Source organism: Ylistrum balloti, unplaced genomic scaffold, assembly GCF_031769215.1.
Source record: "Ylistrum balloti isolate Yb309-2 unplaced genomic scaffold, AGI_CSIRO_Ybal_v1 Utg369650, whole genome shotgun sequence".
Lineage (NCBI taxonomy): Eukaryota > Metazoa > Mollusca > Bivalvia > Pectinida > Pectinidae > Ylistrum > Ylistrum balloti.
Genome location: NW_026781906.1, coordinates 6073 through 150251, shown reverse-complemented (window position 1 = coordinate 150251; position 144179 = coordinate 6073). Strand labels below are relative to the sequence as shown.

Sequence of the window (144179 nt, the reverse complement as noted above, 5' to 3'; positions counted from 1 at the left end):
AACATGTGCTTAAAATGCTGGTCTTCGATTCTATATCGCTGAGCTGTATAGCGCAACTCTATGTATAACATGCTACATGTACCTTCTGTATCTATATCATTGGCGAACAGAGTGATAAACACGAGATTGTTACTGTCTACCAGATAATTATATATACAGAAATACCTTAAACCGGTTCTCAAAAGATTTGGATAGAAGTATCATCTACGACCATCAGATCTTCCAGGGTGACAGCATTGTCTGTGTAGACTGTTTTCCTCTATTGTTAAACCTGTGCTGATTAGCTTACGACTTAAGTAAACGCTGTGATGTTATGGTCTATTTGTAAAGGCGCTGATGTCATAATGAAACGTTCAAATGGAAAGAGGTTTTAACAGCATTCTATTTCACGTATTGTTGAAAAGACACACTTAAGTACAAACTAAAATAGGATGCAATAGAAACAAATAATGAATTAAATTTATCACAATCTGTTCCGTCATTCTAGGACTCGTCAGTGACTATTTTCACACAGTTGTGCGATCGCACAACGTTACACGATGTGCGGTGTGCGCACGATGTCTGCATGATGTGCAATTGCATCGTGCAGGCGAATGTGCGCACGATGGACGATCCAAACGATAGCTATCGTGGTTGATATAAAATTAGGAATTGGATAAGAATAAAGTTCAAATGTGCGGAACGATTGGGATATAAATATACTTCATGTGTTGTCGTGACCAAGGTAAACTGATCAGTCTTGAATTTTCTTTTAAGAATAAAAATTCAATTTGTCGCCAGTTGTTTGTTATGTTTTCAACAAGATCTCGCATTAAGGCAGTCGCTTGTAAACACACGACCGGGGCTCTTAGACGGACCGCTTCGAACTGTGACACTCACAACACGAAGCGTGAGACCTAATTAGGCCTAAGAAAGGTGTCACAATGAGAAGCCATGCTGCATATTGTTTACAGTATACGTTCCAAGCGCAATTATATGCTATCAGCGTCAGAACACACAAGAATATTAAACATGCCATGTTGTGTTTTTATAACAACGACATAACCAGTGGTACGACAGCAATCGGTCAAGGTCACAATTCATGACATATGAATGTACATACGTTTCACTCATATTACCCTCAACACATATATTTAAGACTTTACCTTATAGGTCAGGAGTGAAATTATTCAAACTTTAATTTGAAAAGAAAACGATAGAATTGAATATATATTGTGAGATTACTGATAACTTTGTTTCATTTAATGAATAGTTTTGAGGTAATTGTGAGTAAAATTGAACCTCTGATGGCTATAATAATATTCACCCATTTCATCTCTTCAACAAATCGAATAAGGATAAAAAAATTGATGCAAACACTATGATATTCTTACTTCATATAACACAAAAACATTGTTTCCGTTCGATCTCTGATTTCAGGTTCTTACCCATGTCAGACAGTGAATATAAAGAAAATAAAACGAAAAGGTTTATTCTTTAGGCACCTCTCAAGCAGATTAAGAACTATCGCTTTCTTTTATTTTCAACAATGTAATACAGTGTTTATATTCGAGGACAAGCTCTGAAAGCTCTGAGGTCTCTATGGTGAAGCTGGAGGATATAATCCAATGCATGTTACAATTGGAGTATGTATGTACCTGGGAATTTCGTTGTTTAAATAATTTTATTCTCATGACGTAGTTGTAAAAGCAAGAGATGATTGCACTTCCTAAACATTTTGTCAGCTGCTCATTGGTATGTTGAAAATGAAATTCCTTCCTTGTGACCATATTTTTATTTCTCGTTTTTTTTTTTTTTTTTTTTAGAATTATGATTGATTCAAATGTTGGCCAGCTTCTTCCTAGATTCATCGATACAGGTATGATATTTCATTCAGAGTTTCACATCAGCTATACCTAATGGTAAATCTATGGTGTCTATAGCTGATTTAGAAGGACCAACCTAACACCTACGATATATTGTTATAAGTTACATAATGCCGTGTAATATTGATAACAGAAGGAAATAGAATGATACCACGTGACTGCACTCCATTGCTAAGCAAACATCATTGAAAGTTATTCGACCTTTAAATATAAAATAGTTTGGAGTTTAAAGAAATCTGAGTTAATCTTCTCCCTCTTGCTACCTTAAATCAAGTAGAAACGATACTGTTTACTTACAATATAAATCCGATTCTATGGTCATGTCATGAATACGTTTCCTATTATTCTGTGTGAATATTTGATGACAGTGTTGAACCCGGCCACTGATGAATGTGGCAACAAACAAATAGTTACGAAAATACCTGTTAGTCTGAAATACGATCATCTCATTGTTTACTTTATTTCAGCGAAGTTGATTTCTTTTCAGTTGGGGGGTGACTTGGGTGTAAGAAATTAATTATTTGCCCTTTATGAACGTATATCGTTCCACCCATAGAGAGGCACAGTATACCAAGCGAGCCGAGTTCTTGGGCCCTACTAAAGTACTCAAAATTACACACTGTAAAGCAATCCTTCGCAATTACTTGTGCATAAATAACTCTGGATGGCATCCATGTTAATTTGATTATTGACATCGGAGTCTTAAAGAGTTCCAGTCACTGAAAACTCCTGATTCGTGAAGTTAAAGTCATTTCTAGGTGGTCAGCGAAATCATGTATTCGCAAATAGGTCTGAGGAGGTAAGTTCGCGAAATGAAGTATTCGCGATAATCAAATAATTTACAGTACTCGTGTCATTATTTCCGGGCTTCTCTAATGTTCAGAGTAGATAAAACATGTTTGCACATTGGCAGGAACAAATTAAGTTATGCAAAAACAATAAATGTATGTTGTTTAATAAATAATTTAGACCAATCCCTGTATAAATCCACCTTCATTATGTTGTTATGTTACATCCTGTTGTGGACTGTTGTAGCTACACATTGACAGCATTTCTAGGAAAAGCCGTGTGTGATATAGTATACATTACTCAACCTTATTGCGCTGAGGTGTAAACTGGGTTTACAAAATTGCTCATAATTTATAGGTTTTTTAATTGTTGGGGATTCTTCAAACACATTTGGCAAATATATCATTACAGATGTAACACAATTCCTGTGATAGCGTTTATGTACAAGGAAAAACAACCAAAACAAGGACGTGAAATGCTAAAATGCCTAGGTACTCTTTATAATTTACATCTAATAAAAAACATTCTCGTCTTGCAGAAAAGCGAGTGAGCTTCATCATTCAACAGACTTCAGTTTTTTCTATTAATTTATTTTCACATTAGGTTTTTACATAGCTTGTATCATTTTCTTAGTGTAACGCGAATCTGTCGATGAGAAACAGCTGAAGGAGATAAGATCATGACTGTTAGTAAACAAGAAAGTGTTGTTGTACATCAATACAACTAAAGGAACCAGGTTTGTAAACAAGAAAGTGTTGTTGTTGTACATCAATACTACAGGAACCAGGTTTGTAAACAAGGAAGTGTTGTTGTAAATCAATACAACTACAAGAACCAGGTTTTTAAACAAGGAAGTGTTGTTGTACATCAATACAACTAAAGGAACCAGGTTTGTAAACAAGGAAGTGTTGTTGTACATCAATACAACTAAAGGAACCAGGTTTGTAAACAAGGAAGTGTTGTTGTACATCAATACAACTAAAGGAACCAAGTTTGTAAACAAGGAAGTGTTGTTGTACGTCAATACAACTAAAGGAACCAAGTTTGTAAACAAGAAAGTGTTGTTGTACATCAATACAACTAAAGGAACCAGGTTTGTAAACAAGGAAGTGTTGTTGTACGTCAATACAACTAAAGGAACCAAGTTTGTAAACAAGGAAGTGTTGTTGTAAATCAATACAACTACAGGAACCAAGTTTGTAAACAAGGAAGTGTTGTTGTACATCAATACAACTAAAGGAACCAAGTTTGTAAACAAGGAAGTGTTGTACATCAATACAACTAAAGGAACCAAGTTTGTAAACAAGGAAGTGTTGTTGTACATCAATACAACTAAAGGAACCAAGTTTGTAAACAAGGAAGTGTTGTTGTACATCAACACAACTAAAGGAACCAGGTTTGTAAACAAGGAAGTGTTGTTGTACATCAACACAACTAAAGGTAAACCACAGGAACCAGGAAGTGTTGTAAACAAGAAAGTGTTGTTGTACATCAATACAACTAAAGGAACCAGGTTTGTAAACAAGAAAGTGTTGTTGTACATCAATACAACTAAAGGAACCAGGTTTGTAAACAAGAAAGTGTTGTTGTTGTACATCAATACAACTAAAGGAACCAGGTTTGTAAACAAGAAAGTGTTGTTGTACATCAATACAACTAAAGGAACCAGGTTTGTAAACAAGGAAGTGTTGTTGTACGTCAATACAACTAAAGGAACCAGGTTTGTAAACAAGGAAGTGTTGCTGTACATCAATACTACAGGAACCAAGTTTGTAAACAAGAAAGTGTTGTTGTACATCAATACAACTAAAGGAACCAGGTTTGTAAACAAGAAAGTGTTGTTGTTGTACATCAATACAACTAAAGGAACCAAGTTTGTAAACAAGAAAGTGTTGTTGTACATCAATACAACTAAAGGAACCAAGTTTGTAAACAAGGAAGTGTTGTTGTACATCAATACAACTAAAGGAACCAAGTTTGTAAACAAGGAAGTGTTGTTGTACATTAGTACAACTAAAGGAACCAGGTTTTTAAACATGGAAGTGTTGTTGTACATCAATACAACTAAAGGAACCAAGTTTGTAAACATGGAAGTGTTGTTGTACATCAATACAACTAAAGGAACCAAGTTTGTAAACAAGAAAGTGTTGTTGTATGTCAATACAACTCAAGGAACCAAGTTTGTAAACAAGGAAGTGTTGTTGTCTGTCAATACAACTAAAGGAACCAGGTTTGTAAACAAGGAAGTGTTGTTGTACATTAGTACAACTAAAGGACCCAGGTTTGTAAACAAGAAAGTGTTGTTGTACATCAATACAACTAAAGGAACCAAGTTTGTAAACAAGGAAGTGTTGTTGTACATTAGTACAACTAAAGGAACCAAGTTTGTAAACAAGAAAGTGTTGTTGTACATCAATACAACTAAAGGAACCAAGTTTGTAAACAAGAAAGTGTTGCTGTACATCAATACAACTAAAGGAACCAAGTTTGTAAACATGGAAGTGTTGTTGTACATCAATACAACTAAAGGAACCAAGTTTGTAAACAAGAAAGTGTTGCTGTACATCAGTACAACTACAGGAACCAAGTTTGTAAACAAGAAAGTGTTGCTGTACATCAATACAACTAAAGGAACCAAGTTTGTAAACAAGAAAGTGTTGTTGTACATCAATACAACTAAAGGAACCAGGTTTGTAAACAAGGAGTGTTGTTGTACATCAATACAACTAAAGGAACCAAGTTTGTAAACAAGAAAGTGTTGTTGTACATCAATACAACTACAACAAGAAAGGTTGTTTGTAACCAACTAAAGGAACCAAGTTTGTAAACAAGAAAGTGTTGTTGTACATCAATACAACTAAAGGAACCAAGTTTGCAAACAAGAAAGTGTTGTTGTACATCAATACAACTAAAGGAACCAAGTTTGTAAACAAGAAAGTGTTGTTGTACATCAATACAACTAAAGGAACCAAGTTTGTAAACAAGAAAGTGTTGTTGTACATCAATACAACTAAAGGAACCAGGTTTGTAAACAAGAAAGTGTTGTTGTACATCAATACTACAGGAACCAAGTTTGCAAACAAGAAAGTGTTGTTGTACATCAATACAACTAAAGGAACCAGGTTTGTAAACAAGAAAGTGTTGTTGTACATCAATACAACTAAAGGAACCAAGTTTGTAAACAAGGAAGTGTTGTTGTACATCAATACAACTAAAGGAACCAGGTTTGTAAACAAGAAAGTGTTGTTGTACGTCAATACAACTAAAGGAACCAAGTTTGTAAACAAGGAAGTGTTGTTGTACATCAATACAACTAAAGGAACCAGGTTTGTAAACAAGGAAGTGTTGTTGTACATCAATACAACTAAAGGAACCAGGTTTGTAAACAAGGAAGTGTTGTTGTACATCAATACAACTAAAGGAACCAAGTTTGTAAACAAGTGTTGTTTTACATCAATACAACTAAAGGAACCAGGTTTGTAAACAAGAAAGTGTTGTTGTACATCAATACAACTAAAGGAACCAGGTTTGTAACAAGAAAGTGTTGTTGTACGTCAATACAACTAAAGGAACCAGGTTTGTAAACAAGGAAGTGTTGTTGTACATTAGTACAACTAAAGGAACCAGGTTTGTAAACAAGAAAGTGTTGTTGTACATCAATACAACTAAAGGAACCAGGTTTGTAAACAAGAAAGTGTTGTTGTTGTACATCAATACAACTAAAGGAACCAAGTTTGTAAACAAGAAAGTGTTGTTGTACATCAATACAACTAAAGGAACCAAGTTTGTAAACAAGAAAGTGTTGTTGTACATCAATACTACTAAAGGAACCAAGTTTGTAAACAACTAAAGGAAGTTTGGTGTTGTTGTACATCAATACAACTAAAGGAACCAAGTTTGTAAACAAGAAAGTGTTGCTGTACATCAATACAACTAAAGGAACCAAGTTTGTAAACAAGGAAGTGTTGTTGTACATCAATACAACTACAGGAACCAAGTTTGTAAACAAGAAAGTGTTGTTGTACATCAATACAACTAAAGGAACCAAGTTTGTAAACAAGAAAGTGTTGTTGTTGTACATCAATACAACTGAAGGAACCAAGTTTGTAAACAAGAAATTGTTGCTGTACATCAATACAACTGAAGGAACCAAGTTTGTAAACAAGAAAGTGTTGCTGTACATCAATACAACTAAAGGAACCAAGTTTGTAAACATGGAAGTGTTGTTGTACATCAATACAACTAAAGGAACCAGGTTTGTAAACAAGAAAGTGTTGTTGTACATTAGTACAACTAAAGGAACCAAGTTTGTAAACATGGAAGTGTTGTTGTACATCAATACAACTGAAGGAACCAAGTTTGTAAACAAGAAAGTGTTGTTGTACATCAATACAACTACAGGAACCAAGTTTGTAAACAAGAAAGTGTTGTTGTACATCAATACAACTAAAGGAACCAAGTTTGTAAACAAGAAAGTGTTGTTGTACATCAATACAACTAAAGGAACCAGGTTTGTAAACAAGAAAGTGTTGTTGTACATCAATACAACTTTGTAAACAAGGAACCAAGTTTGTAAACAAGAAAGTGTTGTTGTACATCAATACAACTAAAGGAACCAGGTTTGTAAACAAGAAAGTGTTGCTGTACATCAATACAACTAAAGGAACCAAGTTTGTAAACAAGAAAGTGTTGTTGTACATCAATACAACTAAAGGAACCAAGTTTGTAAACAAGGAAGTGTTGTTGTACATCAATACAACTAAAGGAACCAAGTTTGTAAACAAGAAAGTGTTGTTGTACATCAATACAACTAAAGGAACCAAGTTTGTAAACAAGAAAGTGTTGTTGTACATCAATACAACTAAAGGAACCAGGTTTGTAAACAAGAAAGTGTTGTTGTACATCAATACAACTAAAGGAACCAAGTTTGTAAACAAGAAAGTGTTGTTGTAAATCAATACAACTACAGGAACCAAGTTTGTAAACAAGGAAGTGTTGTTGTACATCAATACAACTAAAGGAACCAAGTTTGTAAACAAGAAAGTGTTGTTGTATGTCAATACAACTCAAGGAACCAAGTTTGTAAACAAGGAAGTGTTGTTGTACATTAGTACAACTAAAGGAACCAAGTTTGTAAACAAGAAAGTGTTGTTGTACATCAATACAACTAAAGGAACCAAGTTTGTAAACAAGAAAGTGTTGTTGTACATCAATACAACTAAAGGAACCAAGTTTGTAAACAAGAAAGTGTTGTTGTACATCAATACAACTAAAGGAACCAAGTTTGTAAACAAGAAAGTGTTGTTGTACATCAATACAACTAATAAGGAACCAAGTTTGTAAACAAGAAAGTGTTGTTGTACATCAATACAACTAAAGGAACCAAGTTTGTAAACAAGAAAGTGTTGTTGTACATCAATACAACTAAAGGAACCAAGTTTGTAAACAAGGAAGTTTGTACATCAATACAACTAAAGGAACCAAGTTTGTAAACAAGAAAGTGTTGTACGTCAATACAACTAAAGGAACCAAGTTTGTAAACAAGAAAGTGTTGTTGTACATCAATACAACTAAAGGAACCAAGTTTGTAAACAAGAAAGTGTTGTTGTACATCAATACAACTAAAGGAACCAAGTTTGTAAACAAGAAAGTGTTGTTGTACATCAATACAACTGAAGGAACCAAGTTTGTAAACAAGAAAGTGTTGCTGTACATCAATACAACTAAAGGAACCAAGTTTGTAAACAAGAAAGTGTTGTTGTACATCAATACAACTAAAGGAACCAAGTTTGTAAACAAGAAAGTGTTGCTGTACATCAATACAACTAAAGTAACCAAGTTTGTAAACAAGAAAGTGTTGTTGTACATCAATACAACTAAAGGAACCAAGTTTGTAAACAAGAAAGTGTTGTTGTTGTACATCAATACAACTAAAGGAACCAAGTTTGTAAACATGGAAGTGTTGTTGTACATCAATACAACTAAAGGAACCAGGTTTGTAAACAAGAAAGTGTTGTTGTACATCAATACAACTAAAGGAACCAAGTTTGTAAACAAGAAAGTGTTGTTGTACATCAATACAACTAAAGGAACCAAGTTTGTAAACAAGAAAGTGTTGTTGTACATCAATACAACTACAGGAACCAAGTTTGTAAACAAGAAAGTGTTGCTGTACATCAATACAACTGAAGGAACCAAGTTTGTAAACAAGAAAGTGTTGTTGTACATCAATACAACTAAAGGAACCAAGTTTGTAAACAAGAAAGTGTTGTTGTACATCAATACAACTAAAGGAACCAAGTTTGTAAACAAGAAAGTGTTGTTGTACATCAATACAACTAAAGGAACCAAGTTTGTAAACAAGAAAGTGTTGTTGTACATCAATACAACTAAAGGAACCAAGTTTGTAAACATGGAAGTGTTGTTGTACATCAATACAACTAAAGGAACCAAGTTTGTAAACAAGAAAGTGTTGCTGTACATCAATACAACTAAAGGAACCAAGTTTGTAAACATGGAAGTGTTGTTGTACATTAGTACAACTAAAGGAACCAAGTTTGTAAACATGGAAGTGTTGTTGTACATCAATACAACTAAAGAAATCAGGTTTGTAAACAGGAAATTGTTGTAAGTAATACAATTTGAGCCATTTGACTATGTGTTGTTAATCGATAATCAAGGAAGTAATACAACTAGCCAGACTATGTGTTGTTTCGATAATCAAGGATATCTCGCGTATTACCATATTGAAATAATCCCTTATATTCCAGACAGCATTATTCGAACATTACTGCTGATGTCAGTGTACTTTAAGATCAATTCCAAGCACCTAAGATAGTAAAGTGTATGTTTTGGGTACAACCACAGGCAGATATTTTACCTGTCCATTCACTTGGTACAGGTACTCACAGTGACGCCTGTAATAATTGATACATTAGGGAACATATTCATATTGTCATCTATGACAAACCCAAACCATTCACAAGTGTGTGATACTGGAAAGATGTAATCTTATACCAGAACAGTCTCTTTAACTTAAATGTACTCTAGATACAAACACTGAGAGAAACTATCACGAAAGGCGACAATACACAAAAAAGGAATCCAGTCATTTAGCGATCAATATTTAATGTTCTATCAACCTAAAACAGAGCTTTGATTCATTGATTCTATATTAATATACTTTTATTTCCTTAAAGCTGTTTTTTTTTTATAAACTTGTCAGATGGGTTTGATACTTGCGTCTGTTGTCGTGACAGAGTTATCCTTGATAAAATTATTCTCGTCTACAACTTTTGACTGGTTTTTATATCTAAATGTATTTCAGCACGATCTCTCTGATAGGCGCTAGGAGCAAATGAAGATATCATTTAAGACTTAATACGATCTTTGTGTAAAGTGTAGACTGATATGACGAGTGAATTCTCATTTCTATACAATACGTTGACAACATCTTAAAGATCAAACACCATCGCAGGTTACTGAATGATTTAAAGGACTTCATGTATATATTTTGTATATCTTAATTCAGTCACTTTTGATTTTTACTCCGTCACCTCCTTGGCATGTACATTTAGGCTTTTATCGTCATTAAAATGGCAAAACAGCTGTAAGATGCAGTCTCATTTATCAATTGGCTCTATTGTACCTCATTATAACCTGTATTTGAATGTGTTACATTAATTATTAGCTTATTTGTCTACTCTACAATCTTCAACATGTCGATGAATACATTCAACTTTGTTATACATTTATTAATATACTCAATATTATAAAACAAATATTCATACAAAAGTATTGTTTATCCTCCGTACAGAATATTTTGAAAGTCACAGTTAACACGCAATACCTGTCATCATTAATACACAGACGTAAATCAATGTCAACAATTTATCACATACGATAACTTTTCTTCATAACAATCTCTGCAATATTTAGAAATGTATGCATTACACCTAACGCCCTGTATGGGACTGAAGCAGTGTTCTTTAGTGTAATGAACTTACCTAGAGTATATATGTTCTCTCGCCAGTCGGTCTCATACACACTGTGTCTTCTCTTTTTAAGTATACTCACCCTTTCAGGCTCAAATCTTATATATAAAATAAAAATCACGTGACAGGTGGGACGTATTAAGTACTGCTTTAATGTGTGGTCCATCATGCATGACGCTTATGACTTTCACCATTCAGAATTTTTATTTACATTTAGATACTGAGGTTTAACAAGTGGTCGTGATGCTTGTTTAAAACCTTGTCGAGCAAGTCAAACCAATGGCAATGATGTCCGTGTAGAGATCAACAACCTGTGAATTGATGTCCGTCACTTATTTAAGCCAAGAAGACGTCCAGTGTATTTCTGTCACAAATTTCAGTGCCTCGAGATTGCTCCAAAATTCAGATAACATTTAAGACGGATGACAGTGGATCGGTAATAATTAATTATTCACATATATGTGATGAAATATTGATATTATTTTTTATTTTTTTTTATCTAAATATAACATTTTATATATATATATAACTGTAAATAATCATCACACACACACACACACACAACACCACACACACACACACACACACACACACAAACCGCCAAACACAAATATAATCATCAGTTTGACGGAATTTCTGCTAACTTAAGTAGAAGAACTTCTTCAACAACTGAAATGAATCCAATATATATATCGAAGTATTTCAGAACGGACAAATAAATACAAAATCCAGAAACCCATATAAAAGAGAGTCTGACCTACAGATTTTGAAAGTATAATAACGACATATTGCCAAAATCATATTTATATCTCTACACTAGTCGTATAAAATACAAACATAATTACTTGAAATTACGCCATAATCCTGGACGTTACAAACTCAGGTTACATGACTGTTTCGGCTGAAGGTATCATTATAACATCAGACAAAATTCCATGACGTCATTATTAACACCTTCCCCCAGTTTGATTTTGGAAAAACAATTTGCGGGTGTGGTTGATATTTACTGATCGATTATTATACAATGTTACATTCAAAGTAAAATGTATTTTATCTATTGTATTTATATAACACAATAACTCACGAGACAAACACAAAACTAATTAATTAATAATGTATTTGTCATTTCACTTTGCTTACGCCTCGACCTTCAGACGTCATATCCGTGACTATTTTTAAGGCTAGGCTGTCACACGTCAAATCATCTGAACACAAACAATAGCAAATACCATGGAGTGTTCTTTGCTAAATCAACGATACCAACATCATGGATGTAAATATTTCAGTATTGAACTTCTATTTGTGGCATTTATGATCAGTATAAATGACAGAGCTTTGGAAACAAACAGAACGGCATTAGTTGCTGTTTAAAACTTTTCTGTATACATATAGACAATATGTTGACTAATGACTGTGTAATATTTTAAATGCTATAGCAATGTTGACAATTCAGTATATATTGTCGCTGTTTTACAGCCGAGATAATGACTCACAAGTTAGATGTTTTTACAATTTCAATCCAGTGACGTTATTGTATTGACGTACAAATGTAAATAGATACAGGAAAGTCTGTTTCTTCGTGGGTATGAAATATAAAACCATTCACCCCATTCGAAAAAAAAGTAACTGTTATCGATCAGAAAACAAGACAAGATATGTACTACTTATAACATTTTTCCATCTCTTCCTCATGCTAGTTTGAGTTTGATACTCCATCTATATAAGAACTGAAATTTTCACATCGAAGACTGTTTTATAAAAATGAATAAAAACATCGATACTTATCTTATCTTGTTATAGTTTCACGATTGTCGTCAAGGCATACACTCAATCAGTTTAATTGTGCTTTCCAAGTTACTCGTAATAGTATTATTTAATAGAAGTTTAATAGCCCTGTTTTTCATTTCAAATCCGAAATTTGAACATGTACACCTGTGTTGGCCAAGAGCAGGTGTAAATTTTATCCAAGATAAGTAATACTTACTTCACTGCTGATACGGTTAATTACGATGTTTCCAGAAATAAGAAAGAAATTAAAGTGATTTTCTTACAGCAGTATCCGATAGCTATACTTTGTTCAATCTAAACTGCAACGCCCACGTCATATCAAAGACTGGTTTCAGGAAATGGATACGAAGTTTCGTCGCAGAAGCAATAAATATTTACCTTTCATTCTTCGTATGCTTCAGTTTAAAACAATATAGAGACTTCTCCATCTCCACAGTGGCACAGATTACGTTTGTTTCCTGAAAACAAGCATGGCTTCCAATTCAATCAATAAAAAGACATGTATCGTGTTTATGGGTTCATAAAGCCAGGTGTCACATTGTGATAGTGCAGATAAGCCCAGGTTAAGCCAGGATTATATTCATCATTTTATCACTTACCGATACCTGTACAATAAGGTTTAAGGGGAACAAGACAGATTTATCAACATGGTCATTTCGGGTTCATTTCCTTCAACTTAATAAGTAAACTCATTTTGAAGACAACGTCACCCCTCCTATTCCATACCTGGTTAAATTCACCAGATCTTTGTATCACGCTCTCACAGAAGTCAACGTATAGCTGTACCACGTTCTCACATAATTCACCCGATATCAGTATCACACCTTCACATAATTCACCCGATATCAGTATCACACCTTCACATAATTCAACCGATATCGGTATCACACCCTCACAGAATTCAACCGATATCAGTACCACGCTCTCACAGAATCCAACCGATATCAGTATCATACACTCACATAATTCAACTGATATCAGTATCACACACTCACATAATTCAACTGATATCAGTATCACACCCTCACAGAATTCAATCGATATCAGTATCACACCCTCACAGAATTCAATCGATATCAGTACCACGCTCTCACAGAATCCAACCGATATCAGTACCACGCTCTCACATAATTCAACTGATATTAGTATCACACCCTCACAGAATTCAATCGATATCAGTACCACGCTCTCACAGAATCCAACCGATATCAGTACCACGCTCTCACATAATTCAACTGATATCAGTATCACACCCTCACAGTATTTCACACGCAAAGAATTCAACCGATATCAATTCAACCGATATCAGTATCACACCCTATTCAACAGATATCAGTATCACACCCTCACAGAATTCAATCGATATCAGTACCACGCTCTCACAGAATCCAACCGATATCAGTACCACGCTCTCACATAATTCAACCGATATCAGTATCACACCCTCACAGAATTCAATCGATATCAGTATTTCACACGCAAAGAATTCAACCGATATCAGTACGACGCTCTCACAGAATTCAACCGATATCAGTATCACACCCTCACAGAATTCAACAGATATCAGTATCACACCCTCACAGTATTCAACAGATATCAGTATCACACCCTCACAGAATTCAACCGATATCAGTATCACACCCTCACAGAATTCAACCGATATCAGTATCACACCCTCACAGAATTCAACAGATATCAGTATCACACACTCACAGAATTCAATCGATATCAGTATTTCACACGCAAAGAATTCAACCGATATCAGTACGACACTCTCACAGAATTCAACCGATATCAGTATCACACCCTCACAGAATTCAACCGATATCAGTACCACGCTCTCACAGAATTCAATCGATATCAGTATCACACCCTCACAGAATTCAACCGATATCAGTACCACGATCTCACAGAATTCAACCGATATCAGTACCACGCTCTCACAGAATTCAACCGATATCAGTACCACGCTCTCACAGAATTCAATTGATATCAGTACCACGCTCTCACTGAATTCAACCGATATAAGTACCACGCTCTCACATAATTCAACCGATATCAGTATCACACCCTCACAGAATTCAACCGATATCAGTACCACGATCTCACAGAATTCAACCGATATCAGTATCACACCCTCAAAGGATTCAGCCGATATCAGTACCACGCTCTCAAAGGATTCAACCGATATAAGTACCACGCTATCACATAATTCAACCGATATCAGTACCACGCTCTCACAGAATTTAATCGATATCAGTACCACGCTATCACATAATTCAACCGATATAAGTACCACGCTCTCACAGACTTTAATCGATATCAGTACCACGCCCTCACAGAATTTAACCGATATCCGTACCACGCTCTCACATAATTCAACCGATATCAGTACCACGCTCTCACATAATTCAACCGATATCAGTACCACGTTCTCACAGAATTCAACCGATATCAGTACCACGCTCTCACAAAATTCAACAGATATCAGTACCACGCTCTCACAGAATTCAATCGATATCAGTATCACACCCTCAAAGGATTCAACCGATATCAGTACCACGCTCTCAAAGAATTCAACCGATATCAGTACCACGCTCTCAAAGAATTCAACAGATATCAGTACCACGCTCTCACTGAATTCAATCGATATCAGTATCACACCCTCAAAGGATTCAATCGATATCAGTACCACGATTACATTGTTTGACCACAAGTCGAATGAAATACTTTCATTTCTCTATTTAACGTTTCCATTATGGATATACACACATAGAAGTTATTTTAATTTTGACAAGTTATTGTTTACATCATAATCTACACTCTCAGCTTAGCATAAGGATTCTATCGATAACGAACATCAACAAAAAATAAATCTGGTAAGCTTAGTTTTGAAACAAGTTTTTTCTTAGAACCCGTCAGTCACGATCTGTGAGGCAGAGATCTTTGTTAACCTTTCGAATTAGTTACATTAAGCATTTACAATTGACCTGAAACAAAATTTCCTCTCGATTACATTTTCTTCTACAACAAATAATAAAATAAACATTGTTCAAAGGATTTTCACTCGTATTAATTCATAACATTGGTGTTCATTTCCATGATAAGCTCTATCTGTTTGAGTAGTCCATCGTCCAATCACACTGAATCAATGTGTTTTGGGATGAAATTTTTTCTTGATTTTATGAATAAAAAAAGCATTCATGTAAAACACCATGTAAACAATATGTAACACGTAAAACAAGGTATGGTATCCCCCTACATTGCATAACACCAATAAACCAATTGAGGTTGGAAACTGAACTTTTTATGTTTAATTTACAACAATTATCAAACAACTTTTGTCACATTATCTATCTCTTAGCTAATGCATATATACTCAACAAAAAAAGAAAGGTTAACATGTTTCCTTGGCGAATACCTGTAAATGAGTGAAAACAAAATGAGGTTTGTGCACTATTAGAAAATGGTAATGTTTTAAATTACAAAATCCAAGGGGGTTACCAAAATCATTCAAGCGTGAAAGTCTGTATTAGCGAAAGAGCTGCACGAGGTTTTCTGCGACTAACTTGTATCATCGCTTGAATTTCATAAACATTCAAACTGACAACTGTTCCTTAGATCATTAGGACTTAGAAATCACCGAATCTTGCTATCTATCAACTTTATCATTATGCCCCGGCTGTCACAAGTACAGAGAGAAAGGGCTGTAGGCATGATCTAGGCTGGGGGGTCTCGCCGTCGAGTTGCACGGCATTTTGGTTGCAGTGTTAAGACAATTTGCCAGTTGGTAAGTCTTTTAAACCAAACTGGGTCAACATCCGATCGTCCCCGAAGCGGCCGACCCCGTAAAACGACCGCCAGTAATGACTGTCGTATACGATTGATACACTTGCGCAATCGATTCGTAACCGTAGTAGAGACTACAAGGACATTGTTTGGGCGTCGTGTGTCTCCCCAAACAGTCCTCAACAGGTTGAGGGCCTACCAATTGAAAGCGCGGCGTCCCTACACTGGACCCAATTTGTTGCGACGTCACCGCAATAATCGGCGTAACTGGACCCGTGTTTACCGTCGTTGCGCCTTACGACAATGGAACAATGTTCTGTTTTCAGATGAGTCCAGGTTTTGTCTGCAACACGGTGACGGAAGGCGCAGAGTGTGGAGGCGACGAGGGGAGCGTTTTGCGAACTGCTGCGTCGCAGAACGGGACCGCTTTGGCGGCGGAAGTGTAATGGTTTGGGGTGGTATTTGTGGGGGGACTCGTTCCAGGCTTGTGGTGTTAAATGGCAATTTAACCGGTATTCGATATCGGGACGAAATTTTAAGACCAGTGGTTCTGCCATTCTTAAGACGCCATGGCGTTGGCGCCATTTTTCAACAGGATAACGCACCAGCGCACACCAGTCGCGTCAGCAGAACTTTCTTGCAGCAGAATAACGTACAGGTGTTAGATTGGCCATCTAAATAACCTGACTTGTCACCGATTGAGCTTGTCTGGGACGTTCTTGGGCGACGCGTGAGAGAACGTCAAAATCAGCCGTCAAACTTGCAAGAGCTAGCCCAAGCCTTGATCGCTGAATGGAACATCTCTCCTCGAATTATCCATGCGACGACGCTGCAATGCTGTTTACTTCGGAAACCGTGGCCATACCCGTTACTGATAGTGTTACCTTTGAAATTGACCCCAGCGTCCTTTACAGTCGAATAAAATCAACTGAACGCAAAGTTTTATAATGAACCATGACTGCAGTTTTATCAGAATTGATCAATTACTTTATTCGTACATGATTGGTAAGGGTTTATGAAGGGGTTAATTAATTAATCACAGGATAAAGTAGTGTTACCTTTCTTTTTTGTTTAGTATATATATATATATAACTAATCTTATACATCCTTGAACGTTTTCCATTGGCTACGCCAGTCCGAAATCGATTAGGATGTCCTAATATGGACATTGACGTTACGTCATTAATAAAAAACGGCGCAAAGAAATGGTTGCGTACGTACAATTGGTTCAATATTTTAACTTTAGATCTGGTAAATTATAATTGGTCTGAGCTATGTGATGAAAAAGTATCTTAAATTTGTTTCATTTTATGAGACTTTATGAAACTCGTCTCTAAACTATGATTTTTGCTTGCCAAGGCTCGTTTCATGAAGTTAAAGTTCCTACATGTATCATTATCATTCGTTAATCTAATTTCTAAGATGGAAGCATGCGATGTTCTTGTTTGTATTGTTGGAAGGTAACCGCATGGTCGACAAGAAAACTACTTGAGGACATATCTTTTCATGTTCAATTGAGGAACCGAACCATAGTAACCTTGGTGAAAGGAGAGTGTGTATGTAGAGAATTGTACTGTACAAATTAATAAACAAAAAACCACCGTTTTCACAAGATTTAATTGTATTGTTTTACATATTATAAACATGTAGTTTCAAAAACGTTGTATTTGAGACAATACTTGATAGTGCACTAACACAGAACCACAAATACACGAAGTTGTCAATGCAAATTAGAAGAAAAATATTTTCTTAAGCACAAATAAATATATTGTACACATTCATTAAGCATAAAGTTACGGATAACACATAAAATGCAGGGTAGAACATATACCTGCGGTGAAGTTTATTATGTCACAATATTTACAACAAATGCCAGACAATAAATAAGCACCGCAGCAGAGCAGAATTTATGTATATACAATAACGATGACGTCATAGCACGATTACCAGTTAAGTCAACAATGTCAACATTAACGGCAAATTATTATGTGTTGTAAGCAGTAAGTAATATGTGCGTACATAAGCATACGGTAAAAAGACCCCCAAAAAGAGGTTTGACATTATCAATCCTTTTTATTATTTCTGTACATAATAAATATTCTTGTACGTCCGCGCCCATGCACGCTTATATCAATTTCAAAATATTAGCAAATTGTAAAGATCAATTGGTGACTATAAAAAATAAAAAATATAGATAAAAAGAACTGAACAAGTGTGTGTTGGGAAATCATAGGAGCACGTGAATCCATAATTGGCTTGGGGATTAGCTGTATGAAACTGTGACGGTTCTTTTAGATTAAGTTTGGCCATTTTGTGTTCATGTTATTTCCGTAGTAAATTCTTATCCACCATGCCAGTCTGTTTGGGAATCAAACTTAGTACGTGATTTACTGGAAACAGAATTAATCAACAATTCACAAAAAAAGTCATTGATGAAGACAACAGGAGCTCTTAGTGATCTGTATTATACAAATTTGCCGGTGGAGGAACAATCTATCTGTATTTACGTATAAAGTTAAACATGTACTACATATGTACTGGCGAAGGAATAATCAAACTCAAGGATATTCACCTTCGTCCTCCTTACGGACGCACGGACGTTAAAAAGAAATCGTCTATACTTCCCATTAATGCAGCGAAAGGAAAATTTGGTAATATGTATTAAGCTTTACTATTCTTCAGTGACTAGATACTTAACGACATGTTTGGGTTGCGCATGCAAAATCTTTAAAATATTTTTTGTGTTTCTGGAAAATAAAATACATATTCAAAAGGCACTTGATGTATCAAGGAATCAATATTAATGTTTTCAGTAAAATCATTTTGATACTTTTGAGTAATATAAAATTTTATTGTTTTACCAACGGAAAACGCTCCGGCCTCTCACTGGATATTTTAGCATTACTTTAGTACTGTACTCTCCCCGATGTAGACCATCTATGGAAAATTTGGATTACTGCAATGGTTACTTTTTTTCATTGGTTCAAATGTTCGTGATCTATCAACTTGAAAGCATGAAGAGGAATTAATAATTTTCACAGAAAAGTAATATCGGTTTTTTCTATTAATCATATTTTCACAGGAATTGTTAATCGTAATTTCATTCTATACTAGAAATAACGAAAAATACGAACTTCTAAAAAATAAAACCTTTATAGTGATTGAATGAACATACATGTATTACCAATTAATAGAATGACTCGTGTATTTGCCCTGAGATATGTCTGGACTTCAACTTTCAACAGCAGTAAAAGTTAAATATATACTGTAATACAATGCTCATTGATTTTCAGTTCTGTTCATTAAACAAATATCTCCTCGTGAAGGTATATATTAACAAAATCCATGGTCACATTTAAGCAGTGTTGTGTGTGACATTAAAAACCTGTAGATTTACTTCCTTCACTTGGTGATCATAAAATGAAAGATCAGAAAAAATATCATCAAAACATCATAAGCTACAATTTATAGCATGTATATATAATAATACACAAATTAATAACTTAAGATACTAAACTGATACTAAACTGATTAAGATGTCATCAAAAAACTCACAAAATTCACAAAAGATGAGATTGTAATCTTACATCTTCAAGAAACTATTTCATCGTTCTTGTCTGAAGGCATGAAACTCAACGCTGTAAAAACAAGCATGACATGGACTTCCTAGTGAAAGCAATGCTACCGACATTAGTATTTAGATTTCCCCAATGATCGAGATTATATCATCGAGTCTATTCTCTAACTTTACCTCTGTATGACACATTACCCATAATAACAGGAATTTCTTTATTTCAACCTATTTCCGATGTTAACATGGAAATGACACTGCCGAAATTGGTAGAAACGACAACAAAATACTTACATACTAAGAAAATATTTGTCGGCTCTGTGACATAAGACATTGATTATTTATCAGTGAAAACACTGTTCCTTCACCTATTTTCAGACAAACCATCTTCGACTGATCGCGCATGTCTTACCTACGACGAACATGCAACAACGTCTAAACTACATCAAATAGTAATCATGAATTTATACAATGTCGTGTGAATTTTGTATTGGTCCACGTATAAAAAGATCATGTATCACGGCAACACGTCACATATAATGTTTCGAGCATATAATATATATATATATATATATATATATATATAAAGACAGGGCTGACCTTTAATCCTACCTTCCTATTTTTGGCAATTCTATTCTAAGTCTCGAATAATTTACGTCACTAACGCTAAAATACTGATAATGCTAAGGTTTATGGTTAAGGATATATCCTTCCAGAAGTACAAATCAATAAACGGTATTTCATTGACGTTTTATACAGTTGTTAAACTGCTATTGATCCCAATTTTACAGTCACATTACCTTGTATATTCAAGAAGTTACATCTAACAGAGATACTTTGTCTATTTGGTCTATATAGTCTGACATTTATGCGAGATAAAGATCCAGACATCATTTAACGGTCTTCACATGTAGGTTATACTTATACATATGTTATAGCATATATATTGAGATAACGTACAGGCCTGTACAATACAGACACGAATACATCAATGGAATTGAACAGGTCTGAGGTGTGTACAATAGCTAGCTATGTATACATCAAATTATTATACAACACTCAATATTTAAAGTATGCACAGGCCTGTAAAATACAGACACATATACATCAATTGAATTGAACAGGTCTGAGGTGTGTACAATAGCTAACTATGTATACATCAAATTATTATACAACACTCAATATTTAAAGTGTGCACAGGCCTGTAAAATACAGACACGTATACATCAATTGAATTGAACAGGTCTGAGGTGTGTACAATAGCTAACTATGTATACATCAAATTATTATACAACACTCAATATTTAAAATGTGCACAGGCCTGTAAAATACAGACACGTATACATCAATTGAATTGAACAGGTATGAGGTGTGTACAATAGCTAACTATGTATACATCAAATTATTATACAACACTCAATATTTAAAGTGTGCACAGGCCTGTAAAATACAGACACGTATACATCAATTGAATTGAACAGGTCTGAGGTGTGTACAATAGCTAACTATGTATACATCAAATTATTATACAACACTCAATATTTAAAGTGTGCACAGGCCTGTAAAATACAGACACGTATACATCAATTGAATTGAATAGGTCTGAGGTGTGTACAATAGCTAGCTATGTATACATCAAATTATTATACAACACTCAATATTTAAAGTGTGCACAGGCCTGTAAAATACAGACACGTATACATCAATTGAATTGAATAGGTCTGAGGTGTGTACAATAGCTAGCTATGTATACATCAAATTATTATACAACACTCAATATTTAAAGTGTGCACAGGCCTGTAAAATACAGACACGTATACATCAATTGAATTGAATAGGTCTGAGGTGTGTACAATAGCTAGCTATGTATACATCAAATTATTATACAACACTCAATATTTAAAGTGTGCACAGGCCTGTAAAATACAGACACGTATACATCAATTGAATTGAACAGGTCTGAGGTGTGTACAATAGCTAGCTATGTATACATCAAATTATTATACAACACTCAATATTTAAAGTGTGCACAGGCCTGTAAAATACAGACACGTATACATCAATTGAATTGAATAGGTCTGAGGTGTGTACAATAGCTAGCTATGTATACATCAAATTATTATACAACACTCAATATTTAAAGTGTGCACAGGCCTGTAAAATACAGACACGTATACATCAATTGAATTGAACAGGTCTGAGGTGTGTACAATAGCTAACTATGTATACATCAAATTATTATACAACACTCAATATTTAAAGTGTGCACAGGCCTGTAAAATACAGACACGTATACATCAATTGAATTGAACAGGTCTGAGGTGTGTACAATAGAGAGACATGTATATATGTATACATATAAGTTATTATACAACACTCAATATTCACATTATGTACAAGTGTGTACGATTAAGAGCAAAGTTTACATCAAATGAGTTCCTGTCTGACACGGAGTAATGGTAATAAATTACAGACATTCATCTATAATACTATCAACTATGAAAGGTATCCGATATAACGTTTTGTGAGGTTGATATTTAATTACATTAACAATTTTATGACTACTTATAAACTGAAATATGCACAAAACGACTCGAAGGAAACCTTCAAACGATGCGACGAACCCAGCATGATTCGAGATTTCTCTCCGAATTCGGTAATTCGTTTCCTTGACGACTGCAGAGAAAGAGACACGAGCCTTACGCCACCGACATGTTCGGATGCACATACGAATAATATAACATTAACTTTAATGAATTAAGAAGAGACAGTTGTAGAACAAAATTTAGTGATCTTGGCAAGCTCACTTGCATGTCACGTTTGATTTCATTCGAAAAGTGGCATGGTTATTATTATACATGTAATTAACGTTATTCTAAAATTATCACATATAAGAATTTTACGAAATTTAATTCAATAATTGGACTGCTGCATTTTCCCATCCAGAGATTTATATTTCGTTGTGTAAATTTTGATTTCCAAATCGCTTAGGCTTAATTTCATCATTGACGAGCCCTTGAAAAACGAATTAACTGTAAGATGCAGTTGAATTCATTATTTGTTTCTATTGCATCTACTGCTAACTTGGTAATTAAAAAGTGACATTCCTTTGTGCAATCTTTGACACCATAGTAATTACATGAAGTACTTTAACTTACAATACATTCGTTTTAAGTGAATTTCTGTGGGGAGGGGGGTCTTTAGAAATTTCAGAGCGTTTTAAGGACTGATGCTTATTTTTGCTTTAGATGTTAACTGAAGTTCATGCATTTTTGAAAATTGAAAACTGTTTCCCTAAGTAACTTGTTTAGAATGTAATACGTAATTTTGTTCCTTAGTACCCCGTTAATATAATACTTCTCAGATACTGAAGTCAAACGTAAACAAACAACCAATACGTGTAGCAAGCTTAACTAGATCTAGATTAAAAACAACAAAACATAACAAAGATTCTGTGAATTTCTATGCGAACCAACGCAAAAGGATCACATCTACGTTTGTGTACTTTGTAAACACATCCGTTTGTACTTTACAATGGTATAAAGATGATGCCATCGGCTATGTGCAACGTGGTTCAAATTTTGAAGAAATAAAACTAAACGATCGATCACCTGGAATTTTGCCTTCCACAGTCAGCTCGCAAAGACCGCCGACTTTAACAATGCTCAACAAGTCCCTTTTACCTCGTTGCGTTCGTATGTAAAAATGAATACAAATTGACCACTTTCGTGTTCTTTTAAAGCGATCTGATATGTTACATTTTACTGTCGATCACAGTACGGGTTTTTGAAAAGATTTAATCAAATAACTATTGCAGCTTTATTTACTATTCCTTTTTATTATTTACCTATCGGTATCGATCAGCTGACTATTGATCACTAACCGGTCGTGCATTGGATATACTTACATGTACTTAAGCGATGCATTTGAACAGAACGGTAAGAAATATGAAAGTCACCATACAGAACAAAACTGAATTCAAACATGAACCCAGATTTAAAGGACACCGACTTTAATGGACGGGATTGTACATTATGATATGAATAGTCTTTTCATACCTAAAAATACATACACCATGTTAAAAAGTTTTCATACTGTAGCGAAACAAGCAATTGGGGTAGTCAAAGTCCTACTGCGTCAGGTAATGTAAGAATGTTCGATACCTAAACGAAATGCCTTGTGAATACTTCAGTGGAATGCTGAATGAAGGTAAGTCATGCTATAATGTTTTGTCAGGGATTTCATTTTCAAGTCAATAAAGCATTTAAAAATCTTCACCCGATCTGATTACAAGGTGAATATATGTAACCAAACATGGTTTCCATTCAAATATTAACAGCTCACTGTAAGAATGCGTTTTTTTGTATCCGATAAAATTTGGCATTCTCAACAATCGTTTATTCCAGGGACCAACATACATTCTGCACGATCCTTAAATCAAGTGTCAAGCAATCTTCAATAAAAAATAAATAAAAACAAAACATTCTGCACAGTTTGTTAGTCAAGTGAAAGACATGCTGCACAGAAGATAAGCGAAATGACAAAGAGACATTCTGCACAATCGTTAAGTCATGTAAAAACACAGCCTGCAAACACATTTAGCTAAGCGACAAACATTCTGTACAATCGTTGAATCAAATAACAGGCATTCTGCACAATCATTAAGTCACGTGAAAAGACATTCTGCACAATTGTTCAGTCACGTGAAAAGACATTCTACACAATTGTTAAGTCACGTGAAAAGACATTCTGCACAATTGTTTAGTCACGTGAAAAGACATTCTGCACAATCATTAAGTCACGTGAAAAGACGATCTGCACATGTTAAGCTAAGTGACACACATTCTGCACAATTTGTACGTCAAATGAAGAGCAGTCATTCTACAAGATGGTTCTTTTTTCACAATTACTTATTCAAAGAACGTAACAAGCGTTCTGAATAAGCATTAAGCCAAGTGACTCACAGACATCTTCACAATCGTTTAGTTAGGTGACCGAAAGACATCTTCAAAACTGTTCAGTTAGGCAACGCAAAGACATCTTCACAATCGTTAAGTTAGGTGACCGACAGACATCTTCAAAACTGTTCAGTTAGGCAACGCAAAGACATCTTCACAATCGTTTAGTTAGGTGACCGACAGACATCTTCACAATCATTTGACCGACAAATCACATTCTGCAGGACGGTTTAGTCAAAAGGAAACCAAGCATTCTGCACACTAAATTAGCGATGTGACAAAGAGGCATTGTGCACAATAGTTCATTCATGGGACTATCATTTTCCACCAATGTTTTTTTTAAAGTAAAACTCCGACATTCTGTACAATCATTTGGTCAGGTGGCAAAAAGGTAACTATTTAGCCATGTGATGACAACCATTGTACTTATACATCACAGTAACAGCAAGTGAAAAACCAGTAGTTGTTTAATAAATTAACCAAGAGACAGATATTTATTCTAATGACAACAGTATAGTTACGTTATCAACATACATTTTTACTAACACAAGAATAACTACCCACTACCTACTAATGTCACACTATCTACTGATGTCCATAAATGATGACCTAGGCTGTAGGAAGATTTCAAACTAATATATTTCTGGTTTTAGAATCTTATAACCAGGAAAAATATTTCATTTTCTTTTAAAGTGGAATCGGATACTTTATCTACACAAATATTAACCCTTAACACATCCTCTGCAAACAAAGGACCAACCAGAAAGATTCTCTGCCTTAGTATTATAACATTATTTCTGGAATACCTGGTAAGTCATTAGGAGAATGACCGACAATCTAGCTCCATAATACACTTTAAAATTATACATTATATAAATAGTTCCTGAAAGAAAATCCAGTGTTAGCTGTGGCAGAAATTTACTTTCTAAAGACACAAACAATGCCAAGTTACCAATTTATGGATTATTAAATACAAGATTTAGAAATTATCAAATCAGAACATATCAGCACAATGGTGAAGTAGTACACCCAGCCATGATAGAAGATGATACACAGTACCTGTATAAAGCATAACCATTATTTAGTATAACACTTCCATTGCCAAAAACACTCAAATATGGTCACTACTTTTTTGTTACAGTATGTGTAGTTTGAATGACAGATATCCATCTAAAACTATCTTACACATATCCGAAAATTTCATTCATTTTCACAAATGTAATTCAACAAAATTTCATTATTCTAAATCAACATTGAACCGTATACCATATGATAGGTCATGAATTTTTCTGTCTAAAATGTTTTGAATTCTTGAAAAGAAAAGCAAGGAAAATGAAATTCACAGTGAAAAAACAAGATGAATATAACACAGTAAAACTGACTTTTAGCAAAAATTGTTGCTGTTTTTGTAATCAAGTCAATCTCCGAAGCAAACATTTTATATATCATTTAATCTAAGATTTGATCCAAAAAGTAATGACTAATTCTTCTAATCAAAAATGGTACTCAGAAAATAGACTTCTTTACAAGGAAAAGCATAACACCAAATTTACAGATGGTGCAATGAAAACAGCCTCCTTCACCACATGGAATAGCATTCTTCTTATTTAAAATATAAACACTTAGGCTGTTAATTAGTAAACAACGAGATATCTTCTTGTAACTCTGAAACTTTTGAGACCAGATTTATAGCAGAGACATCATGCAAGAGCTATGAAATATGATAAGAGAAATGGAACTTAAATTGGATTATAACAAAGATTTTTAATGATAACAACTCTAAAACTGAGTTTTATGGCAACAGAGATAATAGAATTCCTACATATTAAGTATGAAATAAGCCCCTCCGCCCAGTAAACCACCCATAATACTCTCAGTACAAGTAGGTTTGTTACAACCAATCACCAATATATAAAATCTACTTCATCCATATAATTGTCTTGGTGTCTGTACATACACCTGTAGGTTTCATGCTTCTAAATCAGTTAATCAGCCAACATGACCATTAAACATTTTGTTTTTTACAGTTCTAAAAGATCACCAAATATATATCTTCAGCAAAGCTTTGCATCGTCAATTTTTGCCAAATACTGATCATAGTGTTCAGTCAGTCTATTTATCTACACTTAGATTGTGTAGGGTGTCTGTCAGTCTCTATACACTTGGAGAACTTGTCTATCGTTAGGTCTATAGGTCTACATTAATGTTAGGTAAAGATTCCCTCTGTCTGTCTCTAGTTGTAAGACATCTTGTCTATCTTTCAGGTCAACTCTTAAACACAGTAAGTGTCCAATGTCTGTTTATCTGTCTACACTTACTGTCTGTCTGAACTAGAGGTAATAATCTTCTTCAGAAGTATACCAGTGCATTTACGCTAGAGCTGATCTCAAAATCAAAAATCCATATATACACTCATATTCCTGGAGTTAAACAATTTCCGTAAGTCAAGGTCACTGTTCCTATTAATAGAACACATGACAAACAGTCCTGTATGAGAGACAGATATACCAGGTACACAGAAGGAGCCTTAATGATGTGTCTGAAGATGTAAACATAGACCTACATCTTACATTAATCGTTTTCTTAAGAAATAAATGATAATTTTTTTCTTTAGTTATAAACAGATAAAATCTTCATCATTTGATTACTTTAAACATCAGACAGCTTTATATCCTGCGTCTAACTAAAAAATAAAAAATTATCACTGAGAAAACTAAAACAAAAACAGCCATGTTTGCCAACTAAGTGGCCAGATCTTAAAAAAGTGGCCTGATATTAAAAGAGTAGAGTCATTTCACCACAGGAGTTACCAAGATTAGTCATCGGAATCTCCATGCCAACAAAGCATTCCGACTCTTCTCCTGCTGCCTCTGCTTCGTCCGAGTGCTGGAGGATTGGCGGTCGGTCCAATTGCCGGAGACTGGTAAGTATATGGATGAAGTAGATTTCAAGGTAGAGTCATAAGTCAGGAAAACGCTTGGGGTCCTCAATGTACTCAGGTGGTATGTAGAACAAACTATCGGGCAGCTCGTCCTTCCACTCAAAAGAGTTGAAAGTTACTCTGGCAGTCACTGTTGGGAACACTGGGATCTCTGTAAAAACAATAAAGACAATGCAGATTAAAGCATCATTCAAGATATATTCTGATATGATTACAGCAACCATTTTGATGTTTTCAAAATAGGAATTTGAAAATTATCTTCATTACTGGAAATGGTACATATGATATTTCAAATAAATTCAAACATGAATCAGGTGAAAAAAAATTGGAAGCCGAAATAAACTATAAAACATAGTTATCTTATCTGATAAGTGTTATATCTAGCTGGTGTGTTTTCCTTGTATTAAATAAAGGAGGTAGACTTCAACTTGACATACTTTGTATTAATATTGATCAATAGACATTTTGTAGTTGATCCTTCATTAGAGTTATTACACTATATTTGCATTTATCAAAGCTGACCTTTGTAACTTTGATGTTTGAACATCTTAACCAAACATTGAACACCAATATAACATCGATTCCATTACACAGTAATATCAATGTATCCACAACTAATTTCTGTTGGCACCTTAAATTTCTCTTCATACTAAATACTTTTAAATTTTAACAGCATTTGCGTAACCAGTAACATTTTCCATAATTTTCTCATCAGCAAATGACAGAATGAAAAAATTTACATTTAATTTAAATATGTAGTAGATCAGTTTTTTTTATATATATTTTCATATTTTGGTGGAAAACAACCAGTGCTTGAGTAAATGAAGGCTGGACCCCAATAATGAACGTATATTAATGGGGTTTTTTTATTGATGTTTTTATTAACTCTCTCAGGATATAACTTTCAGTTATTTGACAGAAAACTGGTTTTAAACAAAAATTAAACTTGAAATTACAAAAATTATAAAGAAACATCATAGGATTGAGTACAGCAGTTTATGTACCTATCTTTACAGGAAATCCATCAGGCAACTTTGTAGTCATAAAATCCCTGAGCTTCTGAAATTGCTTGAATGGTGCTATCACTTCAAGTACATCCAGCAAACTGCAAAACAGAATAAATCCATTGATTCATATAATTTTTCTTTGATATGGAATTATTTACACTCTTAGAAAATAAAAAAAAAACTGATGAAAGAAATTTAGATAAAATTTTTTTTTAAGTAATTACACTTTGTAAATTGTTTTTCATTTATTTCAAACTATTAATCACAGGTCATCATTTGAATAGAAGTATTATGAACTTTTCAAGATGTTCTATCTAATTCTAATTATACCTCGAACACCTCTGAGAATTTTATAAAAGAAAACATTTACATAATTGAATACTTACACACTAACATCCATAGGGAAAGATTTGCTCTGTAAAAAATAATAGCAACAAATTAATGCTCAGCTGGTAAATTAGACCTAATATGTGCTTATGTAAAAATTAAGAACTTATAATAAAACAAGAGTATCTGGAAACATTAATAATATATCATTTTACATAATTGACATGGATACTGTACATAATTATATAGCTGACACAATTTACAGGAACTCTGACGCTGCATTTGTAGATATGAAGAATTAAATAAAATCTAATACACAGCAAATAATTTACAATCAACAACAGAATTATGAAAGATGCATTTCGTGCATGGATACCGATATAGAAATATGTCGATAAAGGTGAAGTATCGTGATATCTAATACCTGTGAACTAACTCTGACAAGGACAATTGTATAATTTTAGGAAATAATACAGTTATACATTAAGACTGAAAGAAAACACAGATAGTTATTAAGATGTTTGATGATTTGTGTAATGGTTCATCATCAGAGTATTCTACCATTACATGCAATTTGGGTCCATCATCAGAGTATTCTACCATTACATACAATTTGGGTCCATCATCAGAGTATTCTACCATTACATACAATTTGGGTCCATCATCAGAGTATTCTACCATTACATACAATTTGGGTCCATCATCAGAGTATTCTACCATTACATACAATTTGGGTCCATCATCAGAGTATTCTACCATTACATACAATTTGGGTCCATCATCATACAATTTGAGTATATCTACCATTACATACAATTTGGGTCCATCATCAGAGTATTCTACCATTACATACAATTTGGGTCCATCATCAGAGTATTCTACCATTACATACAATTTGGGTCCATCATCAGAGTATTCTACCATTACATACAATTTGGGTCCATCATCAGAGTATCTAGAATTACATACAATTTGGGTCCATCATCAGAGTATCTAGAATTACATACAATTTGGGTCCATCATCAGAGTATCTAGAATTACATACAATTTGGGTCCATCATCAGAGTATCTAGAATTACATACAATTTTGGCTCATCATTAGAGTATCTAGAATTACATACAATTTGGGTCCATCATCAGAGTATCTAGAATTACACACAATTTGGGTCCATCATCAGAGTATCTAGAATTACACACAATTTGGGTCCATCATCAGAGTATCTAGAATTACATACAATTTTGGCTCATCATTAGTTTATCTAGAATTACATACAATTTTGGCTCATCATTAGAGTATCTAGAATTACATACAATTTGGGTCCATCATCAGAGTATCTAGAATTACATACAATTTGGGTCCATCATCAGAGTATCTAGAATTACATACAATTTTGGTCCATCATCAGAGTATCTAGAATTACATACAATTTGGGTCCATCATTAGAGTATCTAGAATTACATACAATTTGTGTCCATCATCAGAGTATCTAGAATTACATACAATTTGGGTCCATCATCAGAGTATCTAGAATTACATACAATTTGGGTCCATCATCAGAGTATCTAGAATTACATACAATTTGGGTCCATCATCAGAGTATCTAGAATTACATACAATTTGGGTCCATCATCAGAGTATCTAGAATTACATACAATTTTGGTCCATCATCAGAGTATCTAGAATTACATACAATTTTGGTCCATCATCAGAGTATCTAGAATTACACACAATTTGGGTCCATCATCAGAGTATCTAGAATTACACACAATTTGGGTCCATCATCAGAGTATCTAGAATTACACACAATTTGGGTCCATCATCAGAGTATCCAGAATTACACACAATTTGGGTCCATCATCAGAGTATCCAGAATTACACACAATTTGGGTCCATCATCAGAGTATTCTACCATTTTATAAATATGATAAAAACAATACATACCATTGCTACTGTTGCCTTGAAGGACTTGGAACTTCCCTTAGGGATCCACTGTCTGCCTAGACAAGGGGGTTTACCAGCAGGGGCGGACAGGTACTCTTCCCAGCTGATGTTTGGCCTTTCAGGTGGGTTTAATGATGGTCGTCTTTGAAACTAAAACATGATGAAATGTCCCTTTATAACTTATAACTTTACTCTCAATCAAAATCTTTCAAAATTATTGTGTTCAAACCTCCTCCATCACTTATATTGTATATTTAATAGACTAAATGCCTTCAGTGACCTATCAACTGCACCTGTTTTGGAATATTTAACACTACATGGTGTGTGACACTTACATCACAGTTGTCCCAGGTTCCCTTGGTTAGATTCTCCATTATAGCCTTGTTCTTCTGAACATCTTCTGGAGACAGGTGTTCCCTCCTAGAACAGGAAAATCAACCAGACTTCACACATCTTCAGTGCCAACCAACCTGGACACACCTTTATTTTACTGCAAGTAAGCCCCCTCCCCCAGTGAAAAAAAACTGACCAAAAGTAAGGAATGGGCTTATTTGTGAGCATCCCAAAGCACATAAGTGTCTGCTATCTTGCATACTTGTTGTACCCTATTATGATCACAAATACCTACACAATCAATGACAGAAATTAAACCTTGTTGGTTTTTCAGAAATATTTCATTTTAATAAGATAGTTTTTACTTTATTACTTATTTTACATTCAGTCTGGAATACAGTTTAATAGCACATCATTTGACCTTGAAAAAAGTAGACACATCTTACGTAATAAGCACTACTGTGTTCCATGGGTGTACCTATATGATCTGCTAGTGTTCCGGTGAACATGCTATTACCAATGATTTTTACAAGCAGTATATCACTATATGATGACTGAATGAAACAATAACCAGAAAATAGAAAAAAATATTCAACTTTACGGACCATAAGACTGCTATTTGTGGAAAATTATGACAAGATAAAGTTGGTCTCAACTTATGACACTGAAAAAAATTCCCAGACTTGCATATTTCAACTGGTTGCCAGTAAGTGAAAAAGTCTGCTTGTTTAAATATCTGTAGAATTTTCCCAATTGATTCTCATGATCAAGTCCTTGTATTCCATTTTCTCAGCATTTTGAATTACATCCACAACATGATAATGAGGAAAGATGAAAGAAAGTTTTTGGTGCGTTGTGTGTTACCACTACTACATGTACCAATTATGATGGTCACTTACAGCATTGGAAAACTTTGCCATTACCAACTTCTGAAATATACTAGGTGAATGTTTTATTTTTCAACATAAATAGACATCCCTCTATATAGATATATATATAAACAAGATGGGTATTCCTGGTTCCTTAACTGCATTGAATGATGGAATGTCAAGCTTGACAAGGTGGATACTTGCTTAAAGAGAGCGTAATACCAAGCTTCATTTAGAACAGTGAACGCACCTGCCCCAATTAAATGAAGAGTGTACAAAAATGTAGGACAGTAGTGGTGACATGGACTCTGATAAGTCTGATTTTATCATAAATATCTTTGTTAACAACCATGACAGCCAGTCTTTACTTTCTGTATTTGTTAGCATATCTAATTAATTTGATATATGTTCTAAATTTACCTTTTTCTAGAATCTAAAGTGAGTCCATTTATGAAGTAGTAATCAGCTTCATAATCACCAACCATTTCCTGCAAAAAAGGAGACATTTTCTCAGAATAGAAAAAAACATGAGATCACGGAAATTCATAATGCACAACTAGGGACCAAGGGGAACATCGATATGAAATTGGAGAACCGTACTTTTCAGGAAATGGCAATATAATAAACTTTCATAATCAATATCCAAGATGGCCACTTCACAGCAATTTTGACTTTTTAGGTCAATCCAAGCACAGCAATGGACCAAGGGGAACCTACAGATTTGTACAATCTGAGAAAGATTCATCCAGTATTTCCTAAAGGAACAGTAAAAATCAGACCTCAAGATAAATATATGACATTTGATAAAGATTTATCCATTCCTTCTCAAGAAATAGCGGTAACAACCTATCATTGTCAAAATCAAAGATGACAGCATGTTGGCAATTTTGTTTTTCTGCTTCGTCCCAAAAGCAAATGTGCACAACTAAGAACCAAGAGAAACCTACATAAGATATTTGAGAACAATCCATCCAGGACTTCTCAATAAGCAGTGATAAAGAGTATCGACCTTAAGCATAAACCACTTACACAGGGCAATTTGAAAAGTCTAACTATGCTGAAAATTTTGAAATAAAATTGAGTTTAGACCTACAGTTTGTCAGTTATTCATCCTTTGACCTTCTCAGTTGTAAGTTAACCTGAGAGTTTTACAAAACTAAATAAATAAATTCTATCATTCTCATTTGATCTAAGATTCCAAATGTTACAAAAATTGACTTACTGTCTTATCCTCTCTGAAAAGCCAGCCACTCTGTGCTCGTGTGAATGTAATGTTTTTAGTTGACATTTGTGCCGCCATAATGTCACTGCTCATCAAGATGTCAACCTCATCATCCATCTCTTGCTCGCTCTCCTGTTCCAAAATAATGGTATTTTGAGATAGGTCACTAGAAAATGGTTATCTCCCCTGACTTAAGATACCACCTTACAAACATTTTTACACATGGGTTACCACCCCTGTTTTCAGACATGCATATCTTCATATTGATTGTTATATGTAGGTTAACTCCTCTGTCTTAAGACATGGATATCCTGATATGTATTGTTTGAGGTAGGTTACCTCCCCTCTCTTTAGACAATGCTACCCTAATGTTATATATGAATTACTTCCTCCGTCTATGACAAGCATGTCCCTTTCAATCTATTGAAAGAAGTCCATCTTTGTTTTTCATAACAAGACAAATGTGGTAAAAATCAAAGAAAGTACTCTCCCTTAACAATTAAAGAAACGAAAACTAAACTGCTCTGTTTTCAATCAATTTTGTCTTTATTTCTCATTTTTTTCTGATACAAATGACCTATTAATATTATACTAATGTTATACATATTATAGCTTAAATATCAAATCTTATCCAGAATTGAAATATGTTCCTATCTGACATATATTCACACCTTATATTTCCCCTATAATAATTATTCAAAGTAAAACCACATTTATGATCCATTGGTGATGAATATTCCTACCTCGTATCTGATCCTCTGGAACACAAACAGCTTGTTATCTAACACAGTCAAACTCTGCTGGGGGTCTTCCTCTCCATTAAACACAAATGTTATGTCCCCCCTCTCCCAGTGCATGTCGTTAAAATCCACTAGAGTTGTATCAAGGCTGCAAAAACAGGGATTTATATTATCATGTGGTTACAAAAAGTACAGTCAAGGTTTACAGATCAGTTTAGGTAAAATTCTTCATAATCATAGGTAAGGGATCTGTTTAGGTAAAACCCTTCACAATCATAGGTAAGGGATCTGTTTAGGTAAAACCCTTCACAATCATAGGTAAGGGATCTGTTTAGGTAAAACCCTTCACAACATTATGGTTGAGGGATCTATTTAGGTAAAATTCTTCACAATCATAGGTAAGGGATCTGTTTAGGTAAAATTCTTCACAATCATAGGTAAGGGATCTGTTTAGGTAAAACCCTTCACAATCATAGGTAAGGGATCTGTTTAGGTAAAACCCTTCACAATCATAGGTAAGGGATCTGTTTAGGTAAAACCCTTCACAACATTATGGTTGAGGGATCTATTTAGGTAAAATTCTTCAACATTATGGTTGAGGGATCTGTTTAGGTAAAACCCTTTGCAGTAAAGGATGAGGGATTAGTTTAAGTTAAAATTCTTCAACATTATGGTTGAGGGATCTATTTAGGTAAAATTCTTCAACATTATGGTTGAGGGATCTATTTAGGTAAAATTCTTCAACATTATGGTTGAGGGATCTATTTAGGTAAAATTCTTCAACATTATGGTTGAGGGATCTATTTAGGTAAAATTCTTCAACATTATGGTTGAGGGATCTATTTAGGTAAAATTCTTCAACATTATGGTTGAGGGATCTATTTAGGTAAAATTCTTCACAATCATAGGTAAGGGATCTGTTTAGGTAAAATTCTTCACAATCATAGGTAAGGGATCTGTTTAGGTAAAACCCTTCACAATCATAGGTAAGGGATCTGTTTAGGTAAAATTCTTCACAATCATAGGTAAGGGATCTGTTTAGGTAAAACCCTTCACAATCATAGGTAAGGGATCTGTTTAGGTAAAATTCTTCACAATTATAGGTAAGGGATCTGTTTAGGTAAAACCCTTCACAATCATAGGTAAGGGATCTGTTTAGGTAAAACCCTTCACAATCATAGGTAAGGGATCTGTTTAGGTAAAATTCTTCACAATCATAGGTAAGGGATCTGTTTAGGTAAAACCCTTCACAATCATAGGTAAGGGATCTGTTTAGGTAAAACCCTTCACAATTATAGGTAAGGGATCTGTTTAGGTAAAACCCTTCACAATCATAGGTAAGGGATCTGTTTAGGTAAAATTCTTCACAATCATAGGTAAGGGATCTGTTTAGGTAAAACCCTTCACAATCATAGGTAAGGGATCAAAAATTCATAGGTTAAGGGATCTGTTTAGGTAAAACCCTTCACAATCATAGGTAAGGGATCTGTTTAGGTAAAACCCTTCACAATCATAGGTAAGGGATCTGTTTAGGTAAAATTCTTCACAATTATAGGTAAGGGATCTGTTTAGGTAAAATTCTTCACAATCATAGGTAAGGGATCTGTTTAGGTAAAACCCTTCACAATCATAGGTAAGGGATCTGTTTAGGTAAAATTCTTCACAATTATAGGTAAGGGATCTGTTTAGGTAAAATTCTCATAGGTAAGGGATCTGTTTACAATCATAGGTAAGGGATCTGTTTAGGTAAAACCCTTCACAATCATAGGTAAGGGATCTGTTTAGGTAAAATTCTTCACAATCATAGGTAAGGGATCTGTTTAGGTAAAACCCTTCACAATCATAGGTAAGGGATCTGTTTAGGTAAAATTCTTCACAATCATAGGTAAGGGATCTGTTTAGGTAAAACCCTTCACAATCATAGGTAAGGGATCTGTTTAGGTAAAATTCTTCACAATCATAGGTAAGGGATCTGTTTAGGTAAAACCCTTCACAATCATAGGTAAGGGATCTGTTTAGGTAAAATTCTTCACAATTCACAATCAGGTAAGGGATCTGTTTAGGTAAAACCCTTCACAATTATAGGTAAGGGATCTGTTTAGGTAAAACCCTTCACAATCATAGGTAAGGGATCTGTTTAGGTAAAACCCTTCACAATTATAGGTAAGGGATCTGTTTAGGTAAAACCCTTCACAATCATAGGTAAGGGATCTGTTTAGGTAAAATTCTTCACAATCATAGGTAAGGGATCTGTTTAGGTAAAACCCTTCACAATCATAGGTAAGGGATCTGTTTAGGTAAAATTCCTCACAATCATAGGTAAGGGATCTGTTTAGGTAAAACCCTTCACAATCATAGGTAAGGGATCTGTTTAGGTAAAATTCTTCACAATCATAGGTAAGGGATCTGTTTAGGTAAAACCCTTCACAATCATAGGTAAGGGATCTGTTTAGGTAAAATTCTTCACAATCATAGGTAAGGGATCTGTTTAGGTAAAACCCTTCACAATCATAGGTAAGGGATCTGTTTAGGTAAAACCCTTCACAATCATAGGTAAGGGATCTGTTTAGGTAAAACCCTTCACAATAATAGGTAAGGGATCTGTTTACCCTTCACAATCATAGGTAAGGGATCTGTTTAGGTAAAACCCTTCACAATCATAGGTAAGGGATCTGTTTAGGTAAAACCCTTCACAATTATAGGTAAGGGATCTGTTTAGGTAAAACCCTTCACAATCATAGGTAAGGGATCTGTTTACCCTTCACAATCATAGGTAAGGGATCTGTTTAGGTAAAATTCTTCACAATCATAGGTAAGGGATCTGTTTAGGTAAAACCCTTCACAATCATAGGTAAGGGATCTGTTTAGGTAAAATTCTTCACAATCATAGGTAAGGGATCTGTTTAGGTAAAACCCTTCACAATCATAGGTAAGGGATCTGTTTAGGTAAAATTCTTCACAATCATAGGTAAGGGATCTGTTTAGGTAAAACCCTTCACAATCATAGGTAAGGGATCTGTTTAGGTAAAACCCTTCACAATTATAGGTAAGGGATCTGTTTAGGTAAAACCCTTCACAATCATAGGTAAGGGATCTGTTTAGGTAAAACCCTTCACAATCATAGGTAAGGGATCTGTTTAGGTAAAATTCTTCACAATCATAGGTAAGGGATCTGTTTAGGTAAAACCCTTCACAATCATAGGTAAGGGATCTGTTTAGGTAAAATTCTTCACAATTATAGGTAAGGGATCTGTTTAGGTAAAACCCTTCACAATCATAGGTATGGGATCTGGGAAAATTACAATCATAGGTAAGGGATCTAAGGTTAAAAACCCTTCTTCAACATTATGGTTGAGGGATCTATTTAGGTAAAATTCTTCAACATTATGGTTGAGGGATCTATTTAGGTAAAATTCTTCAACATTATGGTTGAGGGATCTATTTAGGTAAAATTCTTCAACATTATGGTTGAGGGATCAGTTTAGGTAAAATTCCCCACAGTGAAGGGAGTGGGATCAGTTTAGGTAAAATTCCCCACATTGAAGGGTGAGGGATCAGTTTAGGTAATATTCCCCACATTGAAGGGTGAGGGATCAGTTTAGGTTAAAATGTAATTTAACTACATGTATGTTCATTTAAACCATTGCCAGAAATAGCTACATCTTTTATTATATATATAGTAAGAGTTAATTTAAACAATGTTTGATATATCAGTATGATCAATATGTTAATGAGAGAACAGCCAACAAGTTGTTTTATAACTTACAGAATAAAAACAACAGTCATTAAACCTTACCGTATACAGCATCCTTTTTTGTGTATTTTACAAACATCTGAAGGCAGAATCCTGGACACCAAAGGAACTGTAAATACATCAAGATATTACAGAAATATTTAATAACAAAATATATAGTTAGAATGGTAAAGCTTCACCAGAAAAGTCCAGTAAATTTTGTTCTGAGAAATAAGCTCCAAATTGAATGAGACCAAAAGATGAAGTCTGGAAAATCTCTTGACTTCAACCATAAAGCATCACTGAATTAATTCTTGAACTAGAAAAGTCGTCCAGGGCCAACTCCCAGTATGGAGGAAGTATGTGTATAACAATTTGTTGAGTTGTTCTGTTTATATTGATATAATTTAATATAATATGTGACAAGCATTTTCATTGGCCAATTTTTCTCTATGCTATCGTTAAATGACACTAAAAAATTTATGTCAATTTGCAACATCATGTTTGATTGGCCAATGCAACGATGTAAGAATTGTCAAAGAAAAGAGTCCATTGCAAACAGCCGTAACTTTGTGAAAGGGGAAACAACTAAACCTGTTATTGATTGCGCACATCTACAATATATAAGGATTATTGCCATCAAATTTTGTTGAAATCCATTTATAGTTTAGGAATAGCTTATACATCAATTTTCAAAGGGTCATGAATTTCCGAAAAGGTGAGATAACTCAACCTGATATGTTTTAAGCACATTTGATTGGGAGTGGAGTGGAGGGGTTATAGTACAGCACTGTTGCCCATATATCTTCAACTTCACTGTTTGGTCTGATCTGTTCAACCCTTGACCAGTATCTCTGATTCCATCCAGGCCAATAGATTGATTAATATAAGCTGACAGCTGGTTTTGCAATTGTTGTAAAATAAATAATGTTTATATATATTTTGCATATGCAAGGTATAGTGTACACAAAATTTGGCTCAGATAATGGTAAAAAGTGACATATGCAATCATATTTTAAACTATTATGTATTGGTATTGACTTACCCCAGCTTTGAAAATCCCACTTAAGTTCTAGGTAGAAATCTCCTATATCCCGTAGTGCCTGCACAAGAGAGGGCCTCCTATTCTCCAGGGACTCCCGAGACTGTTGTTTAAGTTTTCTTAGTAGACACAATACTGAAAGTTGATTTTAAAGGAGAGATCATTATTACTTCTGGAAATAGCTTAACACAAACAGTTCTGTAAAGAAACTCCTGGTTTTCTGTAATGATTTTCATTAAATTTAATAAAAAATTAATCAAATCTGCTATACATGTTATTCAAGCAATTAAAAATTTAAAACTTTCAAAAACTATTCAATTGGATAGAAACTAAATTACTGAAGACCACTTATAAACTGAGAAATATACAATATATGCAAATGTGTGATTGTTTACTTGTTTGTCGATCTCCAAAGCTGATCGACTCTGCCAACGGTGTCCAGCCTTGGGTGTTTTTTATACGGACAGGAGCTCCATGGGCCAGTAATAAGTGTATACATTCTAAAAACACAAAATGAAGGATCATGATCACGAGGAAGAAATGAGAGCATTTACAGTGAATACAATACACTTAGTCCATCAAATGGTAAATTAAATGATACAAACTTGGTTTTTTAGTAATTCATTACTTTATTCAATACAATGACAGGTACATAATATAGCTGTAGTATATACATGTGAGAAGCGCACCTCCACACTAACATACATTTTCACGTCCATGGATGGATGTATACATGACCGCACACATACAGATGTACATCAAGAGAATACTTGCATGTATACACTTTACATGTACAAGTAATACATACATGCAAACAGGCATACACCTAATAGAACAGTTACCCATGTAGACAAGGACATGTATATGCATCATGTACATACACCGTACTCACACCTACAAGTTTTCATACCTACAACCTGACCTATAAATCCGATATGTAAACTACAGGTGTATAAATATCAAAATTAGCAAACCACTTCTAAAGTAGTTAATTAGACATGTTCAAAGTTGTAATGTTGTTATGGAGAGCTGTTGTTGTGAGGAGGTATGGAAGTCTTACTGTATATTGTATTGTTTTTGTTTTGATTTTTTTATCAGAAGAAAGTGAAGGAAGAGATTAGAATAAGAGAGAAAATGATAGGGTATTATTCTATATTAATTTTAGCGAAGAGCTTCCACAACACAGTGAAATAATCAAATACATATACAGCAAAGCAACTGTATTGCAATGTATAGAAAAAGATGGAAGAAAAGTATGAATTAGAAGAGGCAGGTGTAAGACCAGAAGACAAGAAGAAGAGATTGAGAAGATAGACAAAGGAGAAATGAGAACAAGCATGATATGGAACGAACATGACAGGATTACTTTTCGGTAACACAAGTTGTTACCAAATGAGCTCAGTTTGGAGTATATATATATAAAAAAATGGAAAAGATAAAGAAATCATCAGCCTGAGAACTGCCAAATTTTAAGCAATATCTACTCGTTTCCATTTACTCCATTCATTTGAAAAGATTTGTAAGGAAGAATTACCTTTACCAGTTGAAATGAACTTTTAGACAATATAATTTTCTTGTATAACTTTAAACTAAAGCCATGACTGATAAAGTGCTATGTAGAGTTCTTGTTCTATAGATATAAGATTTAATAATCAGATGTACTTCATTATCTACTCAATTGTAGACACCAGTATTATTTACCAGACCGAATAAAATAGACTCTTTGTTTATAGAAAACCAAATTGTAAAAGGATCTAATAGTGATTCAAAACTGGCACAGAAATTTTGCATTTCACTACATTTCCATAACATAAGAATAATTGTCTCCCTTTCTCTATTACAAAAATTACAGTTAGGGTTGTTTGAAATACCAATTTTGTATGCATACAGGTTGGTTGTTAAAATAAAGTGATAAAGTCTAGTGTTTTGACTTAATCTAAAAGGAATACTGTGTATTTATGTAATTATCATATTTTTGATGAATATTCAAACTTATCACACAGTCATATCAGACTTACATTAAAAAAAGAAAACAAGACTTTCTGCGGTCCAAATTCTCCAGTCAAAAAAAGTAATTATTAAAACAACATACTGGTAATATAGATTTTTTTTTACTGTACTACTTTGGAGAAAATCTTGAACAAAAATCACCTTCAAAGCGAGACAAATATATTTCTGTCACATAATGAGTTTTTTTGCTTGTTTCAATATAAACTTATCATTTTTTTTTTCCATGTAGAAATTTTATGTACCATCCAACCAGTGTGAACACATATAAAAATTCAACCGCCTTTCAAACAATAACAGTATATCAAATTGAATGTTCTGACCAGTCCATATAACCCCTCCCCTCACCTTTCTGACCAGTCCATATACCCCCTCCCCTCACCTTTCTGACCAGTCCATATACCCCCTCCCGTCCCCTTTCTGACCAGTCCATATACCCCCTCCCCTCACGTTTCTGACCAGTCCGTATACCCCCTCCCCTCACCTTTCTGACCAGTCCATATACCCCCTCCCCTAACCTTTCTGACCAGTCCATAGACCCCTCCCCTCACCTTTCTGAAATCATGTAAATATGTACCTTGTGTGACAGTGTCATATCCAAAATTGAAACATCCACCACATTACCATCACATGGTAAGTCAAATACCTTTTATTATTCATGTGTGTTCTGATTTCCTCAAGAAACATTGGCTTCCGTTTGCCATGGGACCTATTCCTAAGTACCAGTAGTCCATGTAATCAATTTACAAATTACTTACAATTTTTATCAAGTTATGATCTTCCATCAAAAATGACTGATGCCTTGTTATAAGGAGTATATATATATATATAAAACAAAGGCCTGCTGTTGCATGAATAAATTCATTGTACACCTGTAGAAGCTTATTGCCTTATTTACTAGCCTTGGCTAATGTTAATCTTTCTTTACTTTAGCGGAAAGGTGTCTGTCTAGAGACCAAAGGATCACTTGTTTGAACACCAACAGGGGCAGGACGTTTTTCATTGCTATTTCCCAATACACACCTGACAATAGGGAATAGAAAATATATGCGTATATATATGATACCCATTTGCATGAAAATGTTCACATAATTCTCACCTTTGTGTCCCAGAATTACAGCAAGGTGCAAGGGTGTGTTACCTGAAACAAAAATATATCAGCTGATACAGTAGACCGTATTAATTTCATCAAAGCCTAATTTCCTTTCTGCATAGATGTAATGTTGACAGGTCAAATAGATGTATACATGTAACATATAAACTGACTATTTCTATATTCAGTGTGATTTCTATCTGAAATCTACAGTAGCCTGTGTCTACACCAATTGTGAAAACATTGCTAATTTTTAATTCTTAAAATTCAATTTAGAAGAAAATAATACTTTTTTAAGCTAGGAGAGAAGCCAACCTGTTTTCAACTGTAAAAGTTGAATGATCAAAAATATCGCTGCTTTTTCATTTTTTCATTTCTAATAACAAGAAAGAAAACATAAATTATGTGCAATTTTAAATGAGATATTCATTTTTGAAAAAAAAACCCAAAACATTCTGTTTGAAGTCCAAAAGTCTGACTAGCAATGACTATATATCTTCCTATTTGTTTCTTCATGTATTGCTCACTATGTAGATGCTTGGCTACTAGCTGCCTTTGCAGTTAAATAAAAAACTAAAGTTTTCTTAAGTATCAAAGCATTATTCTACTGTGAATTGATGCTGTACAAAATTTTAAAAAGTAAAAAAAAATGCTATTAAATATCAGTAGCAAGTTTCTTTTATTACACGGTCAAAAAAAATTTCTCTGATTTTTTGGTAGTGTTATAATGGGATGTTTAGTCTGTCAGCTCATAGGTTCATCACTTCAAGATTCAGTTATAAGAAACAATGACAGGAGGAGATATGACAGCCAAACCTGTGTTAAAGACTCCCTGTAAATGCAACAACTACCTGTCTACAAAGGTCATTGGTTTCAGGTTACAAAGTACAGTGATAATACATGTACATATTGTACTGGTCATGAAAAAGTGAACATTTCAATGAAAGCAACATTCATTTCAAATGTCAATAATCTCATTTCCAACGAGTGACCTTTATAGTTTATAGTAATCGACATTGTATCACATTGCTTCTGTTTGTTAAACGATTTTAATACGAAAAAACAGGTATGAATGTAATGTGCTGAAAAGAAATTCCCACAGACACTACATGTATGTGACATACGTATCTTAGTAAAAAAAATACAATGCAAAGTGACATGTATTTTCCACTTCCAAAATTAAAAACGAAAGCAAAACGGGTACAGTACTTTACGTACAGGAAGCGGTAATTACGGTCTTAAATGAAACAGTACATCATGAAAGGTTTGTGTAGGACTATCTTACTGCAATATTGATTTACATAATTTGCAATTGATTTTCAGTGTAGAAAAATATTCAGATACATATTCAGTACAGACAGATCAGACAAGCCACGTTAGACCAGACAGCATGACCTGACAGTCGGACTTTCGGCGGAGTGCCAAGATGAATAAATAATTAGTGATTTAGTAGAATTACCCATGTCCATGTACATAGGACAAACTGTTGACACAACTCTAAATTGCACGTGTTTTGCTATGATTTTTCTTCTAAACCGATCACGGTAACATCAAAACACCACGCTACGTATACATGATTCATTCAATGAATGACAAATGTCAAAACATTGACAACGATTCAAGTTCCTAGTTGTTAAAGAGTGAAAAGAGGAATGTCTTAGACTAAGTTTAAAGTTATAATAAACCCTACCATGTATATCCTTTTGTGCAACGTCGTGTACACGAATTAACTGAGACAAACGACATTTATCGTCATTAAATACACATTTGTGTAGCGGATAGCCTTCCCAGTCAGCCGCCATGTTGATTTATAAGCTTTAGGGAGCAGTCATTGCTCGGTCATTATAGATGGAAGGGAGAAATCATTAATACGACCAGAGGTGCTGCTTCCGCCGGTCGAACCAGCAGCAACAGCGAGAGAAATCAACTTCATTTCGACATGAAAATGGGTCGGTGCACGCACTTGTTTCCTGAACTATTTTGCCAATTAGTGTCAATAAAAAATAATTAGTTTATTTTGGTTTATTGTTTGTTATGAGCTCATCGTGCTATAATTCGAGACCGCATGAACCGTTTCAAGCGGGTTACATTTAAGCTTAAATTGTGTTTGTTCTCTGAGCCGTAAATTCATTGAATTCTCCCCTTTCATACCTTTGTTATTTACTTACTTAATATAAAGTCATGTTACGATTTAACATCAAACTAATATATTACAAAAAATGTCTTTTTTTCTCTCCGACTTCAAAACTTTGTGGAGGAAGTGTTCAACTTTTTTGTTTTTGGTCTTCTGCGTAAGGTATCAAGAATACGGTTTTAATCACCTTAATATTTCACTAGACCGTGAGATGTATATCTTGTAATGAAAAAAAGTGTCGAAGTGTCGAACTGTCAATTTGCCATAAAAATTATAACGACGAGATTGGTTTTTTGTTGTCTCACGGACGTAAATCTGGAGTTTAATTGTCTTCTCAAACGGTAAAAATTAAGCTTGATTAAAATCAGCATCGATAACAGTTTTTATCTAATATAATTCAAATAGTTCCAAATTATCGCTACTGTTCAAATAATGGTTCATGATGTTATTGAATTTGCAAGCAAAATATTAATTACATATTAACCCATATAAAATGCGTTCATTCTGAGCCCGGATTGATGTTTATATGGATCAAAAGTATTTATTTTATTGAAAAGGTCAATGTTTTTAATGCATCAGTTCCTATTTATTTTACAGCAAAAACTGTACAGTATTTTTGGTTGATTGTATCATCGTAATTTCCCATATCCAATGTCACAAAAGAGGTAGACATAACACTCTTAAAATGTCTTATCTGACCATGTTACTTTCCTTTAATAGAGTTTCGTTTGCAATGAACTTTTTCTGTTTTAATTCAGATTTCCGTCGTTTAAAAAAAAAAAAAAATTCTTTTGCAAATTAGTTCGAGATTTGGGCAAATTTTCCAGTACAGGAACTATAGTTAGTAACACTGACTAGCCTAACAAGAGACATTTTGTGGGAATGTCGACCAATGAGAAGCGCCTCGTTTTCGTAACAAAAGTCGTTAACAGACGGACACAATCATAATATGTGGTTTCAAAAGAAGTATAACGGTTGTCATGGTGATCTCGTTGAAAAATATTCTGCTTCTTTTATGCGACATGAAGCTGGAAATGTTTAATGCTCATAAGTTTGCCTATTGGTTCCGTGGTTGTATGCATTGTTCTCATTAAAGAACGTGACATTATTTTCTCAGATTGACCAAAACTTTCAAGGAGGGTATAGATGATGAAGAGGAAGACGCTTACTCCTTCTGGAACACTTGGCCTTTTTCTCCATGTACTTTTTTCAGGAGTCTATGTGTACATATTTCTTTTGCTAAATATTTTTTCCCAAGTTTTACTGAATTTGTGTTTGGGTTATGATTATGTTGACATATTGGTTTGTTTGGGGTTTTTAGTCACGTGACTAAGGACTTATTCGGCTATAGTGACATTAACTGCCCGTATGAACTGAATATACATATATGCATGTATGACATAGAGGCGTGGCTCTTGGGGTTCAGCTCGTGGCTCCAATCAAATGTGGCTCGTGGCCTGGCAATGTATGTTCCAGGGTTTTGTTTGATTTGAGTAACTTCAGTGAAAAAATCTGCACTTTGACCATTTTAGGTGAAAAGTTTAAAATAAAGCATTGAATCTCGTTTTTGTCGATTTCATGGGGGTTGATGATTTGAGTTGCTCTTGAGTCAAATCTAATACACTGCGAAGCAGTTCATGTTGAATATGTCTCACATAAAAATATCATAGCATGAAATGGTATATTGCGGCTTCAATCATCTCAGGATATATTTTGTGGCTGTAGACCTGTAAATGTATACTCCAAAGTTCTATTTGATTTGGACAAGTTTGTAGACAAATATGTAGACAAATATTGCATCTAAATCATGTAAGATGATACCACTTATTATACAACATAGACTGACTGTGACTTTTAGGGTTAATTTGGTGAGACTATCATTTGAGGGCATTTTAATGTGGCTCAAAGCCGTATGGTGTACATTTCAAAAATCAATTTCAGATAGAAAATTTTGTATAAAAATATTGCACCTTTATCATTCCAGGTGACCCAACATTTAGGTAAAAGATATGACCGAACTCGAACTTGTATATTGGATGTTTGATTGCTGTTTTTAGAAGTTTCAAGAATCTCAAATACAAATTAAAATCAGTACAAAAACATATACGTGGATAATATATAAAAATAAAAAAAAAGATAAAAAATTTAAAAAAAAACGAAATTGATTTAAAACCATTGTTACATGGATGAAATCATGTACATTTCCAAAAAAATGAGTTAGATGCGCATAATTATGTTCTGACTTAGGTAAGGCGTAGATGAATGAATATAATCATATTGATATTAAGTTGATTTAGCCTGTATCATGGAATTTAACACAGGAAGACAAAATTAGTATTTAAAAAGTTTCATTTCAATATGTACAATTATTTACGCATGACCTGTAAATTATTGGTATGTACAAAATGTACCAATAGGCACGAGACTATTATAACAAAATATGAACGGCACGAGGCAAGAGTGTGTTTTTTGAGATTACAAGAACTCACACAATAGCTTAAAATACGTACGTTATGTAGGTTAAGATACAAACTAACCCAAAAATGAAAAAAATAGAATTAATACTAATGTAATAATGCACATAAACATGGGAAATATTGACATGTAAGTGACAAATGTCAATAATCCCGAGACAGACATAAAAAAATAATAATTAATTGACGTAGAATCTGCCATTAAACGAAGAAAATATACATTATCCACGGTTTATACAGGACAAACCGCACTATGTAAATCAAGTAGACAAATTAATACATGCTAGAAAGTTTTTTAAAAATCTCTCTTTTTCAGTCACAAAACAGGAATACCTATGTCCAAAGCTTAAAACGCATAGATATCGTTAGGATAATGATACATGTAACTTTGTTAATTGTTTTTGAAAAGGAATAATGTATATTTATTCTTTATCTAAAAACATAAGTATAAATGGAGACGACATGAAGACATAACACTAATGCCATATTCATTTCAGCTCTGATATATATAAATATAGTATGACTTACTAGATTATATATATAATATGGTCCAATATTGGTACTGGATTCTAACAAACAAATGTTCGTTGGATGCGTATTACTGGAATAGATATATGATCAATGAAGTAATAACGACAGTACGGACAAGCGAATTGTCAATTTTTCGAGACAATCTGCCTCTTTATCATGACACAAATATTACATATATATATATGTGTGTGTAATTTAAAAAGATAAAAAAACTTTTTGTATCGAAGATATAGAAAATCAAACTCGTGACATGGCGTATAAATTCACTAACGTTTTCAGACCTCGCGGCCATCTTCAGGTGATTTTTAACGTTAAATGTATGTTACTCTGTAACAATACTGTTATAATGTTATGTCTATTACTAGGGTATTGAATGCAATACCTTTAATCTGTATAACTGACTGGGAGCAATACAATACATGTATCTACATCTATAACGTACAATAATATCCCTTTATAATTTTCCATTCAATTCGACATCATTCTCGATACTCCAGAGGTTACGATCACTTTCGCTCTCTGTATTCCTGGAGCATGTCATGGCAACATTGAATGTTCCATGTGCGACACGTTTTGGGCAACACGAAAAGGCAAGTGTGATCCTTTGATGTACATCAAACGAATCTCGAGGTCGTATAACGGTATATTGTAATGAAGGTGGGTGTTGCTCATTTGTTATCTTCAAAAGGAGTGTATCAGCCTGTGATTGGTCAGTTTTTTTTCTCCTGGAACCAATTAGATTACTTCGCTTGTGCCTTCAGTGTTGCCATGATATGTTCCAGGGTTGCAGAGAGCGAAAATGATTGTAACGCCTGGAGTAACGAGGATGTTTCGTCATACGAACTTGTTATAATTATTTCACTGAAACATGCGTTCTTATTGATTATCACAAAGATTCCTTAGAAAATATACATAACCTTATTTAATGCCTAAATGAAATTTAACGTAAATTCGTATTGCAAGCAAGCTACATAAAAATGTATACATATTATAAAATCTTACCCTAGTGAAGTAATCTAAATAAGTTGACGATAAGGAGGCAGTGTTAATGACGTAACGATAAGGAGGCAGTGTTAATGACGTAACGATAAGGAGGCAGTGTTAATGACGTAACGATAAGGAGGCAGTGTTAATGACGTAACGATAAGGAGGCAGTTTTAATGACTTTAAAGTTAACTAGGTAGTGTTAATGACGTAACGATAAGAAGGCAGTGTTAATGACGTAACGATAAGGAGGCAGTTTTAATTACTTTAAATTTAACTAGGTAGTGTTAATGACGTAACGATAAGAAGGCAGTGTTGATGACGTAACGATAAGGAGGCAGTGTTAATGGCGTGATGTTAAAGACGTAGTGTTAGTGACGTGATGATAAGGAGGTAGTGTTAATGACGAGATGTTAACGAGGAAGTGTGAATGACTTGACGTTCAGGAGGTAGTGTTAATGACGTTATGTTAAGGAGGTAGTGTTAATGACGAGATTTTAAGGAGGTAGTGTTAATGAGTTGACGTTCAGGAGGTAGTGTTAATGTCGAGATATTAAGGAGGTAGTGTTAACGACGAGATTTTAAGGAGGTAGTGTTAATGAGTTGACGTTCAGGAGGTAGTGTTAATGACGTGATGTTTTAGAAGTTGTGTTAATGACGAGATGTTAAGGAGGTAGTGTTAATGACGTGATGTTAAGGAGGTAGTGTTAATGACGAGATGATAATGAGGTAGTGTTAATGAGTTGAAGTTCAAGAGGTAGTGTTAATGTCGAGATATTAAGGAGGTTGTGTTAATGACGAGATGTTTAGGAGGTAGTGTTAATGACGAGATGTTAAGGAGGTAGTGTTAATGACGTGATTTTAAGGAGGTAGTGTTAATGACGTGATGTTTAAGAGGTAGTGTTAATGTCGAGATGTTAAGGAGGTATTATATTAGAGGAGATTAAATGAGGATTTGATATCAGAGGAGATTAAATGAGGATTTGATATGAGAGGAGATTAAATGAGGATTTGATATTAGAGGAGAAAAGACGAGGAATTGAGATCAGAGGAGATTAGATGAGGATTTGATATTAGCGGAGATTAGATGAGGATTTGATATTAGCGGAGATTAGATGAGGATTTGATATTAGCGGAGATTAGATGAGGATTTGATATTAGAGGAGATTAGATGAGGATTTGATATTAGCGGAGATTAGATGAGGATTTGATATTAGAGGAGATTAGATGAGGATTTGATATTAGAGGAGATTAGATGGAGATTTGATATTAGAGGAGATTAAATGAGGATTTGATATTAGCGGAGATTAGATGAGGATTTGATATTAGAGGAGATTAGATGAGGATTTGATATTAGAGGAGATTAGATGAGGATTTGATATTAGAGGAGATTAGATGAGGATTTGATATTAGCGGAGATTAGATGAGGATTTGATATTAGAGGAGATTAGATGAGGATTTGATATTAGCGGAGATTAGATGAGGATTTGATATTAGAGGAGATTAGATGAGGATTTGATATTAGCGGAGATTAGATGAGGATTTGATATTAGAGGAGATTAGTTGAGGATTTGATATTAGAGGAGATTAGATGAAGATTTGATATTAGAGGAGATTAGATGAGGATTTGATATTAGAGGAGATTAGTTGAGGATTTGATATTAGAGGAGATTAGATGAGGATTTGATATTAGAGGAGATTAGATGAGGATTTGATATTAGAGGAGATTAGATGAAGATTTGATATTAGAGGAGATTAGATGAGGATTTGATATTAGAGGAGATTAGATGAGGATTTGATATTAGAGGAGATTAGATGAGAATTTGATATTAGAAGAGAAAAGACGATGAATTGAGATCAGAGGAGATTAGATGAGGATTTGATATTAGACGAGATTAGATGAGGATTTGATATTAGAGGAGATTAGATGAGGATTTGATATTAGAGGAGATTAGATGAGGATTTGATATTAGAGGAGATTAGATGAGGATTTGATATTAGAGGAGATTAGATGAGGATTTGATATTAGATGAGATTAGATGAGGATTTGATATTAGACGAGATTAGAGGAGGATTTGATATTAGCGGAGATTAAATGAGGATTTGATATTAGAGGAGATTAGATGAGGATTTGATATTAGAGGAGATTAGATGAGGATTTGATATTTGAAGACAAAAGACGAGGATTTGATATTAGACGAGATTAGATAGATGCCAATGAAGAAACATATGCAACACAACCCTATTCAGACCCTAGGTTTTACACTGACAGATTTTGTCAGGAAACATTCTGGAATGTATAAGCATCGCTGTATGCAAATGGACGAGAGTATTGCGTACTATTTTTCAGTGACAAAGTGTTTAAAAATCAGTGATAACTATATGTCACACACCAAGCCGCCGTTTGTCCTCGGTTTGGAGAAATCAGTCGTCTAACTGGGATACGGAGAACAAAGTTTGTACCCCAGGTACCGTAATGAACTCCACTCTACGGTCTGGTGAACACAACGAATCCTATTTCTGTTCTGTAAAATAGGTCTCTCTCAATGTCTTAGGTGAAAGGAATTGTTCCAGCCTATTTTGTTATTGTAACGTCGATGTAAAATCTAGCGATCCTGAAACGAAACCAATAAAACGTCATAAGATTTATCTACTATAGGCAAACACTGATCACGAAAACTGACGACCACCAGCCACCGCCAGAGGGACTAGATTTACTGAAAAAGGTGGTCCGATTTTATAATAATCTGATGGTCTAACCTATCAGTTTCCATATTTCTGAGTTTCATTACAAATCAGTAGATATTTATAATGAGGGATTAAAAGAAATCTTTATTCTAATGAAGGTAAACATTTGCGATTCACTTGTCAATGATTGTAGTTGTTGTTTGTCTAACAATTCATACTACAATGTAAACAAGATGCCCAAAAGGCACGAATCGATCACCTGGCTAATTTAGTTTTTCAGTAATTTAACGAAGAATTTTTGATATGACAAATAATTTCCAAAATAATTTCCCTATCAAGTCCTGGCCTTGTGGTCAAACATAAGTCAGATTAACCATTCATAAAATGAACCTAGCTTTGACAATATCCTTGTAATGGCGAAGGATTTTAAAGTATGTTTATTTCCCCTATTGGACCCACATCTCTGATGTCAGACTCCTGGCTGATACAAAATTCGGTTCCTTTTACCTTGATATGTTTCAGACAAAATCAGGAATGAATTCAGGCATTCCCACAAAAGCAGGACTTCAGAGATTTTATTCTATTTCTTCAATTTCTACTATTTGGCCCAAGTATTCTTCAGATCAAATTGGAACAATACCTGCTTTTTCTACAGAATAAGAAGGATTGAAAAAAGAACTCTCTATTTCTCCTTCTGCGGCCTACCATTTCCGCCCAAGGGGGCTAGACCTGCTGCTTATACCAATTGATTCCCGTTCATCCAAGAACGCTTCAGATCAAATTAGAGCAAAATCCAATCATTCCTACAGGAGGAGTAGGATTTTTAGGCCCCACCCTCCAGACCTCAGGGGGCCGAGAACAAAAAAATATTTGACTTGGTTACTTTCCTCAAGGGAGCCTCCGACTATTTTTGCTTTCAAATTGTGACTAGAAGCGAGTTTTATTAAAAAGTCGACGGACGCCAGACGTCATAGCATAAGCTCACAAATAATAAAAAAAATAATATTATAAAATTTTTAATATGATGACATAGGTTGGTCCAAAAAGCCATAGATTCATCTCTGGTGTGAATGTGATAAATAGAATGCTATAAAGTATTGGTAAACTAGTGATACGTGATACGGGGCTACACATAATCTGAGAAAAACTTCTGTCCCATCAGATTAATGATATTCGTTTCTATTTAATGTAACAGGCCCTACCCAGCTGAAGAGAAAAAAACCATACCTCCCTGAAGATAAATAAGTCATAACTTCCTGAAACCGTATCTCCCCTGAAGTTAGATAAGCTCCTCTTGACAATCAATAATTCAGTTTCTCAAGGTAATAAACCATTTCCGTCGAATTAAGATAAATAAGTCGTCTCCTCCCCCTTTCGGAGATTCATCTCTACTAAAGATGGATAACCCATTTTTCCTGAGAATAAATGAGTGGTTTACCCCTGTATAAAATTACCTATCTCCCCTTGAATAAAGATAACTCATCTCTCCTCTGGATAAATATTCGATCTCCGCTGAACATAAATAATTGCCAATACCCACGAGACAAATAAGTCGTTTCTCTTGTACATGTGTATGTAAATAAACCATTTCTACTGAAGATAAAGTATACACACCACTGAAAATAAATATGCCATCTCCCCTTAAGATCACAAAGACAGAAGATACATATTTCTCCCCAGAGGATACATAAGCCATCTCCCCAGAAGATACAGAAGCCATCTCCCCAGAAGTTACATAAACCATCTCCCCAGAAGTTACATAAGCCATCTCACCAGAAGTTACATAAACCATCTCCCCAGAAGTTACATAAGCCATCTCCCCAGAAGTTATATAAACCATCTCACCAGAAGATACAGAAGCCATCTCACCAGAAGTTACATAAACCATCTCCCCAGAAGTTATATAAACCATCTCCCCAGAAGTTACATAAGCCATCTCCCCAGAAGTTACATAAGCCATCTCCCCAGAAGTTACATAAACCATCTCCCCAGAAGTTATATAAACCATCTCACCAGAAGTTACATAAACCATCTCCCCAGAAGTTACATAAGCCATCTCACCAGAAGATACATAATTCATCTCCCCAGAACCCAGAAGTTACATAACTCATCTCCCTAGAAGTTACATAAGTCATCTCCCTACAAGTTACACAAGCCATCTCCCACTGAAGAGAGTGGGAAGTGGTGCGCCACCAGATAACGCTGTGCTACCCCAGTGCTATAAATAATGTGATCTACTTACATTCATCAGTATTTCTGTTGCTCCCTAAAATAGATATATTCATATATGTATACACACATGTACATATAAGTCTACATGTAAGATTAATTAATTAAATACTAATTGTAACAGGGATTCTACCATAAGTCCCCCAAAAGCCCCGCGTAATCAATATATAAGACAATAAATTAGAATAAATATGAAATGTAAGTCTGCCATTTTATCCAGTAAACAAGAGTGCCGTGGACACAATATACGCCACCACAAAATATATAAATCTTACAAAAATCAATGAACCGTAAAATTGCCCCTTCATGCACATCTACCCATTGTAGTAGTGACATTGAGCAAGTTTCGTGAAAATCTGATGATTAGTTTCGGAGGAGTTGCGTTCACAAAGCTCACCTATGAGCAAGCTACAGATACAAATTTGAAAATGGCAGAAATCTTTTAAAAATCAAAGAACCAAAAAATCGCCCCTTCATCCACATCTACCCACTGTAGTAGTGACATTGAGCTAGTATCATGAAAATCTGATGATTAGTCTAGGAGGGGTTGCGTTCACCAGAAATGGACGTACGGACGGACGGACGTAGAAGATGACGCCAATATATGACCGCCTCCGGCGGCGTATAAAATGAACTTTGTGTTTGTCCTATCTATCAACATTTACGTAAATGTATGTACTGGCTTTTATCAAAAGCTGGCAGTTTGAATTTCAACCAATCTGAATCTCCTCTCGATGGCCACTTTGTTAAATCCGAACATGAAGTCTAATATTGTGTTTCTGGTGTCGGACACTACCTACAGAACAACTTTCTTAAGAACAGAAAACTGCTTCTTGATAATTCTGATCCAATTCGAAAACAGATGTCAAGTTTTTTGTGTTAAATATACCAAATTACATTTGTCGAGTTAGAAAACGGACACAACCATTACGTTTCGCTTTGTCAGGCAATACCTATTTAACAATATTTTCGAATATCCCACAATATCTTCATTTTGGCCAAACTTTGACCAATTCGTGGCCGCGGCTGAGAAGCCTGAAAAAGTTCTTGCACTGCCTCCCAGACATGTACACTAATGTAAAACTTCATTGCGTTCAATAGATTTTGAGAAACTCACCGATGGAGTAAAATGAGGGAAAATAATAATAGTTATAAGACAAACCGGAGCAAATATAATAAATTATGGCACGTGTTTCTTAGATCCTAAAATACCAAGAAACATATTTTAATTTGAAAGACATATACGCGAAATCACAACTTCCATATACTGCACAGTAAGACGAAAAACAGTTGTTGGTAGTTTTCATGCATTACGTATATGTACGATGGAATAAATGTGTTAGAATTGATGTTAAAATGCAGTCAAGATATTATCATATTATTATAGGTATATGTTATTATAGGTCACCAGAATAAATCAGATTAATGCACCAAAGCTACACAGCTGTTTATCGAGATAAAAGTGACGACTAACATTTTCAATAAGTTCGACTTATAACTATTAAGCGGAAGTAAATAAAACTAATGACATGTCCCCCCTCTCCTCCCTCCCACGACCACCACCACCACCACCACCAAAAATATAATGCAATAAGATAAAATAACATTTTTTATTGTGACAGACTTACTGTGAAGTTTGGTACAGTTATAGGTATCTGTTTTCTCCACCATCTGCAAAGTTTGCTTAAATAAAGACAATTCTAATAAAAATATGCTGTGGAATGAAAGAATATCGTGAATACAATGGCGATTGTTTTATTATCTATCAAGGCTTCAGTGTGTATATACACATTAACGGTCATGTAATCACTCTTCCTCCATGTACCTAAGAATTTCTTTAATATCGAATAGATCACCTCTGAAATCCTCATTTGGCCATATGGTCTATAATTTACAGTTTACTAATTATTTTCACATTCGAAAGTTTGTAACAAAGGATTGACACATTAATTCAATAATATTTACATACATCTGCTAATAACATAATGATTTTTTTTAAATCAATTATTTCCTACAGCTTACTGCCTAAATAATTTGACCATTTTTGCATCCACACGTGCATCACATATTACTGTCCAATTAATCATACGATTTTTCACATACATATTTATTGATGCGATGATACAATTCTCTACTACAAATGTACCTACCCACAACTCCAGACCAATAAAATGACGAAGAATACAGCTGCGATGGCACTCAGTATTGCAACAACAGTTAATGATGGGAACTCGGCACCTTCTGAAATGGATTAATATTAACATGAACGATCAGGGGATACGATATTGACCTTCATGAATACGTTTATGTTTAAATAAAACATGATTTTCACAGGATTAAGCTTTTACCGACTAAATAATGTTGGTACATGTACCAGGCACAAGAACAGCGCATTACTGTATTCTCTGTTTGTATGCCCTGATCTAATTCGACCATGAACAAGACAAAAATAAAACCCTGATCTAATTCAACAAAACATGTTCACTACAAATCTCACACACGCACAAGTAAAATATTGTCATCATGATTCATATATTAAGCGTGATGCTTCACTAGTATATTAGAGAGATATGCTTTCGTTTATTCTGTTTCTCTAAAAGATCCACCATTTTGCAGCTTCTACAGGCGGTTTTCATTTTTTTTATTGAGGACATATTTCCTTATATTACACGGATTTTACTTCAATAGCATTTTTGTTTTCGACAGAGTGCCTTGTATAAAAAGCCGATATTCGTTTGTGTTTCTGAACAAACTTCGATGTAGACAAGAGTAAGCCGCTGTACGAATTTCTATGTAAGTCAACACGGTACATCAAATCTGAAATCAATACATTTGAGAAATTTCAATTACTTAAATGACAGAATTAATCACTATTCTTCTTCCGTTATATTTTTTTTTCTTTTTATTTAATTTTATACACAAATATAGATATAATTTTTTTGAGATGGTAGATTATCATTGTCATCATCGTGACCTCGCTGACATCCGTTCTGAGTTTGAGTTTCCAACAATGAGCTATTTTCTTGTCTTTGTATAAATTGCATCCAAGAAAATTAAGAGCGCAACTTGATAGTTAGTAAAATTCTAAATTAAAACAGTGTACATCAGCAGACACTAAGCAAAGTCACCCCCTTCCATTATATAATAGCTTAATGATTCAGTGAAGACCGGATGTATAGCTATGGACCGAGACGAAATATAAAATAGTCTTTAGTATAAACAGGTACATCTGCATAGGTTGATACTAAGGTTTATTTATGATAATTTTTTATTTAATATGTTCTATTTAGAAAAAAATATTAAATACCCATCGCAAAAGAAATCGGTATATCAATTTCTCGTGAGAGTAAGGGGCAATGTGATGGTTGTAAGAAATATATTCCTTAGATCTGCGTTAATTTTTGTCGAAGTTTACTTCATATTAGCTTAATAACAAAAACGAAACAAAGTATCAAAGCCACGGTCGTGATAGTAGAATAAACTCTGTGCATAGAATGATCAAAAACACCATTTACACGGAGACTCAATGGAAAGAACAAAACCATATGTTCCGGGAGAGTAGGCGTCTTCTGTTACGTCTACGACACCGCCATTTAATCTTGATCAATTCAAGTAAGTATTGACACGTTTCGATATGAGAACAAGATACATATTTAATCTGGATAATGTGTTAGATAGATAAAAGCGATGTCAGAGTTGAAAGTGGTAACTCCAAGTCAACATTTTTATAGCGGTTGCTATTATATTATTAACTAAGTAAAAAAGAAAACATTGCTAATAACCGTAACAACCTATATGAGACATTGTGTCAAAGGAAATTAATACTGGTTAATTATCAACACTTGTTAGGTCCTATTTCAGCACCTTACCTTGGCGATCCTGTGTATAACATTTAATTGGACTGGCGTGTTCTGACGATGAATGGTTTAGTCTGATTACAACCGAAACACACACCTCTTCACCGGCCGCAATGTTCGGGAGATGGATTGAGGTGACATTCCCATTCACGATCCCTGTTTAAAGCGACTTAAATGTTAAAAAAACACTACGATAAAAAGATATAAAACGTTCTATTTTCCAATAGTATGTTACAAAACTAAGACGTTCTGTTAATTACTAAAATTAAAAGTCTCTGCAACCATTTTTATTTATATCTAAAATTAAAGAATGTTAACATTGCGGTCCTGATCTAATTCATACATTACCGCTCGTAACCCTGATGCTGCGCATGCGTAGAAGCCTAATTTCAACTTTTGTAAGAATATGTATGTGAACAGAATTCTGGTATAAAGGAGGCAGAAATTAAGACAAATATAATTAAATCTGAACAAGGACGTAACGTTAATCCTATGAGGCTTACGGAGGTGGTGTTGGGATGATGTGGTTATCTTGATTTTGTATTCTGTACTGTTCTGTTGTCGCTTTATTCTCAAGCTATTGCAGAAAGAATAGGCCCAGGAAACTAATACCATTCGTTTCTTCGTTAAACTGCGAAAGGTTATTCTTGGTGACCTGAAGCCGCCTGCAACATAACATGGAATCTAAATCACATAATATTTGATCGCGGGAAATAAAAGGGTAATGATGAAATATTCAGAAAAAGAAAAGTGATTTTTCATTTGGTTTTTGACAGAAATTTATAATAAACCGGCATATTAATGAAGATGCACATAGAGACTGAAGAAAATGATAGCTTTGTACAAACGCGAAGATATTGTTGAACAATCCGTCCATTGGAATCCGCTACTAATGGTCTGTCCATTTCTTATAGACTCGGCGGACACTCCAAATACGTATGCAAGGGCGGGAAATCCTTTCAGGTTCACAAACGTGCTGCTATACCTGCCGCTAACCGTTTTGTTGTAAAATCCATTCTACAAATTGAAAATGAAACAGACAATTCAAGCGGATTTCATTCTAGAGGAAATTTAATATAGTTGGAGATATATTTTATTTCAGAATATAGAGACTGACAGAACATATTTATTCACTGTAAAGTAATCTCCGAGAACAAAGGATTACTACTAGTAGACAATTGTATTCATTTGATAACAAAAAGGAAACAAAGAATCAACACCACGGCCAATGATAGTAGAATATATTCTGAGCATAGAACACTTGGATAACTTTTTCTGAACTTAGTCTGAACTACTGAGTCAGGATTGAGTCAATGGTAAGTTTGTCGGCGTAGTATTACTCAAACATTTGTATCTTGGTAACTGAAGACGGCATGGTGGAAATAGTGTTATTTCATCGTTAATCATCACCGATGAACTAAACCGGCGGCACTGATGCCCACAGAGAAGAACATGAACGAGCAATACCATTTCTGTAGTATTGTTTGTTTTACCCACAATATATGTACAATACGTACACTGCACGTCCTCCCTGGATCAGACTGGCACCAGAAAACTGTGAAAAAGGTCGCATGAGGTTGATGTTTCCAGGATATTTCAACCTTCTTAGATTGGTGAGTTGTGTTCAAGAAAACGTCCATAGGAGGATTTAGTCCTTCAAATAAACAATGTATTCAACTGAATACAATTTATTAAAAGATCCTCAAGTGTATTTACTAAACAATTTATCCTCATTATCTAAAACTCTAATAACTCGAAGACATGGTATGATTCGAAGAATGTCATTTTCTCACGTTCCCGCCGACTTTGAGATAACGAAGTTCGTCATTACACTACTTGCATTGTACGATTTATATCTCAGAAAGGAAACTTGGTATTAATTTACCACTTTCCGCATTACTCTCACTATCTATTGTAGATCACCCTTGCTATTAGCATAACTACTATTTTAAGTTTAGATATATAAAATGAATATGCTTTTTGTTTTCCTACAAACACACATTCACAATCTGCCTTTGCAACTTTTTTCACATATCTATAACTTACTAGAATAATGAAAAGATTGAAAGTATTTCAAAAGACAGTATAAAAAATCTAAATCTGTAAGATTTTAATAAAAAGACACGCATGTGAATAGCATCGCTGAATACAAATTAAAATGTAGGTAAAGTAGGGCAAATCAATGATTTATACTGCAACATACAGCCCTTTCGTCCATCTCAGACTCGTCAGTTATGTTAAGGGCCTAATTTTTGTCTACGTTGGCGACGAAGGAAAATACTAAGTAATCGAAAAAGAAGTCAAAACTTAGGTGAAGAGGTGCACTAGCCTATAATTCAATAAATCTCGAAAGTTTATATATATGATCATCGTGAAACAAAGTCAAATACAAATGTATATTCTGAACTGAGTCAGTTTTCGAATAAAAATGAAACGTGGCATGCAGATTACGACAAACTTCGAGGTCTCAGAATCTACTAGCAGTGTTAGCTACCTGCAATTTTGCAAGATTGTACGAAAGACAATGAAGGACTTCTTAAATCTTTTACTGATAACAAGTTTTTTCTCGACAATGGAGGTGGATCACCACATGTGGGCAAAAGAATCTATGTCAACATTCAACGCGATTTTTACTGACTTTGTAATCAAATTATCAGAATACGAGCTACTATTAATCTGCCGAATCTCTTGATCACAGCCCTACCTAAATATCTAGGGTTCAGCCCAATAAAATCTGTAGCGTAAACACCATATTTTTGTACTTAATTGTTTACCAACCTTCATTAGTAATAAACATCCTGCTTGGTATATCACTTTGCCCGATCTCATTTTTTGCCCACACTAGTATGTCATAGGAGCAACTGGGCAGGATTTCAAATTTTGAGGAAGACTCGCTGTATAGTTTAGGATTCAGTGTTTGTTGTTTACAAGGTTTCGCAGATGTCGCTTGAATAATATAGGTAAGGTTTTCACCATTCCAAGAGTATCGAGGAAGTGCCTGTAACACAATATAAAAAACATTTTAGAATTTAAAATGTTGGGATAAGGTTAGGTTTTCTTCGAAAAATATTTTTGCAAATTCCAAATATATTCACATGTATTAATGAAGGTAATCAATATATCACCAGGTTGATGGAAATGACGTGGCGCTCATGTGTGTTCAATTAATACAAAGTCATGTATATGTTGTGTTTGATCATTTTAATATATGGTCGCTCATTTTGAGATTCTGTATACATGCCACAATATTACAAAAATATACTAATGAAAGCATCAGCAAAATAAATAACGTTTTGTTTATTCTTAAAGCGACATAATTTTTTTACGATTTTTTTATCAATGCATACATATATCAAGTGTATCAACTTATGAACAATGACAGTTGGTTGTCGCTGAAATAAGCACATAAAGAGGTCAATTGACAATTGAAAATATGTTGATCAACAGTTTTGATATGTATATTTTTGCGTCTTGTGTGATAATGCATGCGCACAAACGCCGTCCCCTGTAAACAAAAATGGCTACCTGCCTGAATCGGTCTAGACAATGTTGGCAATTATTCTCACTTAATTGGTAATTCAAAATTCATCATTTCACTGTCTTAAAGTTACACTTACCGGCCAGTATATAGTAACTGTTCTGCTTCCTTTGAAACTGATGGCAGCTAAAGTAAATGCACCTGGTGAGATGGGCGGCGATCTGGATGGAACTGAAACGTAGGAAATAAGAAATAAATCTCACATTATGCATAACACAAAAACGCTTTTCTGATTTTTATCGTCGTCAAAAGAAAAAAAATATAAGATTATCTTACTTTTTTCACAAAAAACAAAACATCTCTTATTGAGTAATAGATCAAAAGTGTTTTCAGAAATAAATTCGCCGTCAAATATGGAGGGAATACTTCACCAGATTTAGGAGTAACTTTGGTGGTCGTTCTAGGGTCACTCCAGTATCCGGTTGGAAAACCATCATAGTCAATAGGTCTGGTCCTCACTGATATTGTATAGTTAGTGTAATAAGATAAATCACATATATGGTAATATTCTGCATGATGATAAAAACCAGAGGACGGATTTTCAGTGGATTCAACATTCTGCAAAAGATATAATGATGTTAGTGCACTAACACAAACAGTCCTATGTTTTTTTAGTATAGATTTCAAACCATTTTTTTTTTATTTTCTATTCATATTACCTATATCACATAAGTTTATTACTGATGTGGACGTATTCCTGTCTGCATCTACTTCTGATTGGTGATTCATAAAAACATACACAATAGAAAAAACATACACAATAGAAATGAAATTGATGACATTGAAAAGTTTTGTAAATTCATAAAAAAATTGCTTTTTTATATATATGAATGAATGGAAATGGTAATTTTGTTATATTTCAAACATCCATCAGTCTACTGTAACAGTCCATGATAATACCGAACTTTACAGGCATGACGCAAGTAATAAACATTATAAACACCGGTCATGTGCTTCTTAAAACGGGAAAACTGAACAAAATTTTATATGTTATCAAATATAACGAACTTTCTTATTTATTTGTTTATTTGATACATTGATACTATTATGTTTTCAGGTAGAGACATGCATTTAAGGATATCATCAACATATATATATATGTATATCTTAGCTTTCACAGTATTGCAAAACATCACAAATATATCGACACATCAACGTGAATTTAGTCAAAACTCAAATCAGATGATGCGAAAGATGTACACGGAGACACTAGAAAAGGAAATGGAGATATACTATGTATTGCTAAATGAAGAGCGTCCTCTGCTTTACCGATAACACCCTCCAAGTAAACTTATATGTCAATTTTACTTTTCATTCAAACGCTTGAAAGAGGTAAGTTCGGTACACCCGGACTAGAAAAGGTCAGAAACGTGACATAACAATACAGGTACCTGACTAGCGGCTTTTGCTACAGATATTATTACACAAGCCTTAGTGAATAATTTTGATGTCTGATTCTGTTATTTATCACTTGCCATTTATACAAATATATATATATCAAACTATTTAAAACACAGATAAACCACATACCTTGGCGATGTTTTCCCTCTCCGACAACAGTTCTAGTTTATATATCTTTGCATCTACTATCTTGTCATGACCCCAGGATATATTTAGACATAGTGGTGACGTCGATATGGCGTCGATGTAACTCACTGTATCTGGCTTTACTATTAGTCAAAGAATATAATATAATGATATGTCATGTCATTGTATATATGTTTATCTTTTGCAATTGAATATAATGCATGTATATAATTTATGTCACAATATCTAAGTTTATTATAGACGAAATATTATGATATAATGATGTACATGTCACTACATATACGTCTATCTTTTGAGATTAGATATAATATACATACATATATATATATATATATATATATATATATATATATATATATATGATATTTTATTATGTCACAATATCTAGATTTATTATAGAAGAAATAATATACAACAATGTTCATGTCACTTTATCTATTATGTTTATTAATTCTGATTGGATATGAGGTATTGGAATGTAAACATATTTTAAAGATGGACATGTTACCATTTTTAAAAACAATTTTCGCCTTTGTTGGAGATGCAAAGAGGCGTGTCATCAGTTTTACTTATATTCCTATATATCGCTGTATCTAATTATGATAAAAAATGATCAGTTTAAATATTAATACGACCATGATATACATACTGTATGTGAAATAGACAGAATAGTTGTATACTAACCAAACGCCAATATTGTTGTAATGTCAATCTGATTATTACATACCAATATTATCAATGGTAATATCACTGCATTGCTGATCCTTAACATCGTCATTTGTTCTCAGTTGCAGGCACACTGAGATCTGCCTATCTGGATCGACATCATACCTCTCACCATCTCCACCCAAACCCCACTGGCATGAAGTCTGGTAACGAATAGGGCATTTCGCGTATGGTAACAATGGATGGCCTGCAATTTTCCTGTGTAATATAAAATAAAAGTTTTATTATCTTTAATGGTCTTCCTTACTACAAGTGTAAGTTACAACTGTATCAGATCATTTTATAATTGGTCGTCAAAACTACAGCCAGTATTTTTACTGTGAGAATGCCCAATGCTATGTCATGACGCTTTCAGATATCACACTTAACCTACCAGACGACTTCTGTTCGGTTGCGGTATCCCGGCAGTTCATCCCAACTACATATCAAGTCAATATTCCAGTTAAAGGTAATGCAGGAAAAGTTATGGAAGAATCCTGCATAAACAAAGACAAAAACAACAAAGAAATAATACCATGTGGACATAGATATAATTCAAGCTGAAATTCAATCAAACACGGACAAAATTTCAGCACAAGGAAGATTCACACACAAACTCCTAAAACGGGAATCAGATTAGGGTGTTAAAATATTAAAACGTGATATACATACTGTATGTGAAAATGAAGTCGTAAAACTATAACCAATCGTTAGTATTCTTGTAATTTCCATCTAATTATAACATCCCTATATCATCAATTGTAATGTTACTGCATTTGTGATCCTCAAAATCGTTTATTGATCTCAGTTGAAGGTGCATACAAATAGGTTATGTTCAAGAAAAAAGAAAATCCACTGTTATTCTCAGTGTACAAATATAGATTACAATCCCACGTATTAAGTATAGAATCAGGTAGGTATAATGTCACTGTAAGGGCTCAACGGAAGTGTCCCATGTGCAATAGTAAGTACATCGATTTTATTTGTTGTGCCCAATCTACTCAGAGCTCAGAACAAAATATACTAAACCTTATTATTTCCGTCGTCCATCTGTATTTAAATTAACTAATATCATGCAAAAAAGTAAAGATATTTGAGAAACGCTACTAATAAAAAAAAATTTAAATGTCTGATATGTTGTATAAGTTAATAATAATCATATTTTTCTTTAGCACTTTGATACTATAGTTAGTTACTTACTTGCAACCATATTGTATTCTATAAGTTATATGGAAATAAAGAAATTGAATTGTAACGTTGGACAATGATTACGTCATTGGGTATACAGAGTGAAAAATTGTGAAATTTCTTCATTCAGTTTTAACACATAGAAACGTTGGATTACTATCACTGACGATTCTCAAAAGGATGTGATACTTTTAATGCCATATGTCTTATCTAATTCAAAATATGTATTCTAAGGTGTTTTTGTGAAATTCCTTTGAAACACTACATTAAAATTTTGATGGTGCTAAACAGGTGTTTTTCTCCAGTTTTGATATTGACGTATGTATATCAGGACTTTTAAAGGAAGTTGATCTCGGGCAGAATATCGACATATTAATCTATCGAATGTTTTCTTTTCTCGTGTAAAAACGATTTCTGTTTAAATGAAGAACTAGATAAGTATTATTTTTTTCTTACCTTGCATACATGATAAAACTAGTATTAATAATGCGTAATGGATCAGCTTACCAGCACAGGAAGCATTCCAGGCAGTTATCAGTGTCAGGAACGAAACTCTCCAGAACATCTTATTATCAAGTCCAGCGACACATCAAGGTAGAAAATAACACGTCAATAGAAGATGCAGCACCCTTAGTTACATAGGAGGAAATGAACACGTCAATAGAAGATGCAGCACCCTTAGTTACATAGGGAGGAAATGAACACGTCAATAGAAGATAGAACACCCTTAGTTAGATAGGTAGAAAATGACAACAACAATAGACGATACATCACCCTTAGTTAGATTGGTAGAAAATGTGTTCATTTCCTCCCTATGTAACTAAGGGTGTTGTATGTTTTACTGACGTGATTATTTTCTCCCGATATCACAGCGGGTGTTGTGTAGAAGATACTGAACTGATGATACAACAACAGTAAAACCAATTATTTACCAAAATAAAATGCCATATTGAGATTGATTACACCACAGCAGTAGATAGATAATAAATCAAAATATAGACATGCGATATCGTAACAGTAGCACCAAGTGGTTAACAAAACAACAAAACAATACGAACAGCAACATTTACACAGTATATACTGACTGAAAGAGATATTGAACCATACGGTAGGATAATAACTGGAATACTTAAAGAGACATTGCCTTACAACAAACTAAGTATGTCATAGCATAACTTAGGCAAAACAAAACCCAATTTGTCCTCAGAGGTATGGGACAGCGAAGGACCTTACAACTTAGTTCTACAACGATCATTTCCAATATTCTTTCTCTATTTTTTTCCTTTAGAAATATAATCTGATTCTTTTCTATGCGCTTTTTGTCACAAAAATGTCTTTCGTGATTGTGTTTTATCAAATTGGAAAAAAATCCCAACTAAATAAATAAATAAAAAAGACAAAATAAAAATAGCTAAATAAGGAATCAGCAAAAACCTTACTAACCAAATGTTAGACAATGTTATAACCCGAATTTATATCATTGTCCTACTGTATATTTTTTTCCTACTGTATCTTACTTTCCTACTGTATCTTACTTTCCTTCTGTATCTTACTTTCCTACTGTATCTTACTTTCCTTCTGTATCTTACTTTCCAATTGTATCTTACTTTCCTTCTGTATCTTACTTTCCAATTGTATCTTACTTTCCTACTGTATCTTACTTTCCTACTGTATCTTACTTTCCTTCTGTATCTTACTTTCCTACTGTATCTTACTTTCCTTCTGTATCTTACTTTCCTACTGTATCTTACTTTCCTTCTGTATCTTACTTTCCAATTGTATCTTACTTTCCTACTGTATCTTACTTTCCTTCTGTATCTTGCTTTCCTACTGTATATGACTTTCCTACTGTATCTTACTTTCCTACTGTATATTACTATCCTATCGTATCTTACTTTCCTACTGTATATTACTTTCCTACTGTATCTTGCTTTCCTACTGTATCTCACTTTCCTTCTGTATATTATTTTCCTACTGTATATTACTATCCTACTGTATCTTACTTTCCTACTGTATCTTGCTTTCCTTCTGTATCTTACTTTCCTACTGTATCTTACTTTCCTTCTGTATCTTACTTTCCTACTGTATCTTACTTTCCTACTGTATCTTACTTTCCAATTGTATCTTACTTTCCTTCTGTATCTTTCTTTCCTTCTTACTTTCCTACTGTATCTTGCTTTCCTTCTGTATCTTACTTTCCTACTGTATCTTACTTTTCTACTGTATCTTACTTTCCTACTGTATCTTACTTTCCTTCTGTATCTCCTACTACTTTCCAATTGTATCTTACTTTCCTACTGTATCTTGCTTTCCTTCTGTATCATGCTTTCCTACTGTATCTCTCTTTCCTTTTGTATCTTACTTTCCTTCTGTATATTACTTTCCTACTGTATCTTACTTTCCTACTATATCTTACTTTCCTACTGTATCTTACTTTCCTTCTGTATCTTACTTTCCTACTGTATATTACTTTCCTACTGTATCTTACTTTCCTACTGTATCTTACTTTCCTACTGTATCTTACTTTCCTACTGTATCTTACTTTCCTACTGTATCTTACTTTCCTACTGTATCTTACTTTCCTACTGTATCTTACTTTCCTACTGTATCTTACTTTCCTACTGTATCTTACTTTCCTACTGTATCTTACTTTCCTACTGTATCTTACTTTCCTACTGTATCTTACTTTCCTACTGTATCTTACTTTCCTTCTGTATCTTACTTTCCTACTGTATCTTACTTATCCTTTCCTACTTTCCTACCTGTATCTTACTTTCCTACTGTATATTACTATCCTATCGTATCTTACTTTCCTACTGTATATTACTTTCCTACTGTATCTTACTTTCCTACTGTATCTTACTTTCCTACTGTATCTTGCTTTCCTACTGTATCTTGCTTTCCTACTGTATCTTACTTTCCTACTGTATCTTACTTTCCTACTGTATATTACTTTCCTACTGTATCTTACTTTCCTACTGTATCTTACTTTCCTACTGTATCTTACTTTCCTACGGTATCTATTACGGTTTTTCTACTGTATCTTACTTTCCTACTGTATCTTACTTTCCTACTGTATCTTACTTTCCTACTGTATATTATTTTCCTACTGTATCTTACTTTCCTACTGTATCTTACTTTCCTACTGTATCTTGCTTTCCTTCTGTATCTTACTTTCCTACTGTATCTTACTTTCCTACTGTATCTTACTTTCCTACTGTATCTTACTTTCCTACTGTATCTTACTTTCCTACTGTATCTTGCTTTCCTTCTGTATCTTACTTTCCTACTGTATATGACTTTCCTACTGTATCTTACTTTCCTACTGTATCTTACTTTCCTACTGTATATTACTATCCTACTGTATCTTACTTTCCTACTGTATCTTACTTTCCTACTGTATCTTACTTTCCTACTGTATATTATTTTCCTACTGTATCTTACTTTCCTACTGTATCTTACTTTCCTACTGTATCTTACTTTCCTACTGTATTATTTTCCTACTGTATATTACTTTCCTACTGTATCTTCATTTCCTACTGTATATTATCTTACTTTCCTACTGTATCTTACTTTCCTACTGTATCTTGCTTTCCTACTGTATCTTACTTTCCTACTGTATCTTACTTTCCTACTGTATCTTACTTTCCTACTGTATCTTACTTTCCTTCTGTATCTTACTTTCCTTCTGTATCTTACTTTCCTACTGTATCTTACTTTCCTACTGTATCTTACTTTCCTACTGTATCTTACTTTCCTACTGTATCTTACTTTCCTACTGTATCTTACTTTCCTACTGTATCTTACTTTCCTACTGTATATTATTTTCCTATTGCATACAGATAAACTTTCTCTTAAATTTTTTACTCCCTTCTCATAAAGCGTTTCTATTTCCACTTGGCGTTAAAATTTCCCTCGTTAGATGAGATTAGTTTCAGCTTTAAATTAAAAAAGTTGCCTTCCTTTTTTCGCTCTATTGTCTATAGTGCGAAACGAGCAAAGGTTTAACTTTGCCAACATATTTCCCGTATTTAGTTTTTGCAAGTTGATATGTGTGTAGGGGTTAGTCTAAATATCGACCTTATAGCAAATAACAGTTCTTGGTACATGTTATCTATTTAAACAAAGATTTATTTTTTTCAGAATGACTGATTAAGTGAAAAACTTTATTGACAGAATAATTAATTTTACATAAACTGTTTTGATAATAATAATATTTCGTGTATCATAGATGATTATTAATGATTTACAATATATCAACAATGTCATTATATAAGTGTATATTACTATTAGCGATATTGCACAAATAAACACACGCGTAAGTGATTTAATAATCATGATTACTGACTCCATCATATAAGTATTTTTCTATTCAGGAAGGAAGATTCTGTGATGGGTAATCAGTGATTGAGTTCCACGTGATATTTAGTTCATTTAAACTTATCATTCAATTCAACAGACCAGAGGGTCCAATTACAGAATTGATAATAATGGAAACGCAGGTATATTAAAATATCACAGATACATACATATACATAGTTTATAAGATGGGTTTAGCATTAGTAAGATAAATAGAAAGACATGTAACGTAATTATCATCTAAAACATATTGCCTTAAAGCGAGATTTAAAAGAAGGCAAAGTACAATTAGATATACCACCTAGTTGACAGGCGTTTCTGTTAAAAGAATTCACTGCACGGTAAATAGTATTAAACTTACTAAGACTGATCCTTCTAGGCGAACAAACAAATTGTGAAGCTCTAGAGGAACGTAAATATCTTCTAAGGACTAAAATTCCTATCTTTTCTCGTAAAAAACAAACAACCAAAAAGTCCATGAATGCATTTCAAAAGGAAACAATTATATACCTTGCCGTCTGCTTTCTAAAGTAGGCAGGTTAACATGTAAACATAAATAGCGTAAGAATAATCAAAGTTAGCTTTAAAACACACATCTTTTTTAGAAATTCTTTGGACTTATAAGTAATTTATCAACTTAAGTGGGAGTTATTAGCAATGGACTGAAATGACGCAAAAAGTAGGACTATTTATACAGCTGCAAAGGCATATTTCTAACAAATGTAAAACATCGAAAATATCATATTACTGTTTCTTAGTATGCAGGTATGTTAAAAATTGCAATCTGCAATATAAATAGATATTATATCTCTCATTTTCTCAACTCCTTACATCATTGACGAGGAATTTTAATACTTTCCTGACACGTTGTTGTCACGTTATTTCACTGTTAACGCATACCTGTCGCGATTCATAAATGTATATTGATATCTTGTGTACATAATTATCATCACTTATTTCTGAACTATGTTTTCAACTGTGGCTTTTAAATTTACCTTCTCAAATATTTTTCCTTAATTTGGACACGAGTTTAATTTGTTGTTGAAAAACTGCACCTATTACTTTTGTTATCAATTTTCAAGGTCTTCTTAAAGACAGTAAATTACATTTTGTAATTAAAACGATTTCCAAATTTCCGAACGAAACACGTTCACTACGTCAGACCGTACGCGTGGTATTTCAAATCAATAGGGGAAGTTGTATTCGGATATTAAATTAAACAAAATGGTTTTTCAATATTTCCACATAATTATTGATAACGCTGGACAGTTAAGGCCGATTAGTTGATCAACAGACTTTTCTATAGAAAATCTAAATGATTTTAACGGTGGCGCGACAATTGTTGAGCCGATAATTGATCTTGGAGCATTTCCTTTGAAGCAGAAGTCTCTTTTTTCTATTTGTATACATATATATTTCTTTTGTGTTATGGCAATGGACATGTCGTGTTAAACGAACATTCATTGTAACCTTCGAATACATATTGAATTGAACTCAATATTATGTTATTATTTCAAACCACACAGGGAAGTTGTTGGTAGGTTAACATTTTATAGAGAAGATTATTGGTGTAAACATTTGCAAAGTGTGTACAGGCACTTCAAATATCTTGAATTTTTATTGGAAATCTGAACATATAATGATGAAATGTTATGAATTGCTATGCCATATTTTCATATCACAAATGTAATTTATTCTTGTCTATTATTATTCTTTTTCTTCTTCCTCTCTTTCTACTTCTTCTTCTTCTTCTCCTTCTTCTTCTTCTTCCTCTTCTTCTTCTTCTTCTTCTTCTTCTTCTTCTTCTTCTTCTTCTTCTTCTTCTTCTTCTTCTTCTTCTTCTTCTTCTTCTTCTCCTTCTTCTTCTTCGTCTTCTTCTTCGTCTTCTTCTTCTTCTTCTTCTTCTTCTTCTTCTTCTTCTTCTTCCTTCCTCTTCTTCTTCTTCTTCTTCTTCTTCTTCTTCTTCTTCTTCTTCTTCTTCTTCTTCTTCTTCTTCTTCTTCTTCTTCTTCTTCTTCTTCTTCTTCTTCTTCTTCTTCTTCTTCTTCTTCTTCTTCTTCTTCTCCTTCTTCTTCTTCCTCTTCTTCTTCTTCTTCTTCTTCTTCTTCTTCTTCTTCTTCTTCTTCTTCTTCTTCTTCTTCTTCTTCTTCTTCTTCTTCTTCTTCTTCTTCTTCTTCTTCTTCTTCTTCTTCTTCTCCTTCTTCTTCTTCTTCTCTTCTTCTTCTTCTTCTCTTCTTCTTCTTCTTCTTCTTCTTCTTCTTCTTCTTCTTCTTCTTCTTCTTCTTCTTCTTCTTCTTCTTCTTCTTCTTCTTCTTCTTCTTCTTCTTCTTCTTCTTCTTCTTCTTCTTCTTCTCCTTCTTCTTCTTCTTCTTCTCCTCCTCCTCCTTCTTCTTCTTCCTCTTCTTCTTCTTCTTCTTCTTCTTCTTCTTCTTCTTCTTCTTCTTCTCCTTCTTCTTCTTCTTCTTCTCCTTCTTCTTCTTCTTCTTCTTCTTCTTCTTCTTCTTCTTCTTCTTCTTCTTCTTCTTCTTCTTCTTCTTCTTCTTCTTCTTCTTCTTCTTCTTCTAGTTCCTCTTCTCCTTCTCCTTCTCCTTCTCCTTCTTCTTCTTCTCCTTCTTCGGCTTCTGCTTCTTCTTCTCCTTCTCTTCTTCCTTCTTCTTCTTCCTTCTTCTTCCTTCTTCTTCTTCTTCTTCTTCTCTTTTTCTCTCCTTCTTCTTCTTCTTCTTCTTCTTCTTCTTCTTCTTCTCTTCTTCTCCTTCTTCTCCTTCTTCTTCCTTCTTCTTCTTCTCCTTCTTCTTCTTCCTTCTTCTTCTTCTTCTTCTTCTTCTTCTTCTTCTTCTTCTCCTTCTTCTTCTTCCTCTTCTTCTTTTCCTTCTTCCTCTTCTATCCCCTTTTCCTCATTCTCTTTTTTTCTGTTTTCTTCCTCTTTTTTTTTCCTCCTTCTTCTTTTTCTTTGTTGTTGTTCTTCTTCTCCTTCTTCTTTCTTCTACTTTTCTTTTTCTCCTCCTCCTTCTTTCTTTGTCTTTCTAATCCTCCTTTTTTTCTTCTTCTTTTCCTAGTCCTTTCTTTACCTTCTTCTCCTTGTATCATCTTCTCCTGATACTGTCATATTCCAACACAGCGTTTACCATATTTACAAACCGAACAAAATTCATGATAATATTACTCATATGTCATTCATACGCAGTTGAAATTACCTTCGTTACATGTCATTCATATGCAGTCAAAATTACCTTCGTCACATGTCATTCATATGCAGTCAAAATTACCTTCGTCACATGTCATTCATATGCAGTCAAAATTACCTTCGTCACATGTCATTCATATGCAGTCAAAATTACCTTCGTCACATGTCATTCATGTTATCAAAATCAAAATTACCTATATCAAATATTATACATATGTTATCAAAATTATTTACGTCAAGTGACATTCATAGGTTATCAAAAGTATCTACTACAAAAGTGGTTAACAGGTAATAGCTTCTTAAGCAGTGAATGGCTGTTTACAGAGAGAGAACCACCGTTATTAGTAGTCTACAGTTATAAAAAGCTCCTGACACAAATACACAAACATTTGCCCTTACCGACTGTGGCCTGGTCAGATAACTGCTATACTGAAAGTACTGAAAGCGTATGTTTGTCTGCTCCTGCTATCCATGTGTCACCTCAAGTCTTACGTTGTAATGTGAAAGCGTATGTCTAAAATTTAGCAGCAAGAATGAAAACTACCTTTCAATGGCTTTTAGCCTATTGAAAAATGCGAGTTCATTCATGGTCACAACACCGTCAATACTAACGGGTTTAGTTTGTCGTAAGGTCACTCAGGCGTGAACGTATACACAAAAGACACTTACACAGAAAACTTTAAACTTAATATTCCCAAATAACACGATCTCTAAGTACATGCTGTGATGGATTATCTTAAACGTTTTAATTTAATTTAACAATAACGGAATTAAATTGTTATAGTTCCTGGCTGACAATAGCAAAATCATTTTAAATAAAAAACCGATTTTTTTTTCGTGTCTGTTATCTAAACTTCTCTAACTTCTAGAATCTATTTTCTCTTCGTTGCCCTGCTTTTTATAGTAAAGAAAGGTGTCCTACTGTCTATGACATTGCATGAGGAAATAAAGCATTATGGCGGTTCTCTTGCCTCTTAGAGTAATACTAACTCTTGTCGCCAAAACTTAAAGCCTGTTATACATTGTTTCTAATTAAGGACGTTGGTGGACAGTGTATTTGCTATATAGATATGATCTTACATTTTACTGCTGTAGGTTTAGATCTAGCTACACCTCCTTTACAATTTGTAATATCGAATTTGTTTTAAAGATTGTACCGTGGAAACAGCTGCACCATAGCCGAATTATTCCCAAATGTTGTTTTATGCCAATTTGTGGTAGCTTGGTTGGATTGCTCTTATTAGAGGTGCAGCTGTGGTTTATTGCATTTGACTGTCAATCATTATGACACAGGAGAAGTATTTTTAAAATGACATTGTCAACTGTCCGTTTAAACGGATTATATTTGTAAAAATCCTTTTGATAGATTTGTGTCAGAATATATCTTCTGAAAAGTTTTCAATGAAGTTTGCATGTACAACTGAAACTCATTTTAAAGGGGCCGTAGAGTCATTTTAATGAGATAACATTTTCACAACCGAAAAACTTTTCAATTATTTTTTTCACAACCAGAAATTGTTTAAATGAGACTGTGTTTCTTATACCGGAAACCATTAATATGAGAATGTGTTTCTACAATCTGAAGTCATTAAATGATGTTGTGTATCCAAATCCGGAAGCCATCTTATCAAGATGGTGTTTCCACAATCGGAAACCATTCAAGTGATGTCGTGTTGTCTCCCTTCAATAAACGTTAAGTAAAAAAATGACCAGGCTAAAACTGATAAGATACCTATTTGTTTTAGGAACTAATAACTTGCTTCATTCCATGTTCAAAAGCATTTGTGTGGCAAATCCAGGGAAAAAACTGCACTTATTTACTATACAGTTAATCCATCTGTCTATAAAATGAAAGGATTACTATCAATATATAATATCAAGATAATATAAAAACTTTGTTTATCCGCATGTCAGAAAAATGTGAAAATGACAAAAAAAAAACCAACTGAAATACGCCTGTGGAACTGGAGATTTTAACACATATTTATCAAAACTTGCTATGTTAAAGTATAATCAAAGTACTGAAAGTACTGAAAGGCTAAACGTATTGAAAAATGTTCACAAATAACCGCAAAGCTATATTACTTTCCCCATACTCCTACACTTTGGAATGCAAAAATTACTAACATAAGAGCACCAGAGGCTATTTTTTTTTAATTTTAGGCGATTTTATATCTTCTTTAATTCTTATTTCAAATTTGACGACAATAATGTGAACAAATCAAAATAGGTAAAAAAATAACAAAATACACACAACCATATATTTATCGCCAACAAGCCAAATGATTAATAGCTCTATGATGAAGTTGACTAAATAAAACCTTTGAAATACCCAAGAAGTTGCAATTACTATCCTATCAATATGAGGATTTAGACAAATCGAAAGGACTTCATACCTACTTCTTTATTTTGAATGTATTGCAAAGTAATAGTCCTTACTTATTGTAATTATATTTGTAGTTGAGGAAAGTAGATAAGGTGTACACAGCATTACAGATAGATTAAAGTGTCTATCTTCCTAGAAGTATCATGGTTAGAGTTTTCTTCCAGCAATTATGTCTATAAACACCTAGTTCTTTGAGATTAAACCAGACTTCCATATATATACAAAATTTACAATATTTTCACTATAGCTACTACTATTTCTGATCTCCAATGCATTAGATAATGTCACCATGACACGCTAAATGAATAAATATGTTATGGAAATATTTCGTTCTAGTTAATTGATAATTATAAACATGAATATTTTGGGTTTTTTTATACGCGCTTTATTTGAAGAAATATTTTCAATTCAAGGAACTTTGATACAAATTAACAAACCTTGAGAAATCAGCACAATCAATCTTCATCAAATAAAACTAAAAGACAAAAAATATAAGTTATGACAGAGTCAACATCATGATCAGTACAGTATTAAAATATATATTATTCATAAATCATGAGCACCAAATGTACCTTGCTTACGAAGCGCAAACATTTTATCTTCAAAAACTTGAAAAAGTGTCATGGCGGTGGGTGTGAAAAACCTGAAAAAAGTGTCATATCGGCGGGTGTGCGCGTGGGACGAACAGTCCAATTCGGTGACGTCTACTGAGGTAAAGTGATGTTATATATTAAGACGATCTTGCCACAACGACCAGGATTAAAACAAAACTGATGTTCTGTTTGTAAGTTTTGTTTGTTTATAAGTGTTGTTAGTTGATAATTCAAACCAAGTCCCCAGACTAGCTTCTTATCAACTCGCACGTACAGTGTTCTGTACGCTTACGTCATGTCGAGAATTCCGTAAAATATATTGTTCAAAATTTATCAATAGTTCAACCACACTGTGCTTCTTTTTTGAAATATATAGTAATCGTATTGTTATTAAAAAATAAACTAATTTTGGATGCTTTTAAAATAGCGATTTGAAAGATCGCGGCATTATTTACGCAGAAAATTGCCGCTAGATGGCTCTAACTCTTTTCGATATTTCAGCCAATGAGAAGGCCAGGATCGGTAAATTTTGTCTGAAAGGCCATAGCAATAGGCTATGCGTACTGAGTACGTTTAGCCTAAAAATCGATTTTTTACATAATGCTATATTGTAGTAAAAGTTTATTACACCCAATTGTGATTGTACCGTCACTAATTAATGTAGTATATGTGTAATACTATATATATCATGACAATATAACGTTGTATTGGTTGTACTGTAGAATGAGTGTATTGTATTTTAATCTTAGTGTTGTTTCAGCCTGTTACATAAAGTCTGGCTGCATACCCGTTGTTCAAGTCCTTGTTGTAGTGGTTGCATGTATAAAAACTATATAGAATATGCTGTAACAATGTGAGACTTCTTCACGGGGTTCGGTAAGCCGTAGTCGGACGTCTTTTGACAGTTGGATGTTGGGTCGGTTGGATTTAACGTTGCCATCAATTGCATAACGTCTTTTGGATACACTCCAACCGTCGTGTAATCTTGTGTTCCGCCGTCTTGTAGCATGCTAATAGTCCTTTTCCTTAAAGTTAACAATATATATATCACCAGTTTTATTCAAGAAGAGGAAATTCAGGGGCTGTAAGTCGTGTCTATTTCAGAGGCTGTAAGTCGTGTCTATTTCAGTGACTGTAAGTCGTGTCTATTTCAGTGACTGTAAGTCGTGTCTATTTCAGTGACTGTAAGTCGTGTCTATTTCAGAGGATGTAAGTCGTGTCTATTTCAGAGGCTGTAAGTCGTGTCTATTTCAGTGACTGTAAGTCGTGTCTATTTCAGTGACTGTAAGTCGGGTCTTATCAGTGACTGTAAGTCGCGTCTATTTCAGTGACTGTAAGTCGTGTCTATTTCAGTGACTGTAAGTCGTGTCTTTTTCAGTGACTGTAAGTCGTGTCTATTTCAGAGGCTGTAAGTCGTGTCTATTTCAGTGACTGTAAGTCGCGTCTATTTCAGTGGCTGTAAGTCGGGTCTATTTCAGTGACTGTAAGTCGTGTCTATTTCAGTGACTGTAAGTCGTGTCTATTTCAGAGGCTGTAAGTCGTGTCTATTTCAGAGGATGTAAGTCGTGTCTATTTCAGTGACTGCAAGTCGTGTCTATTTCAGAGGCTGTAAGTCGTGTCTATTTCAGTGACTGTAAGTCGTGTCTATATCAGTGACTGTAAGTCGTGTCTATTTCAGTGACTGTAAGTCGCGTCTATTTCAGTGACTGTAAGTCGTGTCTATTTCAGTGACTGTAAGTCGTGTCTATTTCAAGATGTTGTACCTCGTGTCTATTTCAGTGACTGTAAGTCGTGTCTATTTCACTGACTGTAAGTCGGGTCTATTTCAGAGGATGTAAGTCGGGTCTATTTCAGTGACTGTAAGTCGGGTCTATTTCACTGACTGTAAGTCGTGTCTATTTCAAGATGTTGTACCTCGTGTCTATTTCAGTGACTGTAAGTCGGGTCTATTTCAGTGACTGTAAGTCGTGTCTATTTCAAGATGTTGTACCTCGTGTCTATTTCAGTGACTGTAAGTCGGGTCTATTTCAGTGACTGTAAGTCGTGTCTATTTCAGTGACTGTTAGTCGTGTCTATTTCAGTGACTGTAAGTCGGGTCTATTTCAGTGACTGTAAGTCGGGTCTATTTCAGTGACTGTAAGTCGTGTCTATTTCAGTGACTGTAAGTCGTGTCTATTTCAGAGGATGTAAGTCGGGTCTATTTCAGAGGCTGTAAGTCGTGTCTATTTCAGAGGCTGTAAGTCGTGTCTATTTCAGTGACTGTAAGTCGTGTCTATTTCACTGACTGTAAGTCGGGTCTATTTCAGTGACTGTAAGTCGCGTCTATTTCAGTGACTGTAAGTCGTGTCTATTTCAGTGACTGTTAGTCGTGTCTATTTCAGTGACTGTTAGTCGTGTCTATTTCAGTGACTGTAAGTCGTGTCTATTTCAGTGACTGTAAGTCGGGTCTATTTCAGAGGCTGTAAGTCGTGTCTATTTCAGTGACTGTAAGTCGTGTCTATTTCAGTGACTGTAAGTCGTGTCTATTTCAGTGACTGTAAGTCGTGTCTATTTCAGTGACTGTAAGTCGTGTCTATATCAGTGACTGTAAGTCGTGTCTACTTCAGTGACTGTAAGTCGCGTCTATTTCAGTGACTGTAAGTCGTGTCTATTTCAGTGACTGTAAGTCGTGTCTATTTCAGTGACTGTAAGTCGTGTCTATTTCAGTGACTGTAAGTCGGGTCTATTTCAGTGACTGTAAGTCGTGTCTATTTCAGTGACTGTAAGTCGTGTCTATTTCAGTGACTGTAAGTCGGGTCTATTTCAGTGACTGTAAGTCGGGTCTATTTCAGTGACTGTAAGTCGCGTCTATTTCAGTGACTGTAAGTCGTGTCTATTTCAGTGACTGTAAGTCGTGTCTATTTCACTGACTGTAAGTCGGGTCTATTTCAGAGGATGTAAGTCGCGTCTATTTCAGTGACTGTAAGTCGGGTCTATTTCACTGACCGTTAAGTCGTGTCTATTTCAAGATTTTGTACCTCGTGTCTATTTCAGTGACTGTAAGTCGGGTCTATTTCAGTGACTGTAAGTCGCGTCTATTTCACTGACTGTAAGTCGAGTCTATTTCAGAGGATGTAAGTCGCGTCTATTTCAGTGACTGTAAGTCGGGTCTATTTCACTGACCGTTAAGTCGTGTCTATTTCAAGATTTTGTACCTCGTGTCTATTTCAGTGACTGTAAGTCGGGTCTATTTCAGTGACTGTAAGTCGCGTCTATTTCAGTGACTGTAAGTCGCGTCTATTTCAGTGACTGTAAGTCGTGTCTATCTCAGAGACTGTAAGCTATTGCTATTTCAAGAGGCTGTAAGTCATTTCTGAAATCGGCATGTCTTTTGCGGTGGCTGTATACTACTTGTATTCCACAGACTGTCATTTGTGTCTATTATACAGGCTGTAACTTGAAGTGTCTATTTCAGCGTCCAAAACATGCTGTACCTCGTGTCAGTTTCAGAGTGGTCGATATATCTAATAACTGTGGAAAAGTTAATTTGTTATCAAAATGACATATCTAATGTATTCATCTGTATATTTACTGTCTGATAACATATTTTCGTGGGGATCAAATTTCGTGATTTGCCATGTATCATTTTTTTCTTTTATCACTTCGTTGATATAAAAATTCGTGGGTTAAGATACCCACGGACTCAATAAAAGTAGTCCAGTATATATATATATATATATATATATATATATATATATATATATATAAAAGGTCTGTAGCTTTGTGACCATTACAGAGAAATGTCACAGTGTTTGTCATTCAGTTTTTCTCAGTTGGTGTTTTATAATGATAATCTTTCTACAAACAGCTAGAACAGCTCCTACCATATCAAAAGTGCTTTCTGAAACACAAAAGACTAACGAACGAATAATTTTTTTTTAAATAAATAAAAAAACAAAACCAACGAAGATCAACAATACCTCAAGCCTACAAAACTGATAAAGGCGAAATATTACCGTTGTTGTTGTCTCAATCGATACTCAAGGCGAAAAAAAACAGTTAATGTATGTACTGATAAATAAACTTACTTTTTTGTCGTAGGCGTTGTATATTGGTGCTTACTCAACAACTGGTTGGGATTCTCTTTGTAACCGGAAGTACATTCTGACGGACGGAACTGTCTACTTCCGGACTCTGTATGTATCAGACTAGACAATCACTTTATCGATATTCTGTCTGAAACAGTACGATCTTTCTCGGAGGAAAATGAATTCGCTATTTACCCTCTTCATTGTTACTGCTTGCTGGACTTCCGGTACTGCTCAAAACGGTGAGAACATTTGCCTTTGACCTTGCATTTCATGTGTACATATCATATTTTGATCACTAACGTCGTCATAGCCGTCCATGCCACAGTGATGTGACATATTCTCTAACTGTATATTGTTAGTAAACAGTACTAATGACTTGTTCGGAGATTCTAGACATTAACGAAATCCTAACGTTGTTACTTTGCCTGATTGTGTATATTCTCAGAGTTCCTCAAGGTTGTTGCTGTCAGGTTGGGAGCATTTTTCTCACAGGAATAAAGATTTCGGTCGATCTGATTCTCTATATGTTTCATCCATTATTACAAGTCATATTTATAATTTGTTCATCATCAACTTTATAATCAGTAAAGATATAGTTAATGATGATCTTTTCTGGACTATTAGGTCACAGTGACCTAATTTGTTATCCCGTATCTTTCAGAGCAATTGATTTGTCATGGTGATCTATTCTGTGACAACAGCAGGCCTGATAGACTTTTAGGTCACAGTGACCTAATTTGTGATCCCGTATCTTTCAGAGCAATTTATTTGTGATGGTGATCTATTCTGGGGCAACAGAAGGACTGGTAGAGTATTAGGTCACAGTGACCTAATTTGTGATCCCGTATCATTCTGAGCAATTGATTTGTCATGGTGATCTATTCTGGGGCAATAGAAGGACTGGTAGAGTATTAGGTCACAGTTACCTAATTTGTGATCCCGTATCTTTCAGAGCAATTGATTTGTCATGGTGATCTATTCTTGGGCAACAGAAGGACTGGTAGAGAATTAGGTCACCGTGACCTAATTTGTTATCCCGTATTTTTCAGAGCAATTGATTTGTCATAGTGATCTATTCTGGGGCAACAGAAGGACTGGTAGATAATTAGGTCACTGTGACACATTTACTTCTGAAATTATTAGATGTGTAAATTTATTGAGTTTTGGGGAGGCCGGCCAACATAAATCATATCTAGATTTTGACATTTATTGCAACCAATGTGACGTTTCCTCAGTCTCCTCCTAGCTTTTAAAGCTTGAGTCATTAGCATCACTAAAAGGACCAAACAGCTGTAGGATGTAGTTTAATTCATTGATTGGCTCTACTCTATCTAACTCTAAATTTGTATTACATGTGTTGTTGAATTCTGATGTTTTATTGCGTCATCAACATATCTGGGTTGACACTGTATTACACATTAACCCAGACAACGAAACATAAGGAAACATAGTTTGTATTAAAGTCAGTCCCTTTTTGGCTGATGTGTCCACGCTAGCCAGTCTTTATGTAACAAAGTGGGTTTTTTTTTCGCAAATATCTATCAATATTGCATTTTTCATTTTATAACTATATCTTTTAGAAAATGACTTTATACTCCGTGTTCTAAAGTCAGACTCCAAGCTTAAACTTTGTACTTATTAACATCACGTGATTTGCCAAGATCGTGGAAGTTTTCGAGAATGAAGTGTGTGACGCTCATCCTTCAGAAACACCAATTACAAATGATGTAAACCTTTGTTTCGTTCATAATTTGCTTCGTTCCATCAACTTCGATTTCAGATAGTGTTAACGTGACAGTATTGATAAGCTATCAGTTTCATTTTCTTGAAGACTGATGCTTGTGTTGGAACAAATCCGAATGGTTGTGTATGCAATAAAAAAATCTTAATGACGATGTAAAGTTTCGTATCTACAGACTGTGCTGACCCCGTTTCGTCTGACCCCCATCTGATGATAGATACCAGAACCTACCACAATATCGTGGTATTCACATGTGACACCGGTTACAGGTTATCGTCCACGTACTACTTCGCCCAGTGTAGAGATGGTGTGTGGGATAAAACCACCCCAAGTTGTGATGGTAAGACTTAAATCACCCTTTGTAAATAAATATTCAATATTTACGTTTTTGAAAGTAAAAACTTCATTGTGAATGAAAAAGATCTGAAAGGGTAAGCGTTTTTTGTTTTTTTTTTATTATTATTATTATTATTATTTATGACACTCGTATTGTAAATCTAGGTTATGCCAAGTAAGTGATGTACTTTCCCTAATGAAACTCCGGTACAAATTATTCGTCACTAGATACAAAGTGCGCGGTGTTTAGTGCAATCCTATAACTAAATGTTACGCGAGGACATATCAAATAGTTTTGAGCTGCACAAGATCTTTTTAACCTTGGTATTCCAACTCATATGGAGTTTTGTTATTCTCTTCCGTTTAGCCGTGGAATGTAAAGTATATCAGGAGCAACTGGTGTACCCTGATAGGAAATTCTACTATGGAGACACCGTGTCGTTTTCTTGTCCCATGGAGTACGACATGAAGGGTCCGTCCATTCTTACTTGTGGCCCAGGCTCATCGTGGGACCAGGATTTACCAGAATGTATTGGTAAGATTCCAATCTTCTACAATTATTTGGAACTCCTTCTACCTCTTTCACAACATACGTTGTACCTGTTGGTACTTGTTGTTGTGTATATGAAATTTATTTTTTCTCCTTTGAGTCCTCTTTTCAGTCACGTTATAGTGTGTTTTTTAAGTGCGTGCGTGCGTGCGTGTCTCTCCTTAGACAAAATACGTTTATTGTTGTCTGTCTCGACTTAGACAAAACATGTTTATTACACCGTGCTGTTTGTTGCCTGTCTCGCCTTAGACAAAACATATTTATTACACCGTGCTGTTTGTTGCCTGTCTCGCCTTAGACAAAACATATTTATTACACCGTGCTGTTTGTTGCCTGTCTCGCCTTAGACAAAACATATTTATTACACCGTGCTGTTTGTTGCCTGTCTCGACTTAGACAAAACATATTTATTACACCGTGCTGTTTGTTGCCTGTCTCGACTTAGACAAAACATGTTTATTACACCTTGCTGTTTGTTGTCTGTCTCGACTTAGACAAAACATATTTATTACACCGTGCTGTTTGTTGCCTGTCTCGACTTAGACAAAACTTGTTTATTACACCTTGCTGTTTGTTGCCTGTCTCGCCTTAGACAAAACATGTTTATTACACCTTGCTGTTTGTTGCCTGTCTCGACTTAGACAAAACATGTTTATTACACCTTGCCGTTTGGCCACTGATATTGAATACAATACTTTCAGCCAAAGAATGCAAGTTAAAACAAAATGGAAGAGACTATAAAGGTCTGATGAACGTAACAACCTCGGGACGTGTTTGTCAGAAGTGGGCGTCACAGATACCTCATTCACACGGATACTTCACGTTAGCAGACCAAGCAAACTACTGCAGGAACCCGAACCGAAACAGTGGCGGTCCCTGGTGTTACACCACGGACCCCGGACTGCAGTGGGAGCTGTGCGACCTACCACGATGCGGTCAGTTTTTTCCTGTTTAAGGGGTATCTTCAGTAACACTTAAAAGTTATGGCAATCCTAAACTTGCTTTGTATATTCTACAAGCAACTATGGCCAATATTTTTTTCAAAATATGAAATATATTTGCTGTGTGTTTAGAATCTGTAAGAGCAATCTGTGATGAGGAATGATAGATTTGTGTTTACTGGTGTGCAATCTGCATTTTGTTTACAAAAATAAAATGCAGTTTTCACACCAGTAATAACAAAAAAGGAAAATTAATTCTGATATTTACATTTTGAAGCATTTGTTTCCTTTATTTACGACCCTGAAAAAAAACAGTCATCGTCATTCATTGGATGTAACACGCATTGACTAAACCATCCAACAACTTGTGGATCAGCAAAACAGCTGATTCCAATTTCGCGGGCAATTTTATTTTTATGAATTTTTGTGAGAGATTTTAACTATATGCATTTCCATTCACATATTGCTTTGAGCTTTCTAGCTTATTAAAAAATTAATTCATAAGATTAAAAAAATGGAACAAAAAAACGCAAAAGCAGATTCACACTGATTTTTACTGCAAGCGTATAGCGGTTAGTTTTCCTTCACACCAAACCAAACATACACACCGGAAAATAAACATACATCAATATATCAATATCATCATTATATGTATATACACACATATCAGTATGTCTGTTTTAGTCTGTGACCTTGAGCCTCGCTTTAATAGTCATTTGATAGTGGACGCAAAGGATTACTATTACGATGACCACGCCTACTTTTCGTGTGCCATGGGATACGAACTGTTGGGTACGAGAAGTCTACGGTGTCAGGCGGATGGTTCCTGGTCCGGCACATTCCCTACATGTTTAGGTCTGTAAAAATTGAACACAAAATCAATATGTCTGACAGATTATACATTGAAAACACTAAAGAGACATCAGGAGCCTTATTACATTGTAACCGTGTCATCAAATCCCCACCCTTAACAGTACGGATTAAAAACAAAGCAAGGTTGACATGTAAATAATAAACCACATCATAGCGTAATATTGGAAATAGAAATGAACCAGACGTATGAAATACATTGTAAACAACAAATTCACAAATTTCAGTCACTGATTTAGATGAAATCATTAATATGAAATATAGTTTGTGTTAGTTTTTTTTTCATCCTAAAAATGTGAATACTTCTGTCTGATTGACTGGTGCTGGTTACTCGTTAAACACGTGAATCTTTACACGTCATGTTTTAATCCATACTTCACCTGATGTAATTGTGTAATTGTTCAAAATACATTTTGAAATTATCAAATATTTACCTTTTTTTAAATTGTTTTTAATTTTTTTTTATTTATAAAACTCAAGCAATTACGATTTTCCATGGTCGTGTTTTAAGTTTTTCAACAATTAGGCCCTCATCATCACCGACGAGTCTTAGGTCCTATTAATACTAAACAGCTGTAGCATTTAGTTTCTAGTTTCGCTATATTGTATCTACAAAGTGTATTTCTAGATAAGTGTTGATAGTATCGTTTACTCCTGTGTCTTCTATACATATCTTTTATTTTGCATTATTCCAGCTATTGTTTGTCCGATCCAGTCCAATATTGACAAGAACCTGTTGTACCAGACCCGTACATATCATTTCAACGACACTTTGGAATTAACATGTGTAAATGGATTCACTCTGATCGGAAGTTCAACTTTAACTTGTCGTAGCGACAAAAGCTGGAGTTCCAGTTTCCCGATGTGTACAGGTAGCAGAGCCAGCTGTCTTGTAGAGTTGTGTGCCAACGTCTTGGTGAAACACTCCAATTCACAACGACACTCAATTCAGATTACGCTAATGACCTTTTATCATTTAAACTTGCCAAAGTATTGATTTTGATGAAATTTATTTTAAGATATTTGTATATATGCATTATGCTACGAAATGGGAATACAATTTTAGATGTAACTATCATTTTTTTACAAGAATTAAATTCACTTTGGCTAATCTTTGCTTGTTTCGTCCACTTTTGAGTTTGATCCCTCTTACCTCAGTCATCAGCTCTCGAGTGACCAAAATCGGTTTCCTTTCGAGTCATCTATAGTGTATCATGTATACGATATATGTACATCTCTCATCACCCCACTCAACTAAATGTATTATCAGTTATCTGGGACTGGACCGTGATATGAAACAGTGATTGTGAATCAGTTAAAATATGTCTCCCTTGTAGAGATACAGTGCGGAATCACAGGTCAACACCCACAACTGAGATATGAATACAAGACTTATCATTTCTCTGACAAAGTCCACTTCTCCTGTCCAGTGGGCTTCCATATGGTTGGTCAGGGAATCCTTGTCTGTACAGCTGACGGCTCCTGGAGTATGCCTTTCCCAAGTTGTAACGGTAAGTACTGAACGAATTGATATATATTTCTAACATACGGAATTGGTATTCCAGTGTAAAATATGAAATTTAATATTGATTATGGGATCGAGTTCTTCAAACACAACCAGTAGAAAAATTAGAGTGTAACGTTTCGATGACAACACGGTCACTTTCATCAGAAAAATGACCAGTATGGAGCGTACTAGCACTGACGCACGTAGTGTGCGAGATGTACGGAATCATTATAATCCCATGTACACTAAGGTCGAAAATAATGTGACGAGATGGTAACCAGATTGTAGACAAAAATACACCAGCTTGAAGAAAATTTCCAAAATCTTAATATCGACAAGTCACTGGGTTTATCAATAGGTTGTCTGTAGTTACCACAGAAGTAAGTTATTTTATTGACTAACCGTCACAGTAAATATTAATATATTCATGACGCAATTGATCACAAATTATGTTTTCTCATCGAATGCAGTCATTAGATAATTCCGTATGATACAGTCAGGCCCGGTTGCTCAAATGTTTGTTAGAGTTAACAGTGGTTAAGCGAAATTGATAACACCGAACAAACATCAGTGTTAGATTCAAATCAACACTCAAAATATATCTTCTGTTTTTAATCAAGAAATTTACATCATAACTAGCGGTCAGTGAAAATTTTCAAAAATAAACAAAATTGAGAACATTCTTGATCACTTCAAAGCTGAAGATTTGTTGAGACAGGTCAAATTCATATACCGGGTATTTGGAGCATTCATTTTGCCTTGAAGCACTTGTATTTTCTGTTGCACAACGCATTTCACTGGTCGCTGGTTAACCGTTGACTCTAACTAACCTTAAAGTAAGTAGTAGATCCTTAATGGTCAATCAGCACGTTCAGTGGTCAATTAGCACGTTTAGTGGTCAATCGGCACGTTTTAGTGGTCAATCGGCACGTTTTAGTGGCAAATCAGTACGTTTAGTGGTCCATCAGCACGTTTAGTGGTCAATCAGCAAGTTTAGTGGTCATTCAGCACGTTTTACTGGTCAATCAGCACGTTTTACTGGTCAATCAGCACGGTTTAGTGGCCAATCAGCACGTTTTACTGGTCAATCGGCACGTTTAGTAGTCAATCGGCACGTTTTACTGGTCAATCAGCACGTTTTAGTGGTCAATCAGCACGTTTAGTGGTCAATCAGCACGTTTTACTGGTCATTCAGAACGTTTTAGTGGTCAATCAGCACGTTTAGTGGTCAATCAGCACGTTTTACTGGTCAATCAGCACGTTTTAGTGGTCAATCAGCACGTTTTAGTGGTCAATCAGCACGTTTAGTGGTCAATCAGCACGTTTTAGTGGTCAATCAGCACGTTTTACTGGTCAATCAGCACGTTTTTGTGGTCAATCAGCACGTTTTAGTGGTCAATCAGCACGTTTTAGTGGTCAATCAGCACGTTTTAGTGGTCAATCAGCACGTTTTAGTGGTCATTCAGCACGTTTTACTGGTCAATCAGCACGTTTTAGTGGTCAATCAGCATGTTTTACTGGTCAATCAGCACGTTTAGTAGTCAATCAGCACGTTTTAGTGGTCAATCAGCACGTTTTACTGGTCAATCAGCCCGTTTAGTGGTCAATCAGCAAGTTTAGTGGTCATTCAGCACGTTTTACTGGTCAATCAGCACGTTTTACTGGTCAATCAGCACGGTTTAGTGGCCAATCAGCACGTTTTACTGGTCAATCGGCACGTTTAGTAGTCAATCGGCACGTTTTACTGGTCAATCAGCACGTTTTAGTGGTCAATCAGCACGTTTAGTGGTCAATCAGCACGTTTTACTGGTCATTCAGAACGTTTTAGTGGTCAATCAGCACGTTTAGTGGTCAATCAGCACGTTTTAGTGGTCAATCAGCACGTTTTAGTGGTCAATCAGCACGTTTTAGTGGTCAATCAGTACGTTTAGTGGTCAATCAGCACGTTTTAGTGGTCAATCAGCACGTTTTGCTGGTCAATCAGCACGTTTTAGTGGTCAATCAGCACGTTTTACTTGTCAATCAGCACGTTTTACTGGTCATTCAGCACGTTTTACTGGTCAATCAGCACGTTTTACTGGTCAATCAGCACGTTTTAGTGGTCAATCAGCACGTTTAGTGGTCAATCAGCACGTTTTAGTGGTCAATCAGCACGTTTTACTGGTCAATCAGCACGTTTTTTTGGTCAATCAGCACGTTTTAGTGGTCAATCAGCACGTTTTACTGGTCAATCAGCACGTTTTAGTGGTCAATCAGCACGTTTAGTGGTCAATCAGCACGTTTTAGTGGTCATTCAGCACGTTTTACTGGTCAATCAGCACGTTTTAGTGGTCAATCAGCATGTTTTACTGGTCAATCAGCACGTTTAGTAGTCAATCAGCACGTTTTAGTGGTCAATCAGCACGTTTTACTGGTCAATCAGCCCGTTTAGTGGTCAATCAGCACGTTTTACTGGTCAATCAGCACGTTTTAGTGGTCAATCAGCACGTTTTAGTGGTCAATCAGCACGTTTAGTGGTCAATCAGCACGTTTTACTGGTCAATCAGCACGTTTTAGTAGTCAATCAGCACGTTTTACTGGTCAATCAGCACGTTTTACTGGTCAATCAGCACGTTTTACTGGTCAATCAGCACATTTAGTGGTCAATCAGCACGTTTTACTGGTCAATCAGCACGTTTAGTGGTCAATCAGCACGTTTTACTGGTCAATCAGCACGTTTTAGTGGTCAATCAGCACGTTTAGTGGTCAATCAGCACGATTAGTGGTCAATCAGCACGTTTTACTAGTCAATCAGCACGTTTTAGTGGTCAGTCAGCCCGTTTAGTGGTCAATCAGCACGTTTTAGTGGTCAATCAGCACGTTTTAGTGGTCAATCAGCACGTTTTAGTGGTCAATCAGTTGAAATCAAGTATTGATACATTCACTTTTGTGGTGCCAAGAAGAAAAAATCACATTTATCCATAATCTTGAAGCACATTCGATACTCACCAGTACAGAACTTCCTCAGTAGCAAAAAAACTGAAGGAAATGAAAATTTTCCTTTATCTGTGTAGTACATAAGCATATGTTTATGAAAATAGGTGAAAATAAAGAATTTTGTTTACATCTGCCTGTAAAAATCCCACTTGCCTATATCAATTTATTTTAATCGATGTCTCATTGAATTGATGGCAGTTCGATAACGGAATCAAACTCTCGTGACTTACTTCATATTATTTTGTTGGTTCACTTAGCTAATTGCTCATTGAAATGCACGTGTATTTTTAATGGTGTTGACGTCCTATCGCTCCCAATCAAACAACCATACCGTCCCACCCTGTTTTCAGTAATAACATTATCACACCTTTTTATCCCTAGCTGTTATATGCCCCTCTCCTGGTGAGGAACAACACTTTTTGTTTGCTGAAAAGTCGTACGGGTATGGTGACTCTATCACACTTACCTGTCAATCTGGTTATATTATGGAAGGATCTTCGACCCTGAGGTGTCGGACAGACGGACGTTGGGACTCGGATTTGCCTATATGTCGGGGTACGTATTGTGTTGTATGTTAAAAGTTACAAGAACTTGTTAATAATTCTACACTCTCTCGTGCTTCCTAAACAAGGGCAGTCTGTATTAATCGTGCTTTCCTTCTACCAATCCAGTTATCGTAAACAAATTAATTTAGCAACGATACGACGAAGGGAAATGCGGAAAAAATAGTGAAAAAAGGAGAGCGTTCACTGTAATGCCATTTCATTTTTCTCCGGCTCCCAACAACAAGCAAAGCAAATGAGTACATAATATCCGGATTTCGGTCATTGTAACTTAATAAATTGACAAATATATATATCCGAAATTATACCATTATCTTCAAAAAAGTTATTTGAAATATTAGAATGAAATTTATCATGACAATTTTAGTTTTTAAGCATTTTCCATGTCTTAAAAAGGAATGCAACCCTAATTTTTTAAATTAAAATAGTTGTAACAAAAATGGAGAATATTTTCTTAATGAACTACACTGTATATGATTCATGTATGTAACTTTCTGCGGTTTAAGTTTATTTTCTACAAATCTGAAACCATTCATTACTTCAGCTAAAATCTTGAAATCTCGTATCGACTTCGTATTGTGTAAATCTGATGCTATATGTACAAGAAATCCGTATCGTATCTCACTCTCCGCAGCGATATCTTGTCCCACCCCAGTAACTACGGACGAACACTTATTACTGACAGACATGGAATACCGATATACGGACGAGCTGCATCTCTCCTGCGATCAGGGGTACCGTGTAGACGGACGAACCTCACTATTGTGTCAGGCTAACGGGACCTGGGATGGACAGCTTCCTGTCTGTCACCGTGAGTATTATTAACATCCTAGACTCCTAATGTCCATCCTATTCCGAATTGCTTTTTGCTTTATGATCATTCTGGTTCTGTGGTAAGAATGCAATTATAAACGATTAGATTAGTTTCGTTTGAAGATGATTTATTTTTTATTTTACTAATTTGCCTTTAGTTGGTCGGTTACTGGTTTTCCGTCTCCTTGACGCGTTCTATTTATAAGCTGTCAATTTGACTTTAATATACCATTGGCAAATATCAACTACAGCAATACTGCTGAAAGTAGTTACAGTTTAATGTGTTCATGAATAAACGGGGAAATCAGACTACCATGGACTGAGAAAATTCACTTTTTCTTCAGATATCCATATTTTTAAAACGACAGGAGAAAACAGATGTTAATCTGTCGTGTGTAAAGTTCCAATGGCATTTATCAAAAACTGTTTTTGCCTTGTACAGAACTAGCGGCATGCCCCGTATTTACATTGTACGACACAGTGACAGTATCAAACGCATCCGGCGAGAAGACTCACTATTTCGGGACAAACGTGGGGTTCAGCTGCTCTTCTGGATACATCATAGCAGGTCCAACATCTATCACTTGTCAGGAAGACGGAACATGGAATTCGTTACCACCTCGCTGTATCACTGCAGGTAAATATTGTATAGTGTAAAAACCATCTAAAGGGGATTCTGTCCTAAAGTCTCTGGTAAGACGTGATAATTCTGGTGTTCATCATCATTGACGGGTCTGTTGCTAGCTGTGATAATTCTGGAATCCTTCATCATCATTTCTAGATCTTTTTGTGACCAATACACTTTCAAACATTAAAGAAAGACATTAAAACATGCCGAGTGCTTCCAGAAAATCACATTTTCGTTTTATGTTTTGTTTGCTGTTGATTTAAGACAGTTGGACTGTTTTCTATATAAATTCTGAAATGTTTTATTGTAGAATCTCAGCAAGCAGATATGATGTCATCTGGTCTAGGAGCTGGTCTCATTTCAACCTTTGTAGTACTCATCGTGTGTTTCGTTGTCGCCCTGCTGATAATAAACAAAAGGTTCTGTACGATGTCACTGTCAAAGATAGTTTTAACTTTTTGGAACAGTATTCCAGAGGATACTGTATCTCTCGGGCAAATATATGTTAAATCCTAAATGAAACACGACATACAGAAAGTATTCTATACTAAAAGGATAAAGAAACGCAGGGTGAACTTTAAACCAGAAATTAAGTGTGATATCGGACTCCAGTTAAAACGAAATTTTGTATACTTACAGATAAATTAAAGCTTAAAAAATTCCAAAGAAACGCAGGGTGAACTTTAAACCAGAAATTAAGTATGATATCGGGCTTCATTTAAAACGAAATTTTGTATACTTACAGATAAATTAAAGCTTAAAAAATTCCAAAGTCTGTATTTTGCATCTGACAATTGGTTTAGAAGTACTAACGATTAAATTGAATGGACCCATAGGATTTTGAAATTGAAATTGAACTGAGTCATCAATATCTTGTGTGTCCGCCGTTTGCTGTGGTCACGGCCCTTATTCTTCTAGTCATAGAGTTCATGAGAGCGTTAATCCGTCTTATGGGGAAGTTGTCCCACTTTTCAATCAAAGCTCTGGTCAACTGCTCTCGAGTAGCAGTGGGTGGCTGGCGCTTTCGAACCTGTCTATCCAACTGGTCCCAAAGATGCTCGATCGGGGACAAATCAGAGCTATATGGCGGCCAATCTAGTGGTTGAATGCTGTTGTTGACCAGAAAGACTTGGCAAATCCTTGCTATGTGGGGCCTAGCATTATCCTGCTGGAGAGTTAGATTATGCTGCTGTAAGAAAGGGATAAAATTGGGGTCGGAGGATCTCATCTCTATACTTAGCTGCTGTTAAATTGCCATCAATAACAACCAATTGTGATTTTAACCCGTGTGAGATTCCTCCCCACACCATTACTGAACCGCCCCCATACCTATCCCTCTCTACAACGCAAGCGTCCGTAAAACGTTCGCCACGGCGTCGGTACACACGTTGACGGCCGTCAGATCGATAAAGACAGAGTCGAGACTCGTCCGTCAAGAAAACTTGTCTCCACTGCCTCAGTGGAAACCGTCGTGGAGCATGTGCAGCGACCCAGGCCATACGACGCTGACGTCGATCAGGGGTAAGGTGTGGACCTACGTAGGGGCGACGTGCTCTTACACCAACTTCTCGTAATCGATTCCTTACAGTTATAGGACGCCCATGATTTTCACGAACATTAAGTGCACTCTCAACGGCAGTAAGGCGCCGATTACGCACCTGAGAGACGACGATATAGCGATCCTGACGTCGTGACGTTACGCGCGGTCGTCCTGACCTAGGTCGATCGGCCAATCGCCCAGTTTCCCGAAGACGTCTTACAAGACGTTCTATGGTGGAAACATTAACACCAAAGTGCCTAGCAACCTGATTTTGCAGCTGTCCTTGCATCAGCATCTGAATGGCCTGACCCCTATGAACTTCTGTGAGTCGTGCATTTCTTAAAACGAATCAAATTCTCAATCAATTTTAGGGAAGCAGTTGGCCTGTATAAAGACTAACGAAGAGTGACTAGACCAACGCTGCATGAGACCAGAACAACACGGTGCACGAGATTCTTGTTTTTTCCTTCCTCCATTTACCAGAGCTGCGCACTGTACCGTGACTAAATTTTCGATACATGACAAGGTGTAATATGACCTAATTACTCAATCCACAAAGTTTCACTTTATTTGGAGAACGCGTTTTCAAAATATCGGAATAAATATTACCCTGCGTTTCTTTATCCTTTCAGTATATATACATTAGTAAGAATTCAAATAACCTACAATGTATTTTTACTATAAAGTCAGGTGTAGATAAAGCAAGTACAGCCGAACCTCATTATCTCGAAGTCGATGTAACCGTGAAAAAACTTTATCGAGAATTCGATTTAAGGAAAATTTGAATGCACAGTGTGTTTACCCGGGACTGACGAATTACTTCGAGTTATACCGGGTCTTCGAGTTATACCGGGTCTTCGAGTTATAAAAGTTCGGGATAATGAGGTTCAACTGCACATGAATACATATATCATGATTCCCTGTGAAGGATTTCATTACGTTTGGGTAGTGGTTTTGTAGTATGAGTCTAGTTTATTGATGATATCTGTATAATAGGGTTTGTTCGGCTTAATGTAAAAAAATATATCGATGAAAATATATTTGTATGTGTATAACCACAACGTTTCAGGAGGAAGATGAAGAGACAAAATGAGGTCCAATACCCAGTACGAAGAAAGTCTTCATTCAAAAGAAATTATGCAGAAATGGATTCCGATATTTCTGGTAATGTATAATGGCATTACTTAAACTAGTTTTCGTTTCCATTTTAAAGATAACATATGCATTTTAATATCAATAATGTTTTCAGAGATTAAAAGATTGTTGTGAACAACTCCACCATCGACATGTTCATGTTTAATATCGTTTAAACTAGTTATGGTTTGTTTATTTCATCATCGACATGTTTAATAATGATATCATTATAAATAACATATTTGACAGTATTTTGACTAAATATGTTTTGATCCATTTCATAATATATTTTTAATGATATATTTGACAGTATTTTGACTAAATATGTTCTGATCAATTTCATAATATATTTTTAATGACATATTTGACAGTATTTTGACTAAATATGTTTTGATCAATTTCATAATATATTTCTAAATAACATATTTGACAGTATTTTGACTAAATATGTTTTGATCAATTTCATAATATATTTTTAATGACATATTTGACAGTATTTTGACTAAATATGTTCTGATCAATTTCATAATATATTTCTAAATAACATATTTGACAGTATTTTGACTAAATATGTTTTGATCAATTTCATAATATATTTTTAATGACATATTTGACAGTATTTTAACTAAATATGTTTTGATCAATTTCATAATATATTTCTAAATGACATATTTGACAGTATTTTGACTAAATATGTTTTGATCAATTTCATAATATATTTTTAATGACATATTTGACAGTACTTTGACTAAATATGTTGTGATCAATTTCATAATGTATTTCTAAATGATATGTTTGACAGTATTTTGATTTCTTTCAGATGACTACGATTCATTCAGTGATAGTTTCGATAATATAGATGACAGGGTGATGCAGGCGAAAGAGGTTTCTAACACTTACTATGAATTTAACCCTCTCTCCAAGGTGCCCGAGGGAATGATAGCTGTAGACACACTAGGAGTATTCGTGAAGAGGGATCTGAGAGTTGAGGGTTACGTTACCTCAACATTCGCAGTAAATATTTCGGTTTAATTTTCAGATAAGAAACATGTATTAGAATACGATTTCAGAATAAACCAGGTTGTGTATGTCAACTAAACGTCTGAAATGTACTATCGCTTTCTGTATACTCATAGAGGCTTGGCCTTATCAGAAGTTGTAAACCTGATCTACCTGCCTACAGAAAAGTAATATTTGTTGTTTTTTCTCAGTATCTTTTCATCGATATATCAATAGTTCAATTTATCCAAAAAAACTTCATTAGATATATAAATTTATAATAAATGTGATAAATGCTTTGTTTACTTCTAAGTACAGTATTTATCATTCAATTACCGTTGTTTAGATGTTGTGACAAATGTTGAACAAAATATATTTTCCTTGTTAACGATGATAAGTGTTGGTTTTGGTATATATACGTTTGATGGGCATTACGATGTAAATTAATTTGTCATCAACAGAAATTTAAAGAAGGTTTACAAGAACAAGCAAACGTTGCCAACCTGCCAGAGAACAAGTCTAAAAATAGATACAAACAAGTGTTTCCGTGTAAGTACACAATTATTTAATCTACAAATAAACTGGAGGAAAACATCAACATCGACCGATTAAAGCAGCTTAAATCATGTACATGTACAACCCATAATATCAAATATTAACCTAGCCTAGAATATCAACTCATTGTCAAAAACTTTCGTATTTTGACAGTACTTACCATACATTTAAAACCATCAAGCCGAGCTGCTGTAGAGTCCGCTTGTTTCCTTCTGACGTCAGATTCCTATCGATGTCACACCTGGTCTTATTCTCCTTTTACTTTCCCAGCAGTCTCCGTTTATATCTTACATTTGTTCATATGGTGATCTTCGAATCTATGTTTGAGACATGATTCCGTCAACATGTCGGTATGATCATCGTTGTTATTTGTCAATGTTGAATATCATGTTAACTTGTGGATTGTCATTGTTGTTTGTTTGTTTTACAAACTTTGTTCCCCCGAGTTCAGTAACACATCTCCATGATATATCTCTGTGTATAATGTATGTACAATGTGGGTTTTCTTGTGTCGCACTGGTCCAGGTTTGTTTTCTCCTTAACACTGCAGTTTCGATGTATATTTTCCAATAATTGAAATGTTTTCTGCGATAAAGAATCCTCCTGGAATTTAACCGCTTTGTTGCGTATAATCTTTCCGTTACGATGTTGCGTTTAGGGCTCCAATTTGCGTTGAGATGAAATTGTACTTTACTATCTCCTTCCATTTAGACGATTCCACCCGTGTTTGTCTGGAGAAAGAAAATGGCGATACCTCCGATTATATTAATGCGAGCTACATAAATGTAAGTACCACAGTCACAGCAACAACTTTCCTGTCGGGAACAGTGTAATATTTATCATAGGAATCAGGAATAATTGAGATGATATAGAATACTTCATTTAAGATACTTATACTTTAAAAGGTGGGAATACTGTAGAATAGATTTACAACGATGGTGGTTTTTTTTCCATTTTTTGTTTTTGTTTTTGTTTTTGTTTTTTTTTATTATTATTTTATTATTGTTTATTTCTGTTTATTTGTTTGTTGTTGTTGTTTTAAAGATATCTCGAGATTACAATGCATGGCGAATGTTCTGGTAAAAGCAAATGCAGTACATATGGCTTTTTGAGAAATGATATATAATCTGAGGACCAGACAGGAAGAAGTCGTGATTTTTACGTTGTATTGCAAGTGTTATAAGCATGCATCCTCGATATTCCAGAGGTTACGATCACTATCGCTCTCTGCACTCCTGGAACATGTGGCAAAATCTAAGGTCCCACGTGCGGACAAGACGAAAAGACTAGTTTGATCCTTTTTTGTACATCAAACGAATCTGAAGGTCTCACAATGGTACATTGCAATGGTTTTGAAATTGCGTGTCGCTCCTTTGAATCTTCAAAAGAAGCATATCAGCTTGTGATTGGTCAGTGGTGTTTTTCCTGGAACCAATCTAGTTACTTCGCTTGTGCCCTCCATTTTTCAGTGACAGTGATCGTAACTCCTGGAGTATCGAGGATGAGAAGCGTGGTAACAAAGTTTTATAATACTATTTATATATTTTTTTTTATTTCTGAAGGGATACGAGAAAACCCATCAATACGTGGCTGCCCAAGGTATCTATACTTTAATCACTTCGTATAACATCTTCTATTTTACAGGATTACATACTGCGTGTGTGGTAACACACTAGGAACGTCGTGTGCACACGTCGTGTAACACTGCGTGATCCCACCACTGTAACATATATAAATTATACCCTAAATGTTTATCAACAGATCTAATTTAAAAATCAATCTTGATGCCATCTAAAAGCTTATACACATATTTAATCTTAAAAAAAAAACAAAAACAAAAAAAACTTTGATGCCGTCTATTCATATTTCATTTTCCGGGGAATTCAGGGCCAATGGACAGTACAGTAAATGATTTTTGGAGAATGGTGTGGCAGCTTGGCAGTACCAAAATTGTGATGCTGACAAATCTGACTGAAAACGGGAAGGTAGGATTCCATGATCATAACAAGCATAAGAGGCAGGAACGTGTTGGAAAGTAATTTATTTAACGTCACACAAAACAAGAGTGTAACTATAATTAGGTGACAGTGAGATTATGGTTTATTTCTAGTTAATTTGATCACGATAGTAAGCTACTCACAAGAATCGAATTGTGATGTTTTTAATGGATAGGAACACAATTTGGTAAGAGAGGTATAATGGATATGAACACAATTTGGTAAGAGAGGTATAATGGATATGAACACAATTTGGTAAGAGAGGTATAATGGATATGAACACAATTTGGTAAGAGAGGTATAATGGATATGAACACAATTTGGTAAGAGAGGTATAATGGATATGAACGCAATTTGATAAGAGAGGTATAATGGATATGAACACAATTTGATAAGAGAGGTGGTAAGAGAGGTATAATGGATATGAACGCAATTTGATAAGAGAGGTATAATGGATATGAACACAATTTGGTAAGAGAGGTATAATGGATATGAACACAATTTGGTAAGAGAGATATAATGGATATGAACACAATTTGGTAAGAGAGGTATAATGGATATGAACGCAATTTGATAAGAGAGATATAATGGATATGAACACAATTTGGTAAGAGAGATATAATGGATATGAACGCAATTTGATAAGAGAGGTATAATGGATATGAACACAATTTGATAAGAGAGGTATAATGGATATGAACACAATTTGGTAAGAGAGGTATAATGGATATGAACACAATTTGGTAAGAGAGATATAATGGATATGAACACAATTTGGTAAGAGAGGTATAATGGATATGAACACAATTTGATAAGAGAGATATAATGGATATGAACACAATTTGGTAAGAGAGGTATAATGGATATGAACACAATTTGATAAGAGAGGTATAATGGATATGAACACAATTTGGTAAGAGAGGTATAATGGAAAACACGAGTGATTTCAATGGTTCATTTCCAGTCAAAATGCAAACAGTACTGGCCTAACAGAGGGAGTGAACAGTTCAGTTCTATAACAGTCAGTTTGGAAAAAGAAGAGAGTCTTGCAACGTTTATGATCAGACACTTAAAAGTGCAAAAAGTAAGTATATTGTGTATATTCACCAAACTTCACACTGTCTCCACAGTTAGGAAACGTTATGCCCCACCATTGTTTCGTGATTTTCTTGTGTAGTGTACCTTTATAGGTAAAACTGTAAAAAAAAACATATTTGATGAAAAAAAAAACAGAAAATACCAATATGTCAACATAATGATATTCCAAACTCAAATTCAATAAAACCATTGCAAACAAATGAAAAAAAGAAAAATTTACACGAAGACTCCTGAATATATACAAGAAGAATAAAACCAGGTGTTCCGAAAGAGTAAACGTCTTCTGCTTCCTCACGACACTCGCGATGTAAATCCTGTTGTATTCAATAGTTAATGTCACGTTCTCAAAGACAAAAAAGGTAAAAAAAAAAAAAAAAACCAATAGACAAACCAAAAGATCTTGAAAAACTAGAATTTAGTGCCTCAAAAACATAACAATAAATTTTCTTGATGTCTTTTCACTAATTCATTTCTCACGGATATATTGCCTTTTATAAACACAGGGTAATATGACAAGAGCAGTAACTATGTTCCACTACACAGCCTGGCCGGATCAGAAAGCCCCACCTAGTGCTTCATCCCTTGTCCAGTTCTACCGGAAAGTAGAGACGCAGGTATTGGAGGTGCCTATAGTCGTGCATTGCAGGTAAATGTAGTTGTACATTAGCTGGTTACTAATGACGAAGGTCAATATCTATTTCTAAAAGTCGCGTTTCCGTACATTTGCATTCACACCAGAAATTCATTGTCAGTTAAATCTCAATAAAGTTACCAGTTTTTAGAATATAGTCTTATTTTAGTAAAAGGGCTCATATCAGTAAAGCGAGCTGTGTTCTATGCTATTCAAATCCTGTTTGGATGTAGCAAAGAGCAAATTGATACATCGGTAAATGATCAGTATTAATAAAAAGGACTATAATTCTTACTTTTTTCAGAAAAGTTTATGCATTTTCTTTTACCCAAAATCCTGCACGGGCACTATTTCCAAACATACCTCGCATTCATTGGCAATCAATTATAAATTGAAAACGGTTACGCTTATGAGATATAGCAATGTCATCAAATAGTGGTACTGCTGTTGTATACTAAAGTGTGTATAACTGACTAAACCTTTAGCCTCAAACAGGTATCAAAACATAAATAAGTACCTATATAATTTCTTGTGGCAGTGAAAAAGATGTTTCGGTATCAAAATAGATTTAAAGCAGCTGTTGAAAAGAGTTGAAAAACAACATTTTTAAACATAACGATCATGATATCGCTTACATGAACTTCAATAACACTGATTGTGTGACGCCGTAGTGCTGGGATAGGGCGGACGGGCACGTACATCGCCTTGGCATGCTTGGTTCAGGAAGCAGCTGCCACTGGTTACGTCAGCGTCACGCGCTGCGTGGAAACGCTGCGTAGACAGAGACTCAACATGGTTCAGACTGCGGTATGTATTCTGCTTTATGTATCCAAACTGACATGAATAGGTCATATTATCAGTACTCTATAACCTTTCCGATATAAACGACTGTTACATACCAGCAGGTGATATCTAATCGCGGTATTTAAAAGGTCAACTTCATATAATGTAAACGACATGATTATGTGAAAATGTCATTGTCCCATTGAAGAATCACCTCTCTATGTTATAAACGTAATCGTTCTATGTTATAAACGTCACCTCTCTATGCCATAAACGTAATCATTCTATGTTATAAACATTATCAATCTATGTTATAAACGTCATCACTCTTTTTTATAAGCGTCATCACTCTATGTTATAAACGTCAGTATTATGCCATGGACATACTTTTTAATGTCAACGATTCTTGATATAAACCACATGGAATTGTCTTATAAACTTATTTGTAGCGTGTAACAATCATCGTTGTACGAATACTTCTACCCTTTATGTATAAACACTTATATTAAGACAAATACGATATTGCACATTCCAATCAAAGTTATTCCACTTTCTAAACGTCGGTAAACTTTGACAGCTTTAAACATATACAGATATAAAAGTCCTTTCACAGCAGATTTCAAATTAACATATAGACTACAAATTACTATAAAATGTGTTAACCAATGATTGATTGATATTTGCCGTCCATTTTTTTCCATTTCATGTGGAATGAATGTAAAACATCGGATTTTTGTCGTCTCATCGTGCAAAGTGCAAATGTTCTTTTAGACTTATAACGGTATATATATGTATCTCGGTTTTATACCCGGTATGCGATATGTTATATTTGTATAAAAAAAAGAGAGAGATAATGTACATTAAATCTGCGTCACAGAATTTCGATGAAAATTTGAATCGATTCCCTCGAAGATGACGGAAACGTCATCATATAGTATCATGAATGCCACTTAGTTGAGATTAAACTAAGAAATGAGGTAAGTAAAGCCATTATAGTTAAGCTTGACATGACTTTTAAGTAAGTGTTACTAAAATGAGTCAGAATTCTTATCTTGTATAACAACTTAGAATTGCCACATAGTTTTAGACACATGTAATGAACTGAACAGCTTGTAGGTATGATTTGTGGTAAAATTCTCAAATGAATTACACTTACCTCCCTTTATACACTCTCTAGAAACAATTCGAGTTTATTCACGAGGCCCTGCTTGAACATCTACACGGTTATACAGCAATACCAGTCGGCGTGTTTAGGGAAACCTTCCGACAATTACAGGTGGAATATGAGGTGAGTTCCTTTCAATAAAGGCTGTGTAACTGTACATATATCTGTGTAAATTGAAACACTTAACTTTTACAATGTCATAAAGTTTCTGTGGTACACACCAGAGTTTATCACATAGTTATGTGTTCTGTTGAGTATATGAAACAGGGTTTTGTACTTCTTTCGAGTTTCTATGGTAGATGTAAGAAATTATCACACAGAGTTTTTGTATTCTGTCGTTTTTTTTTTTTTTTTGTTTTTTTTTGTTTTTCGGTAGATGTAAGAGTTTATCACAAAGAGTTTTTGTATTCTGTCGTGTTTCTGTGGTAGATGTAAGAGTTTATCACAAAGAGGTAGATGTAAGAGTTTATCACAAAGAGTTTTTGTATTCTGTCGTGTTTCTGTGGTAGATGTAAGAAATTATCACACAGAGTTTTTGTATTCTGTCGTTTTTTTTTTTTTTTTTTTGTTTTGTTTTGTTTTGTGGTAGATGTAAGAGTTTATCACAAAGAGTTTTTGTATTCTGTCGTGTTTCTGTGGTAGATGTAAGAAATTATCACAAAGAGTTTTTGTATTCTGTCGTTTTTTTTTTTTTTTTTTTTTTTTTTTTTTTTTGGTAGATGTAAGAGTTTATCACAAAGAGTTTTTGTATTCTGTCGTGTTTCTGTGGTAGATGTAAGAGTTTATCACAAAGAGTTTTTGTATTCTGTCGTGTTTCTGTGGTAGATGTAAGAGTTTATCACAAAGAGTTTTTGTATTCTGTCGTGTTTCTGTGGTAGAAGTTTATCAAAAAAGAGTTTTGTGTTCTGTTGAGTTTCTATCGTAGATATAAGATGTTTATCACATTGAATTTTATAATTCTATTGATTTCCTCTGTGGTAAATATCAGGGTTATTTTTTTTTACTCAAATAAGTACGTCTATTGAACCACTGTAGTTGGTGTCATAGGGGATCCGGAGAAGGGAGGTGCGCAGATATCTGTATTCGTAAAATATTTCGGAGCTACGCCCCTTAGCAGACGTTGAAAAGTTCATTGCAATTGGCGTTATCCCTTGGTAATCACATCGTCGAAACAGTAACTTTTACTATCAAAAATATTTCTCGTTTCACCATCGATGTTCTTTGGTTTTCATTCTATTGTAAAATTTCATAACTGCTGTCAAGTACGTGAGAACTGGTTCAGAAGATAGGTGCAGGCAGCCTAGTCCTTTTATTTTATAACATTCATTACACCTTCTCACCCAAAATCTTGGATCTTCCTTTTGGCATTAGACTCAATTACACACAGTCTTGTAGCTGTAGATATAACACTTCATTATACACAGTTTTGGGACACCGTAATTTATATGCAACACAGCCCTTTAATTATATCTTAATTCATCGATAAATTGACATCATAATGTGTAACACAGTGCTCCAGATAGCCTGCGTGAATGCGTTTTCACGCACAATATTTCTAATTTCACGCTAGGAAAAAAATAAGAATTGCGTCATTAACCCGTGCGAAATCCGGACTCTGCGTCAATGTCCGGCTCCAATATTACGTAGTTAGAAAACTCAATAATCTAAGTCAAACAGACACTTATCAAGTAAACGAAACTCGTAACAAGCGCTTTCTTGATCGTGATTATAAACCAGTCGCATAGCAAATATGGCGCTGTCAAAAATGTTTACAAATTCAGTGTTACCCTAATATGGAAAAACCCATACACTTGATGAAGGCAGGGGTGAAAAAACCCCTCAATTTATAAAGGTAGGAGTGAAAACCCCACATGTCAAAAAGTTATCTGGAGCACTGTAACATTAACGTTTAAGTATTTGTCCACTGCCGTGTCTGATAATGAACCCCCCGTAATTATTTGTCTACCTCGAAGTATGAGGATAATATGAACATTCAAAATATATATATAAATGGATCCTCGTCTTCATATAAGACTTAATCATACACGATGTTGTACAGTTATTGATTTCCGTGGTAGATAAAGGACTTTATTATACACAATGTTGTACATTATTGATTTCCGTGGTAGATAAAGGATTTTATTATACACAATGTTGTACAGTTATTGATTTCCGTGGTAGATAAAGGTCTGTATTATACACAATGTTGTACAGTTATTGATTTCCGTGGTAGATAAAGGTCTGTATTATACACAATGTTGTACAGTTATTGATTTCCGTGGTAGATAAAGGACTTTATTATACACAATGTTGTACAGTTATTGATTTCCGTGGTAGATAAAGGACTTTATTATACACAATGTTGTACTTTATTATACACAATGTTGTACAGTTATTGATTTCCGTGGTAGATAAAGGACTTTATTATACACAATGTTGTACAGTTATTGATTTCCGTGGTAGATAAAGGACTTTATTATACACAATGTTGTACAGTTATTGATTTCCGTGGTAGATAAAGGACTTTATTATACACAATGTTGTACAGTTATTGATTTCCGTGGTAGATAAAGGTTGATTATACACAATGTTGTACAGTTATTGATTTCCGTGGTAGATAAAGGACTTTATTATACACAATGTTGTACAGTTATTGATTTCCGTGGTAGATAAAGGTCTTTATTATACACAATGTTGTACAGTTATTGATTTCCGTGGTAGATATACCACTTTATTATACACAATGTTGTACAGTTATTGATTTCCGTGGTAGATAAAGGTCTGTATTATACACAATGTTGTACAGTTATTGATTTCCGTGGTAGATAAAGGACTGTATTATACACAATGTTGTACATTATTGATTTCCGTGGTAGATAAAGGATTTTATTATACACAATGTTGTACAGTTATTGATTTCCGTGGTAGATAAAGGACTTTATTATACACAATGTTGTACAGTTATTGATTTCCGTGGTAGATAAAGGACTTTATTATACACAATGTTGTACAGTTATTGATTTCCGTGGTAGATAAAGGACTTTATTATACACAATGTTGTACAGTTATTGATTTCCGTGGTAGATAAAGGACTTTATTATACACAATGTTGTACAGTTATTGATTTCCGTGGTAGATAAAGGACTTTATTATACACAATGTTGTACAGTTATTGATTTCCGTGGTAGATAAAGGACTTTATTATACACAATGTTGTACAGTTATTGATTTCCGTGGTAGATAAAGGACTGTATTATACACAATGTTGTACAGTTATTGATTTCCGTGGTAGATATAAGACTTTATTATACACAATGTTGTACAGTTATTGATTTCCGTGGTAGATAAAGGACTTTATTATACACAATGTTGTACAGTTATTGATTTCCGTGGTAGATAAAGGACTTTATTATACACAATGTTGTACAGTTATTGATTTCCGTGGTAGATAAAGGACTTTATTATACACAATGTTGTACAGTTATTGATTTCCGTGGTAGATAAAGGACTTTATTATACACAATGTTGTACAGTTATTGATTTCCTGGGTAGATAAAGGACTTTATTATACACAATGTTGTACAGTTATTGATTTCCGTGGTAGATAAAGGACTTTATTATACACAATGTTGTACAGTTATTGATTTCCGTGGTAGATAAAGGACTTTATTATACACAATGTTGTACAGTTATTGATTTCCGTGGTAGATAAAGGACTTTATTATACACAATGTTGTACAGTTATTGATTTCCGTGGTAGATAAAGGACTTTATTATACACAATGTTGTACAGTTATTGATTTCCGTGGTAGATAAAGGACTTTATTATACACAATGTTGTACAGTTATTGATTTCCGTGGTAGATAAAGGACTTTATTATACACAATGTTGTACAGTTATTGATTTCCGTGGTAGATAAAGGACTTTATTATACACAATGTTGTACAGTTATTGATTTCCGTGGTAGATAAAGGACTTTATTATACACAATGTTGTACAGTTATTGATTTCCGTGGTAGATAAAGGACTTTATTATACACAATGTTGTACAGTTATTGATTTCCGTGGTAGATAAAGGACTTTATTATACACAATGTTGTACAGTTATTGATTTCCGTGGTAGATAAAGGACTTTATTATACACAATGTTGTACAGTTATTGATTTCCGTGGTAGATAAAGGACTTTATTATACACAATGTTGTACAGTTATTGATTTCCGTGGTAGATAAAGGACTTTATTATACACAATGTTGTACAGTTATTGATTTCCGTGGTAGATAAAGGACTTTATTATACACAATGTTGTACAGTTATTGATTTCCGTGGTAGATAAAGGACTTTATTATACACAATGTTGTACAGTTATTGATTTCCGTGGTAGATAAAGGACTTTATTATACACAATGTTGTACAGTTATTGATTTCCGTGGTAGATATAAGACTTTATTATACACAATGTTGTACAGTTATTGATTTCCGTGGTAGATAAAGGACTTTATTATACACAATGTTGTACAGTTATTGATTTCCGTGGTAGATAAAGGACTTTATTATACACAATGTTGTACAGTTATTGATTTCCGTGGTAGATAAAGGACTTTATTATACACAATGTTGTACAGTTATTGATTTCCGTGGTAGATAAAGGACTTTATTATACACAATGTTGTACAGTTATTGATTTCCGTGGTAGATAAAGGACTTTATTATACACAATGTTGTACAGTTATTGATTTCCGTGGTAGATAAAGGTCTGTATTATACACAATGTTGTACAGTTATTGATTTCCGTGGTAGATAAAGGACTTTATTATACACAATGTTGTACAGTTATTGATTTCCGTGGTAGATAAAGGTCTTTATTATACACAATGTTGTACAGTTATTGATTTCCGTGGTAGATAAAGGACTTTATTATACACAATGTTGTACAGTTATTGATTTCCGTGGTAGATAAAGGACTTTATTATACACAATGTTGTACAGTTATTGATTTCCGTGGTAGTTGTACAGTTATTGATTTCCGTGGTAGATAAAGGACTTTATTATACACAATGTTGTACAGCTATTGATTTCCGTGGTAGATAAAGGACTTTATTATACACAATGTTGTACCGTTATTGATTATTGATTTCCGTGGTAGATAAAGGACTTTATTATACACAATGTTGTACAGTTATTGATTTCCGTGGTAGATAAAGGACTTTATTATACACAATGTTGTACAGTTATTGATTTCCGTGGTAGATAAAGGACTTTATTATACACAATGTTGTACAGTTATTGATTTCCGTGGTAGATAAAGGACTTTATTATACACAATGTTGTACAGTTATTGATTTCCGTGGTAGATAAAGGACTTTATTATACACAATGTTGTACATTTATTATTTTTCCGTGGTAGAAATAAGAATAACTTGCACGCGGATGATGTAAGAGCTTATTCTATAATCAATGAAAACAGACAAACGTGATTTGCGTGCTGACCAAAACGATATATAATATGCGAAGCATGGTCATCTCAGTTGATATTTTTCATCATCAGATAATTGGGTAACAAGGCAATGAATGTATTCAAGATTAGAAGCCACTATTCTGTACTGATAGATATGAGCTGTCAATAGCGATTTCGTGTAACACTTTTTTTATTTTTTCCTTTTACATATGATGTAATTGATCAGCAGACTTTATCCTGACGCTCAGTAGACTCATTGTGAGTTTAGCTCTACAGTATCTGATTCTAGTTTTGTATAAAAGATGCTTTCCACATGTTTGTCTTCTACAATCTTCAAGATTACAGCTTGTAGACATTACTGATGGTTATTTAGTCCTCGCGGTAACCTTCATGTCACCTTTAAATTCATCCTAATGCTGGCATGGATCAGAATACACATTTCTACTCAATGTTGTTTTAAAATTATTATTATTTATGTGAGAATAACGAAATTTATTCAGTTATCGGGCTTGTGCACCACTCCATCTAGACTCTAGATTCTGACATTTCATTTGATCACGTTTGATTTTTCTCAGTCACCTTTTAGGTTACAGAATTAGTTCCTTAACGTTACTGACGAGTCCTAGAAGGACAAACAGCTGATTTTTCTCAGTCACCTTTTAGGTTACAGAATTAGTTCCTTAGCGTTACTGACGAGTCCTAGAAGGACGAAACAGCTGTATGATGTAGCTTCACTAACAAGTCCTAGAAGGACGAAGCAGCTGTATGATGTAGCATCACTGACGAGTCCTAGAAGGACGAAACAGCTGTATGATGTAACATCACTGACGAGTCCTAGAAGGACGAAGCAGCTGTATGATGTAACATCACTGACGAAGTCCTAGAAGGACGAAACAGCTGTATGATGTAGCTTCACTGACGGGTCCTAGAAGGACGAAGCAGCTGTATGATGTAGCATCACTGACGAGTCCTAGAAGGACGAAACAGCTGTATGATGTAACATCACTGACGAGTCCTAGAAGGACGAAGCAGCTGTATGATGTAGCATCACTGACGAGTCCTAGAAGGACAAACAGCTGTATGATGTAGCATCACTGACGAGTCCTAGAAGGACGAAGCAGCTGTATGATGAAACATCACTGACAAGTCCTAGAAGGACAAAACAGCTGTATGATGTAGCATCACTGACGAGTCCTAAAAGGACGAAACAGCTGTATGATGCAGTTTAATTCATTATTTGGCTCTACTGTATCTAACTCTAAATTTGTATTAAAAGATGTTTCTTTTGCACAATCTTCTAGGTTTTACAGAGTGTATCTCCTAAACTGCCTGAAAGTGCTTTCCTCGATGGAAAAAAAGAGGAAAATAAACACAAGAACCGATACAGCAACCTCCTTCCAGGTACAATTATCAGAGAAAATTCAATAAAAGAGCAGTACTATCTCTTTTAATTATCTAGAAAAATGGACCCCAATGCTTTAGCTACGGGTACTTGGGATTTCGTTAATGCCATATAACCTTTTTTATCAACTGATATGCTCTCCTCTTTATCGTAATGTTTTTATCTGTAAACATTTCATTGTAAACCAAACATTAATGTTCTAAGCATAAATACTATGATAAAACTTTACTCACAACTAGATAAATGTGCATCTGTAATAATGCTCTATCATTGCAGCGCTATGTCTGTTATTTTAGTTGACAGATATCGTCCGATCCTATCAACTCCTGTAGAGGGAACTAACGACTACATCAACGCGGCGTTCCTGTCAGTAAGTCTATTGGCGTGACATTTAGAAATTCTTTTCAATTTTGATAAATATCTTACGTGTTTTATGAGAGTTTTGCACATGATATCAAAGAATTAGCGTCCAGGATTGTCCTTTTACTCAAAATGTTATGATCTCAATGTTTGGCGTGGGTAGGCGTCTGACCGCCTTTATCACCAGCCCTCCGCCTCTGTGTCGCGAGTGCGAGACCAACGTATATTAGTCGCCAGGTTACTGGTCACAGTTCCGTGGTTTTTCTCTAAGATCTCCAACTTTTATCCACCATCCATTAGTCGGTTGGTTGACAGGTTTTTCGTCTCCGTGACTCCTCCCGTGTCTGGGTATCGTCTCACCGACGAACGTCAGTGTTCTGGCGACGTGAGGGGGCGACCTGCACCTCTTCAATGGGATGGAACCGTCTGTAGAGGTGATAGTTTGATTATACTAGTTTTAGAAGACGGCTCCATAAGCCAATAATGCATTATATTAACTCTACCAGTTGAAACTTGTCCAGAAACTGAAAAGAAGACTTGGTTTGTGTTAGGGTAATTTTTTGATTCCGTCTAATGACTCAAAAATAATTGTGCAGTCTGACACTACCCCTAGACCTCTTAACCGGCGTTATTATACCTACTGGTTTTACGAAAAGTCACAAGGAGATCTTTAGCGTGCGAGAGTTAACAATCCTCATACGGGCCACCGTTTAAAGTCCCATCCGCCAGGCTATACCTTCACCATCTAAACCAGGCACGTCCTTAAATGACCCTGCCATTAATAAATATAAACCTAATTACGCAAAAGTGATTATATTGAGTAAATCCAAGCATTCCTGTTGTACTTAAAACCTCGTATCAATGTCACTTATGTTATTATGCTATTTCACGAGTATTTAGCCAATAATCAATACAGTATATACAATTCAAGTGTTAACAGCCTGGATGGCCTGTAAGTTATTCAAGAACAGATATAGACAGAAATGTTTATCTACAAATCAGCTATAAACATCTTATCAGCTCGCTCCTATTTAAATGCTATGATTAATCGCATAATACGTGAAAGGTCATTCACAGTTAAAGGAGTTATGATAATCTGTATTGATTACTATGAAATCCGTGAACAATAACACGAAATATGTTTGGAATACATTTATAGCTGTAGTCCTAAATTTTACATAATATCCACGAGGGACTGGTCTCTGTTGTTTTTGTCGCTTCATTACCTTGTAAATTATAAGTTTTGTCACCGCAATAACAGATCCCAATAACGGTGTTCATGTGTGCTCGTCATGACATGAAGGTATATAGTTGTCTTGTCTGAATTGACTCTCTAGGGATCATTTATCCAACTTCGTTGAACTTCACTTGAAGGTCACTGTTACTATGGATACCAATTCATTTGACTTAATTTCCATGAATTTCATTTATTCTTCACTTGTCTTAAGCAATTTCATTATTATTCAAATAACGATTTTAAGTTTTACTTTCAACAAGAACTCGCCACAGAAGGTCTCCTGGGTATTTAATATACTTCACGTTTTATATTTCACATTTGATGTGTTATCTGTGTCAATTTGAAACTTCGTTTCAAGAAGCGAACATGAAAATGATATTCATTTCCTATGAAATATGTATGATTCAGCGTAACATGAAATTAAAACGACTGCATAAGAGGTTCTGTAGCATGTTGTATAGACACGTTTGTTCGATATGTGTTCTGTACTGGGATATTTTTATTTACCTGAGTTTTCTATTTTACAGTTGCTGTTCGCGAAAAAAAATCATATATTTTATTTATCATCCATCCATAGTTATTTTAAAATAGAATAACGGTAGTATGTCTCATTTTATGGGACTGCTAGAGACGTCCTCATACTTTTTGCGGGGGAGGGGTGGGGGGAACATATGTCTTGAAGCAGTTATATAGACTATAGTAAAATCGTTTCTTTTAGTGGGAATTTATGTTCGCTGATTTCGTGGGCACTTTTAATCCACGAAATTATATATCCAATCTTACAATTAGTATAACTACACGTATTAAGCTATACTTATCCACGAAAACAAGAGTCCGAGTAATATTTGTTTTGTTTTAAACCTCTAGAATGGAGTCCCACAAAAATGTGATGCTTTGACAGTATATCGAATCTCCATAGCTTACCAATACCGATTCATTGTAAATAATGCTGTTTTCCCGCTGATTTCACGTTGATGACTTTTCTGTATGCTTACAATAGTACGATGTTTCAATATCAGGAAATACGCGAGACATTTTTGTCAGAAATAGTAGTTTTGGTGGTTAAATTGTTTTCTAGAACGGAAGTAAAGTTTTGCAGTACTTGACCACACAGATCGTTATATTGTTTTGTAGGACGGAAGTAAAGGTGTGCAGTATCTCACCACACAAATGCCCCTCCCACATACCGTCATCGACTTCTGGAGACTAGTGTATGAACAACACGTGACTTCTATCGTCATGCTTAACACAGAACTTGACGAACAGGTACGTACACATCGTATCTCACTGTGGTAATACTTCATTCCGTACGTCTGAACAATCCATTGACTATAATCTAAGCCTGAGAGTAACTATAGACAAAGGAATCGCCTACTGCCTATCTAACTGTGTGTAATGAATATGTCCTTAATGACAACATCGCTTAACACCTACATCTTTGAGTGCAACCATGTGTTACCTCTACACCCTTACTAACAAAAATGTCTTATGTCTACACTCTTAATTACGACAATAAGTAACGCCTACACTATTAATAACAACAATGTGTAACGGCTACTCTCTTAATTACAACCGTGTGTAACGGCTACACTCCTATTTAAAACCGAGTGTAACGCCTACTCCCTTAATTACAACCGTGTGTAACGCCTACACTTGTAATTACAACAGTGTGTAACGCCTACAACTTTAATTACAACCAGAAAACTAGAAAACCGCGGACTGTAAAATTAAACTTGAAATTTCATAATGGACCATCACATTACTTTCATGCAATTATCACAATTAAGTTACTAAGTTCCTTCACTCTTTCCGCTACAGAAGGACACTGTAGGTGTGTACTGGCCAACCGAGGAAAACATGATTGTGGGACCGTTTGTGGTGACGGAGAAGACAGCTGTCACTCACCACCTGACGGATATACACACACTGTCTCTACAATATAAACAAGAGGTATGTAGCCACTCCCGTCCTGACGGATATACACACACTGTCGCTACAATACAAACAAGAGATATGTAGCCACCAGCGTCCTGACGGATATACACACACTGTCTCTACAATACAAACAAGAGGTATGTAACCACCCCGTCCTGACGGATATACACACACTGTCGCTATAATACAAACAAGAGGTATGTAGCCACCACCGTCCTGACGGACATACACACACTGTCTCTACAATACAAACAAGAGATATGTAGTCACCCCTTCCTGACGGATATACACACACTGTCACTACAATACAACAAGAGGTATGTAGCCACCCCACCCTGACGGATATACACACAGTACATAACTATTGAACTCCTCATGGACAAGCACACTGTCACTCCATTACAATCAAGTCGTATGCAGCCAGTCATCAACTTACGGACATACAATCATTATCACTTTAATACCTACAGACGATTTTCTTAACATGTCGCAATTATTTCGTTGATACCGACAAACCAAACCCAAAATCGATGAAATGATGGGAAAATATGAATAAAAGAAAGAAAAAAGGAGGTCTAGATTTGTATGGCACACGGAAATCCGATCACTGTGAGGCCCACTTCTCCATAGTGTTCCATCATACCTGCATCTCTCGAAATCCTGCGTCGTGAGTTCATATGTCACCTGTCTACGTCCCGCACGGAAATCGCTAGATTGGAAAGTAAGCATAATTGATTTTCAGTTCTGTTTGGTGTATGAATGCATGATGGACATATCAAATTATTTCTATGGGGAAACATTTATATGTACCGCCGTTAACCTTTCTTTGGGAAGGCAACCCTCATAATCGGAGGAGGAAGGCTTTCGTTCTTTGGGTATGCAAGTGTGTAGATATAAAATAAAATAGTACGTTCTCAGAAAAGCAGATGATGTTCAAGATTGACCAAAAGGTTTGGCACAGGGTGTGCAAGTGTGCAGATATAGCATGAAAACACAGTATTCTTTTAGAAAGGGAGGGGCTGTTCAAGATTGGCCAAAAGGTTTGGCATAGGGTGTGCAAGTGTGCAGATATAGCATGAAAACACAGTATTCTTTTAGAAAGGGAAGGGCTGTTCAAGATTGGCCAAAAGGTTTGGCACAGGGTGTGCAAGTGTGCAGATATAGCATGAAAACACAGTATTCTTTTAGAAAAGGAAGGGCTGTTCAAGATTGGCCAAAAGGTTTGGCATAGGGTGTACAAGTGTGCAGTTATAGTGTGAAAACAAAGTATGAGAGAAGAAAAAGAGGGCCTGTTCAAGATTGTTAAGAAGCTATTTAAGTTCATTGAAAATCCTATACATTACACTATTCAATCCACTCACTGAGTAGACAGTGTCACAATTAGACTGCCGGTTTGGTTGAGTAACTAGACAGTAATAAAATTATTGTGTATATGGATCATGTGATGGTTTTAGAATTCAATATAAACGAGGGAGGTCCACATCAATGTAATTAACAGGAACCTGAACAATAATTAGTATTTTCTACATAGATAATGTTTAGGGTTTCCTTAGTTACAGAGTAAGCTGAAGTTTTTTTTCCAGGAAATGTAATTATGTCTGCTGACAAGGATGAAATTATTAGTTGCCTTATATGCAGACACGGTAAATTATTTTAACAGTGATAAAACTGATGGCTATTCTTGGTAATGGATACGAGAAAGATTCGTCACTGAATTGCGATAAATTTATCGACAATGATCCTGTCATATGGATTTACAATCTGGCAGTCGTTAAATTCCGTATATGGGTGGCTAGAATAGTAGGTCACAAGAATAGAAAAGAATCAGCTGATATACTTCGATAAAATAGTATACCATTCCAAGGGAGATAATTCACTCTTGATTACAAAAAAAGGTAAAACCAATCTACTCCAGATAACTCGTAAAACAGTTTGTCGACGCCGCGATTTTCACATCAGTCAATTGGTACGGTTTACAGTGTTTGAATAGCTTGAGCTGAAAGAAGTCTCTAAAGAATATTGATATTTGTTATATATAAACAGCTCTAACGATTTAAAGAGTAATAGGAATATCAGAATAAAAACGTGAAGCATTAACACAATGCAAGAAAGCCCGTCAGATATAGGTGTCACTGCATACCTACGTTTCCTAGAAGGCTGACGATTGTCTGCTAATCAATAGGCTGGTTAATATTTCAAACCCGTTCTTTATATAACAGAACAATCGAGTTTTATATCCTCGTTGTTTTATTGTAGTAGTTACTCGTGTTATGTTTGTGATGACACTGGCTGGTGGAGAAAGATATTTACATTCCCTGTTGGGTTTATTAATGGAATCCTGTCGAGATGTAATTCATTCTGTGAATATAAAAGGAGGCAAGTTAGAGTTCTCCGTTGGGTGTTAAAACCATTGAAAACAATCAATAATTTCCACGTTTCATTAAAGTAGTTAGTTGTTTTTATTAATTTAAAAATAACGCGTTTATTCTTCACATAACAAACACTATTGGAATAGGGAGAGATAGAATGTGAGAGCCGAATACATTAGAATGGAGCAATATCAATGCTAATCTGTTTCTAATCACGATTTGTCTACGTACATCATCCCATTAAAACTTTTTTAAGTCCTGATAATAGCCATGATCATTTAAGCACGTAGCAGGTTTGGATGGTTAAGGAAAGCTGGCGTTCCCGTCGGAAAAAAAACACCGACCTGCGACCAGCTTTATTGCCCTAGTTTTATTGAATTTGAGTTTGGATTACGATTATGTGGACATGTCGGTATTTCTTGTTTTTCGTTGATGCCTGAATAGACACCTGGTTATCACATTAACACCATGACATTAAAATATGTTAGAAGACGTTTTTGTCACTGCTAGAGAATACCAAGGTTCGGACATTGAATTACTTTGCACTCACTCCATTTCCCTATTACACAAGAATATAAACTAGTCCGTGGCGACGTTTGCCTTACTAGATACAACTGCAGCTTCAGTTACATGATAATGCCACTGACAGCTGTAGTTTCCTACACTACATACTAGCCGAAATTAACCAAATCGTCGCACCCCCTGTGTAAAAGCATCTAGTCAGTTAAAGGAATAATTTTCATTCTCCCTAAATTCAGCTGACCATGCTTTTTAGCATATTCTTGTTTCAATTCATCAACCTAGCGATCTTAGTATTGTCCCTAAAGCACTGCTAATATCTTTTCGTTCCCTAACGGTGTAGACATGCCAAGTTTCTAATGGATTCCATTAAACTTTGACAAAGACTGAACGAAAAGGAGTCATTTTAAAGAGTCAATTTCCGAAATTGGTTGAAATCATCAGACCGATCGTCCAATTTAAAAATAACAGGTTAGAATCCTAAAGGGAAAAATATCCACTAAGTCCGTATTTTTTGCCGCTATCTCCATAACATACTCAGTTACTTATCTGACAAGTTGAAATATATTATCTATCTCAACCAGTAATATCTTTCATCGGAAAGTAAATAATTAAAGTTATATTGATTAGGATTTTTATTGGTTTTGGTCCTATCTACAACGACTGTTAAGGACAACATCACTAGGTATGTGAAAGGACTACATGTGCTGAATACATGTGTTAAGTACATGTATTGAGAGGAAGTGTCGAGTGCATGTATTGAGAGGAGGTGTCGAGTGCGTGTATTGAGAGGAGGTGTTGAGTATGTGTTTTCAGAGCGTGTATTGAGAGGAAGTGTCGAGTGCGTGTATTAAGAGGAAGTGTTGAGTGCGTGTATTGAGAGGAAGTGTTGAGTGCGTGTATTGAGAGGAAGTGTTGAGTGCGTGTATTGAGAGGAAGTGTTGAGTGCGTGTATTGAGAGGAAGTGTTGAGTGCGTGTGTTGAGAGGAAGTGTTGAGTGCGTGTATTGAGTGAAAGTGTTGAGTGCGTGTATTGAGAGGAAGTGTTGAGTGGATGTATTGAGAGGAAGTGTTGAGTGCGTGTTGAGTGAAAGTATTGAGTGCGTGTAGGAGGAAGTGTTGAGTGCGTGTATTGAGAGGAAGTGTCGAGTGCGTGTATTGAGAGGAAGTGTCGAGTGCGTGTATTGAGAGGAAGTGTTGAGTGTGTGTTTTCAGAGGGTGTATTGAGAGGAAGTGTTGAGTGCGTGTATTAAGAGGAAGTGTTGAGTGCGTGTATTGAGAGGAAGTGTTGAGTGCGTGTATTGAGAGGAAGTGTTGAGTGCGTGTATTGAGAGGAAGTGTCGAGTGCGTGTATTGAGAGGAGGTGTTGAGTGCATGTATTGAGAGGAAGTGTTGAGTGTGTGTTTTCAGAGGGTGTATTGAGAGGAAGTGTTGAGTGCGTGTATTAAGAGGAAGTGTTGAGTGCGTGTATTGAGAGGAAGTGTCGAGTGCGTGTATTGAGAGGAAGTGTCGAGTGCGTGTATTGAGAGGAAGTGTTGAGTGTGTGTTTTCAGAGGGTGTATTGAGAGGAAGTGTTGAGTGCGTGTATTAAGAGGAAGTGTTGAGTGCGTGTATTGAGAGGAAGTGTTGAGTGCGTGTATTGAGAGGAAGTGTTGAGTACGTGTATTGAGAGGAAGTGTTGAGTGCGTGTATTGAGAGGAAGTGTCGAGTGCGTGTATTGAGAGGAGGTGTTGAGTGCATGTATTGAGAGGAAGTGTTGAGTGTGTGTTTTCAGAGCGTGTATTGAGAGGAAGTGTTGAGTGCGTGTATTAAGAGGAAGTGTTGAGTGCGTGTATTGAGAGGAAGTGTTGTGTGCGTGTATTGAGAGGAAGTGTTGAGTGCGTGTATTGAGAGGAAGTGTTGAGTGCATGTATTGAGAGGAAGTGTTGAGTGCATGTATTGAGAGGAAGTGCTGCGTACATATGTTGTGGGTACGTGTTTCGGTGAGTTTGCAAAATATTCGTGTAAGCCTCCTTATGAAATTGATGCTGACGTTATAAGGCTAACACATCAGGGCACCACACTCTACCTTTACTTGGTAATGGACAAACTAGTTGTAACTCTACCACAATACTGAGAAAAGAATTAGTGACTGCGTGATCCTAGATATGTCTCGGCCAGGAAACAGAACCTCTTCTACAACGCTCAATCAACAGATATCAATGAGACAATGTTAGGATACACTATTTATTTTAAAAAAAACATTTATAAAAGTCAGTGATCAAATCCATGATTTAGTCGCCTCTATCGATCATGTAATGTGATACAGTTTCACCTGCAGAGTAGCGAAATGTATTATGGGACCAGAGACTTGCTACTAGAAGCAAAGGTTTTCATTCACAGGAACACTGTAAATGAAGTATGAAATGAATTAACAGTCAGATTTGAAGACTAGTAAAATACCTTCTGTTATTTGTGTGAATAATTATTAACTTTCATATAGTTCGTCATCATTCTGTGTAGCGTAACCATGTCATTAATTGATGACGTCATCAATTTCGACGCACAATTCCTGGGACAGTGTGTAGAAGTTCGACTGATCAACACGAAACTTGCCCTTTTCTGTTATTCAAGCATTCTTCTTTTATCGGTGACAAATTCGTAAATTCTTCTGTTTTTTTTTCGTCTTTTACGTGTAGATGCCAACCATTGTGCGACAGTTTCGATCACGTGTGTGGTCCGCCACGGAAGCCTGTCCCACATCGACATTGGAGTTCCTAAGATTGCTCGGGCTGGTTCGAGAGTGGCAAACCTCTCAGCAGGGGACAGTCCTCGTCCACTGCATGTGAGTCTTTCTGGGTTTTATTTCTCAATTTAAAGAAAAAATATTAGAAAGTAAACAACAAAAAATTGCTTTCAATTCAAGGGAAATGTTGAATACTTGATATCGACATTTTTTTTCAATTTTGAACATTTTTCGTTCTGAGAATTAATGAGCTTTTCCTTTCAATTTTGTCCCGTTGTTTTGTGCTTATGGTCTACATTATATATCTCTTTGTTTATTTATAAATCATTGAGAAAATTGTTTGCTGGGTTTGTCGCCCGAGAATAGCCAGGGACACTCTGAGGCGAGGTTTCCTTGTAGTAGTGTAGTGGTTGATTTATCAATAAACAACATGCAGGAGACTCGTCGCATGCCATCCGGGGCAATAAGAGTAAAATACGTTGTCTAATAACACATTCACGTCAGCACTGACCAATGCATTTCTCAGGTTCCTGAAAAAACACTTACCGTTCTGGGCAGGAAGCTTCGAACCAAGATCCTCTGATCTTCATCTGAGGTTACGAAGCCAGTGCTTTACCGCTTTGAACTACTGCGGCCAAGGCTTCAAAATTAAGACCCTTAGCATCACTGGCGAGTCCTAGAAGGACGAAACAACTGTGTGATGCGGTTCAATCCCTGGCGAGTGTGTGATGCGGTTCAATCCCTGGCGAGTCCTAGAAGGACTAAAAAACTGTGTGATGCGGTTCAATCCCTGGCGAGTCCTAGAAGGACTAAAAAACTGTGTGATGCGGTTCAATCCCTGGCGAGTCCTAGAAGGACTAAAAAACTGTGTGATGCGGTTCAATCCCTGGCGAGTCCTAGAAGGACGAAACAACTGTGTGATGCGGTTCAATCCCTGGCGAGTCCTAGAAGGACGAAACAACTGTGTGATGCGGTTCAATCCCTGGCGAGTCCTAGAAGGACGAAACAACTGTGTGATGCGGTTCAATCCCTGGCGAGTCCTAGAAGGACTAAAAAACTGTGTGATGCGGTTCAATCCCTAAAAAACTGTGTGATGCGAGTCCTAGAAGGACTAAAAAACTGTGTGATGCGGTTCAATCCCTGGCGAGTCCTAGAAGGACTAAAAAACTGTGTGATGCGGTTCAATCCCTGGCGAGTCCTAGAAGGACTAAACAACTGTGTGACTCCCTTGTTTGGCTCTACCTTATCTAAATCTAATTTGCGTGTCGTTTGTACAATCATAAAAATGGTACCCTTACCTTCTGTAGGAACGGCTTGGACAAGAGCGGGCTGTATTGTGTCCTTGATGCCACTATACAGTCGGCTGACGTCACTAAAATGGTGGACATACAATCAACAATTAAACAGATGCGGAAAGCTCAACCTCAGATAATACCGAACGAAGTAAGTATTCACCACTGTATATATAAGTCAGAGATGATTCATTAGGTCTTCCCTTCGAATGAAGAGAAACATATTTGTAACAGTTACTCATTTCCTGATTGTCTTTCTCGCAATCTTTTCCGGATGACAAATCTAAAATCTTAAGATAAATCATTCACCTGGAATTTAAAAAAAAACATGTAAATGCGACATTTTCTCAGGCCTGTAACTTTTGAAGCGTTAAACGTGAATTGTTGGAACGCCATTAATACCTGCAGATTTCTAGATGGTGTGCAGTATGCATAATCAAATTACTATTGCCTTCATCTCAAGGTCATATGACTTACATTGTATAAGTGTGTGTTTTATTTTATCCGTTCGATTTTCAGTATGCAGAGTGTTGTAAAATGTAACCCCTATTGTGAAATGCTTTCTAGTTTAATCCGATGTTGATAACAGTTTCAATAAAGATGGTTCCAAGTGTTCTGTCACAATACCGTAAACTTTAACCTAAATAGTCAGTACTCTTCTTGTCGTTGAATAACAGATGTCAAGAATTTTTTCTCAAATAGTAAGTACAAGTGGAAAATGTGAAAAAATATTCATCCCACGAGTACAAATACAACACATATGATATCTGACGTACCTTTCTTGATAAGATAAGTACAAGATAGCACCACAAAGACCACTAATGAAGTCTACCTGTTTCTGTGCCGTCAAAAGTACTTCTATAAAATGGATATTGGAAGTCCAGTTTAAGATGATAGAAAAAATCTTAAACCAACTTTCGAGAACAACACCATTTTCCAATACAGCAAATAACACTCAGAAGTTACATTGTCAAGTTTATTATGTATAGATGTTTACGATATCCTAGACTTATGCAATTATTGTTCATGAGGTTTTTTTTTAATTTCTAAAAGACACTCCTAGAACTTTGAAATTTCCAAAATTGTTTAACCGATATAAAATTATCTGCATCAAATTAATTATAGCCCACTTCAGATTTATTTTACTTTTACAATTGCTAACCAGGGTTCCCTTTAGCATCCTTTCTTCAGTCTACAGAGCCATGAACAATGGCTTATATCTACTTTGGGAGACACTGAAAACCTTTGTAGTTTCTGTTACATCGACATCAGATAAATCATTGCGTCATAAATTGCACAATATTGTTAATGTCATCATTTCATAACGAAGACAATTTTTGCCAAACAGAATTAATTCTCACTGTAATATTAGAACAGAATAACTTTGTCTTTTGTCTTTTTATCTGATAGATCGCTCTTAATGGCCATATATGTCTGAACACGGTCACAGTCAATGAACGTTATCATAGAAACAGGAAGTTCAATGAACTTATATACTTGAAGCGAATTTTCTAAATAATGTTAAGTGTGGTGTAGTTGTCCTGTAATTCCTCGCGGGGAAAGTCAGAAATAGTGTGTAGAAAAGGAAAGTCTTTGCCCCAGCTATAATTTTGTTACAACGAAAGCAAAAAATGAGCAAAACAAACTTTACACAGAGACACATGAAGTATAGAACCGAATTTCCAACACCCAAATCAACATGCATACTTATATCTATGGAAGATATATCGCGAAAATGAAATAGAATATGAAAACTTTGAGATAAGTGGCTGATGTAGAAGAGTCTGTCGTGTTCTTGATTTTCAATTTTGATAGGTATATATAATGAATATGGTCGATAAGTTCTTATTGTTTTTAAAAAAAAAAAGACATCAACATACATTATATCAGAAAGTAAAATTAAAGGACTCTGCGATCTGTTTTAGGATAAGAGCTTTGATTAATTGAACCTCGTAGGAAACCAAAAACAAGTCGGTCAAGAGAGAGGCACAGTTTTTCCTATATGTAACCAATATTCTGTTAAAAGATTTTGTCACTTATATAAAATATTGTCAACCTGGTAAGGTTAATAGATAGGACTTATACCTATTGGAACTTCAGCGTGACGTGATAGAGCGTTTCTGATTTCACTACAAGTGATATTTATGGTCTAGTTACTTAACAATACATATTGTTCTTATCTCAGAGGTTGATAGATAACTGATTCTCAGCAGTAGTGCTCGTCAACAGCTTAGAAACCGTGTAAACATATCATTTTCCTAGCCAAAATACTGTAGTTATTGCAGCAATGATTTACAAGGGCAAACAGCAATTACCTCAAATTCAAAGCAATATTACCCAAATGCGAAGATGGATAATCTCATTTCGGAATCACCACAATATAAACTTCTATAATACTCTAAACATATATAGATCTCAACGTCGAGATAAAAAATACAATTGATAAATAATTGAATCATAACTGTCATAAAATTCGAGATAAATTATATTATTCATAGAACGCAGTTTTTCATCCTTACTTCGGAAAACACATGGTAGTTTCAGAAGTGTACCAATATTGGCATTTAGGTTCATTTTTTTCAGTTGAAGTGTTTTCCCTACATTTTGACAGTAATAAATGTCTTCAGTTTCCACTTTCTGCAATATTTGTCGACACCACATAATTTGATTGCAAAATGTTTCCTGTGGTGTTTTCTAAATTGGTAAATCGAGTTGTTCTTTAAAACATTCTCTTCAGTGTATTTACCTCCCGTTCGCTGTTATGTTATCATGTCCAAAATTATATATATATGTATAAAAACGTTGATTGTATAGTAGATACGCCGCGTTGTGGTATGGAATGGTGTTGGGAGCGGTCAGATACAGCGAGATAAGAGCCTGCTAGGATAACCATTAGGAAAATGAATAAACTGTGATCACCCGCTGGTAATCAGTATGGTCAAATCTAGAAGTGCGACATAAACATGAAAACGTGAAATCAAATCAAACATATTTATATCACAGCTTATTTACTTCAGTGAGATCACATAAAGGACATACATCAAAACATGTCACAGGGAAAATATTTCCATCCGACATAGATGCTTTCTCAATCCAATTTAACTAGGTTTATGACATTATGAATGCAGTAACAATCCGTAGATTGTATTTTGTGGTAGTGCATTGCTGTATGGTATTGTTACAATCATGACTTTGGCGGGGGCGTATGTAAAGCCATGAAAGGTCCTCTAGGGAATTCATATCAAACATATAATAACGAAATCAAAAATTCATAGCTTTTCTCCAGTTTCATTATTTACAAAATATCTCCATTCACGACAATATTGAACTTATTTCTAAACTGATTAGTCATCCAGGATGGGCATTCCTTCAAGGAAATTGAGTGTTATCTTCTTTGAAGTTTATAATTTGATTTCTTTATTGTTTCAGAAACAGTACTTGTTTTGCTACGAAGCGATCTCTGTATACTTGGAACAAAATTCTACCTATATGAACGTATGACTGACAATGTCCATATAAACCAGAAGGATATGTTCAGTTGGAACGATACACTAAGCTTATCCTACTCTTGGGCCGAATTCCTGGCCTACGTAAATCTGGTGCATAACTACTTCTTGATGTAAACCTAAGACAGAGCGCCTGGAGTATTAGGTACATGGCGTATTTAAAACTGGTACAGAACTCCTGGTAATGTAAACCTGGGACAGAAACACTGGTAATGTAGACCTGGGACAGAACAACTGGCTGGTGTTAACCTGGGTCAGAACTCCTGGTAATGTAGACCTGGGACAGAACAACTGGCTGGTGTCGACCTGGGATAAAACCCCGGGAAGTATAGACCTGGGACAGACAGGACAGCTGGCTGGTGTTGACCTTGGACAAAACGCCTTCCAATGTAGACCTGGCTAATGGTAACTTGGAACAGAACACTGGCGGTCAATGTTAATCTTGGACGGAACAACTGGCATGTCTAAACCCGGGGTAGAACAACTGGCATGTCTAAACCCGGGGTAGAACAACTGGCATGTCTAAACCCGGGGTAGACACACAGCTGGCTGGTGTTGACCCGGGACAACAACTGGCATGTCTAAACCCGTAGAACAACTGGCAATGGTAACCCGGGGTAGAACAACTGGCATGTCTAAACCCGGGGTAGAACAACTGGCATGTCTAAACCCGGGGTAGAACAACTGGCATGTCTAAACCCGGGGTAGAACAACTGGCTTACGTAAATCTGGGATAGTACACCAGATGTCTGTAAATCTGGAACAAAACGCAAGGTAAACCTTGGTCAGAACATCTGGATTAGGTAAACCTTGCAGAAAACGCCTTGCTTATGTAAACCTGACTACATACCTTAAGTAAACTACTTTGTAGATCTGGGTCAAAACGTTTGACGTAAAAAAAATATGACGGCTATATAGCTGCTGGGACAGAACAACTAGACGTGACTTATTTTCTCTGTTGGTGTTGGTATGAGCAGCAGGTTGTGTCCGTTTACTAATGAGATAGGTCAGAACAGGTTTTTCTGTTACATTAAATCGGGAATGGAATATATATTAAATCAGTATGGCCTTACAATCTGTGAATTTCAGAACGATTGCAGCCCGCGGTAATTACAAACGACCACACCTAAATAATAAATAAGGTTTTTATATCTGTATTCTTGCTTTAACAGATCCACAGGCTACATTTACGGTAACTAGAAAACAAATGCAACGTGAACCAACCGGTTATTGAAGCTGACATATTGACCTTAAGTGAACTTTGACCAACCTTAAACAACAGCGTAAATCTAAACTTTCTGGAAGGTTACCTTCTAATATATACATGTCTATTAGGCTGTCAACTTTCAGATGAGAAAGCCAGAGTATTGACGGCAAAACAACAAGAAACTCGAGCTCTTTATCTTTTACGGTATCATTTGGAATATTTGGGATTTATATATATATAGGTTCTGTAAATATCACCCTGAATCGCTATGAGGGTTTATACTGTTCGCTTGTTGCTATTTCTGTTTTAAGTAATTTTCTAATATACTGACCTCTTAAGTCCATACATCCTCTATCTACAGTGTACTTGTTTGGTTGATATAATTCAGTTGAGATCACAATGTCACCGCAAAACATTCTAAACTAATTTTATATCAAGATTGAAATGCCACCACTGACGACACCATACTTAACTCTTGGTGTTTGATATGATAACATACAATCATTTTTTCTAGGTTAACCTCCCATTTTCATTAATACATGTGATATGGTAAAGTACAATAATTTTTCTAGGTTAACCAATCAACCCCCACCCCATTATCTTTAATACATGTGACAGGATAACATACCATCATTTTTCTAGGTTAACACACCCCCTCCATTATCATTAATACATGTGACAGGATCACATACCATCATTTTTCTAGGTTAACCCCCATTATCTTTAATCCAAGTGATATGATAACATACCATCATTTTTCTCGGTTAACCCCCATTATCTTTAATCCAAGTGATATGATAACATACCATCATTTTTCTCGGTTAACCCCCATTATCTTTAATCCAAGTGATATGATAACATACCATCCTTTTTCTCGGTTAACCCCCATTATCTTTAATCCAAGTGATATGATAACATACCATCCTTTTTCTCGGTTAACCCCCATTATCTTTAATCCAAGTGATATGATAACATACCATCCTTTTTCTCGGTTAACCCCCATTATCTTTAATCCAAGTGATATGATAACATACCATCCTTTTTCTCGGTTAACCCCCATTATCTTTAATCCAAGTGATATGATAACATACCATCATTTTTCTCGGTTAACCCCCATTATCTTTAATCCAAGTGATATGATAACATACCATCCTTTTTCTCGGTTAACCCCCATTATCTTTAATCCAAGTGATATGATAACATACAATCATTTTTCTAGGTTAAGTCGCCATTATTATTAATACGTAAGGAAGTTCTTCTCCTAGATGCTGAAGTGTTTACTGACTTGATCACCACCCTCTTGACCCTATGATCACTGACATTCATCGTTGTTCGATGTAGTTATTGCACAACTGGGGATTTTATGTGCCTGAAGTTAATTGAAATATGCTATTCATTTACAACCCATTAGTGGTCGTTGAAACGATGTACCACCACGCACTATCAAAACACAAAAAAACCGTTCTTTTACTGTAACTCTATTAATGTCTGTCCCTGACGTGTAATATACCATCTTATGGAAGACTTTCGTTTTAATGTGATCCGAGGATTTAACTTTTCATTTTTGTTACAACAGAATAATATTTCTGATTCTGACAGAGGAATAAATAGAATTTTAGTCACGAAGAATTCCACCTGTTTTTTGTTTCATAACATGTGTCATATGCCATAACACATTAACAGTGTCGTAGATAGGTAATAGTATAGGGTGTCTGATGACGCAGTGGTAACCCACTCGCTTTCGCACCTACACGTCCTCAAATAGGTATAAGGTCACCTGCCCGACCACGTGAGTTTTCACCAAGTATTCCGGTTTCCTCCCACAGTAATGTCCTTCGCATGTTTCCATCCAGAAGCGATAAATGTTAAAATATAAATTGAAAAATATGTTTTACAATCATTATAAAATAAATGAAGTTTATTTATGTAAATAATTATTTCTTTTATCATACTGTCTGCGTTTTAATCCATATGTGTGTTAACGGTATTCACTGAAATGTGGTATGATATCAGAAAATAAAGTTCCGTCATCCTTTTCTTCATAATTGATAGATAGAAAGATTTATTAATAGCTTCTTGATTACAGAAGAAATCTAGACAGACCGTTCTGATGCTGACAATAGAAATTAAGATGATCAACTACAAGAAGGATAAACAGAAATGTTACTACTAAGAAAAGGAAAGTTAAATATCTTTACAATATTGATGCGAAAACAAGAATTAAATCCTATATAACATTCATTGACAGGGGGAAATGTAATTGTAATAATTAGTATATGCAAGCAATACATTACCAAAACTAACGTATTTAAATTAACTTAACCAGCTTCGTTACAGATGCGACAAATATTGTCACGTTGAAGAAAGCATCAGAATATTAAGGCAAACTCTATATATCAGTCGTGCCCTAGATAGATGTACAGTTTACAGAATACTGTATAAGTAAAACTGACTTTCGTAATAAAATATGGTTCCTTTTCCTAACAACAATATGATTCTTGCACCAGAATTTGTAAAGGCTCCATTCTCTGGCATTTTGAACAAATTGAATACAGCGTTTTCAAAAAGTAAATAAGTCCCTCTTCCTTTGACAGAAATTTCAAAGAAATATAGACAAAGAAACATTTTATCAGAACTGCGTCTCGGCCTTGCTGGCATTTTAATTGAATAAATTTACTTCCAGGAGAAAAGATTTTGTTCGATATCTAACTACACTCATTCTTTAATTATGAATCAGTAGGCAGTATTAACAAGTCGCCAATTATTGGGATTACATAATACGACATCGCTCTACTTAGAGGTGACAACGTGCGTTTGGCTGGGCTGTACAGGGAGTCCCTGGTTTACAACACATTAGACATATGGTTATTGATTATTAGTGATGTGGGTTTGTGTGAGTCTGATCCCTGGTTTAATATTGTAACTTCAACAGACTGCAAGTTGGTAGCATTATCTCAACAGATAACCTATGCATATAATGTGATATTGAACATCTGATATTTATGCTATCGTTCGGAATACTTCATCTTGGTATATAGACTCGCGACCAAAATACATAAATATTTCCATGATTGAATACCTACTGACCATATCCTGTGGGTTTATGAGTGTATGTACACGATATCGGAAAGGTTGACAGGGTTATGAATATCAATGAGTGTATAATGGTGACATAAACCCAAACTTAATTCCTTACTATGTCCTTATTGTCGAATAGATTTCCTTTACCATTACTGCAGTAGAACTGTAATCATGCGTACGTTCGCATGTGAACTGAACGGATATCTCTACTTGTATAGTAACGCAATATTGCTTGAGCAGCTCTGCTAAAGCCCACTGGGCGAACTGATCGTCTTCGACTAAAGGATCTTGTTTTTAACAATCAGAAGTTGTGTTGCCGGTATATATCTCCGGCTGCATTGATTAATAGTGAGCTCATTGAGATTTGATTAATGCAGTGTGTATTAATACGAGCAAGCAATGGGGTCTATTTTGCAGCGAAATGCTCGTGTATGCATATAGTGGCTACCAACACCCGCTCAACAATGGATCAAATCACTAGTGAGAACTAGTTCGAAGCCAACGAAATCGATTGATTTGACAAGAGCGTGTAATTTCAGGCGTGATCAATATTTCTCCGGTTACATTTAATATAGTAGAATGAAAATCGCTTCTTGATGTGACCTTGTATAAATAAAAATTGAGTTATTCTTGCTGGGTAAATACTTGGTCTCTCCCAGGTAAAGTAACAAACAATGGCACCAAATTAGATACCAAACCTCACATCGATGACGTATTACGAACGTAATTCATTACAAAGTGTTGATGCCTGGGCCAAGTGTCAGAGTGTAAGAAACATTGAGACACATATTTCAGTAATTTTTTTTATTAAACTCTATCGAAGTTCTGATGTTAAAACCGTTCTTCCTTGAGTAGATATACACAACACCAGTACAATATATATATAAATATACAATTTGATATATTGTGCTGGTGTTGTGTATATATACTAAAAGAAGGACGGTTTTAATTTGCTGGTAATAATAGGTACTATTTCCACAATAAGGAAATATCAACATGACATAATATTCATAAACTATTATTCAATAAAACTGGGGCAAAATATGAACAAAAGAAATATTTAAACGGAAATGACTCCTTAGTAAGTACAAGCAGAATAAGACCAGGTGTTCTTGAAGAGTAAGCGACTTCTGCTTCATCGACGACACGAGCAATGTATCTTGGTCAATCCAACGAAATAGTGTCACGTTCTCAAATGCGAACAATGTATACAACAACAGAGTCAAAGAGAAAACTAACGAAGATTCATGACCGATCTCCTGCAAATCGCACAAAGAAATACAATATTTCTCAATGAGGTCAATATAATGACCTTACAATTTTCCAATAATTTTCATCAACCTGCACCTTTTGAAATTATGAGCTATGTGTTTGTCATTTGAGGACATACTGCAGAAAAAAGTGATATTGGCAACAAATCCTTAAATATCAAAAACGAACTGCGTAAATACCATAGGTTGGAGATGCAGAGAGGCTGCTATCCAGAAATGGAAAATTCACAATAGCGAAATTGAAATAATCATGTTTATCATACAGCTTGGTGGAAAGCTGTCCTTGTTGGCCTCGTTGTAGGAAAAAGATGGAGATGAAATCAACGTGCTGATATTTGTTTTTGAAAAATAAGTTTGCACCAAGGGTTTCGATAAATGAGTGTCTTTGTTCATTAAAATACTAAGTTGTTCAAAAAGAATTCAAGACTTACATTATTACATTTCAAACATTTAAATAACTTACTAACATGACGAAATTATAAACCTAATATGACAATATTATTTGACATATCTAAAAAGTATTAGATTCGGTGGTACGAACACAAATTGTCGTGTAAGTGATTGGTCATTAACTGGTTATTGTAGATGTAAAAGCATGATGATTTATAAATGTCAAAAGTTCATAAATAATATGATTTCTTATAAATTCGCGGATATGATAAAATTAATGTAAACTTGTTATTCGAGAAATTGATCGCTGTCTCTTTTATTTATCACATCATTAATATCACAGTTACAAAAATAGACCTTTGGTGACTGTAGACACACACTGATAGCCCGTCATTGAAATAATTTTAAGTGACCATGCTATGTCGATGACATCTATCTAGTTACAGTGACAAAAATTGCAACGATGAACAAAGGTGCATTAGTGTGGTGAAGATAGAAACCAGAAGTGGTAAAGAATAGACAGGAAATTTGTGGTAAATAGAAGGCAGGATATTTATGGTAACCAGAAGGCAAATAATTGGTGACTAAAAGAAAGCAAACAATTGGTGGTTAAGAGGAGGCAGATAATTCGTGGGGAAACAGGAGGCAGGAAGTTTTTGGTAAGAAGGGGGAAATCGTGGTAAAGAGCAGCCAGAAAATTAGTGGTTAGGAGGAAGCAGATAATTCGTGGGGAAACACATGGCAGGAAGTATTTGGTAAGAAGGGGGAATCGTGGTAAGGAGCAGGCATAAAATAGCGGTAAAGAGCAGACAGAAAATTAGTGGTTAAGAGGAGGCAGAAAATCGGTGGTCAAGAGCATGGTAAAACGGTGGTAGATAGCAGACAGACGTTTGGTAGTAAAGAGAAAGCAGAAAATTGGTGGTAACGAGAAGGGGAAATTATTGTAAAGAGAAGAGTTGTTTGCTGGTAAAGATGAGGGAAGGAATTGATATTTGGTGGTAAGGAAGAGGCAGATGTATGGCCATAAAAAGAAAGCACATGTTTGGTATTAAGAGGACTCAGAATTTGAGATGATTATATAATGTAAGAGTGAACAGGCGTTTGTGTAATAAAAATGAGGTAGCAATTAGTGTTAAAAAGATGTAGAGGTTTGGTGTAAAACGATAGTAGAAGCTTAGTGGTAAAGAGAAAGCAGAAGGTTGGTGGTAAGGATGAGGCAGAAACTTGGTGGTCCAGAGGAGACAGACGTTTGGTGGTTCAGAGGAGACAGAAGTTAGGTGGTTCACAGGAGAAAGAAGTTTGCACGTTCAGAGGAGACAGAAGCTTGATGGTTCACAGGAGACAGAAGTTTGGTGATTCAGAGGAGACAGATGACGTTTGGTGGTTCACAGGAGACAGAAGTTTGGTGGTTCAGAGGAGACAGATGACGTTTGGTGGTTCAGAGGAGATAGAAGTTTGGTGGTTCAGAGGAGACAGAAGTTTGTTTGTAAAAAAGTGTACAGAAGCATTGTAGTTAATAGGAGACTGCAATCTGGTAGCAAAGATGGGCAGATTCTTTTTTTTCAAATTTTGATTGTAAAGAAGGGGACAGATGGTGAGTTAAGAAAGGCACACTCTTGATGGTAAAGAGAAGGTAGTAAAATAGGGAGAGAATTGCGAGTGAATATCAACAGACAAGAAGAATGAACTTTGGACAGAGGAACTTGAGGGAAAAAGTCAACGGATACTTTGCTTCCTTTTTGTTGATAGTATTTCCCTTGAGAGTGTCTCTTTTCAAGCACGTTTCTTTGTGATAGGGAAGGCTATATGTTCTGTCCCAAAACGTAACACACATTCCTTAGTGATGAGGAAGGCTATATGTTCTGTCCCCTGAACATAACAAACATTCCTTATTGATAAGAAAGACTATATGTTCTGTCCCAAAACGTAACACACATTCCTTAGTGATAAGGAAGGCTATATGTTCTGTTCCAAAACGTAACACACATTCCTTAGTGATGAGGAAGGCTATATGTTCTGTCCCCTGAACATAACAAACATTCCTTATTGATAAGAAAGACTATATGTTCTGTCCCAAAACGTAACACACATTCCTTAGTGATAAGGAAGACTAAATGTTCTGTTCCAAAACGTAACACACATTCATTAGTGATAAGGAAGACTAAATGTTCTGTTCCAAAACGTAACACACATTCATTAGTGATAAGAAAGACTAAACATGTTGTCGCCGGGCCTCTACACATTCTTTCGTATGAGAAAGGTTTATCATACAAGTGTACCTTAGACATTACATTCCGGTACCGGTATAATGGACCGAAACTGATGTCGATTCAATGTGCCTACGACATTACATCCGGTACCGGTATACTGGACCGAAACTGATGTCGATTCAATGTGCCTACGACATTACATTCCGGTACCGGTATACTGGACCGAAACTGATGTCGATTCAATGTGCCGACGACATTTATTTTGGTACCGGTATAATGGACCGAAACTGATGTCGATCAAGTGTGCCTACGAAATGACAATTAGGTACCGTGATAGTGGACCGGGAATTATGTCGTTTTAGTAAGCCTTCTACATAACAATTCGTTAACGGTAAAATTGACCGGAACTGATGTCATTTCAGTGTGGCTATGACATAACAATTCGGTAAAATTGCACTTGAAATGACACTCACAGTACTGATACGTAGATAGTCTTTGATCTTAATATTTTGATAGATTCTTTTATATATGATACCAATCACAAGAAGCCAAACCAAACACTGAGCCCATCACTGAAGGGATTAGATGCTATAACTTCCATTAAAACACGTCTGATTTAAGATTTATACACGAATATCGCTCAAACACCTGTCATTTACCCTACCTTCCCTCTGAAGTCCAGGGAAAGTGACATAAGTGTATCCAGAGATGATGATTTAATGTATACCGGGCAATAAGCGACACTCACAGCTAATACTTCCGACAACGTTGACGCACTAGGAGGTTTGAAGCCTAACAGCGAAGCAATGCCGCGCTATCGGAGTGTAATGTTTATGTCTTCAGAAAAGTTGAGGAAAGTACTGCAGCCTCATGCGCTTTAAAGGATAGCAGGCTCACAGTCGTGCATTACAGACACATTCTAGACGTGCTTTGTAAACGTTGCACGTGCCCTCTTATATCACTAAGGTAAGAAAATGGAATTTCTGACCTCGTTGATCAGAGGACATTTTCTAGACTGTTCCAATACCGATGTGATGCATGGTGCGTATAAGGTTCTCATCTAGACAGCGAACAATCAGGACTCCAGTATACAAAGACACTATCGAACGAAGCTCTAAATCAATGGAATGTGGTACCAGCCGAACCGGCGGGAAATGTTCGAGAGATGTCGTCTGTCAGTACCTTTCGCCATCTTCATTGATTGAGTAGTGGGTGCACAGCTAAGATCGTGGTAAGTTTCTTACATCAAAACCATTGACAGACTTCCTACAAAAAAAAAACAAAAAAACAAAAAAAAAGACATTGTACAGTAAAATTATTCAGAAAAAGGCATTCTCGATTTGTAGGCCTAGATAACATTTTCCAATCTGCATTACACAACGGTTTGACAAAGTTGTAGCGAAGCATGGAAATGGCTTTAACACAAGAGAAAGGGCAGGATTTGTGGTAAAATTGTTGCATAAAATCAATATGAGTTGTGTATGCTTGTCCCAAGTCTGACAGCCTATTTGTTAAAAGGATCGTCACATGTCTGCCCCTGGGTAAGTGTCAACAGGTCCTCTCTGCGTAAAATACTACTTAGATTTCATGTGATTCTTGTCTAAAAGCAGTTAAATATCGATCGTTACTTTATGAGTGTATATGTACTCTTCTCTGGACTAAATCATATCTCTCATCTCTAGTGATCATATTTTTTAAGGAGTTAATCACTGGTTTTTTTTTCTCAGCTGTGTGTAAGGGGGTTGGGGATGGGGGTGGGGGTGTTGTGATAAGCTGGCGCTGCTGGTGGTGTGAGCCGAAAATCGGCAGGTGACGTTTCATTTCAAACTAAGTTTCGAATTCATTTGACACAAGAAGTTTGTCAACAGTATTTAATAGTTGTTGAAAACTTGGAAACTTGAAATGCATACTAAGCAATCCAAAATGTACCCAATATGAACTATACAGAGAGGAGAGCAGGTTAACATCAAAGTCGTACAGTTTAAAATAGGTCAAAATATAATTAGATTATTGGTAGATCAAAAGTATGACATTCCCCCGACAAGCCTCTTGTTTGTGACCTTGCTTCCCTGACTCAAGAGGGTGAAAGTCTCAAGTTCTCTTACCTCGATCACCTTCCAATATCAGGGTTATTTCATTATATATCGTTATTAAGATATAGATAATTAGTTAATAGCGTGATTAACAGCTTTCCACGCTAGTTTTTTTACAATATAAACAGAGAACAAAATTATTTCACTGAAGGCACAGGCCACTCTGAACCTCGATAACTGAGGAATAAACATGTAACCAATCTTGTTCTGCCGTGAAAAAAATGAAAAACAAAAATAATTTAAGTACACTACTCCGGAGACGAGGATTTATATTTTGTAGTTTGTCTTTTATCGTGCTAAAATCCAACACATACAAACAAAGATAGGCTTTAAAATTCATGCAATATATAATAAATGCTTTGTCAGTTCCAGACAAAATTGATGGAAAATAGTGTACCAGGTATTTATCTGTGATAGATTTTTAGCTGACAGTTGTATAAAGCACTTACTACAAAGGGTCCATATTTTCACCAAAAATCAACATGTTAACATTTCAAACAATCGTCAAGGTATTCATTTCAATCGATCTCATTATACGTCACGAACGGTATTGATTAAATGCTATAAATAGACATACCCGGTACCTACGGAACAGACCATCATTAACCTGGTTCTCCGTAAGTCCTTTCTATGTTTTCATAACAAAGAGCTCCTGTTAATGTCTGTTAATCCTGGGATAGAGTACAGAAAAAGCGAAATTGTAGGGTTTCCTTCACTACATGTTTAGGAAAACAGACGGCGTGATACAGAGATATCAATGATTAAATCTATAAGAAAGAATTGCCGGAACTACTGTTTTATTCCGGTTCTAATTGTCCTCTTTCTTTTCCTTCTTCAGACAGCAGTTTCTGACATTTTTTCTCTTAAAATTTTATATTACGGCAGCAATGAAACATAAGAGTTCCTTTCCCACGAAGATGTGCAATACGCATGTCTTTTGACAAAATTCAAGATGGTGGCCATAATCTGGTCCCTGATTCGTCGAAAGTTTGTCGCATGAAAAATTATTCTTCTTGTTGAAATTGCTGAAACTTGGGCCTGATTAGTTTGAAATTTACATGTAGATACATGTGTTGTCACATTTTTATGAATATCGACCTATATAGTCATTGTCTGACAAGACGAACATAACGACGACGTCCGTTTTCTGATTTGACAAAGCAGCTGAGCTGGACAGGTAACGAGATGACTGATGTTGGGTAATTTCAATATTCTTGGATTTTTATCAACAATGCGTTGATTTGCTTTCACACTACGAACACTTCTGTTACCTGATGTGGACTAATACGGTAAAACACTGGTTTTGTCCAATATCGATTTTTTCCCCGGGACTTATGTACCTGTCCCTGTTAAATTGAAATTGTTGCAATTAATAATTCTGCAATAAGTTTGTATATATATATGTGTGTTTAATGGGTGGTCGGGTGGCACAGTGTTATTGCAGTTGTCTTTTACTTAGCCGTCCGGGGTTCGATTCCCCGTAGGAGGTGAAAAGGTATGGGGTCACCTGTCCGACCACGTGTGTTTTCCCTGAGTGCTCCATTTTTTTCCCACAGTAAGACTCCCTTGCGCTAATCAGGGCCAACAAGATTAATTAATAATATAAGCTGAAAGCTTGTTTCACAACTGTTGTGAAAAAATCTAGTTTATATTTACATTTATATTTAAATGCTTCAATATTTATATCTATGATATATAAGGATGCTCTCACATCCCCTCACAGATCATTGTCTCCCTGATCCCCTAACAGATCCCCTAACAGATCATTGTCTCCCAGATCCCCTAACAGATCATTGTCTCCCAGATCCCCTAACAGATCCCCTAACAGACCATTGTCTCCCAGGTCCCCTAACAGACCATTGTCTCCCAAATCCCCTAACAGATCCCCTAACAGACCATTGTCTCCCAGGTCCCCTAACAGACCATTGTCTCCCAAATCCCCTAACAGATCCCCTAACAGACCATTGTCTCCCAAATCCCCTAACAGATCCCCTAACAGACCATTGTCTCCCAGATCCCCTAACAGACCATTGTCTCCCAGATCCCCTTACAGATCCCCTAACAGACCATTGTCTCCCAGATCCCCTAACAGATCCCCTAACAGACCATTGTCTCCCAGATCCCCTAACAGATCCCCTAACAGACCATTGTCTCCGCGATCCCCTAACAGACCATTGTCTCTCAGATCCCCTAACAGATCTCCTAACAGACCATTGTCTCCCAGATCCCCTAACAGACCATTGTCTCCCAGATCCCCTAACATATCATTGACTCCCAGATCCCCTAACAGGCCATTGTCTCTCAGATCCCCTAACAGACCATTGTCTCCCAGATCCCCTAACATATCATTGACTCCCAGATCCCCTAACAGGCCATTGTCTCTCAGATCCCCTAACAGATCCCCTAACAGACCATTGTCTCTCAGATCCCCTAACAGATCCCCTAACATATCATTGTCTCCTAGATCCCCTAACAGACCATTGTCTCCCATATCCCCTAACAGACCATTGTCTACCAGATCCCCTAACATACCATTGTCTCCCAGATCCCCTAACAGATCCCCTAACAGACCATTGTCTCTCAGATCACATAAGAGATCCCCTAACAGACCATTGTCTCCCATATCCCCTAACAGACCATTGTCTCTCAGATCACATAACAGATCCCCTAACAGACCATTGTCTCTCAGATCACATAACAGATCCCCTAACAGACCATTGTCTCTCAGATCACATAAGAGATCCCCTAACAGACCATTGTCTCCCATATCCCCTAACAGACCATTGTCTCTCAGATCACATAACAGACCATTGTCTCTCAGATCACATAACAGATCCCCTAACAGACCATTGTCTCTCAGATCACATAAGAGATCCCCTAACAGACCATTGTCTCCCATATCCCCTAACAGACCATTGTCTCTCAGATCCCCTAACAGATCCTCTAACAGACCATTGTCTCTCAGATCACATAACAGATCCCCTAACAGACCATTGTCTCTCAGATCACATAACAGATCCCCTAACAGACCATTGTCTCTCAGATCACATAAGAGATCCCCTAACAGACCATTGTCTCTCAGATCACATAACAGATCCCCTAACAGACCATTGTCTCTCAGATCCCCTAACAGATCCCCTAACAGACCATTGTCTCTCAGATCCCCTAACAGATCCCCTAACATATCATTGTCTCCCAGATCCCCTAACAGACCATTGTCTCCCATATCCCCTAACAGACCATTGTCTGTAACAGACCATTGTCTCCCAGATCCCCTAACAGACCCCTAACAGACCATTGTCTCTCAGATCCCCTAACAGATCCCCTAACAGACCATTGTCTCCCAGATCCCCTAACAGACCATTGTCTCTCAGATCCCCTAACAGATCCCCTAACAGACCATTGTCTCCCAGATCCCCTAACAGACCATTGTCTCCCATATCCCCTAACAGATTGTCCCCAGATCCCCTAACAGATCCATTGTCTCCCAGATCCCCTAACAGATCCCCTAACAGACCATTGTCTCTCAGATCACATAACAGATCCCCTAACAGAATTGTCTCCCATATCCCCTAACAGACCATTGTCTCTCAGATCCCCTAACAGATCCTCCCAAATAACAGATCCCCTAACCATTGTCTCCAGATCCCCAGATCCCCTAACAGACCATTGTCTCCCAGATCCCCTAACAGACCATTGTCTCCCAGATCCCCTAACAGATCCCCTAACAGACCATTGTCTCCCAGATCCCCTAACAGACCATTGTCTCTCAGATCCCCTAACAGATCCCCTAACAGACCATTGTCTCCCAGATCCCCTAACAGATCATTGTCTCCCAGATCCCCTAACAGATCCCCTAACAGACTATTGTCTCCCAGATCCCCTAACAGATCCCCTAACAGACCATTGTCTCCCAGATCCCCTAACAGATCCCCTAACAGATCATTGTCTCCCAGATCCCCTAACAGACCATTGTCTCTCAGATCCCCTAACAGATCCCCTAACAGACCATTGTCTCTCAGATCCCCAAACAGATCCCCTAACAGACCATTGTCTCCCAGATCCCCTAACAGATCATTGTCTACCAGGTCCCCTAACAGATCCCCTAACAGAAAATTGTCTCCCAGATCCCCTAACAGACCATTGTCTCTCAGATCCCCTAGATCATTGTCTCCCTCCCCTAACAGATCCCCTAACATATCATTGTCTCCCAGATCCCCTAACAGATCCCCTAACAGACCATTGTCTCCCAGATCCCCTAACAGACCATTGTCTCACAGATCCCCTAACAGATCCCCTAACAGACCATTGTCTCCCAGATCCCCTAACAGACCATTGTCTCTCAGATCCCCTAACAGATCCCCTAACAGACCATTGTCTCCCAGATCCCCTAACAGATCATTGTCTACCAGGTCCCCTAACAGATCCCCTAACAGACTATTGTCTCCCAGATCCCCTAACAGATCCCCTAACAGACCATTGTCTCCCAGATCCCCTAACAGATCCCCTAACAGATCATTGTCTCCCAGATCCCCTAACAGACCATTGTCTCTCAGATCCCCTAACAGATCATTGTCTCCCAAATCCCCTAACAGATCCCCTAACAGACTATTGTCTCCCAGATCCCCTAACAGATCCCCTAACAGATCATTGTCTCCCAGATCCCCTAACAGATCCCCTAACATATCATTGTCTCCCAGATCCCCTAACAGACCATTGTCTTTCAGATCCCCTAACAGATCATTGTCTCCCAAATCCCCTAACAGATCCCCTAACATATCATTGTCTCCCAGATCCCCTAACAGATCATTGTCTCCCAAATCCCCTAACAGATCCCCTAACAGACTATTGTCTCCCAGATCCCCTAACAGATCCCCTAACAGATCATTGTCTCCCAGATCCCCTAACAGATCCCCTAACATATCATTGTCTCCCAGATCCCCTAACAGATCCCCTAACAGACCATTGTCTCCCAGATCCTCTAACAGACCATTGTCTCTCAGATCCCCTAACAGATCCCCTTACAGACTATTGTCTCCCAGATCCCCTAACAGATCATTGTCTCCCAAATCCCCTAACAGAGCATTGTCTCCCAGATCCCCCAACAGACCATTGTCTCCCAGATCCCCTAACAGATCCCCTAACAGACTATTGTCTCCCAGATCCCCTAACAGATCCCCTAACAGATCATTGTCTCCCAGATCCCCTAACAGATCCCCTAACAGGTCATTGTCTAACAGATCCCCTAACAGATCCCCTAACAGACCAGTGTCTCCCAGATCCCCTAACAGACCATTTTCTCCCATGATCTCCTAACACACTTTTGTCTCACAGATCTCTATCCGACCAGAACAGACATTTGTCTCTAATGCACCTTTTTAGAACTTTAATGTCTCTATCTTTATTTCCATAAGGCAATGTAATGACTTTTCCAGACAGGTAACTACCATTTGTAGTTCTCACAGGAGCTCTCGGATGTTTTCAATTCCAACTCATCTAACGCGTCAATATCGATACCGGAAGTGGATCCGGAAGCTAGTAATACGGGGACCAACAAATACTCTCATTTGATTGGGTATTTGTGCGATAGAAAACAGGATCGTTGCCAGCAAGAGGTAAAGTCCCAGTAAGTCTGTAATACGCTTATGTGACCGTGGCGTCCTATTGGTAAATAAAAGAGATAACTCTTCAAACACAATTTAGATAACACGTAACAGACCTGATATATCAGGGACACAATAATACACACATATATAGGTCTGATACACGGGGATTCCGAATGGATGTGTTTTATTCGTTCATATGCAATTAAACCATTGTATTTGGAGAACAACGACAGATATGCTACATAGAACACAACAGACAATGCAGTTAGGGTTTGGAGGATACTTGACTTTAATAGGTATGTATGTATTTTTCTCTGGGATGAGGATTTGACAAATCTGAAGAGAGACAGAGATCAATAATTAAGTCCTATTCCATAAGCAGTGTACGAAGACAAGGATCTATTTGTAATCTCCTACTCAACATATCGAACAGATACCCAGAGCAGATTGTGAGGAGGTTTTTATGACTGATGAAGACAAAATCACGACGCTTTTATTGGTTTGGTTAGCCTGGAAAAGGCTGTACAAGATTTGATTGTGAAGGGAAATAACTGGACAAGTACATCAGTATGTTATGTGGACGTATCATTAATAGTCAGGTTCATATCTCGTATACATCATATATTCAATGTACATCCAGACATTTTGAAATAAACATCCAGACATTTTGATGTAAAACATTCATACATTTTGGAGTAAAGATACATATATTCTGAACTGAACACCCACACATTCTGAGGTTAACACCCACACATTCTGATGTAAACACCCACACATTTTGATGTAAACACCCACACATTCTGATGTAAATACCCACACATTCTGATGTAAACACCCACACAATTTGATGTAAACACCCACACATTCTGAGGTTAACACCCACACATTCTGATGTAAACACCACACATTCTGATGTAAATACCCACACATTCTGATGTAAACACCCACACATTCTGAGGTTAACACCCACACATTCTGATGTAAACACCCCACACATTTTGATGTAAACACCCACACATTATGTTGTAAACACCAACACATTCTGATGTTAACACCCACACATTCTGATGTAAACACCCACACATTTTGATGTAAACACCCACACATTTTGATGTAAACACCCACACATTCTGAGGTTAACACCCACACATTCTGATGTAAACACCACACATTCTGATGTAAATACCCACACATTCTGATGTAAACACCCACACATTCTGATGTAAATACCCACAGATTCTGAGGTTAACACCCACACATTCTGATGTAAACACCCACACATTTTGATGTAAACACCCACACATTCTGAGGTTAACACCCACACATTCTGATGTAAACACCACACATTCTGATGTAAATACCCACACATTCTGATGTAAACACCCACACATTCTGATGTAAACACCCACACATTCTGAGGTTAACACCCACACATTCTGATGTAAACACCCACACATTTTGATGTAAACACCCACACATTCTGAGGTTAACACCCACACATTCTGATGTAAACACCACACATTCTGATGTAAATACCCACACATTCTGATGTAAATACCCACACATTTTGATGTAAACACCCACACATTTTGATGTAAACACCCACACATTCTGAGGTTAACACCCACACATTCTGATGTAAACACCACACATTCTGATGTAAACACCCACACATTCTGATGTAAATACCCACACATTCTGATGTAAACACCCACACATGCTGATGTAAATACACACACTGTATGGTGTCTGAACGTTCTGAAGTAAATAACTGCAGTAAACACTGACCTTCTGAGCATCACCATACATGTATACCGTTACATAAACCACAGCATCACACATCATACAATCTATAGCATCACCCAAACTACATCATTACACAAACTACATCACCACATAAACTACATCACCACACAAACTACATTACCACACAAACTACATCACCACACAAACTACATTACCACACAAACTACATCACCACACAAACTACATTACCACACAAACTACATCACCACACAAACTACATTACCACACAAACTACATCACCACACAAACTACATCATTACACAAACTACATCATTACACAAACTACATCATTACACAAACTACATCATTACACAAACTGCATCATTACACAAACTACATCATTACACAAACTACATCATTAAACAAACTACATCACCACACAAACTACATCATTACACAAACTACATCACCACACAAACTACATCATTACACAAACTACATCATTACACAAACTACATCACCACACAAACTACATCATTACACAAACTAAATCATCACACAGACGACATCATCACACAAACTACATCACCACACAAACTACATCATTACACAAACTACATCACCACACAAACTACATCATCACACAAACTACATCACCACACAAACTACATCATTACACAAACTACATCATTACACAAACTACATCATTACACAAACTACATCACCACACAAACTACATCATTACACAAACTACATCATTACACAAACTACATCATTACCCAAACTGCATCATTACACAAACTACATCATTACACAAACTACTTCACCACACAAACTACATCACCACACAAACTACATCATTACACAAACTACATCACCACACAAACTACATCACCACACAAACTACATCATTACACAAACAACATCATTACACAAACTACATCACCACACAAACTACATCATTACACAAACTACATCATTACACAAACTACATCATTACACAAACTACATCATTACACAAACTACATCATTACACAAACTACATCATTACACAAACTACATCATTACACAAACTACATCATTACACAAACTACATCATTACACAAACTACATCATTACACAAACTACATTACCACACAAACTACATCATCACACAAACTACATCATTACGCAAACAACATCATTACACAAACAACATCACCACACAAACTACATCACCACACAAACTACATCATCACACAAACTACATCATCACACAAACTACATCATTACACAAACTACATCATTACACAAACAACATCATTACACAAACTACATCACCACACAAACTACATCATTACACAAACTACATCATCACACAAACTACATCATTACACAAACTACATCATTACACAAATTACATCACCACACAAACTACATCATTACACAAACTACATCATTACACAAACTACATCACCACACAAACTACATCACCACACAAACTACATCATTACACAAACAACATCATTACACAAACTACATCACCACACAAACTACATCATTACACAAACAACATCATTACACAAACTACATCACCACACAAACTACATCATTACACAAACTACATCATTACACAAACTACATCATTACCCAAACTGCATCATTACACAAACTACATCATTACACAAACTACATCATTACACAAACTACATCACACAAACTACATCACCACACAAACTACATCATTACACAAACTACATCATTACACAAACTACATCATTACACAAACTACATCATCACACAAACTACATCATCACACAAACTACATCATTACACAAACTACATCATTACACAAACTACATCATTACACAAACTACATCATTACACAAACTACATCATTACACAAACTACGTCATTACACAAACTACATCATTACACAAACTACATCATTACACAAACTACATCATTACACAAACTACATCATTACACAAACTACATCACCACACAAACTACATCACCACACAAACTACATCACCACACAAACTACATCATTACACAAACTACATCACCACACAAACTACATCACCACACAAACTACATCACCACACAAACTACATCATTACACAAACTACATCATCACACAAACTACATCATTACACAAACTACATCATTACACAAACTACATCACCACACAAACTACATCATTACACAAACTACATCATTACACAAACTACATCACCACACAAACTACATCACCACACAAACTACATCATTACACAAACTACATCACCACACAAACTACATCACCACACAAACTACATCACCACACAAACTACATCACCACACAAACTACATCATCACACAAACTACATCATTACACAAACTACATCATCACACAAACTACATCATTACACAAACTACATCATTACACAAACTACATCACCACACAAACTACATCACCACACAAACTACATCACCACACAAACTACATCACCACACAAACTACATCACCACACAAACTACATCATTACACAAACTACATCACCACACAAACTACATCACCACACAAACTACATCACCACACAAACTACATCATTACACAAACTACATCATCACACAAACTACATCATTACACAAACTACATCATTACACAAATTACATCACCACACAAACTACATCATTACACAAACTACATCATTACACAAACTACATCACCACACAAACTACATCACCACACAAACTACATCATTACACAAACAACATCATTACACAAACTACATCACCACACAAACTACATCATTACACAAACAACATCATTACACAAACTACATTACCACACAAACTACATCATCACACAAACTACATCATTACGCAAACTACATCACCACACGATATAGCGAGGCAAATATCCCCTCTAAACATATACAACAGACCCCTGCTGTACTATAGCAGTATGACGGTATAGCAAGGTAAATATCCCCTCTAAACATATACAACAGACCCCTGATGTACTACAGCAGTGTGACGATATAGCGAGGTAAGTATACCCTCTAAACATATACAACAGACCCCTGTTGTACTACAGCAGTGTGACGATATAGCGAGGTAAATATCCACCTAAACATATACCACAGGCCAAAGCTGTACTTCAGCTGTGTGACGATATAGCGAGGTAAATATCCACCTAACCATATACAACAGACTCCTGCTGTACTACAGCAGTGTGACGATATAGCGAGGTAAATATCCCCCTAAACATATACAACAGACTCCTGCTGTACTACAGCAGTGTGACGATATAGCGAGGTAAGTATCCCCTCTAAACATATACAACAGACCCCTGTTGTACTACAGCAGTGCGGCGACGATATAGCGAGGTAAATATCCCCTCTAAACATATACAACAGACTCCAGTTGTACTACAGCAGTGTGACGATATAGGGAGGTAAATATCCCCCTAACCATACACAACAGACTCCTGCTGTACTACAGCAGTGTGACGATATAGGGAGGTAAATATCCACCTAAACATATACAACAGGCCAAAGCTGTACTTCAGCTGTGTGACGATATAGCGAGGTAAATATCCACCTAACCATATACAACAGACTCCTGTTGTACTACAGCAGTGTGACGATATAGGGAGGTAAATATCCCCCTAAACATAAAAAACAGACCCCTGCTGTACTGCACTTTATACCTACTACAGCAAGTGAGGATGTAGCGCTATCAGGGTTGATCTCCTCGCTGATGTAAGAGAATTCCTGTACTACAGAAGTGTAACAAAATAGTGCGTTGAAGATTCATTTGAATTATTTCCTATCTCCAGGGATATATCGGAGCCCCCGACACTTCATCTCAATTACCTCGTCTGTCTTCACTAAGGCAATTGCATTAGCATCGAATTCTGCCGTATTAACACACCGAAAACATAGTTAGCTCAATTCAGTTCGTCTTGAGTTTGTCTTTCTTTTAATTAAGGCCAACTCGACGGTGTGCTCGTACGTCTGAGAATCTCTTGTTAGCGTCACAACAGGTACTTGTGGAACTTAACTACCAAAACAGTAAGGGCACCTGGATCGGTCATTCTCCTGTCGTGTTTACCTGATCGGTCCTCCTCCTGTCGTCTTTACCTGATCGGTCATCCTCCTGTCGTCTTTATCTGACAGCTAACAGAACTGTCAACTCTATCCTTTTTTTTCTAAAGGAGTATGTATGATTTGGATCAAATTTGGCCCCCTCTTCAAATTTGATGAAATACCTATACTGAGTAAGGATAGTGACATAATTAATGAATTGGGGGATTTTAGCATGTTTTCTTTCTCGGCGCATGCGTAGCGGCACTTCAAATATAGGTGTCACACCAGTATTTTTTAAGAGAAAAATGACACAAAGCATTACAAAAAGATTCTGTAACTTTTAATTATCATACAAATATGCTGCTTAATATTGATGTAATTAAATCACTTATGGAAGTTATCAACTAATGGCTTTTGCTAGCAAAGGCTTAAATTAAACTTTTAATATATTTACATTTGGTACCTTAGCAACGAATTATATCACATAGCAACGGCATGGCTATAAGATTCATTACTGGTAACAACATTTTCTATCGTCCGAACTTGTGTAATGGAAACAAATCATAGCATATGTGACATAATTATATGGACTAACTTTTTTTACAAAGGTATTATAATGCAAACATTTGGGAAGTGACAATAATTTCCCTAGCAACAGAATGTGTCGCATAGCAACAACAATACCTTATATTGATAACAACATTTTCTTTCCAGTTTCAAGATTTTTCTTCTGCTGTACTTAATGAAAACAAAATATTTCTCATGTTTTCAGTAGCTAAACTTTCTAATAAAGGTATCACAATATAGATATTAGAGTATTGATCAAAGTTGGTGCCCTAGCAAAGTATTCTTACACATGGCAAGAATATGACCTAAACTGTTATTTTTTTTATACTGTTTCAATGTTTTTTATTGTACGTTATTTAATGAAAACATATCATTATCACTTTACATGGACTAAACTTTTCTTACGAAATATGTATAATATAAACATTTTGATACAGATCAAAGTTAGTACCCTAGCAACAGAGTCTATCACATAGCATACCTGTAATTGTTAACATATTCTTTTCTGTTACAATATTTTTCCACTTGTTACTTGTTGAAAGCGAAACACTTATCACATAATTTCATTGGTAAAACATTTTTGTTATAAAGGTATACTAGTGTACACAATATAAAAAATTGATTATTAATCAAAGTGTACAACAAAGTCTATCACATAGCAAGAACATCACCTGAAGCTGTTATCGGTTTCTATTTTGCTTCATACTTCTGCACTGGTGCTTTTGAAAGCAAAGCATATTCGAAGCATATAATCAATGTATGACCTTTGGTTTTGTTCACAGAATTTAACAAACATGAAAATGAACAAGTGATAAGCGACTTCAAATTATATCTACTTTAAATACATATAGTGTTACAGTTTATTCCTCTGGATACTCCTCATCCGTGTCGGAATCTGTTGTTGGAATGTCAGCTGCATCAGCCAAAGACTTTGTCGAAATAGTCACTGCCCCAGATGATTTGCCTTGGAAGCGTTCATATCCTAGAAACCACAATGCACTTGCAATGTGGGCACAGCAACCGACCACTCTTGAGCCTACTTTACAAGTGCAGTACCAACCTTTGATGGGATCATCAGAGAGTGAGTCATACTCAATCCACAAAGAATGTGCTCTGCTGTTACAGTGTCGAGACTGTATTTTTAACTTGATCAGATTAGGGTTTTCTGAGAAGACCAGCAACTCATACAGTCCATCTTCAACACAGTGCTCCTTTGTATAACTTGGAGCCTGTTTAAGTTGATAAACTCCCATGGTGATGTTTCGTAAGTCATCCATGGAAAGTTTAGGGAAGTCCATCAAGTCTTCTGCTTCCAGCTTTTGATAAACAGTTCTCTTATTTAGTAAGTTGTTGCTTTCCAAAAATGCTTTCACTGTATTTGGTTCCTTGGACTTTGCAAGCATTGCCCTGCAATGTGCTTCTGATGTTGCGTCAGTTTTCACAAGTGGTTCTTTAAACCTGTTGATAAGAGCACAGATGATTCTCACAAAGTCACCAATAGAAGGGATCAGGGTATTTGGAATAACTTTGTCAAACAGTTTCCATTGTTTTATCCTGCCATTCACGCTTTCTACCACCCATCTGACTTTTGTGACTAAACGTGAAAGGTTCGCCTCTTCGGTGCTGTGCTGCTTGCAGCCTTTCTGAAGATAGAAGGGCATTTTCACATCGAAACCTCGGTCTTCTAAAAACCTCACAGCGTCCCTAAACCCCCTGTCTACAATGAATATGTCACCGGGTTTGAACCACTTGCTAGCTTCCTCATTTCCCTTAAGCATGTGTTTTGTAATGGAGGCATCGTTGTTTGAGCCATCAGCCAGGTAAGGTCCGAGCACATCCAGAAT

The 144179-nt window shown here is 35.6% G+C and overlaps 4 protein-coding genes across 4 annotated transcripts; 1 reads left to right on the top strand and 3 right to left on the bottom strand.

Annotated features, from left to right (window-relative positions):
- Window positions 1–27712: 27712 nt before the first annotated feature.
- On the bottom strand, window positions 27713–43812 carry LOC132556755 (ankyrin repeat domain-containing protein 13C-like). Its single transcript, XM_060221201.1, has 13 exons — window positions 43701–43812; window positions 42017–42058; window positions 39306–39410; window positions 38914–39045; window positions 37932–37998; window positions 34139–34283; window positions 33396–33527; window positions 32594–32661; window positions 31307–31391; window positions 30972–31121; window positions 29089–29117; window positions 28700–28800; window positions 27713–27846 (listed from the first exon to the last, which is right to left on the bottom strand). Exons 1-13 carry the CDS (start codon window positions 43810–43812, stop codon window positions 27713–27715), a joined length of 1302 nt encoding a protein of 433 aa, XP_060077184.1.
- Window positions 43813–54230: 10418 nt separating this feature from the next.
- On the bottom strand, window positions 54231–63908 carry LOC132556517 (uncharacterized). The gene is made up of 12 exons (XM_060220935.1): window positions 63899–63908; window positions 63093–63195; window positions 62721–62917; window positions 61976–62115; window positions 60817–61003; window positions 60525–60616; window positions 59686–59905; window positions 58425–58561; window positions 57756–57924; window positions 57411–57572; window positions 56920–57063; window positions 54231–54253 (listed from the first exon to the last, which is right to left on the bottom strand). The coding sequence occupies exons 1-12, from the start codon at window positions 63906–63908 to the stop codon at window positions 54231–54233; spliced, it is 1584 nt and encodes a 527-aa protein (XP_060076918.1).
- A 471-nt stretch (window positions 63909–64379) lies between these two features.
- LOC132556510 (uncharacterized) lies at window positions 64380–127568 on the top strand. The gene is made up of 29 exons (XM_060220923.1): window positions 64380–64480; window positions 78488–78543; window positions 80394–80558; window positions 80922–81089; window positions 81806–82039; window positions 82730–82900; window positions 83611–83787; window positions 84253–84426; window positions 87780–87953; window positions 88596–88772; window positions 89217–89411; window positions 89713–89821; window positions 92012–92106; window positions 92897–93090; window positions 93537–93624; window positions 94342–94415; window positions 95193–95229; window positions 95518–95615; window positions 96592–96711; window positions 97229–97371; window positions 99317–99427; window positions 99681–99735; window positions 106064–106163; window positions 106461–106534; window positions 108896–109027; window positions 109580–109711; window positions 115262–115407; window positions 116616–116751; window positions 127317–127568. Exons 1-29 carry the CDS (start codon window positions 64380–64382, stop codon window positions 127566–127568), a joined length of 3888 nt encoding a protein of 1295 aa, XP_060076906.1.
- Window positions 127569–143155: 15587 nt separating this feature from the next.
- On the bottom strand, window positions 143156–144054 carry LOC132556744 (uncharacterized). Its single transcript, XM_060221190.1, has one exon. It carries the CDS (start codon window positions 143994–143996, stop codon window positions 143196–143198), a length of 801 nt encoding a protein of 266 aa, XP_060077173.1. The 5' UTR covers window positions 143997–144054; the 3' UTR covers window positions 143156–143195.
- Window positions 144055–144179: the final 125 nt, after the last annotated feature.

Excerpts from the sequence above, each read along its gene's own strand:
- LOC132556755 (XM_060221201.1), bottom strand. The coding sequence starts at position 43,812 with ATGGCGGCTGACTGGGAAGGCTATCCGCTACACAAATGTGTATTTAAT. Across the intron at positions 32,662-33,395 it reads TTTTCAGAGAGGATAAGACA|GAAATGGTTGGTGATTATGA; the intron begins GTAAGTCAATTT and ends CCTTTTTTGCAG. Across the intron at positions 27,847-28,699 it reads TGGATTTCCTGTAAAGATAG|AGATCCCAGTGTTCCCAACA; the intron begins GTACATAAACTG and ends TTGTTTTTACAG.
- LOC132556517 (XM_060220935.1), bottom strand. Across the intron at positions 59,906-60,524 it reads CAGTTACTATATACTGGCCG|GCACTTCCTCGATACTCTTG; the intron begins GTAAGTGTAACT and ends ATTGTGTTACAG. Across the intron at positions 57,925-58,424 it reads ATCCAGGGAGGACGTGCAGT|AATGGATTTTACAACAAAAC; the intron begins GTACGTATTGTA and ends TTCAATTTGTAG.
- LOC132556510 (XM_060220923.1), top strand. The coding sequence starts at position 64,380 with ATGGATCAGCTTACCAGCACAGGAAGCATTCCAGGCAGTTATCAGTGT. Across the intron at positions 82,040-82,729 it reads GTGCGACCTACCACGATGCG|TCTGTGACCTTGAGCCTCGC; the intron begins GTCAGTTTTTTC and ends TGTCTGTTTTAG. Across the intron at positions 89,412-89,712 it reads ACCTCGCTGTATCACTGCAG|AATCTCAGCAAGCAGATATG; the intron begins GTAAATATTGTA and ends GTTTTATTGTAG.
- LOC132556744 (XM_060221190.1), bottom strand. The coding sequence starts at position 143,996 with ATGCCCTTCTATCTTCAGAAAGGCTGCAAGCAGCACAGCACCGAAGAG.